General features: G+C 37.2%; 10 protein-coding genes across 14 annotated transcripts; 5 read left to right on the forward strand and 5 right to left on the reverse strand.

Moving 5' to 3' along the window:
- Positions 1–4,332: 4,332 nt before the first annotated feature.
- Positions 4,333–10,834, forward strand: LOC128018654 (homeobox protein aristaless-like 3). The gene is made up of 4 exons (XM_052604308.1): positions 4,333–4,696; positions 8,220–8,491; positions 9,237–9,362; positions 9,746–10,834. The coding sequence occupies exons 1-4, from the start codon at positions 4,369–4,371 to the stop codon at positions 10,106–10,108; spliced, it is 1,089 nt and encodes a 362-aa protein (XP_052460268.1). The 5' UTR covers positions 4,333–4,368; the 3' UTR covers positions 10,109–10,834.
- Positions 10,835–13,579: 2,745 nt separating this feature from the next.
- On the forward strand, positions 13,580–17,045 carry LOC128018655 (RNA-binding protein 15-like). Its single transcript, XM_052604310.1, has one exon. The coding sequence runs from the start codon at positions 13,749–13,751 to the stop codon at positions 16,299–16,301; it is 2,553 nt and encodes an 850-aa protein (XP_052460270.1). The 5' UTR covers positions 13,580–13,748; the 3' UTR covers positions 16,302–17,045.
- A 6,462-nt stretch (positions 17,046–23,507) lies between these two features.
- On the reverse strand, positions 23,508–37,677 carry LOC128018656 (monocarboxylate transporter 5-like). 2 transcript variants are annotated; one of them, XM_052604311.1, is made up of 10 exons: positions 37,340–37,677; positions 35,704–35,830; positions 31,767–31,896; positions 31,525–31,657; positions 31,307–31,450; positions 31,064–31,225; positions 29,820–30,395; positions 26,189–26,400; positions 25,116–25,209; positions 23,508–24,217 (listed from the first exon to the last, which is right to left on the reverse strand). In XM_052604311.1, the coding sequence occupies exons 2-10, from the start codon at positions 35,724–35,726 to the stop codon at positions 24,012–24,014; spliced, it is 1,680 nt and encodes a 559-aa protein (XP_052460271.1). In that variant the 5' UTR covers positions 35,727–35,830; positions 37,340–37,677; the 3' UTR covers positions 23,508–24,011. The 2 variants fall into 2 exon arrangements, with proteins under 2 accessions (XP_052460271.1, XP_052460272.1); XM_052604312.1 differs by lacking the exon at positions 35,704–35,830.
- Positions 37,678–38,384: 707 nt separating this feature from the next.
- LOC128018657 (ragulator complex protein LAMTOR5) lies at positions 38,385–40,584 on the reverse strand. The gene is made up of 4 exons (XM_052604313.1): positions 40,419–40,584; positions 40,274–40,335; positions 39,531–39,648; positions 38,385–39,203 (listed from the first exon to the last, which is right to left on the reverse strand). The coding sequence occupies exons 1-4, from the start codon at positions 40,451–40,453 to the stop codon at positions 39,143–39,145; spliced, it is 276 nt and encodes a 91-aa protein (XP_052460273.1). The 5' UTR covers positions 40,454–40,584; the 3' UTR covers positions 38,385–39,142.
- Positions 40,585–46,018: 5,434 nt separating this feature from the next.
- LOC128018658 (prokineticin-1-like) lies at positions 46,019–48,591 on the forward strand. The gene is made up of 3 exons (XM_052604314.1): positions 46,019–46,288; positions 47,111–47,236; positions 48,099–48,591. The coding sequence occupies exons 1-3, from the start codon at positions 46,217–46,219 to the stop codon at positions 48,216–48,218; spliced, it is 318 nt and encodes a 105-aa protein (XP_052460274.1). The 5' UTR covers positions 46,019–46,216; the 3' UTR covers positions 48,219–48,591.
- A 565-nt stretch (positions 48,592–49,156) lies between these two features.
- Positions 49,157–52,072, reverse strand: LOC128018659 (uncharacterized). 2 transcript variants are annotated; one of them, XM_052604316.1, is made up of 6 exons: positions 51,957–52,072; positions 51,325–51,633; positions 50,974–51,091; positions 50,776–50,894; positions 50,655–50,692; positions 49,157–50,284 (listed from the first exon to the last, which is right to left on the reverse strand). In XM_052604316.1, exons 1-6 carry the CDS (start codon positions 51,994–51,996, stop codon positions 50,111–50,113), a joined length of 798 nt encoding a protein of 265 aa, XP_052460276.1. In that variant the 5' UTR covers positions 51,997–52,072; the 3' UTR covers positions 49,157–50,110. The 2 variants fall into 2 exon arrangements, with proteins under 2 accessions (XP_052460276.1, XP_052460275.1); XM_052604315.1 differs by having other exon boundaries at positions 50,974–51,094.
- Positions 52,073–54,568: 2,496 nt separating this feature from the next.
- Positions 54,569–68,603, reverse strand: znf335 (zinc finger protein 335). Of its 3 annotated transcripts, none has more exons than XM_052604320.1 (28): positions 68,465–68,603; positions 65,457–65,655; positions 65,102–65,372; positions 64,877–64,954; positions 63,455–64,381; positions 62,594–62,737; positions 62,362–62,520; positions 61,966–62,224; positions 61,680–61,857; positions 61,374–61,486; positions 61,191–61,209; positions 60,918–61,034; positions 60,654–60,730; positions 60,400–60,560; positions 60,095–60,312; positions 59,879–59,978; positions 59,672–59,745; positions 58,703–58,986; positions 58,472–58,613; positions 58,174–58,380; positions 57,931–58,073; positions 57,637–57,776; positions 57,393–57,493; positions 57,164–57,250; positions 56,810–56,893; positions 56,651–56,716; positions 55,317–55,422; positions 54,569–55,215 (listed from the first exon to the last, which is right to left on the reverse strand). In XM_052604320.1, the coding sequence occupies exons 2-28, from the start codon at positions 65,646–65,648 to the stop codon at positions 55,094–55,096; spliced, it is 4,569 nt and encodes a 1,522-aa protein (XP_052460280.1). In that variant the 5' UTR covers positions 65,649–65,655; positions 68,465–68,603; the 3' UTR covers positions 54,569–55,093. The 3 variants fall into 3 exon arrangements, with proteins under 3 accessions (XP_052460280.1, XP_052460279.1, XP_052460278.1); XM_052604319.1 differs by having other exon boundaries at positions 58,472–58,610; positions 60,918–61,055; XM_052604318.1 differs by having other exon boundaries at positions 60,918–61,055.
- An 849-nt stretch (positions 68,604–69,452) lies between these two features.
- LOC128018661 (matrix metalloproteinase-9) lies at positions 69,453–73,867 on the reverse strand. The gene is made up of 13 exons (XM_052604321.1): positions 73,623–73,867; positions 73,252–73,490; positions 73,001–73,149; positions 72,788–72,916; positions 72,160–72,333; positions 71,875–72,048; positions 71,607–71,780; positions 71,372–71,527; positions 71,024–71,216; positions 70,800–70,933; positions 70,538–70,688; positions 70,324–70,427; positions 69,453–70,223 (listed from the first exon to the last, which is right to left on the reverse strand). Exons 1-13 carry the CDS (start codon positions 73,755–73,757, stop codon positions 70,117–70,119), a joined length of 2,019 nt encoding a protein of 672 aa, XP_052460281.1. The 5' UTR covers positions 73,758–73,867; the 3' UTR covers positions 69,453–70,116.
- A 15,526-nt stretch (positions 73,868–89,393) lies between these two features.
- On the forward strand, positions 89,394–93,697 carry zgc:110353 (uncharacterized protein LOC550482 homolog). The gene is made up of 7 exons (XM_052604328.1): positions 89,394–89,849; positions 90,782–91,040; positions 91,521–91,581; positions 91,827–91,974; positions 92,230–92,326; positions 92,456–92,712; positions 93,025–93,697. Exons 1-7 carry the CDS (start codon positions 89,838–89,840, stop codon positions 93,157–93,159), a joined length of 969 nt encoding a protein of 322 aa, XP_052460288.1. The 5' UTR covers positions 89,394–89,837; the 3' UTR covers positions 93,160–93,697.
- A 27,860-nt stretch (positions 93,698–121,557) lies between these two features.
- On the forward strand, positions 121,558–127,092 carry LOC128018664 (adenosine receptor A1). The gene is made up of 2 exons (XM_052604327.1): positions 121,558–121,898; positions 124,699–127,092. Exons 1-2 carry the CDS (start codon positions 121,558–121,560, stop codon positions 125,390–125,392), a joined length of 1,035 nt encoding a protein of 344 aa, XP_052460287.1. The 3' UTR covers positions 125,393–127,092.
- Positions 127,093–129,522: the final 2,430 nt, after the last annotated feature.

Genomic DNA, 129,522 nt, shown 5'->3' on the forward strand with positions numbered 1-129,522 from the left:
TCTATCGTGTGTTATGCCCCTGAGGTCGGCAGCTGTCAATCAAAGCTTCGGCTTCAGCTGGCCTTCAAACTGCTGGATAGAGGGAGAACAAGAGAGAGAAAGAGCCCTCAGAGGAAAATCCTTCCTCTTTATATGGAATCATCTCTCTGCATGCAGGGCACATAATTGAATTACTGGCCTTTCTGCTCCACATATTGCAATGCAAACCTGTAGGCTGGAATGATAAAGACCTCCACACATGATCAGAGTGTGTGAATCAGATTGTTAACAGCACAGTGGATTCCCTGTTTAAACACTAATGATGCATGCTCTTGATGAAATTACATCTTGATCCCTATATATAAACCTGCAAAAAGCACCAAATTTAAATCTCCATGTATGTTTGGATGTTGGTGAATTTAGAATTAAAAAATTCTCTTCATTTTTAATTAATCACTGTAGTGTGAAGCTCTAAAAGCTTCTAAAAGACTTGTGTTTAATTTTTTTTTTTGCTTTGGTAAGCTTTTGGTAAGCATAATATTACTGTCCAGTATTGTGAATTGAAGGTTTCAGAAAGGTCACATCCAACACTGCCCTTTTTGCTCTGAAGTGGATGAAAAAGAGAAAGGGGGAGAGAGAGAGACTGTGGGCCACAGACTGGACTGATTTCCTGCGTGGGGTCATGACAGGGACAGGTTCAGCAGCCCCAGGTTCAGGAAACAAGAGTGGCCACAAAGCCACAGCAAGCAGAGGAGCAAGGGTCAGCCGTTTGATGACTTACCAGAAATCCAAAGAGCCGCTGGAGATTTACGGCTATGCAGAAATCTGTGTTTCCTCCTAATCTATAAGCTGCAGAGTTTTGGTGACTAGGGGTTCAGGTTATCAGGGGCTTTTAATAAAGGACTGACTATGAACCTTACACTGAAATACATTTGTCATAGGTTTTACTCTGAAGCAATTTTCAATAAAAAATTTAATCGCAAAGGAGAGATAGAAATAGTATTTTCATGTATACTTTAATAATCTTACATAATAACTTACAGTTTCAAAAATATTTTTTACAATGTATTTTTCTGAAGGAAACCTTTAGAATGGAGATATATTGTACATATCTTTGGCTTTTGAAATTAACTCTTTTATTTCTTTTAGAACTCAGAAGTCAGTTCTCACTCAGTTCATACTCAGTTGTAGATTATAACTGAAATTCATAGGAGGAGAAGACCTGCTGCAATCACTCATGCAAGAACTACATGTTTTCTGAAATGCATTGTTTTCTAAATATATTTTTCTGTATTCCTTGCTCTAAATTGGACACAGATCCATTTTAAAATAAAAGGAGGGCATATTCCTTTTCTGCAATGCCAGTTGTCATATTGTATAGATAATACAGGCTATTAGGAAAGCATCAGCTCTTAGTCTGCATGCTTTTCTGCAGATCTAAATGATATGGCTTTGGTTGAGTGCACGCAAACTCTGTCAGCACCAAATCTCAGAGCCCCGGTTCCTGAGGCCATCCCGCCAACCTAGAGTTGATATTTTCTCTAAATGTGTCTTCTGGAGTACATTTTCTCAACTGTATTTTTTACTTCAAGAACAAACCATCACCTCAGGCTAGAGTGATGGGATTTCAGCTATTTAACCATGAGCCAGAATCACAAAACTTGGCTGAGGCTACTGGATCACACACAGGAAAAGTGTCCAGGGTGTACTCCATACTCAGTATTCACATTAACAAAGATATATTGAAGCACAGAGAGAAAGGGAGAGTGGGGATAGTTGTCACACTTTTAACTCCAGTGAGGTTTTCTCTTGCTAGGTTTATTTTTGAAAGTCAGTCAAATTCAGGTACAAACCTGTCTGGACTACAGAAAGCTTTTGATTAATTCCACCATTATCACAGGGAAAACACCTAGGCCTATAGTTAAACAGAAAAACGGACAGATTTCCATAATCATGGGGCATGCTGTCACACAAAATGGTGTGGGTGGGTGAACGCATTCTATCGCTAAATAAAACGAGCTGTATTGTTTTAAGAAAGCATTGTTTCTGCTGCTCTCTCGACTTTCTCCAGTCTGATCTCGCACATGTGTGTATATATCGGTGGCTGTAGGTTAGTTTCACAGACTGGTGGTCCTGTTCTACTCAGAGGGTCTCCAGTTTTGGCCCATGTTTCCAGATCTCCCACAACATCATAATCCAAGTCATGTTCTTTATTAACTGGGTTACAAACACGCCACTGCAACCACGAGTGGCAAGCCGGTCATGTCCTTTTGATTAACTCTCTCTTCTTCATCCTCATATCTTCTGTACACGGCTTTTTGTGGGCTATTTGCTCAAGGGTTTACGCGAAATTCTTTTTTTTTATTTATACATAATTTCTCTCTACCCATTACAAATAACGTTCCTTTTCATACCCAAACCTTAGTAACTGACTTTCAAAAGATATAATTTAAACATAATGAGATTAAGGCCTATGTTTAATTTTAAAGACGAATACGATGTCAGTGTCATATGCATATCAGTATTTCATTTTAGTTTTCAGAAGAGTAGCCTATGCAGTTTGCATTGCAAGAAAACAACTTGTCAGAGGAAGTGATATGATCTCTTCCGTATTCCCAAAGTCTGTTTGCTTGGTGAATTCATCACTGAATGAAACGGTTCTTATGTGGGCTGACCGAAGCAAATTGACTGGATGTTTACACACTTGTCCGTCAGGTTGGCTCCATGTGGCCTAAAAAACAGACATCCAAAAAACTGTTAGACATCTTGGAGAGCAGCGCGAGTCGTTTAAGTGCTCTCTGTTTAGAGATGTATTGCAGAGATTTGAGCTGCCATGTCAATATCAGCAGTTTTGAAATTCTTTGATCTCTGGATGTCCAAACTCAAGCAGTTCCACAAAGTTGTATGGAAGATGATTTTATTTTATTTTATTTTATTTTATTTTATTTTTTGCTAGGATCAATTCTGTGGACATTCCGCCATTTACAATATTTTCCCCTTAACTTTGAGTTACCAACAAAAAGCTAATATGGATAATTATGATAATCGCTTTAACTTTTCTTCTGGACTTTTAAGTGTATTTCAAAAAACCACATGGGTGAGTAGAAAAAGGTAATGGACACAAGACTTCTTAAAATTAAAAAAAAAAAAAAAAAAAAAAGATCTAAGTGATACAATCCTAATACTGTACACTGATAGCGGGTTGCTCTAAGTCTTTTTTTCTGTATCTACTATAGGCTTTTTGTGCTTTTGCTATAGAAGTGGAAAGAAGTAACGTGAGTTGATGATCATCACACTTTATTCTCAAAGATTGCACATTTTATGTAATGTTGTACAATAATGCAACTGGGTCGTTTTTATAATATCATAAACCCGCTGATTTTTATCTGGTAGTTTATAAATTTGTTTACGTTTTCTAAAACAAAATGAATGTGACGTTTGCTTTGAAATACCTTTAATTAGTTGTGACAAGTTTAGGGTTATTCGAAAACTTCATTTTGACGTAAAAAACATCCACAACTGTAATGTTGTAGCCTATAAAATTATGTTGGTTTGTATAGGCTACATCTTAATTTAAAACACTGAGTAGAAAATAGGAATAATCAAAATATCGATATAAAAAGTTTTTTCAATTCTTAAATCTCGGTCAGAAGCAGTTTACTATTTTTGCTGTTACTTTATGCCTTGGGATTGCTTCACAAGGTTGTCTCCATGTGTAAATCTAATTACAATCATAAATTTTTCCCTGCATTTTATTAAAATTGTGCTTATAGCCTACATCGCAATATATTTCGATAATAAAACAAAAACGCAGAGTAATATCTGAATTATATTTTGTCTATACCACAGGGTATGGCATTTAAGCTGTTGCATATATGATGTAAAGTCATAGGCTACTTAAATTCAAAATAACTTAATTTAGTCATCGATGGAGACGCTATATATCATAATCGGAATAAATCAGGGTTTACTGGGTTGATCCCTGATTTGATTGAGTTCTGACAGTTACCGACAGCTTCTCTCGTAAAATGTTCCTGGATCAAAATCCATCAAATCAGGATTCAGTACTACTTTGGTAATTTAAAGTTAAAAAGTGCTCAGCCAGTCACAATAACTCGACTAAACTAGCATAACAATGTTGTTTAATTCAGATAAAATGTTTTGGAGAAAAACGAGAGCTGCGCGTGATTGACATTTGAGCGTGAATCAGACCGCTGTGTCACTCTCTCCCTCTCAGTTCACGGCTCTTTGTTTCTGATTCTCTAAATCCCACCCACTTGAAATGAAGAGGTGGGGAATAATTGCCATCTCTGTCGCGTATACACTAACTTGTCCCCTGTTAATAGCATCCTAGTTCACTGTTTGCGCTCTTGTGCTCGGGACGAGGTGATGGAGACTGAAAGTTGTCTGTCTTTCTCCTCGCCTCCAAACAGGATCACGCCGGAGAATTCCCCGCGCTTGGAGCATAATTCCGGCGCTTTCTTTCAGTGTGACGACCTCCAAAAGTCTCCGCATCTTACTCTAGCTCATCGACATGAGTTTTTTGTGGGACGGTACACTGACGACGGCTCTGCGGACTTTACGCACGGCGTCAGCCCTACAACTCCTCGCGCCTCGCCTGGAAAACACACAAAGTATTTGGAGAATATGAACCAAGACCAGAAAACTCACAAGATCAACGAGAAGAACTTGTCATTTTATAAGACTAATTCGGATGGTAAGTGAAAACTAGTTCAGTAAGTTGAATGTCTAGCGAGGAAAACCTCAAAACGTCTATCCGTAAACGATATAGATTATAGGCTATATATAGTGATAACAACAAGGACATAATAAGAGGAACAGCCTAATAATAATAAATTTGAAACTGAATAATTTTGAACTGTTTAGACAACTTTTTAAATACTCCACTTGAGAAGCCCAAAACAACTAGAATGTGACTGAAAATCATTAATATTTTTTTATTTACGCATAATTACATTACATTTACACTTAAAATGATGTCACATCAAGCAAGGTGGTGATATTTGTGCTGACTGGAGATGGATTCAACCCAATAATTAATGTATCTATTAATTTGTATTTTCGATCAATCAGTCAGCATTAAGTTCAATATGGAATTCAACTTGTTAAACACTTTGGAAATGGCTTGTTAAGTGTGTCACTTATTAACTACTTAAATTCTAAATAAGCTATATAATAATCTCTTATATATATATATTTTACTTTAGGTTCAGCAATTATTAAGAATCATTTTGGTTCTTTGGGGAAATAAAAAAGTTAACGACGTCAAAGTCTTCAGATTTATTCGTTGCAACGTTCATGGTTTTCTAATAAATAAATAACCGCAAAATAAAAGGTTATTTGTACTTATTTTGTTTACACTAGCTTGCCTTCTTTAGTTCTGTTAGGTTTCAAAACTATTTTTCATTTTTTCCAACTTTAATGTTAAACTTTATTTATTTATTTATTTATTTATTTATTTATTTATTTATTTATTTATTTATTTATTTATTTATTTATTTATTTATTTATAATTATTTTTGGTATTATTGGTGTCCAAACAGCTAAAAGTTAAATATGTTTCTATTGTTTAGGTAATAAAACGATTCACTCTAAATAAGCTAGAATAATAAGTAATGAGTCATATAAATAAGTTATTATTTTTATTATTATTTTATAACTGCTGAATGATTCAGATCGTAAGAGCTACGCCTCTTAGCAGGCTAATTTAAGTTCAGGCCTGCGCTCACAATATCCATAGCGCATTTCGTCCTCGCACTTTTCCACATTATTAATTAAAAAAACATGTATAAAGTTCTAGCATAATAAACAATTATTTAAACAGGAGGTTAAATAACTTTTTAAACCGTTGTGATGTTACGTTTTCTCCTCATTATAGAGCTGGAATAATTGATTTCAACCGCATGTCTCAATTTATATAGCAGGCCTAATAATAAAATATTGCGACGTCAGAAACAATCTCCAGATAACATCATTCAAATCTATCGCCGTGGATTTGTGTGCGCGCTTTTGAGGCCTGGTCAATCTTGTTTGCGTTTAATAACCTTATTATTCTGTCACACATTCTAAACAATATTCCTTCAATATTCATCATTCCAACATAGGATTTGATTGTGAATTAGTTTCATTTATAGACGATTATGTCGATATTAAGCATATGTCTTAAGTAAACAAGCAAGTTTACATTTCTAAAATAATAGGCTATGCGCTGGGGTCAAAGCCTCAAACTTGTTTCTGATACATCATTACTCTTTCTTTATAATTTTAGAAGGACATTTTTGTCATGTTTTCAAACTTAATCTTGATTAATTTATCTATATTTTGTAGGCCGACAGAGACATTTTGGGAGATATTTAACTCAAATAAAATGGATAAGTGTTCTTTAGCTTAGTGTTCACTAAATCAATCACAGTACATAACTATCCCTTGTTGCTAAAACTAAGTTTAGCATTTTCTTTAGTTCTTGTGCTATTGGGAGAGATCAGATATAGGCCTTATAATTCCATCCCTCTAAAGTTATGTAGCTCTAGTAAATGGTTTCCTCTGTTTTGGTGAAACTTTAATTAGGAAGAACCATAATTAATTTCTACTACTTAACCACTAAACAAGGAGAGACATTGAAATTTAAAACAAACTGGATTTTTATGACCCAAGATCCGATGTTTTTAATATCTACAGAGCATCTAAATTATCATTTCACTCTAATTCAGATGGATTACAGAGGAGTTCTTCGGAGGAAAACTAAACAGCATATCATTGTTAAACAATACTATGAGCCAAATGCAGATGTGTCAATTAAAAATTCTTAATATAATTATTGTTTTTATTATGTCTCAAGAACAAGGCTTTTACTCTTGTATTTGAATTAATTAAAGCCATCATTTAGTCATTTTATTGACCTATGATCATGCACAGAATGAATCACTCTTTGTTCAATGAGCAACTTTTGAGAAATCCCAATAAGGTGTTTATAAAAAAGAGAATCCAACTACAAAACACCATGTTTAAGTTTCTTTTCCATGAAAATTAGGGATACAAATATTGCATTACAATTTTTCTCTTTTAGATAAAAAAAATAGTAACAAAGGAGTGGACACATAAAAAGTTTCTATTTTAGATAAAAGTAGTCATGAAAGAAAAAACACCCATTTTAGGGTAAAGGACTATGACGGGTTTATTCCTTTCAAAAGAGCTCTTCTCATCCTTCATATTCTCCTGAGAAAAGCAAACACGTCCTGTTTGAATGATGTTTATTATTATAGTGATTTGAACTTTTCTTTTTTTGTTGTTGTCAAAATTCTTTCACTTCTTAACATTTTAACTCGCCATATCATAGTAGCTGGATTTTGTAATGACATGTATTTTTATTGTACTATTCAATTAAGCGTTTGAGCTTACAAAAAATGATTTTAACTCAAGCCATTCAGTGAGCTCTGCTGACGGTTTGTTATCCTTTTAAAGTTTGTGGAATAGGCCTACTCAAAAATATACTGGATATTTGAAAGAAAAATTTAGAAATTTAGTGTAGAATGTTGGTTTAATGTTCAACTATTTATGAAAAGTAAAGATATTTTTTATTTTATTTGCCTATTGCACACAATTATTTCTCTATGAATTTACGCCCCCAAATACACATTCCTGCCCCACCCACTTAAAAAAAAAAAGTTATGACACTGATTTCAGGACAGCCAGGAAGTACATTACATAAACACTCTTGATGAACAAAATAGCTTACATGTTTACAGTAACATACTGTAGACGGATATGATATATATATATATATATATATCTGAATTTATCACAGATCAGCTATAGCGTTTTTTTTCTTTTTTTTTTTTTTTTTTTTTTTAGCAAAGTTACATTTCAGGAATTGTGCTACTTATAAAAAACTACTTATAAATTTCTTAATGTCATTTGTACTAATTAAATGTTTTAAATTATATAATTCTGTTTGCTGTGTAATTAAAACATATATTTGACGTGTTTTTGGTAAGCCTGAGATCATTTTGCCTTGCCAGGTATATCAGGTGAGGAAAAATATTCAGGCTATGCATAAATAAGTCATTAAGTTTAGATTAGAAGACAAGAAAAGCTTACACAGAAAATTACATTTAATCAGCCTGTGCACGGTATTTACATTTGTCACTGATCTGAATTCAGTGGAAAATACTAACTCTGTAACTCTGAAAGCAGCACTCATTCTGTCTTGGTGTCAGCAGGAGATAAGTCTGTACCCAAGGCCCTTGGATATCCTGCTCTAGACTCAGAGTGTTGTGGAAAACTGAAAGAGCCGTCCAGTGGGCTGACTGGAGACTCCATCACTGACTCCATCGACCTTTCAGGCAAGAACAAGAAGCGGCGAAACCGGACAACTTTCAGCACCTTTCAGCTGGAGGAGCTGGAGAAGGTCTTTCAAAAGACGCATTACCCAGATGTGTATGCACGGGAACAGCTGGCACTGAGGACGGAGCTGACGGAGGCAAGAGTGCAGGTGTGTTAGACTCCACCTCCTTGGACGGGTTATTAGTTATGCAAATATGAGTAATGTAAGATTATATAAACTGGTATAATTGAAATAATAGATATTATTTAAATATATTTAAATATATTTATTATTGTTATTCTCACAAAGGCACAATTTATTTGATGACAAATACAGTAAAAAACGTAATATTATGAAATATGATTACATTTTAAATAAATGTTTTCAATTTCAATATATTTTAAAATTTAATTTATTTTTATGATGCAAAGCGGAATTTTTAGCAGTCTAATAGTCTAAGTTCTAATAGTCTGTAATAATATTTGGTGCACATATTTCTTGTTATTATCAATGTTTACAATTTTTTTTTTTTTGGTGAAAATCACCATGAAAACAAAGTTCAAAGAACTTCATTTATTTGAAAGATACATTTTTTGTAACATTGTCAAAGTTCTGACGGTCAGTTTTGATCAAATTAATTCATCCTGGCTAAATGAAAATAATTAATTTCTTTAAAATAAACTTAGCATAATTACTAATATGGAAAAAATATCTGGTTAATATATACTAACCTTTTTTAAATGCGGCAGCATACACTATTTTTTTGCACAGATTTAAATGCTTTCAGTAATAGTAATGTTCCTCATTTATTTAATACATTGAATTCATTGAAAGGCGAAGTGTTCCATTATGACAGCGCCTATATTAAAATCAGTCCATAATTAAGTTTAATATATGGATATTCTTTCCCCAGGTGTGGTTCCAAAACAGACGGGCCAAATGGAGGAAAAGAGAGCGTTACGGGAAAATACAAGAAGTGCCAAACCACTTTGCTGCTACATACGATATCTCCCTTCTCCCTCGCTCCGACTCATACCAGGTACACACACAAATACTCAAACACAGAACACAAAGAGAGCATAAGACTAGTATTTTAACACACACACAGGTGAGTTGCTTTGGTTTGGCTGGAGAAATATTTATATTCATATTCTCATGCGTATTCTGATTTATATCTGTTGTCAGAAACACAGATAGAATTTCGTTAAAATTTTTCTGTTACTGTAATGCCATCAATCTTGCCATCTAGCACAGGCTAAATATTTAATTTGTATATGTGTTAAGTAAAAAAAATTTTTTAAATGCAACGTAACTTTTTTTTTTCAAATAACATGCAGATATTATCATACATTTTATATTAGAATAAGTCACTAATGTTTGTGTGTGTGTTGGGTGTGGGTGTTTCTTTTTCTGTCCACAAAGATGCAAAATAGCCTATGGCCAAGCAGTGCGGGGACGGGAGGTGCAGGCGGAGCAGCCAGTGGTTGTGTTTTGGGGGCGGAAACCATGACATCATCCTGTATGACCCCTTATTCCCATCCTCACGGGAACCTACCAGGGCTCATGGGTATGTCTGCATCTCCAGGCCATCATCATCATCATCATCATCATCACCCACCTCACCACCCTAGCATTAACAGTATATACTCACTCCATGGCTTCCCAGGAAGCCTGGGGGCCCATTCCTTTGAGCCCAGACAAGAGTCTGAATACAAGCCATCAGGCCTGGTGGCCCTGCGCATGAAAACCAAAGACCCGGGGAGCCTGTTATCCTGGCCCACATGACCATGCAGCTGCAACTGTGATTGTCTTTACATCACTGAGCCAACTAGCAGTTAGCATGCCTGCTAAAGTGGCATGTTAGTGTTACTCAGTAACACACAACTGAAATAACCTTTTTTATGCTCAATGTACATATCTCTCTCTTTTTTGCAGGCTTCCAGATGTTTTCACTGCAAAAAAAAATTTTTTTTGCCTGGTCTTTTTTTGTGATGATCTGTTTCCCTATGGAAGCATCTCATTTGTTTATGTGTTTGTTGAAATTCTATGAGCCATAATGGGCTTTGCACACAACTTGCCTTAATATTAAATTCTTCCAGGGATACTTAAATTTTAAAAAGGGGAAGGGCAAGGGGAGGTCATTGCCTAATGGTTAAAAAGTTTGACTCCTCGCCTAAGGTTGTGGGTTCGAATCTCAGGCTGGTAATACCACGACTGAGGTACCCTTGGGCAAGGCCCCCGGGAGCCCCAACTGCTCCCTGGGTGCTGCAGCATAAACGGCTGCTCACTGCTCTGGGTGTGTGTTCGGCGGCTGTGTGTGTGTGTGTGTGTGTGTGTGTGCGCTTTGGATGGGTTAAATGCTGAGCATGAATTCTGAGTATGGGTCACCAAACTTGGCTGTATGTAACGTCACTTTCAACATGTTTATTTAAGTATGTTAATGTTAATCTCATCGTGTCAGTGTATGCCCCTTATGTATATTTGTAGCCCCAGCCAATAAATGATTTTACATTTTCCGACTTTGTGCATTCAAATACATCACCACTAAAAACAGCAAATAAGTTTGTGCTTCTGGTGGCAGGAATTAAGCATTTCTGAATATAGATCACATTTTGTGTTGCTGATTGCTTATTTCAATTAGGAGTGCATGATAATTTGGTATCATATCAGTTATCATATTGACTGATATTAGCTTTTTAGTTTTTTGAGTGTATTAAATATCAACTTGTACATGCTTATTTCTCTCGCTTTTTTTTAGATTAACTTAGCCATTAACTAACACTCACTTAAATGTAATCTTTAAAAACACTAATAACTTAACACTGATAAATGAAATCTTTAGAATACCCATTTTTTCATCCTGAACATTAAGATGTTATTTTGCCAATATGTACTTTTTGCATTTAAAATGATTAATGTCTTTAATTGTTTTATTTATTTAGACAAAATTTTACAGAATTTTAATACCATCATCCGTGAAAATAATTATGGTATCGACAAATTTTTTTATATTCATGCATAATTCTAATCTTGAATAATATCCAGAATGTGTAGTATAACATATAATTGTACAGGCTCGGGCAACTTTTGGATCCATACAAATATCTCATAAATTTGAATACAAAAAATATTTAGTGTGCTGTGTACATGTAAGGTGAAACGTTTTGTATTTGAGAGTGCGTGGCCATTCAATATGTAATTTTAAATGTATGTTCTGCTGTAGGCTGGCTGTAAAGGCTGTCGTATGTCACCCGATACATCTGCAGCATGTGACAGCCCTACTTATACAAAACTCACTCTCTGACTGATGGTGGATTCCAAGGTTGTTCCATCAACCTTAGGTCTGGGGTCTGACAGCTGGAAAGAACCACAAAGCCTAATGAATTATGAATCAACTTATATGTTATGCTACTGTATAATTCAAGGGTCTTGGACAAAAATCAAATCATTACTTGAAAAGAAATGCAGAATCCCAAGTTTCTGAAGCTGGCCATGTGGTGGATGTATTGCATAATTTTTTTTGGAAGGTTTGAAATGCACCTGGTTCTAAATAACTACTCAAACTAGTCTAATTCAAACTGTGCCAGGTAAAAACTTTTTTGAACATTCAATTCCTGTGACATTGACTTTTAACAACAGCTATGACACTCATAGGAACAGACCTTCTGAAGAACAACAAGCGTGCTTAATTCTGTTTCTAAGACAACTCAATATCATTATACAGTAGATCATGTTTGATGTGTTTTTGGAATCCCAATCCTGTGGGAAATAGCTGAAGTTAAAGTGTTCTGTTGATACAAGTGCCAACCAGCCTTAAGGAGGGCATTTCTGTGCAGCCATGGGACCGGTGTGGCTTCATCTGGGTTTAATGACTGCATGCCAATCCTGCCAGCCACTCTTTCAGGGTGATTCACTTAATTTAGATGACACATGAGACAAAATTGTTCAAGTTGAAAAACATTGCTGCATTGACAGCTGCATAATGGAAACAGATCGACAGTTGCTTTGGGGCAAGCATTTCCCGCTGCTTCTTTCCTTTGTGTATCGAGGATGACAGAAACACTGGATCACATTAAATGCCAGTTTAGCGAAATGTGCTGTGTTTTGGAGAGTTGACATGTGGTTCCAATAGAGGATAGAAAGGGAGGCCGACAGAAAACTCTCTCCACACCCACAGCTTCCAGCAGGATCTTTCAAAAAAGTGGAGCCAGCTCCAGCTACACATGCAAACTGATTAAATCCCAGATTAAAGGATGTGATAAAGAAATACAGTTCAGGAATACAAGAGAAGCATTACTAAATAGATGTGAACTACAACGAAACTGGCGGGATGACAAATGTACAAAGAGAGTGTATAGTGTGCTAAATGTTGTAGGCTGTGAAAGGAGAGACACACAAGATAAGTACACAAAATTTGATAGATTTAAGTTGAATGTAAGCAATGAAATTCCAAAAAACTTTATTTTGAGATATGTGAAAAATATTGATCTGCTGCAGGCGTGCAGTAAGAAAATTAGGCAGCTTTAAGTGACATGTTGGCAGTAAATTAATGATACTTTAATAGATCAAAACAATATGTGTTAGCTTGTGCATTTCTCTGTCTCTTAGAATTATCTGTAAGCACTTATTTTCCTAAATTCCTAAACAGATAAATTGCTTGCTGTCTTTTGACCAAACAACCGAGGTGAAGCTCAAGCATTTTTTTGTAGGCTACTTCCGGATTATGTTGTCTTGAATGAAATATAGTGAAATATAATATATATATATATATATATAATACGGGTGAATCTCCCTGAAAATGTTAAATGTACAAAAGCTGTACTTTACTCCGCGTTTACGTGACCCTTCCCTTCACCTCAATGAACAGGCAAACATCACCATCTGTTGGACATAAAGTGAACTAGGAGATTTGTTTTCAGTTATGTTTATTTGAGCATTCACAATTTGTAAACGTTATAGGCCTACAATCGTAATTTAAACGAAGTGTAAACGGATTAATTAAATGAAACAAAATTCCCAGTTTTAGCATCAGCTAAAAGCATCAACACTGATTTAACTAAGATATTATATTTTCAGTGCACCCTCACAACTTCAGCAAAGATTTGTTAAATATCACCCCTCTTGTGGCAATGGTAAATATTTGGCGTTTGAAGCTTAAAATGGTTTACACCGAGTCTGGGCGCTGTACGGGAGCTCTTGATTGACAGACAAAACAGCCAATGGCGTTGACTTTTCTCAGAGATTCAAACCAATCTAAGTCGACGGGCGGGTCGTGCTTTAGTCTTGACAAGATGGCGTATGCTGTTGTTTTGCCGCAGGGACACTGAACAAATTAAACACTTGCTAGTGTAAATTCGTCGACATTAGGATAGCATAACTGTAAAAAAGTGTTTTGTTAGCCGCGCAAAGCCGGAGGAGATCAACGATGAAAGGGAAGGAGCGGTCGCCGGTGAAAAAGCGTTCAAGGGCCTTGGATGATATACGAGACAGGGGAGGAAGCCACCCGACCAGTAAGAAAATGGGGGTTATCTCGATTTCTGGTGGCGGAAACAACAACGGCAACAGTTCATCTAAAAGCGAAGGGGGTTCCGCACGACGGGCACTGATCGGAGATAAAAGAGATGGACGGGATTTTGACGGACATGTATCCAGTCGGACTGGAAATAACCACGGTTACACTAGCCCTGTTGCGAGCTCGAGCGGCAAGAATCACGCCTCGAGTCTGTCCTTGGAGGCGGCCGCGCGCACCAACTCGCGCGGAGAGCCGCGCGCCCCGCTTCCCCCAAACGAAAGTGAGTACAAAACTTTAAAAATCAGCGAGCTCGGCTCCCAGCTAAGCGACGAGGAAATCGAGGACGGCCTCTTTCACGAATTCAAAAAATTTGGCGACGTAAGTGTTAAAATCAGCAGAGTCAACGACGAGAGAATCGCATTTGTCAACTTTAGGAGACCGGATGATGCCCGAGCGGCAAAGCACGCTCGAGGGCGGCTGGTGCTCTACGACCGTCCTTTGAAAATTGAGGCAGTCTACTTGAACAGGAGGAGAAGTCGATCTCCGGTAGATAATTTCTCTGTAGCAGGACACAGACATTTGCACACACAGAGGCCGCTCTCTCCAACCGGTCTGGGGTACAGAGACTACCGTTTACAACAGTTAGCTCTGGGTCGGCTTCCTCCTCCCCCTCCCCCGCCTTTACCGAGAGAGCTTGAAAGAGAGAGAGAGTTCGCCTTTTATGAAGCCAGGGCGCGGCCCGCGTACACCGCGGAGCGAGCTGCTCCTTTCCGCGAGGAGGACTTTATCTCTCCAGAGGACGACCAGAGGGCCAACCGCACACTATTTCTGGGTAATTTGGATATTACTGTGACTGAAAATGATTTGAGGAGAGCTTTTGAACGATTTGGGACCATCACAGAGGTGGACATTAAAAGACCAAGTCGGGGCCAGAGCAGCACCTATGGCTTTCTCAAATTTGAAAACTTGGACATGGCCCATAGAGCAAAAATGAGCATGTCTGGGAAAGTTGTGGGTCGAAACCCCATTAAGATTGGCTATGGCAAAGCCACCCCCACCACACGCTTATGGGTAGGCGGTCTTGGACCTTGGGTGCCTCTGACTGCGTTAGCCAGGGAATTTGACCGCTTCGGCACTATCAGGACTATAGACTACAGAAAAGGGGACACCTGGGCTTATATTCAGTATGAAAGCCTGGATGCTGCTCAGGCGGCTTGCACACACATGCGTGGATTTCCCCTCGGCGGTCCCGACAGGAGGCTGAGGGTGGACTTTGCTGACACAGAGCACCGCTATCAGCAGCAGTTCTTGCAGCCCCTCCCTTTGCAACATTATGAAATCGTGGCTGAATCTTTTGTCCATCGCGCCACCCCCGAAGCCATCAGGGTCCGAGAACGAACTCCCCCACCGCTGCACTTCAGGGAACGAGAACTGTATGCTGGGGCTGAATGGCCTGCGCCTGCCATTCGTGAACGTGTACGGATGCCTGCGTTTGAGCCCCTCGAACACTTGGAGCGCGAGCGACGGCGAGAGGCGTGGTCACTGGAGCGGGAGCTGCCAGGCAGGGAAGCAGCACGCAAGCGACGGCTCATGGAGGATGGGAGACATCTGGAGTGTTCACCTGACAGCAGCAGCGAGTGGGCGGCCCGTCGTCGCAGACCGCCATCCCTTGAGGGCAGCCCAGAAGGGAGCAGTCGAGATGGACGATTCAGTGACTCTGAGCGGCCGGCGAGAGCCGACCGTGTGTCTCCAGCACGAGAGAGCCACAGCAGCCTGGACAGGGGCCCTAGTGAAAAGCGCATCAAAAGCAGCAGCACCCTCTTAGAGTCTAGTGTCGGCGTGAGTCCGGCAGAGAGAAAGCGCAAAGCGGGCGATTCAGCCAAAGGTCCCTCCAAGAGGGACCGATCTGAGACCAGCTCCAAAAGCCAGGCTTCAAAGCAGGATGCAGGGGGAAAGCTGAGCATGGCCTGGAATGGCATGCTGCTCCTGAAAAACAGTAACTTCCCAGCCAGCATGCACCTTCTGGAGGGGGACCTGAGCATCGCCAGCAGTCTCCTCATCGACGGCAGCACGGGCGGTAAAGTCACACAACTACGCATCACACAGCGCCTTCGCCTTGACCAGCCCAAGACCGACGAAGTGTCTCGGCGCATCAAAGTCGCAGGCCCAGGCGGGTATGCGGTTCTACTGGCGGTTCCAGGCAGCTCTGAGGAGACTTCATCTTCGGACCCAGCAGCATCGACGCAGAGGCCCCTGCGCAACTTGGTTTCATACCTGAAGCAAAAGCAGGCCGCCGGGGTCATCAGTTTACCCGTCGGGGGCAGTAGAGATAAGGACAACACTGGGGTCCTGCATGCATTTCCACCATGTGATTTCTCTCAGCAGTTCTTAGATTCTTCTGCGAAAGCTCTTGCCAAAACCGAAGAGGACTTCCTGGTCATGATCATTGTGCGAGGAGCATCTTAACAATCATAATGCACACAAAAGTGTTGTTAAATGCAAGCTTCTCTTAATGTCTCTTAATTGCATGCTCTCTAAAGCAGACGTGGTACTAGAGTAAAGAGCAAATGTTATGACCTGCTCTGCCAAACATGTACAAAAAAAAGAGAGAAAAAGGCCAATTCGTATAGCAAAGTTTAGCTCTATAGCAATATATTTGTTTTCATTTGCAATTTATTCAGATGTCTAGTTTGTGATAAGTTGTACCCTGCTTAAAAGAATGATATTAGGAATATTAGAATAGGAATTTCATTTGCTATTGGTCATTAAATGCTTTCTAGTTCCAACACTTCCTATCAACATGTATTTCAGTCAGATTCCAGACAGTCATCCCTGTACGAAATCTTTTTTTGGGAAGTGTTCATTTCCTTCATGTTCATGATTCTCAATTAATCTGATTTAATGGGAGCCTGGTTTATGTGTCTTGATGCTTTGAATAATCATTCAGTAATGGGGAGTGTAATATAGATATACAGTCCTGTAGGCCACTTAAACAGACAGAATATGTTGAAACTGCATGTTGATGCTAGTGTTGTACATTAAGCCGTTTCAGAGGTTTAATATATGTAGCCAAAAAAAATGTCATCAGTGTTATATCGATTGATACAGGCTGCATTTTAACACCCCTTTATCACATTCAAAAATAATTTGTGAACGTATTTTGATTTATAAACAGAGATTTTTCTAAGCCCTCCTTAGACCAAAGCATAACATCAAGCATTCAGTTTGTGTTTAAAGAAGAAAAAGTTGTTCTGATAATTGTTTTCATGTTTTTGGGTTACATTTGAAAGGTTTTGAATGAAGCATAATTCTGTTTTCAAATGGGATAGTGTGAAATGTCTGAGATTAAATTATGATGGGTCACAAATAATTGATTTGATTAATTAACACTGGTTTTAATTCATTGTTCCCCATAGGACTGTCATAATTTTCCAGGTAAACCTATTTACAGTGATATTGTTGATGATATTCTTATGGAGGTCTCTTTATAAAGATAGACAAAAAAGGTGCATTTGCTGTAAAAACAGACTTTTGAGATCATCAGTGTAAAGTGAAAGTGGCCTATAATGTGATATTGTCATAATCATCCATAATTTGCTAGATATGCCATGTGGATAGCACTAAGAAATTAATATGTATAACTCATTAAAAAAATTCAGGCCCACATACCTGTACAAAAAACTTGACTTGATACCCTAACAATTTAGTTCTTGTGCAGCTGTAAGACAGTCCTACGTTTTATTTCATTGACATATTATTTTAGTTGACAATATAGACCTATATTTAAGTATGTTTTTAGTTGAATAGCAATTTATGTTTGAAATATAACATGATGTTGTGGTTCTTATATGTCATTGTTTGAATGGTTTTAAAATGACAGTCCACAATTTTCTCTCAAATCCTGAAGAAGTAGAAATTTGTGTTCTTAGTCTGTTTAGCTTATTGCAGTGTACTGATCCGTTGCACCATTGCATCTTTTCATGTTTGACCCCCCCCCCCCCCCAACTAAATTGTGTTTTAAACGTTGATCAGTTGGTGGTTTAATAATATAACAGCTGTCTGTGTACATGAATAAATGGACATACTGTACGTTCAGTCTCGGCCAGACAGGACAGGAAATGGACCGTTCCACAAGTGGACTTCACATGGCTGGAAGCAGAAATGATTGTTTGAAATGATTCAGGAGCCCTTTGGATGCACAGGGGCAAGAGCTTTCCATTAAGTGTTAGTGTACTCTCACTGAGAGCATCTTCCTGCTTGTGTAATTGTTTTTTTTTTTTTTTTGTGCTTACAGTTCCCGTATTTAAACGGAAATAATGACACTCTTGATTTGTGCTGTATTTACCTAATTTCTTGATTGGGGGAGAAAGAGGAAGCGGTCACTCACTCCTTGCACAGCTCTTGATATGGCTGTTTGTACACACAAAAAGTGCACTGGCCCCTCATTTGATTATATCACGCTATCAATAAATTGTTTCCTTTGAGGGAGAAAATGTTTATTCGTTGGAAATCAATTGAAGAACGCCTGCCGCTGCTTTTTTCGTTTGTGTTTCGGGAGGAATTGTTGCTCGATTGCTTGTTTCTGCTCAGGAAAGAGAAATTCTCCTCCCTTGTGTTCGGCCCAGGATCAGTCGTGGCAGTGTGAGAGCTCTTTTGAGGCTCAAAGTTGTTGTTGATCTGTGTTTTCCACCCTTGTGTCCTGGAGTGGCCCTACATGCTAAGTAACCAGAGGGTCCTGCTGCCCCCAACCCTCAAACAGATCAGGGAGAAGGGGGCCGTTCTTCTGAGTGGAGAGACGATGTTTGCGCAGACCTTCACCTAAACTGAAGTCTCTGTTTCAGCACCTTCACGGCTGCTTCCTTTATGTGTCCGTCATCTGGAAGTATCCAGGCTTGCTGTAACCTGTCCGGCTGTACTGTGCATTGCCAGCACAACTGCCAACGCGATAGAGGCCCTGAATCAACCTCGAATCAGTGATCTCCAATTCAGAGGAGCAGGCGTTTGTTTATCCCATCCCTTTGATTTCATCTGATATGATTTTGTTTTGCTCCATTGAAAAGCAGTGAAGGAAGAGGATTTAGAAAAGCCAAAAGCGTTTTTAGCCTTCGAAATTGTGTCTGACTTGAATCGAGTTTTGATAGTTTTGTTTTCTTAAACGTTTATTTTCCCAAAGAGAAAAAGATTATCGCTACGTGGTAAATTGACCCTTCGTTGTGAAGAACCCCCTGAAAGAAAACATGCTGCCAGTGTGAACTCCAGCCAAAGTTAACATGGAGTTTGCTTGCGAGGAGCCTCATCAGGAGGAAGAAACTGAACTCCACCTCCTTCCCTTCCCTTAGTAAGATGTCCGATCAGCTGCATCACGTCACCAGCAGCTCATTCAGGCCTCTGATGTGAGGATCCAGACCAGTCCTCTGGTGTGGGTGGTGAGTAGGGAGTATTTAATCCATACCAGGTCTTTAGACTTCAGAAGTCTACCTGGTGCAGGTAAGTGTCACTGCAGCAAATAAATTAGAACACTGCCATTGGTTGTAACATCTTGGGCTGTAGTTTGAAAAACCTTATTTGTTTCTTCTGGGAAAAAGAAGAAAATGCAAAAATCCATGTTATATTTTAAGTAAGAGATTGTTGTTTTTGTGATTTTACATGTTAAACATGTCGAATGTTAAAGCACCAGTTCACCCAAAAATGAAAGTCATGTTCATAATCTTTTCACTCTGTTCTTCTTAACCTCTGACTTTCTAACAAGATATTTTGAAACATGATTGAAACAAGTTTTCTCTTCCATTATATAAATATATGGGCAAAAATCTATTTTAAATTGAGAAGATTACATTTGTTGTATTTTTAAAAGTACATTAACCATTAACCTGTTATTCACATATAAAAATGAATTGGTAGTATCCCTTAGATCATCAAAAGCGTTCAGCTGTCTGCTTCATTCAGATCATACAAACAGTTCTAATGACAGTAAACAAACAAAACACAAATTTAAAATAATAATTTAAGGTCTTCAAAATAAGGTCATAGGTGTTCTTTCATTTTAATTTTTGTTATAAAATACTGAAGTTAAAGCAACAAAATTTACAATTTACATAAAAAATTAAATGCAATCCCACCCTTCCTTTTAGCCTGTGTAATGTCATAGAGCTCTTCATTACAATTAAAGCCTCACTACATTTACTTTTAGTATTTTAGTCAGCCTTATAATCCTTACAGTTAATTCACTTTTAAGTTCTAATGTTAATTTGAATCATAACTTTATAAAAAGCCCAGTTGTGATGTTTTCTTAGAACATTGGGAACATAATTGACTATGACTGTCAATGTTAGCGTCCCCTCGGTTCCAACTGAATTGTCTTGGCATTTTGTCCTAATGACAGAAAGAAACCGAAAACAAAAAAATGATTAGATGACTGTAGAAAATCATTAGAACTGATCATTTAGCTTTACAGTAAACCTTGTTGATTATAGACAGGCTCACCCAGAGGCTTATTGTGGGAGGACGTGTTGAACTTCTTAGTTTAAATTATGATGGGTGTCCAAAAGTTATGATTGCATAAGGTTCTTTTACTTTTTTTTCTTTCCTCTTCATAGGACTGTTAGAATTTCCTCTTTACACTGATATTGTGTATCTTCTGAAGGCCGCATTTAACAGCCACGTACATCACTGAGGCTGCCTCGTTTCAGAAAAGTAACCATTGCATTCCAAATTAAAAGAGAAATTACAATAATTCATGCCTCACGGGGATGAACAGTTAATTTTAGAATTACTTTTCTGAACTGAGACATCCTTGATGACGTATGTGGCTGACAAATGCGACCTCATTAGAGCGCAGTCTTTAAAATGAGACTGCTTTGATTGTGAGTACAGATGTGACGCACATAGTTTGACCAAAATCTGTTCTCCGCAGAAAGGGTTGGGCACTGGCTAACATTAAAATCAATTTTCATTAACACATATAACGGAAACAATTGTGATAATTTATTTCTATAACATTTTACTACATTTTCAGTCACACGTTGTCAGAATAAGATGTCAGTGAGGGTAATAATAAGCAGCTGTCTCGGTCTCTAATGTTTCCTCCTGTATCTTTACCACAGTTCTGACTGACTTGCTTGTCTTCAGATGCTTTGGAATGGGCCTGGTAACTTGGTAACCGTAGATCTCCATGGTAATATTCAAGCCTGTCCTCTGGCCTCATTTACATCATTTCTTTGTGTAGTTCAGGCACTGTTCCAAGTAATGAAAAGAGCATATTAAGTCTGTCAGTCCAAAACATTAGCTCATTGTTCCTGGTTGCAGCTTAGTTCTCTGCACAAGCTACCACATGATGACTATAAGCTATTTTAGGCCTCACAATAGGCTTTCTGCCCTCTGATCTTACTAGGAATGAATGAATGCATGAATGTTGATTGGAAACTCAAGGTAAATGCACAAACTCATTTGCAGTCAAACTTTGCTCTGCAAAGAGTTAATTGTGAGCGTATACCTGTACTGCTATGTATGACAATCATTCTCAGTGGGCAACTGATGTTGAAAACACATCAAATTGACATCAAAATTGACAAAAATACAGGTTATATATGCAAATCAAACATCAAAACTTGACATGACATGGGTTTGAAATAAATTAAACATTAATTAGCCTACATGTAAATTAAACCAATTTCAGTGTGGGATTAATTTCCTATTTTCACCCAATTACCCCTGGAAGAAATATGCTGTCCAAACTCAATTTAAAATAATGTTACAGAATCTAAATCAAGTCTTAAGCATTGTTTGATGTCAAATTGATATTTTAACACTAACGGCCTCTATAGTGAGAATATAATATATGCTGACAATTTTTTTAACCAATGTTCTGTTTGGAATCTTATTTCAGGTGGACAGATCTGAATATCTGCTGAGTAATGAATGCACCGTCGTCTTCAGGTGAAACTAAGACGGTTTGTTATTGATGAAAAGCCTTTGTTACCTACAGCTGAACAAGCATATTTAATTATTGTTTATAATGCATGTGATTAATAAGATTTTCTATACATATTTGTATGTGCTGTTGTGTCCACAGAACATCAGTGTTGCACTGTGGACATCTATTCATCAGTAAATTAAACATGAAAATAGTGCAGTATCTCCTCTTGGCAAACATGTCTGTAAGTACCAGCTCATTTTCAAGCTAAGCAGTAATTTTGGTTGAAATATTTTAGAATTAAGCAGGGTTGTATTAATACTAATGGATGCTTATGATTTCTCGTAATACAAAGACTATTTTTGTATTTGAGGAATGTCTTGGAATGATGCATTAAGAATGTAAGTATAATGCTTACCATTGTTGTGTGCTATATGCAGTGTTCTTAATAAAGATATCTGTTACACCACTGTGCAATATTTTTATGACACATTTCAAATGACAACAACTATTTATAGGAAAATGCATATTTTTTTAATATGCCCTTAATAATAATAATGATCAGTCAATGGATTTCAGACAGTGCTGTTTCAAAGATTATATAAACTATTTGCAGATAAACTATTTTATTTTATATTTTCCTTATAATTTACATAAAATCTCCCAGTGATTAACAAATGTTATAAAGGAAACCCAGTGGATGTCAAAAGGTTTCTTTAATCCCAGTCTTGTAGATCTTGACAACTGTGAACAATATCAACAAAACAATTTAAAAAATAACCCTCATGCTAGCACCACACATTTACATTACAGTACAGTAAAGATGGTGAAGCCCGTCATTGACATTAATAGTGTTATTGTGTACCCATGACTGTCTTTAAGGCTAGATTTAGAGTTCAAAACTATTTATAGAAATTTTCCAAAAAACCAACACATTTCTCCAAAAAAAAAAAAAAAAACACAATAACAGCTTTCATTAAACAATTAAGTGATAAAAAAGCTTGCTGCCCAAAACAAAAACAAAAAAAGTGTAAATTGTCTTTACTTAATGAAAAGCAAATAATTGGACGTTCCAGAACACGAACTTCCTGTTAATTGAAACAGCATTCCAGTAGCAGTACACCGTTTTACCTCTAGAGGGCATCAGCTCACACACAACTACATTACTAGGGAAACTCCAACATTACATTGCTATCGACGCAAGACGTGTTCAAATGCATAGATTGATAAATTACATTTCCATTGTATCTTTGGCTTGCATCACGGTATAATTAATACAGTCATTGTGTACAAACAGAGGTGACAAACTGTGCACTGTAGTTTAACCACCAAAATCAAAACCTAAAAATAAAAAAAGTAAAAAGTAAAAAAGGACTTGCGCTTTAGAGAAACACTCCGTGTAAATGTTCAATGTCTGGGCCTCTTGAACAGTTACACATAAACCCACAAGCCAGCTGACCTAATTATTCTAAATCTTGGCATCAGAAGAATATTCACTTGTATTCACACAGTGGTTTGTTCCAAAAAAATATCTTGGTTGTTGTCAGTAGTAAGTGACAGTGTGACTGATTTAAAGAGAGAGAGAGAGAGAGAGAGAGAGAGAGACATCCAAAATGTCTTCCAAATGAGGCACCAATGACAAAATATGTTGATGACAGCCATTATGGCCTTCTGCAGTCCTTTACACAGTACTGAGCTTCATTGTGAAAACACATCTATAGACATGAACACACATTAAAGTATCAGAAAGGAGGCACACAGAGTCTTAATAGGTTTATTGCATAGACCCATCACCATCTGACAAAATACTCTTATTTCAGTACTAGTATATTTGCCTAAGTGAGTAAAATGTGTCCTGTGATACAAATTTACCATCATATCGGTGGAAGCATCTGAGTAACTTTCTAATGTAGGAAGATCACGATTCATCATGTGCCGTAACATAAAGGCTTATGTGGTGACAAAGACTCTTGTTCTTGTGCTGATCTGAATGCCATTAAATGTGGCGGGGAGAGAAGCTTACTATTTGTTTATATGAATTTATATAAAAACAATTCAACACAATCCATTCTAATGAACCCTCTAACAAAATAGTTTGCATTAAAGCATTAACTTCCTGTTCTCTGCATTCAAATGAACGTTCATTTGCTTGCCACGCTGAGGTCCCGACCAAATGTTCAGGTTAGGTCCTCTTCCGATCAGCCTTCAGAATGTGAACCACATGACATGGTGGAAAGTGAAATGGCTTTGAATTTATTCCTTTATTATACAACTCCATTCCTCTGAGGCGCCGGGCAGAAACAGCCGTTACTCCACATCATTTCTTCATTTAGCATCTCAAGCCGCTTCTTTCGGGCTTGCCAGCGCCTCGCCAGAGGCTCGAGGAAAAGAGAAACTGATGATAACAGATAACACACTCCTGCCAGGTAGAAGGAGCAGTCATAGGTCTGAGTGTAGTCGTACAGGAAGCCTTTGGGATGAAACGCAAGGTTACATGTAAATTAAACTTGACAGATGGAAAGTCTTCCTTAAATAATGAATGGAGGTCAATGAAGAAAACATGGAATAAGAGGCATTCTACATGTTGTCTTTCCTTCGCACAATATACTTGACAACAGTCAGTAAAAAACCTGACACTTAAGATGATGGACTGAAGTAGAAAACTTTATTCACTTTCCACCCCAGATTCTCCCCATACCTGTTTTCTGACTGGATATGCTTTTAAAACCATGGTTTGTTTTCACTATACAAGCAGCCTCGGGTCTTGGGTAGGATAGAAAAATCAGTTTTGCTTCCCTGGCTGCTCATTATTTTTGGGGGCGGGGGGCCGTGGAAGGGGGCCCTGACAAGATGGTTCATGTTAGCATGACTGTGTTACAGAGTTCAGGGCAAGGTCTATACTCGCCTTCCTGAAGAGGCCCCTCTACATGACTTGAATTTCCAAGAACTGTACTTCGCTGTAGTACAGTTCCACATAAGGAGATTCTGTATTTGTGTTGTTGACTGGATTTTGTTTATAAATTGCAGCACATAAATACATCTATTCTATAATCCTGAAAGTAGACAAATGGAATTTGTTTAGCAATACGTTATAATAAAAAGAAGCCATATATACTGTATATTAGGAGAACTAAATAAGCTAGATGAGTTAACATGTCTTCCATCTGTAACTCACATAAACAGAAATATGAAACTACTGTACAATCTCAGTGTCCCTTGAGCCACACACACAGAAGCAAGCTTTATCATGTTCAGCCAAGTCTTTCCAAAGCTGCTGATTATTTTTGTGAGACATCAATACCACATTTATCTTCTGATGTTTACTGATTCTATGATGTAGTCAAGGAGTTGATCCAAACTCCACATACCTGCCAGAGGAGGACCTGTGAGACAGCCAAGCCCCACAAAGAACATCGAAAACCCCATCGAGTTGTTCAGCTTTTCAGAACCCACCAAGTCCACCTGGAAAACACAAACAGTGAAATGAATTATATTTATGACAGGTGATATATATCAGATCATGGCTTCTCTTCCTAGACGAGAAGAAATAGAACTTTGGTTAGCAAACTTTGATATGGAGTATGGACGAGGCTTAATGATTAAAGAAAAAGTTTTTAAATGCCATATTCGTATATAATCTATTAATAAGCCATCATATATATATATATATATATATATATATATATATATATATATACATACAACCATTCGCTTTACTACAGTCTTTCTCTTGATCAAATTTACTCATATTTACTCATAATAGAACAGCTGATTTGCATATTACATTTGGACAAGCAATAACATTTCAGAGCAGTTTGGTAACCTACATTCTCCAATTTGGTTCCTTTTGTGTTCAGCATAAGAGAGACATTCATACAGGTTTGAAACGACTTGAGGGTGAGAACAATGGAATCTGCAGTATTTTTGGTTGAACTATCCGGTTTCCCCCAGGGGTTTTTTAGGTACTAAAATATTTGTAAGATAAAACAGTAGATTTCTTCCAGAAGAAGGTGTGTACTGTAGTGCTGCCTGTCAATCTAGCTCTCTCTCCTTACAATGCCCTTTGCAGTATTACAGCACAAACACTCACTGACTCAGAACTAGAAAGAATACCTTTCCATGAGCACATATAATATGAGTGAAGGAAACTGCATTAGGATGTCCCCACCCTGCCGGTCCACACACATCTTTTTAATGAACAGAACTGAGCTCATAACTACTCTAAGACATCTTTTCAAGCTTCTGGTAACATTGCCAACACTGAAAGTGCCAAAGAACTTAAACAAAGACAACTTGCATTTCAATTTTAAACTTAACTAAATTATAGTGTATTATCTATAGCTACACATTTATACTTAACCGTTGCAACACTGCTATGAAGAATGCATGAAAGAATGTGTTGCAATGACAATGGCACATGAACAGTCCTGCCTGTACTCACCAATACAGGAAGTAGAAGAGCCATGTACCCCCCACAGAAGATGGCAAAGAAGACAGCGTAGACCATGAGCAAGATGTATGAGGTGGCAAGAGGGGAGAGAAGATTGACCACACCACACAGGATCAGGTAGGCCTTATGGTAGTGATATTTGTGAAGCAGATTCCTGTCTGTCACCCAGCCAGATGCAAGTTGGGCCACCGTCTCTGTTATACCTGTGAGACAGAAAAACTGTGGAACTGATGGACTGAAAATGGGCCAATTAGTGTGCATTCTTCCAAAGTTTCATCCTTATACAATATTACAAACTCAATGTTGTTCCAAACATGTTTGACCTCTTTTGAACATGGAAATAAGAAGAAAAAAAATCACCACGACAGCCTTATTAATGTAATCTAAATGTCCAAATCTAAATTTTAGCTTTGTGTGAAAAACAGAATTTCCAGAATGTAAGTCACTATCATGCAAACACATACTACAACATCTCCTTACAATGCTTGCACACATTAAAAATGCTGCACCTCTGCTTCTCCCAAAATGGAGAATGGAGAGGTTTTATTCAGTAAAAAAAAAAAAAAATTATAATAATTAAATAAAAATAAACTACAACAACATACTTACTTTGAAAAGGTAAGTCACTACAGTTTAAAAGTTTGGGGTCGGTTTTTATTTGATTAAGATTTTATTTATTAATTTATTTATTTTAAGTAATGAATACTTCTATTTAGCAAGGACACATTACATTGCTCATTAGTGACAGTGACTTTTATAATGTTACACAAGATTTCAAATAAATGCTGTTCTATTTAACTTTCTATTCATCCTAAAAAAAATACAATAAAAATAAAAAAACAAAAAAATGTATCTTGACTTTCACAAAAATATTAAGCAGCAAAAACAAATAAGAAATGTTTATTTATCAGCAAATCAGCATATTAGAATGAATTCTGAAAGATCATGTGACACTGAAGGCTGGAGTAATGGCTGCTGAACATTTTACCTTTATCATCAGGAATAAATTTTTAATAAATTTGAAATCAAATAGAAAACAGTTGTTTTAAATTATAATATTATTTCACAGTATGAATGTTTTTCAGTATTTTTATTCAAATAAAGACTGACAATTTTATTCAACTAAATATACATGCAGCATACTTTCAGTTAACTGACTTTGCTTGAATCTCTGGCGCAATCTGTTTTCAGTTCAAAGAGTGACAGAAGAGGAACAGAAGTAATGATATCAGACAGTCATTTTGTGGTGTACTGTACAAAGCGTTCAGTACTGGTTTGTTTTTGCTGTTGTCTGTCCTGCAGTTGTGTGTCTTTGTGTGAGGAGCTTTATTGAACAGTCTAGGAAAAGACCTGACGCAATACTATTGCAAACTCATACATTCACAACAGATCCAAAGTGTGAGACTCTCTGCTGATATGCACGCTGTCACAGTTTACTGAATAGGCCTACATAAAATGCACATAAATACCCTATACATGAGTTCTTATTTAATCTGTAATTCATTCATAACCTGTCAAATCACATACTGAATGTTTACAGAAAAGCCAGAGGTGTTGCCATGATCTACCAAAGGGGCCAGCTCATATACTTTAGAACCAACGGCTTGAACTGATGAAGTTCCCGCACATGTGGAGTCATTTATTGCTTGCCAGACATAAAACAAAACAGCTGCTCAATGTTTGCCGGGCTCCGTGCACCACTAAAGGTGACGTCCTGGTGTGCCCCACTTGGACCCAAAGAAATTTTGAGCATTGTTTGTGTTTTTAAATCCCAGCAGGGCCACTGAGTTTCACAGCTGTTCCTGTCATGCTTTTTTCAATGAAACTTCAATATAGAATCTCAGTGACAAAAAGTAGCAAATGTCTTTAAACAGAGGTTTTTAGTCCACACTCTTTAGCATATAGAGGACTTTTACCAGGGTAATCAGGCATGTGAGGTGTTTGTGTCTTTCTATACTTCAGTCATTGGTCACAAAAGGACTGGACGAAAGCAATGTCCCCACTACATCAAAGATGGATAATAGGCCTTCACTGAGGTACAGGGCACCCAAATGCATGTCTGATTGCTACCGGCTCATTAAAACACAAAATGCATTTGGCTCGTCTCCTCACTCTCTTTTGTCCACATTGCTGCCTCTGTGGCTCGCCACACAATGTCAGCCACTGAACTGCCAAGCCTCACGGCAGCTACTTGGGTCCCTCAGCCTGCCGACAGTGAGTGACAAGCCACGAGGAGCCTAATCTTTAGTTCCCTCCTCATCCTGTCCGATGTGAAAGGACACCAGCAGGGTCGTCTCCGTTTGTGCACTCATGCACTATTTTAAGACATTTTGTAGTTACATATTGCAAGTATATTCACACTGGAAACTTGTGCACTTCAAATATCCGGATGATGCACTTAATTAACAAGAAAAAAAAAAAGTGTGGCATGTTGGACACTTCATTCACTCAACTATTGCAACTGTCTTTGCATACCGGAATGGGAGGGGCTATCAGACTCTGATACCAGATTACAAAACAATCTTATGAAGTTCATACACTAGACAGTAAAGTACATTTACTGTAAGACATCATTTGTTATTTTAAGTCAGTCCACCACTGAACTGGCTTGCTATTTCTATCTTTAAAATATTTATTATATAATTCAGAGACATGGATACTTTTTTAAGTGTGACTCCAAAAGATTACTTTGTTTTATTTTAAATTCATTTTGATAAAAGGGTTCATCATTTCATTAATGGTCATTTATCAGTAATCAGCCATAACAGAAAATAACCAACAGGTCATCACATCTGTCAGAATTTCAATAACAGTGCATTCTCAATCCTAATATAAAGCAAGAAATTGAGGGAAATTGCATGGGGTAGAATGATGGATAACACATTATCTCAGAATGTCGCGGCTGACCAATCAGAATCAAATATTCCACAGAACTATTTTAATATTATGCCTGAAATAAGTTTGAGTAAAAATATTCACACTCTCTTTCTTTCACTGTGGCGTTATTGAGAGGACACTAACAAGCCCTCTGGTTTTAGCCACTACTATGCCAAAGTTCATTTTTTATGTAAGAGTACTCGTTGCATAACACTGCAGAATTTAAACTTCTCACAAATAATTAATGTGAAGTTGGCTGCCTTTTTGCATCAACCCTTTAAAGCCCATAAAGGGTACAACTTGCTGCAAAGCACAATGTTTGTAGTGCATCTAGGAGGTAAAGATTTATGGCTTTCATGAAATACATCCCTGATGAAGCCAGAAAAAAAAAGCTTCACTAATGACATACTAGCTAGCAGCACTGTCATTATTTGGCCCTGGTCTCTCCATTTTCCACAGCATAGCTCAGCAGTGCTTATGTCCTATTGATTTCCTCTACGGTTACACATTATAAGTGAACATTTGAACTGTTGCAGCCTGAGAACAGCAATATCAAACATACTGACAAGAGGACTTTTTTGCAATAGGTAACTTTTTAATTTAAATCATCTTATAACCTTGTTATCTATAATATCCTTGCTAATTTAAGACAAATTCTGTAAAAGCACTGAATACTTAAAATAGATGACAATGGAAAAGCAAGACTCTAGGGTTACTTAGGCTGATTAAAGGTAATATGACTCACCAGCCACAGAGATGATGAAGGAAGCATCCATAGGGTCGATGCCCAGGTTCCGGGCCCTTGCAGACAAATGGAAGTAAGGTATAAAATATGCCAGCTGACTGAAGACCAGCGACCAGGTGTAGATGCAAAAGAAAGGGTTCTTCAACAGTGAGAAGTCCAGCACTTTTTGGGGGTTTTCAGGAAGTTTTTCTGTTCTGTTGTTCTCAAGAAATGATTCCACAGGAGAAACCCCATTCATCGTGGGGGAAGTTTTAATTTGGTTGCCGTCTGTACCGTTCATCCCATTCTGGATGGATTTTTTGAGTTCCTGATGTGGAAGAGTGTTCTGTTCATGAACAGGGTTCTCTATTATAAGTGTATCCCTGAAAATGGGAGGCGAGCTGTCCATTTTGGAAGTGCCATTGGACATAGATGTGTTGCCATTAATATGATTCTTAAGAGGTTCTTTCTCAGATCCAGCTTTATGAAGAGTGGAGTTTGACATGGGTGAAGTTGGAGGTGTAATGTTAATGGGCCGCAAAAGCATCCCAGAAGCCACCAGGTTCAGCATGAGACCTCCCAAAATCAACAGAGCTCCTAAAGACAGAACAGAAATCAGTCAGTGTCAATAATAATATTTTAACACAACTGCTTCACCGTTTTTTTATGTATTTTCAATAAAATGAAAAGTATAAATGAACATGAAAAAAAACATATATATGTACTTCCGTTTAAAAGTCTGGGGTCGGTAAAAAAAAAAAAAATAAAAAAAAAAAGGAATGGATACTTTTAAGGACACAGTTTCTCAAAATGACTTCTATTTCAGTGTTGTTCTTCAAAGTTTCTGTATCATCAGAAAATCACTTCCACACTTCATTAAGCAGAACAACCATGATCAACTAATAATAATAACAACAAGAAGAAATGTTTCTTTAGAATAAAACCTGATTATTTGTGACACTGGAGACTGGAGTGATGTCTGCTGAAAATTCAGCTTTGCCATCACGGAATAATCTTTTTATTTTAAATTGCAATGAAATTTCACAAGTGTTTGATCAAATAAATTAAGCCTTGGTAAGCAGAAAATACTTCTTTCAAAAACATTTGAAAAAATCTTACAGACACCAAACTTTTGAACAAAGGTATGCATATTTGTCAAGGGAAAAATTATATAAAAGAAGAAAAAATTTAAATAATATATCAGTTAAATATATATACTGATATGACTTACAGATTTGAAAAAAATGTAGCTGAAAGCCAATTACCCTGCCAAGCATAATGATCCAAAAGCAGCTGAGTGAAAGGAGCAAGGGCGAAGGTCAAACCCATGCCAGAGCGGCCAATAGAATATGCAGTTGCCAGCCTCTTTCGGAAATAAGTCACTGTTACAACAGATGTGGCCTGATAAAGAAGAGCAAACCCGAGACCTGGAAAAAACAAAGTTTTATGGATGAATTTTTTTACTCTTAATATCTATACTTTTATCTTCCAAATAAAATGAAACTCACCAACAACTATCCCCATGCTAATGTAAAGGTAAATCACATTGGTGGCAAATAAGCTGGAGATAAAGCCGGCACTGACGAGAAGCGCCCCCACTATGGAGGTAACCCTGTTCCCCAGCTTGGCACAGGCCACCGAGGCCAACGGACCTAATAGGTCACAAACAAAACTGGGTTTATGAACTACCATATTGGATTAAAGATGGTTGCTATGGTGACCATACCTCCAGAGAGCCTGAGGCTAGACATTATGGATCCAATCCAGCTGATGCTCTCTGACGAGCCTCCAAACTCATCCTGCAATGCCACAAAGAAGATCCCAAAGCTCTTCAATGTACCCATTACCAACACATTCACCTGAAAAAGACACCAGCAGATTCAACTGATTCAGCTCAATACAGATCACTTCAATTTTATCATAGCACAGAAGTTTAAAATTGCAGTATCTAACAGTATCATTACATACCAGGAAACAGTGCAGAACCACCATCCAACCCCAACCGCCATCTGGTGGATCCACATACACAACCTTCTTTTCCTTCTTCATGGCCTTAGTTTTTTTCTCAGAGCAGGAGATTATGGCAGCCTTACCATCACTGAAACATCACAAAATCCACTTAACATTAACCAGTGAGTGATAAAGTTTGATAAAATTATCATGAGAACATGAAGACAAATATTGTCCCTCTTCACCATCTGAAACATAGAACAAAGTACAGATGAAAAGGCTTCCATTATTATAACAAAGACAAATGCATGAAAAAACTGAATAAAAAAAAAATGGCAAATGTTATACAGTTAATTTTTATTCTGATCTTTTGTTACTCTTTTATCTCATTTGCCCTTTTTACATTTGGACCCAAATACAGTATCGCCAGCAAAACGTGGATGCAGAATGCAGTGGATAGTGACAACATCAGTACCATTGGTTATTCTGTTTAGAGTGGATCCAATTTGAGTATTACAGGATACTCAGTATGAGGTGAAGTGTTCTGGATCTGAGCCGGAAACCTCCTTATTTACAGCTGAATACAATGTGTGTATAGTACAGTGTTTAAAATGACACAAAAAGAACAGTCAAATGGGTTCGTTCAAACCAGTGAGCCCCTGTGCAGAAATGGTGGATCTTCTGCAATATTTCACAGATATAAACGCTTGCACAACTATAAATACTGAGCAATCATATTCAGCAGCTCAGGTGGTTCTAGCTGAAGCGAGAAAATGAAATTGGTTGATCTGAGAATGTATGTGTGTACATAACAACAGTACAGAAATATACACTTTTCTTTCTTAATAGTTCACTCAAAATATACCCACTCACAATTTACCTTCTTTTTTTTTTTTTTTTTTAAACCTGTATGATTTTCTTTCTTTTTTTGGATCACAAAAAAATTTGCATTTGGATGGTGGATGGGAAGCAATATCTAAAAAGTACCAAAAAAAAAAACATGCCTCTTGGATGCAGTCCATATAACTTTTGCACTATATTTAAAGTCTTTTGTAAACAATGGCTGTATGGGAAATAACCTAAACTTGAACACTTTATTCACTGAAGTCATGGCCAATTCATTTTCATTCTGCTAAAAACATCTTCTTTGTGTTCCATATGAGTTTTGAAGTAAATTACATTATGGGTTGCATTATCGTTTTATTTAAAGCCGTTGTGGGTCACACTTTAGTTTGGGGACCAGTTCTCACTGTTAATTAACTATTAACTATGAATTTTGTCTCCATAAACTCCTGATTTGCTTATTATTAATTATCTATACAATATGGTCATACAGAATAAGGCATTAATATGTTCTTTAAAAGTATTAATAAACAGACAATTTGCATGCTAATAAGTAACTTAATACTAGTGGTGGGCCGTTATCTGCATTAACGTTCTGCGTTAACGGGAGACTCTTATCGGGCGATACGTAGTAAAAGGGTAGTAAAAACCTTATTGTGGGCCAAAGTCATCAATAATTTTCAGCGATTTTTATCATATTTTACTGCTGTTTCTATACATGCAGTTTTTATGTTCCAGTAACCAGTGAAAGTGCAATTCTGACTTTCTGCTCATTCATTTAGATATGAGCCTGGTCTTGTTAGTCTGAAATAGCTGCCCGGAGGCGTTGTCAAGATGGCGGCCGAGTGGCACGACTTGCCTAAAAGGAGGGGTCAGCCTTAATAGATGCTCAGTTGACGGGCCACTGATGCGCATTGTTATGAAAGCTTATCTTTTTCACATGTTTTTAAGCCTTACCGCTTGTCGATTTAAACATTAAAGCATCCAAACACAAGACGCGGAAAAGCTTAACAGTGTAGCTGGTTACTCGTGCACTGTGTTCAGTGCACACGCAGAGATAGAGTCACATATCACGGACAGCGACACGGAACCGAGCTCTCTTCTGCGAAGTTCTCCTCGAAGTCCCTCCTGCACCTGAACGAACAAATACAAATCGCAGTTTGAACAAACAAAAAGATGTGAAAGAGCCCAATTCAGTACTCGCGGTGTTCTGGTGTTCAGGGCTCACGCAGAGAAAGGCGTCTCAAAACGCTTGAACACCGAATTTGCTTATTTTTTATCTTGTGCAGAGAAATACATACAAAATATGTCAAAATATCCACCTTGGAAATTATGCTCGAAAAAACTGTCAGTTATTTCTCAAGTGAGAGTAAACAGTTGAGGAAAAAAATGGGATGTGTATTATATTGGATGCGTTCATCATCTCTTAAAGTGACCGCGCCTAATTTAGCTACTGGCTGCTGTAATGTTAATCCAAGAAAATGAAAATGAAAATCACTCACTGCTCTTGACCGAATTACTTTGTAGTTTTAACAGTCAAACCAAAAATTATTCAGACACCAGATATAATTTTTATATATATAGCAAAACTGTAATCATGTGAGAAATGTTGAAGGTGTCTGAATAAATGTAGGTTTGATTGTATATTTCATTTTTACATTGAAGACTATCTAGTGCTATTTTACATTTAATTATTTGGTTTCTGTACCTTGACACATACAAACTTGAAAAAAAACTTAAACATTGTGTAAATAGCACAAATAAATAAAAAGAAACAAACATACAAATTAAACAATTTCAAACAGGGCCCACTGGTACAACCTTCACCGGGGCCCCGCTGACCACAGCTACGGCCCTGCTCACGCCTGTTTCACACATACTCCGTCTGCAGTGCGTATGCAGTCCGTGATGCAGCACGGACTCGATGTGCTTTCACACAGGACGCTTTTGCAGTTTGCTACTCGGTACATAAAACGATCGCTGCACTGCTGCCGACGCAAAGCTCCTGGAACGCAACTGGTATCCATTAACATGGGTGTGTAAAAAAATATGCAACGCATACGCACTGCAGACGGAGTATGTGTGAAACAGGCGTACGGTTGTTTGCACCTTGTGCAATGTGGAATTAGTTTACAGCTTTTTAAAGCACTTTGTGATGCGTTTTGAAAACAGGAGATGAGCACCTTTTCTAATGCACCACCTAGCTTGATAAAACCCTTCTCAAAGACTTACTGTTTGTCAATTTTATTTGGGTAGCATACATAGTCTGAATGCCTTCGGCAGAATTCGAATGAGCCATTTTAATCTAGATTAATCTAGATTAATTTCAAGATCACAGTGAGATTAATCTAGATTAAAAAAAAAAAAATTATCTATGCCCACCACTACTTAATACTGAGAATTGGTCCCTAAACTAAAGTGCTACCCGGTTATGTTTAGAACTTTTAAAAAAGAGAAACAGGAAATTCATAAACTCACTGATGAAAACACGACTGTCAGATAGAAAATATGTGGATTGTAAAGCTCTCGTACATAAAGCTCATGAGTTCATGTAGTTGGCTGCTCCTTCAAGAGAAAACAGACAAGTGGAGAGGCAAAGCATGCAAATACTGCTTAGAGGATTACAGAGCAATGAATTGGGCCAGTGTGCTGTAAGTGAAAACATTTTCTCCCATGTGCTTACCGAGGGCCACCCCAGAGTGTTTCTGTGCATGTATGTGCTTGCATGCATGCATGTACGGATGCCAGATCACATGTGTGAATGCTTCAGTTCAAGAGTAAGTGCAGGAAATTGCAATGAAAAGGACTACGGTCCATGTTGTTACCCTGATTTTTTTTTCACTCAAGCCTCTTTCAAATCCAGTGCTTTTGCATTTTTACTAATTGCCCTATATGCAGTGACAGAGTGAGCAATTTTTTGGGGTCACAACATCAGTGTTTACCCCCTCTGCTCTGGTATGCTGTAACATCATTATATTATTATGGTTACTTTTTGTTTTAAATGTTAGCATATGGGTGAAAAGTGCCGCCGATAAAAATAAAAAAAACTCTATCTTAGGCAGGAAAAAATAATCTTAGGCATTTAGAGTAAAATACTTTGAAAAAGACTCACCTGTGTTGCTCTTTTGGCAGCATAGTTGTGGCAGAGGAAACTTAATCAAATTTAAGGTGACCGCTTATTTCCTCTGTCTCATCTTCTGCACTGGAAACTCAACTTGCAGATCTTGTTTATGACAAACCTGTCACACAAATTGTTATAACTTATGACCTTTTAGACCTTCCCCACACAAGAATCTCTAATCATTGGGTGTACAAGGTTTGTACCTTTCAAATAATTCTCAGAGATTTCAGATCCACACAGGTAGGCCTATGCTAACAAAAAAACTGTTTAAAAAGTTTGAGGCAAAAGCAATACTTTGACAATTCACACCTGAAATCACTGCTGTTGTGAAGGCTTGTGACCGCCAGTCAGACATCTCAAACAATGAATGTAAAATTAACTACTTTGTGCATCTGTCAGCATACCCTCTTACCTTGTGTTGGGTTCATGAAGGGGGTTGGCCTTATTAATCAGTTATAGAACCTAAATTCTACTGAGAATTGCATTTAAATCTATAAATCTCATTTACTTATGAATCTGCAAATGCAGTATTGTTATTGTGACATTTGAGTCTGTGGAGGGAAATCTCCTGACCTCTACTTTGATTCACTGTAATGTTTTCTAAACACATTTTCAGAAGTACATTTCCACACTGCCTCCCAGTGTCCTCACATCAAACTTTTAGTCTGCAAAACATGCTCAACTTTTCACAATGTGAAACATAGGCTACTAGTTTAATAAAACAAATTAGTCATCGCCTAGGACTAACTAAGAGCATGTACTAATTTTGGGGAAAGTGTCCTCATGGAGGCTACTCTAGTATCCATCTTCTAGACTACATTACCATAAATAATAACCTTGTAACTCCTAAATTTTATATAAACAAAAGTTTGTAATACTTGCAGATGCACCCTTCAAAGATTCGCGCCGTTCAGGACATCCCACACAGACTACAATGTTACCTTTCCTCCCCATCCTCAACTCAACCATCCCTGTACGACAATTAGTCGTGCGGTTGTGTAGTTAAAACTCTATAAATGTAGGCTTAGCTCATAATCCTATACTATGACAAAAAGCAGTGGCGAAAATCACGAGGATGTTACCTCAAACGCCAGAGAGCCGACGCTGCAGAGCGCTCGTGTGTGGATCGCGCGAGCCCAGCGGCGTTCGTGTGAAAGCGCGCTACTGGAGTGCATTACTTTACACCCATCGATAACAGTCGACAGAAAAACCACCAGAAAAGTCACTTAAACCTCCGGCATCATATGATCAATGCTTTATCCGATAAAAGATATCGTGTTTTATTTTTGTATAAGTGAAATACATTCTTGAATAAATAGGCTATTACCAATAATAGGCCTAATAAAAAGTATATATATATATATATATATATATATATATATATATATATATATATATATATATATATATATATTTTTTTTTTTTTTTACTTGCGCGAACGTGTAACAGGGAATAAAAATCAGATCTGCAGTGTAAATGCAGTCTTAAACTTGGCCTTGAAAAACTTTTTGTTTTTGTATAATATAGACTGGTGAACATGAATGCAACCGAAAAATTAATTTGTTAAATGTTCAAGGAATATTTCATAAATGCAAACATATGGAAGGCGAGGAAAAGAAGGACTTACCATATTTCGTGTAACGATATTAGTCACTTTATACCAGGTTTCACTTGTTAAGACTTGATTTGGACAGACGCCTCCTCGTGCGCGTGACAGTTAGGCTGCAGGTAACATCTGTAGATTCCCCGGTGACAGCGACAGCTCCTCCAAAGGGCTTGTATGTCTTGTCAAAGTCATCCCTGACCATGGCTGGACTCCCTGTGGTTGATTTACCCTACTTTCCGAAAATTTGCCCCCAGTCTCTCGGGGGTCTCATTTGACCCATCGGACCGGCACAGATCGGATACAATGCGTGCCGGTTGTGCAGAGCCAAAGACGGCCCCTACTGCATTTAACGACCATGTGACCGGAACTCATAAGCTACAGTAAGTATTGAAGTGTAACTTTCAAAGGGGTTTATTCTGGACTGTGGCTATTTGAAAGAGGTCAAAGCACCACGCTGTAAAAGCTACGGGGGCAAATAATAAATGTTTAGATATTCTGATTCTTTATCTACCGTGTGTGTGTGTGTTTGAGGTTTTTAGAACAACACAGGTAAATAGACAGTAATGAATGACAGAATTTTCTAAAATATCTAGACTTTATGATGTTATCCAAGGTAAAAAGTTGCCTTGCAAGTGTTATGCAGTGTCCTTTTTCATTGCAGGTCTCATAGTGGTCTCAAACCTTCTGGAAACACACCTGCTGCATTCTGATATAACCATACAAATGCACTTAGGAAACATTTATCTGCCATTTAAAGCACACACGCATACAGACTATAGGTTGACCCACACTTGCATTATGATGATTATTTTGTGTTCTGTTCTCAGTGCTGTTTTGTGCTAGGAAAAAAAAAAATTATTACACATTCACAAGAGCATCTAAAAGATGAGTGACAAAGTGTACATTACATGTACAGTATGTCAAAAAAATAGAACAGAGACTACAATGCATGGTTTCTTCTCTCTAGAATTCATGGTGCTCACACTAACTTTGCCAAACTCTGTTCCTTATTATATATGTTAAGGCAAAAATGATGACTGTTACAATCAAGAGCTAAGCCAAGTGATTTCACTGTTAACTTTTATCAAGGAAAGAACGCTCCATGACAGGCCAGAGCGTTTACAAAATGCAAAGAAGTATTCTCAATATTTTCCATATGCATACAACAAATGTACAGTAAAAAGGATAGTATATTTCTGTTATTCGTAAAATAAAACGATAGTGATAGTTGCTAAATTTTTACATTATCTGTCTGACAAAATTGACTTTTATAATTGTTCATTACTAAGAAGTATGTTGAAAAAAAAAAACTCACCTGTCTCAAATTAAATAATTTCCAGTTGTTAATCATGCATATAAACTATAACTCAAAATGATCCATTAAACTATTCTCTGTGAGGTACTTAATGAATGTTAAATCATTATGGTTATCTTCAGTATTCTGCTTCATGCTAAATGTGATACAACTACTGCCCCCTTCTGAGCACATTATAGTACTTCAACTTAAACACCGCTTACAAAAGACTCAGAATTATTTCCCTTAAATAACACAGTTTATTAACTGGGAAAAAATTGTTCGAACAAACAAAAAAGCAGTAAACACATCTAAACTGTGGAGTATGGTTGAAAGAAGGTACAGATATTGGAAAAGAAATTATTGATTAACCATGTACACAAATATCTGATGGAAGACAAGATTTCATCCAATCATTAAACTTCTATGTTGCTGACAATAGACCACTGAAGTTTTTCAAGCTAGAAATAATAATGATGTTTAAAAACACTGCACGTATTCAATATCTGACCGTTAGAAACACACTGAATTTATGATGCCATCTTATGTACAGCCAGTGTAATTGTTCCATGTGTTCTCACCAAAATGTTCCTGCAATGACAGAATTATATTAAGAATCCCATTTAATACTTAAAAAGCGGCAAGAATATTTATTATAAGTCCCATAGTCACAGATAAAATTTTAAGAGCATGAGGGGGAGGGGCAGGTACTTAATGGGATGAAAGCAGCAAAGTTATGAGAATATGCCCTTAGTTCTAAAGAACTACACCCCTGAATTATACAATTTTATTCTTTTTAAATGAAAATACTAGGCATTTAAGATCTGGAGTTTGTTTTATTGTTCTTGGTTATCGCTCAAAATTAAGCTTAACCAAGTTCCCAGAAACTAGGCAGATGTTTGTCACTTAGCTTCTTACCCAGAGTCAGACTCCAGACAGACAGTAGGAGAGTCAGTGGGATCTTTGGTTAGAGAAGCGGCTTGCTTGGCCAGCACAGACACAACTCCTCCGTGTTCATCAGAAAGTGAGCCACGGCCTGAGATAAAAAATATTAAAGAAGTTGACACTTACAATACATGGATCATCCCCAAATTCTGGTGAGCTGTTAAAAAGATTTCAAACATTCAAGATAACCCATATGAGAGAAAATTCTGTAACATTACATTTTATTGAACAACATGTAGAAAAAACACGTAGAACGTGAAGGAAAAAAAGAAACAAACTGTAATAAATGTAGTGTTATTCTAGCATTAATCATATACACTGTTGTAGTTTTCATGAATATTTGTAAAATATATTTTCAAAATTTTTCATTCAGTTAAATTTTCTGTAATTTTAGGGTCTCAATATATCTAAACTTATTTTCTTTTATTATTTTTTTTTTTTTTTCACGTAACACATGATATATATACACACACAGTTTGGGTTTTAAAGTTCCCATTTTGAGTAATAAAAATCTCCCTAGTTTTATGAAAGTAATCTAAACTGAACCACATCAAAAACATTTGTGTTTATCTATATTTTTAGCTAAACCTTCCCTTGTACACCTACATAATTATTAACATTAAATTAATGTTGCAGAATAAAATGCACGGATGTAAACTACTCAAATAACACTATCATCATGACCTAGTGGATGAATGAAACAGAATTATACTTACATCCTAGATTATGGCCTTGAGCGTCTGTGCACAGAACCCCAACAATGGCAGGATTTTTCATTCTAGTGGAAGAAAACAGATTAGTAAAGAAACACACCTAAAACAACTATACATGTTTGGAAAAGAATGCTGTATTTTAACGTACGTGTCATCAAGATGTTGCTCCAGTGAACCCTCCATAAGAGAAGCCTAAATAATATTCTTAAACGAACAGAAAAATTATATATTGTCGAGAGAGTAGCAGCGATATTTGTTATTTCTATTACTTCCGGGATGTCAGCTGACGTTTTTACACACGACTCCAACACTACGGCGCCCTCTAAGGGAAAAATACTATAAGCGAATGTGATTTAGCGCCATCTCGCTCTAAGTCTATTCTTGTCGGTAAACAAGAAAATACTGTTAGCAGCTTTAACCCTCTACGTGTAGACAGAGATGGGCATAAATAGCCTACATGAAAATGTATTTAAAACAATAATACAAAATACTGTGTGGAAAATGTTTATTTAAATACGAATGCAGTATTTTGTATATTGAAAATATTCAAACTACATGTGAAACTGACCATTCAGTGCAGGTCTCCCCATAGGCTGAAACCTGTCTGGATTTATTCTGGAGAAAGAAAAACAAACAAACACAGATTTCAATGTGTACAATTGGGTAGAAACTTTTGTTTTCATTACCTCATCCCTTGCCCTGCCCTACAGGAAATACAAAACTACTTATTTCATGTTAAGTTTATTTTGTTGCATATAAAGTTTATTCAAATTAGAAAGTTTATCTAAAATGTAAAGTTTATTTTTTTAAACCATTAAGATAGGGTTTAACACAATTTACTCAAAAATGTTTTTTTTGAATGATAAAACCAAAAACACAAGATTATTATTATTATTATTTTTTTGTGATGAATCATTCATCAGTGTCATCACAAATTAAATAGTTGATGACAGACATTGGTTTACCTAATTATTTTGTCTTTACATAAACATACATTGGTGAACACAATTACCTGATTTTGTAAATCTGACTAATTTTTCATTAATCACAAAGTTTGCACTTTGCACATGCTTACATTTACAATATGAGCCTGCAGTATTAGAAATAATGATGAAATGGTTCATGTTAAATGCAAACATTAATTAAAAGAAAATGTTTAAAAGGTTCATATGATGCAATTTAATTTTTTTCTTTCTCTTTGGAGTGTAACAAGCTCTTGGTGCATAAAAAACATCTGTAAAGTTGCAAAGACTAAAGTCTCAAATCCAAAGAGGTATTATTTATAGAAGTTAAGAGTCAACAAAAACGCCCTCCAAAAACACCTCATTTAAACACCCCCCCACATGTCTATGTCACGATATGAGAAACAGGGCTATGGAGTGCTTCAGCCATGACGTCAAAACCCAGAGTAAAAAACTGACATCCAAGTATTATCAATTTATATTTACCACAGACCTTGTTTTACACATTACAGTGTTCCTGTAGCTCAACTGGTAGAGCACTGATAGCAAGCAAGCAAGCAAAGCACAAAGTTGGAGGTTTGATTCCCCGGGAACACATGATATTTGAAAATTGATAGCCTGAATGCACTGTAAGTTGCTTTGGATAAAAGCGTCTGTTAAATGCATACATGTAATTTAATTTAAATTTATAAATTGAAAAACCCCATAATAAAACCCCAGATGGAACCCATGGTGAATTAGACGTCACGGCTGGAGCAATGTATTGTTATTTAGTGGATGATCACATATAATTCAGTGGGTAGATACATTTTTATTTTTTTTCCTCTACTTTCTTTTTTATAAATAATACGTTCCTAAAGAATTCTTAAAAAAAAAAAATAATCCGGTTAACATTTATCTGTCGTTGTCAATGAGAACTCCCAGGGGAATGTTCACTGTTGATATCTCTCTAGATGACCCCATGCTCTGACCAAAAGAAGAATAAAAGACCAGTCCTGCTCCTCAGCATCAATTGTTTTTGAGCAGAAGTTCTTTATCAGACACTGATGCAGTCTTCTCCATTTTGAACTCAAGATAGCGAGGTACTCTCTTTCTGTGTTTTGTGAGCCTTTTTTAAGAATCAGTTCTCACAAAGACAATTGTTATGTCATATCTGTCATATGCTTATATAGCTGTAGTATCTATTTAGACTAGCCTATATACATTATACTGTGTACAGCCTACCACTATACAATTTGTACAACATGTAAGTATAAATCAGGTTATTGAACTCAATATATGCAAATAGAATGCAGAGCACCATCAGACATTTCTGTCTTTCTGGAGCTCATCCGAACAGGTTAATGTTTCCAGAGTGTGTGCATCCTTTTACTTCTGCTATTACCAAAGACAGACTTGTTAATGGCTATATATATATCTTTATTTTTTTATAATTTAGTACTTTAGTACTTTAATAATTTAACATTTTATTTAAGCAATTATTCTCTCTCCATTTTTAGCTCAGTTTTCAAACTACATTTGTTATTAAAGTTATGATTAACAGCTTTAAGGCACTTTAAGCTAACTTGGATTCTCCCCTGCCAGCAACCCTTGATGATTTCTGCTCTGCCCTGTACAGTTACAGGCAAGCTGGTCTGCTGACGGGACAAAAAGTTGCAATGTAATTACGTGGCCTGGGCGTCAGTGACATCCATCACTTTCAGTGCAGTCAAGTAATGCACTGCTGACTAACCGATGACATTTTCATGCTCTCGCTAAACATAAATCAAATCCTAACAGATAGGACTGACATTTTCCAGCCTGGTATCCTTCACACCAATTGCCTTCAACTTGGATATTTAATTTAGCTATAATTTTAAGAAAGCACATTGATTCTGTATAGCTGCATTTCATCACGTATCTCCATCCCAAGAGCTTTGATGATCAGCAGGTCATACAGGCTATATCCACATTTTCATTTGATTTTGACACTGATAAAAACATTGTGGTGGAATTTATAAGTTGCAAGGCAATGGATAATTATATTTATTTAAAATATAGTTAGCTGAAAGCACAATTAAAATACTTGCAAACAGTTTTCATGAATGGCAGGCGTTACAATTTTGCATAAATCTGCAGAGCTTTGTGTGAAGTTCTGTGGTCACTGATGCTGTGTAGGCTTTCTGATGACCTTACATTGACAAAGCAGAAGGATGAGACCAGATTGAAATTGACACAAGAAACTGAAGTTTTAAAGAACCGCTTCATGAGAAATGTACTGTTACTCTTGCTACTGCTGGGTCAAGGAAGTTTTCAGGCTTGAGAGGACATGATGTCGAATGCGTTTAACCGTCTGTGCCTGACTGGCACATTTAAAACCTGTAAATAGGAAATTGTCAGTGAATGACAATGCATGTCATGTCATGGAGTGACTGTAGGCTTAAATGTCTCAAATGAATTGACAAGTGCTTAATTTGTTGTGATTTACCTGCGAGCTGCATCATATTGTCAGGGAGCAAAAATAAACATTTCTCTCATCAACCCCATTTGCTGATGACTCACTTCCTATGACCCTGACTTGTATTGGTATTCTGAAACTTGGCTACAAGTCTGACATTACTTTGGCACTGTAAACAGTGATGAATCCTGTTCAGATGAGAAGGTGATTATGGCTCGTGGACTCCTGTAAAATGAACAAGTGCATAGTAGAGAAGTGAATGAGGAAACGGGAAAAAACTACAATATATACACACAAATATATACACATATACATATACATATATATATATATATATATATATATATATATATATATATATATATATATATATATATATATATATATATATATGTATATATATATATATATATATATATATGTATATATATATAGTGGGTACGGAAAGTATTCAGATCCCCTTAAATGTTCAACTCTTTGTTATATTGCAGCCATTTGCTAAAATCATTTAATGTAATTTTTTCCCCTCATTAATGCACACACAGCACCCCATATTGACATAAAAACACAGAATTGTTGACAATTTTGCACCCTTTTGATCCAATACAGCCATGAGTCTTTTTGGGAAAGATGCAACAAGTTTCGTCCTGTCCCTGCAGCTGAAAAACACCCCCACACATGATGCTGCCACCACCACGCTTCACTGTTTGGACTGTATTGGACAGGTGATGTGCCATGGCTGGTTTTCTCCACACATACCGCTTAGAATTAAGGCCAAAAAGTTCTATCTTGGTCTCATCAGACCAGAGAATCCTTCAGTTTTTTTTTTTTTTTTTTTTAGCAAACTACATGGGGGATTTCATGCGTCTTGCACTGAGGAGAGGCTTCTGTTGGGCCACTCTGCCATAAAGCCCCGACTGGTGGAGGGCTGCAGAGATGGTTGACTTTCTACAACTTTCTCCTACCTCCCGACTGCATCTCTGGAGATCAGCCACAGTGATCTTTGGGTTCTTCTTTACCTCTCTCACCAAGGCTCTTCGCCCCCGTTAGCTCAGTTTGGCCGGACGGCCAGCTCTAGGGAGGGTTCTATTCATCCCAAATGTCTTCCATTTAAGGATTATGGAGGCCATTGTGCTCTTAGGAGCCTTAAGTGCAGCAGACATTTTTTTTTTTGTAACCTTGGGCAGATCTGTGTCTTGCCACAATTCTGTCTCTGAGCTCCTCAGGCAGTTCCTTTGACCTCATGATTCTCATTCGCTCAGACATGCACTGTGAGCTGGAAGGTCTCATATAGACAGGTGTGTGGCTTTCCTAATCAAGTCCAATCAGTATAATCAAACACAGCTGGACTCAAATGAAGGTGTAGAACCATCTGAAGGATGATCAGAAGAAATGGACAGCACCTGAGTTTAATACATGAGTGTCACAGCAAAGGGTCTGAATACTTAGGACCATGTGATATTTCAGGTTTTCTTTTTTAGTAAATTTGCAAAAATGTCAACAATTCAGTGTTTTTCTGTCAATATGGGGTGCTGTGTGTACATTATAATGAGGGAAAAAAGTGAACTTAAATGGTTTTAGCAAATGGCTAAATGGAGTGAAAAAAGAGTGAAAAATTTAAGGGGGTCTGAATACTTTCCATACCCACTGTATGTATATATATATTACACATAAAAAAAAAATGGTAGCACTTTATTTTAGTCCTGTTCCTCATGTACATACTATGTACTTATTATAGTAATTACAATAACTATGTAATAACTAGTTACTAACCCTGACCCTACCCCTAAACCTAACCCTACCCCATGTAGTTACCTTGTATTACCAGAACTTTCTTAGATAAATACACTGTAAGTACACTATAAATACATGTTAGTACACGTACTGTAAAATAAAGTGCAACCAAAAAACAATACAAAAATTAAACCTAGTTCTTCCACTCATAGATCAACTGTGATCTTAATTCATTTGTAACTTTAGCTGTATTATTATTTTCAATGATATTCACTATAAGATGAGTCGACAATATGAACACATTTCAGGATTCAGTGAAGGAGTACTTGAGCCTTATTAATGGTGCTTTGGGGGCATGAAAGACAAAAAAAGGTTGGCAAATAATGTTTTTCTAAATTTAACTCATGATTAATAACCATAAAAATCAAGTGAAAAATGTGCTACTGTAGCTGATGTCATTAGGAAAGACTTTCTTGAAGTGAAACGTCTATCATCTGGTCTAGCGTCATACAGATAGAGATGAAGAAGTCCCTGCGGAGGTGTGGGAGGGGGTAAGAGAGAGGCGAGGGGAGATAAAGAGAAAGAGGGATGGAGAAAGTAAGAGAGAGACAGAGACAAACCTAAGATACCAAAGACTCCACACTCTGAGAAAGGACGACAAGAACAGCAGAGAAGTGAAATCATCTCAAGGCCATACAAAGTCCTCTGGGAGCTCCACAGGACCGAAACGAGATCAACGGGGAGAATTAGAAAGAGACCAATAAGACCGATCAAGCTCTGTTTAATTGTGTGTATTTGTGTCGTGTCGCTGGTATGAGCAGGGTTTTGATTCTGTCCGTGCTCCTGCTGTCCCTGAGCTGGTGCAGATGTGCCGTCATCACAGGGGTAAGTCTGACATCTTGCAGATGATTTTACTTTTTTTTTTTCTTCATTTAATTGTATTATTTAATTATGTTTCCATTTAACTGACCATTTGTTTATGTCATTATGGATAATAATCAATTGTATTTAGTTTGGTTTGATAGTAATTAACAGTGAAAAGGAGGTTTACTTATCTCCAAAATGATTCAGTTAATTTATGATTTGCCTTCATTTGGTTTATTCTGGCTAATTGTTTAAAAAACATGTTTGCTTATAAGTTATTATTATGTCAAAATAAATGCAACTTTACAAAAAAAAAAAAGTATAAATAATTAATTTTTTCCACATTTTCCTACATAAAGCCCAATCATTCTGCATTTCTACCACATATTTTTCCCTACTTTATCAGTTTTTCCCCAGTCTTTTTTGCTCCCACAGCCCCATCATTAACATCCACAATTAACATCCTCCATTTAACTCATGTTTAACTGGATATCATTTATCATTGTCATTTTATGTAGAATATTAAGTAGTACTATTGCTACCTGAGCTTGTTTGACTGTCACAGGTTTTAATGGTTCTGGGGAAAATTATATAAAAACACAGAGAGAGAGAGAGAGAGAGAGAGAGAGAGAGAGAGAGAGAGAGAGAGAGAGAAAGAGAAAACAGAGAAGCATAATTATAATCTACTTATAAATCAAATCCAGTACAAATGAACCTCTCTCTTTGTACAAATTAACTTATAAATTAACAAAGACTTTTAACAAAGCCAGAGCAAGATCTTTATGTACAGGGAATGAAAGGTATCCAGTATGCGACTGATGTTGTGTTGTGTTTGTGTATCAGGCATGTGACAGAGATGTGCAGTGTGGTGTGGGTCTGTGCTGTGCTGTGAGTCTATGGCTCAGAGGCCTGCGTATGTGCACACCACAGGGACTGGAAGGAGACGAATGTCACCCTTACAGCCACAAGGTATATACAAACACTCACACACAGCCATGAGAAACCCCTCTGGAATATGAAAACTACCCAGGCCTAACTGTTATAAGAACTGAAAGAAAAAAAAAGTTTTAATGATTTTAGAAGTAAATTTTCATTTTTGGGCAAACAATCACTTTAAGTAAAAACAAGAATGCAATCTCTTTTTAAACAGCTGATTGGATTGTGGAGTAACATTTTCTTCTTATTTTTTTTTTCTTCTTACAATTTTTAGTATATTTTATTATTTGTATTTATTGTATTAATAATTTTCTTTTTCTTTTTTTTGCATAGTCTAAAAAGAGTATGCCAGGCCTACATTTCACTGCTTGTTGCATGTCATTCAACTTGTACGTGACAAATCAAATCTTGAATCTAAACAGAGGTGATTGCCAGAGATGACTGAGAAAGGCTTTAAAAGAATCTGCTGATAAGTGTAACTGATATCGATCGAATGTGTCACAGATCAGGGCTGTTTATCTCTGTCAGACGGACTCAGGCTGATTCAGAGATACAGAAGCTTTGCCATTCAGCTCAGGTTACGAGGCGAAAAGAAACAGATTTGGAGTGTTTTTGTGACTCACTGATGACAAAATCTTGTCATCTAAACAGCAAAATTTAAGCAGAAACTGAAGCCATAGAGTTTTGTAATGAATCTTGATTAGCTAACCTTACGGCTGGAAAGATTTAATTAAAATGATATCATTACAGCAGTCAGACTTAAAATATTTACACAGAATGTTGTCTTTGAATGTAACAATTTGTGTTTTTTTATTATCAATGCAGTGCTGATAAAAAAAAGGTAATTATGAAATAATAATATTGTGAAGTTGTCTGTGTCTGGACTTCCTTTTAGGTTCCTTTCCCTGGCAAGAGACAACATCACACTTGCCCTTGTCTGCCTCATCTGGTGTGCACCAGGTACAGCGACAACAGATATCGCTGTACCAGCGACTTCAAAAACATAGACTTTTAACACTGGAAAGAGCAGGAGAAAAAGAAGAGTGACAGCACAACTAGATTAATAACAAGTGCCACAGCACCTTTCTGGTCATTTTCGTTTTCACTCTCATGCACTTTGCACTACAAAAATGCTGTTATCCAGTTTCCCCAGAAATGCCAACATACATTATCCACCGTGGCACAAGGTCTACCTCAGAATCACTGGTTTACCTTGGTATCCTTGATAGTAAAAACAAAATAAATTCATCACTTTTCTGTAAGTATACATGCAACAGATATTTTGTAAAGAATGTGCTTAGGAGGGAATCATATTTCTGGATAAATTCATCTTCAACATACTATGAATTTGTTGAAGGCTTGGTAATGGTAATTAAATTATTATCATTCTGACTGGTCTTTGTGCTTTTCTCACAGTGTGAATATGTGCTGTGTGTGTGTGTGTGTGTGAGCTGTGCCTTTTTAGCTCCATGCATTCACTTTTCACTGCCTTCCCCTTTAATGCTTCTGTAAAAGCAAGTATTATTTTTTGCAAAGACTACAAAAAGATTTAGATTTAAAACATATTTAAAACATGAACAGTTTTGAGCATAATGCCAAAGCTGACCCTGACTGTTTTTGAAATTCACATCTAATGTTGAAGGTAGACTGAGATCAAATGGGATCATATAATTTAAGATTATAAGCACTATAAGTGTTTCATTAGATGAAATATCTGATGCTTAATAATAAAAAAGGTATTTCTCTCAATACAACTTGTATTTTGGAAATACAAAATACAACAGTAAAATATTAAAATAAAACGCATGATCATTGTTTATGATGCATTAGGGTGTCAACACTAATGAAAACAAAATATTATGCATATAAAAAATATATGCCCCTAAAAATATAGCTAAACATATATTTGTCAAATTTTTACTGTCGAAATGGGAAATTATGTTCATTGGAATATACAGTATAAAACCTTTTCTTTTATGTAAAAATGTGAAATATTAGTGTAACAACAAGAACAGGAAGAATGGTGGTCAACATTCAATTAGCACACAATGTATGACAAAAAGATGACTATTTGTAGTTTCACTTCTGTTTAACAGTTTCTAACTGTTCTGTATTACCAGGTTAATCATTTCTCAATCTAGTTTCAGTTCAATTAAAAAAAATGACTTGAAAGTTCCTCTGAACTCTGTAGTAAATGCAGTGGATTATCTTCACTTCTGAGACCTGCTGGCAGATCAACATGAACAGGTCAATAAACTGCCTACCCAGGACCTGGATGAAGGCAAAGCAAGAGTGCCATAAAATGTCATTGCTGAATTTATTGGTATGGTTTATGTAAACTGGTAGTCTGGATTCAGTTGAGTGTCCTTGATTACTGCAGTATACTTTAAATCCTATTTGATACTATCATAATACACTACATAACATGTGTCACCATATCTGTTTATGTTGCCTCGCTCAAAGACTATTTCTAGATTGGCCTTCATTTTGCTGCCTATAAAGTACTGGATTGCAAAAACTCTTTTTAACCTATTTCAACATCTGAACAGAGATTTATGATAGAAATGTTCTCTGTTTATCCAAAACAAAAGTATTGCAATTATAATTATTGCATCACAAATTGCTGTCCTGTGTGTTTCTAAGTCAAACCCACACGAGTCAAAAACACAAATTGTTTAAGAGTAAAGAGAAACACATTTTTAAATAATACACATTTTACTATATAGAAAGTTTCTGGCATTAATCATCATAATGTCATTTTCAAGAATAAAATAATTACTATATATCAGTACAATGTTGCATTAAAAATATAGATTAAAAAATCTTGTAAGAAACAAATCCCTCAAAGAAAACAAAAGTAACAAAAATCATATCAATGAATACACTGAACACAAACACTGCAATTGTTTATGCTGATGTTCTCATAATAGTGGAATATTCTACGGTTTCCTTTACTGTGACCGTACAACTTGAAGAAGCATTGGCGTCTTTTGGGCTGTGTATCTGCAAATTGGCATAAAGTTCAGATGGATCCTGGTGGGGCTTAAACTCCACCATAGAATAGATAATGCCGTCCTGCTCCTGTGGGGAGATGTTGAACAGACAGGGTTAGATGTCATTTCAGAAACCATCCATCCATCCATCAAACTATATCAAGCTATGTTCGCTAATGTAGAATCAAATTTTCCCTTGTATGGATGATGAAGCTGATTACAGATCAGCATACTATGAACAAGCTGTAAATTCTAATAATTTACAACTAATAATTCACCAAATCTTGCCATCATTTACCCCAAAGTATTATTCATTAACAAAATGATTCATAAAGAGTCTCTACACTTAAATGTCATATCTTCTGGATGTTTAGCTGTTTTGTAATCTCTTTGCTAAGATACTGAACACATGTGGTTATGAGTCAATGGAGAAGATACAGTATGTACAAACTGCTTACCAGGGTGGCGTTAGCAGAACCACAGATTTCACTTTTATCTGAGGGCCAAAAAAAGAAAGAAAATGTATTCAGTTAAAAAAATCCTTAGGTGATTAAAAATAATCATTGTCCGTCCACCTACCTGTGGATTTTTTCCTCCTGGTCTTTAGAAAATACACGAGCAGTATCATTGAGATGACAGCAAACACCAGACCACTTAAAACAGCAGCTAGACTGTAGTATGTTCTCCAGCTGTCATTGCTTAATGTATAGAGTTACACAGATTAACAACTGTTAAAAGATGGAATTGTTAGGGCTTCAAATTTGCGACATGATTTACCCGAGGGTCTCTGCGTCACTCTCAGAAACAGTGGGTGCAGAGGGAGAAGAAGACGGCCAGACGGCTGGTTTAATGGCGGATTTTGGCAAGAGAGCAGCAGTGTTTACCCCACTCAGATCTACTTATGGAAAAAAAAATATTAACATTTTTTTTTTAGATTAATTTGATTATTATTATTGTTCTTATTCTTAATTGGATTACAAACTGTTACAAACTAATTACAGAAGTATAACCTCCAACTGGGTATGACCAACATATAGTTCATGAGAGACAAGATGAGAAAAATATTTCTTAAACCATAATGAATGAATGTTTCTATTAAACTGAACATCAAATGACAGTAAATCTTACCAGAAACGGTGACTTCCACAAACTCATATGTTTTAGGGAACCCACTGAAACCACATCCGTACGTGCCAGGATCCATTAGACTCAGATCTGTAATTATTACTTCAAATTCTCCAATATTATTTGTGATTAATATTCTTCCTTGATACATGGGCGTAAATTGTCCTTTATTATTCACAAAGAGGTAGCACATTGACCGATTTAGCTTACAGCAAAATCTTTCCTGACTTTGATGGGATGGGTTAAATAAATATTTTAAAATAATTTTCTCTGATGAAGAAAGCACGCTGAGTCCTTCTGTTGAATTCATTCCTGTAAAACAATTACTGAACATTAATGCTTTCTTAGTTTAGAGATGATTGAGATGATAGACAATCCCATTGTCCCCCGTTCAGTGCTGCTTAAAATATTGAGTTTAATTTGTAGTGTTGTTATGAAAATTATACAATTATATAATTATCAAAATCACACACATTTAAGTACCAATAAAAGAATTAAGGTTAACCCACAAACATTTTTTAATTCAGTTAAAATAGGTAAAATGTCTGCTATTAAATTTAAACAGAGAATTACATATAATCATGGATTCACTCAGATCCATAATCCTAACCACAGAAAAACAATAGTATTCTCACCGCTTTTCAAGAGGACAAAAAGAAAGAAAATCAGCTTCATTTCCCCTTTCTTGTTCAGATATTCTGGAGTGACTTTGGTTAACTTTATGATCTTATCCTGTCAAATTGAGGAAACACCTATCAAACGTAAGACCATGACGAACAACCCAGAGAAAAGGGAAGTGTGGCCTTTTGAAAAAAACATTCTGACTGCTCTCTCAGTAGTTTATGAATCATTGCAACACTTAAACATGATGTGTTATCTTGACCACCTTATATCCAATCATACTTCCTTAAATGCTACCTTAAATCGCCTGTTGGGCTTGAATAGTGGTTGAAGAGCTGTAAAAGATTTTTGTTCATCATAGTGAATCTCTAAATTCCAGTTCAAGCTCTCCATCGTACCTTCAGTCCAGTTACTCCACCAAACTATAAAGCGTAAGGCTTGTATTAAATGGAAGCAACAAAAAAAAAAAAATATGCAACAATTTATTGTCACAAAATTGTCACAAAATATTCCAAAATACATTTTCACAGCTGGAGGGTTTTAGTGTACTCAGCTACTCAGCTAAAGTAACAAACTTGTGGACTCTGTAAAAGTTAAAAGTGTTTAGATGTGTATTAGTAATCTGGCCCCTTGGTATAAAGAAGAAAAAGTGCCGGCCCTCGACACTATCAAAGTTGCCCATCCTTGATTTAATGTATAATGTCTCATTTATACAGTGGAAAATTCAAAACGGAGTACAAATACTTACTTTTTCCTACCTATTAATAAAAGTATTGTTAGATTTGTAATCCATAAAACACTGGCTGCCAACAGAATAAAAAAAAACAACAACAAAAAAATAAATAAATAACAAACTTATTTTTTTGTTTATTTACAATGTTTTTGATTTTCATCACATCTGTTCTCATCTTTCCTGTTTTTGAGAATGTTCTAGAATCAACCGTCATAATCATAAGCCATTTTTCCATCATTCATCCGAGAAGAGAATCACAGTGAGAATTTAGGCAACACTTTAATATGTAACACTAATAACTTTAACAGACATTATATAATGCTTAATGGAGCGTTATATAATATATATTCAAAAAGTTTGAATTGTGAGATCATGTGCTTGTTAATGTTTTCTTATAAATGTATTAAACATTACATAATGTTTAACAAATCAGTATTTCATATAAGTTAAAATGCTTAAATGCAACAGGTCAATATGTTTATTTTATATTGTTTTTATGAATAAACAAGTATTTTCTCTTATTTTCCCCTCTTTATTTATGATTCAAGGAATATCTGGTTTAATGATGTACTGTAGAGTAGTATACTAATGTGAGTGATTATGAATTATAACACTCAATAAATAAATAAAAAAAGATAAATTGCACCAACATGACAATCTATAGTCTTTAGCAAGCATTTAGCTAAACTTAACCAGCCACTCTTTACACAAACCTTGTTACATTAGCTAAAAGTCCAATGCCCATAAAGATACTAAATGATTAGTAATAGTTTCTAAACATTTACAAATTAGAATAGTTCCAGCTTTAGATTGGCGTCTGCAAAAACAAGCACAAATGATTAATAAATGATTAGTAAAATAAATTCAGGTCCATCGGGACACTTTTTTGCCATCGAGATGACTTCTCATAAAGTTACTAATGATTACTAAACATTGACAAACATTTGCAAATGATGAATAATGTCCACTTCAGACTGGGTACTGCACAAACATGAACAAGTAATTAATAGATTATTTGTTAAGATGTGTAAATAGAGGTCTACACAACAAACAACATTAGCTGACATTTGTAAGCATTTCAATTTACATTAAATAATCATATGTTATGTTAATCATTAGGTAACGTTTAGTAAGGTCATTAGTAAACATTAACAAGAACATTATCTCTATGTGAATATATATTAATAAATTATTTTATTATAGATTAGAATTTATTTTGTTTTATTGATGAATCTGTAATGTACTACACACGAAGAATGAGCCAGTAGATGTTTTTCAAGCTGCTGTCACAGAACTTTTGAATCTGCTACAACCTTTCAAAGGACATGCTAGTCTAAAAAATTTTACAGTTAGAGAACATGACTTTCAGAAAATGTCAGAATTGTGGGGTGAAATGTCTCTTTAAGAGTTAGAATTTTAAGGCTTCATATCAGCTATGTGACAAAATTCACCTGAATTTCTCTGCATTGGCTGTGGAGGGAGAAAAAGAGGGCCAGAGTGCTGGTTTGATGGAGGATATCTGTAGTAGGAGAGATGTGTTTATGCCACACTGAGATTCTTTAAGTCTTACAGTCAATAATATAATCATTATTTCACAATTTATTATTTAATAATTATAAGAATATCATCTCCAAATAAGCATGACAAACATATAGCATATAATACATTGAAAGTAACAATATTCATACTTCTGATACATCAGAAATATTTCTTTTAACCTCACACAGCTATGCATTCATTTCTAAGATGTTGAAAAAGACAGCAAGACCTCTTCTTAATGTCTAAAATTGTGCGTGTATATATGTATGTTGTATTATTTTCAGCTCCCCTGTGTCATGTGCAACAGCTTTGTAAAATCAGTAGCGAGATGAATTTAAGAAAACCAACGCTTAGTTCAGATAAAGAGGTTTATTTGATTGATTTGATATACATTTTAGGTTCCTTTCTGTAGCCATCTGAAAGAAAAAGCAAACCTCTAAAACTTAAAAAGCTAATGATGAAACGTCACATTTTATGTAAAATGAATATAAATAATCAACCCTCCCTTATATAAGCACTTTAGCTATGGCTAGGACCTCAATCCTCCAGTCTACGGTTTACACACTGTCACTGAAGTAGCATCCATTGTAGTACATCACAGCAACATATAGAATTAAATACATGGATTCTCTATACAGGCTGCTCTTGGCTTTCGTGTTTCTTTTTCATTACAAGGCAAAACACTGTAGGCACAAAAAGATAAACTGCTTTAAATATTTACAAAGGCAAGAGTCGTCTCCTTTTCAGAGAGGATCTAACTGTACATTCACCCGCTTACTGAACAATTTAAGTCTGTGAAACAATTTTGTTACTTAGTATCCACTGCAGTCATCTGAAGCGGAGACGGGCTTCAGATGAATCTCTGTTTGTGTCTTGTTTCTACTGCTCAGTAAAAGTGATGACGTCATACTGGATGCCCTGCTGCTGCAGCTGCTCCAGTTGTTCAGGTGTGGCCTCGGTGTAAACCGTCTGAGTCTGAGCCATGGCTGCGTCTGCAACAGCTGCACACACAAACCAGACAAATCACCAACAAATCACCAGAAGGTGTTTGTTATTGGCGCTGTGAGTGAATAAACCTAAGTGTGAAGGTGTAAGGGCATACCAGTGACAGCGGAATGGGCGGCTGCCTCCAGGTCCTCAGGGTCGACAATCTGCTGCTCGGCAGTGATGGGGACGTACTGGATCTGTCCATCCTGAGACAGGGCAATCTGACACACGACACAGAACAGATTTACACTTGAACCAGCTTGAGATAATGATCATGCAGCTCATTCTTATTCACTGTTAAATTACTAAAAAAGTGACAGTTCAGACTATTACACTGTTAAACCAAGATTACCACTTCAATATATTACGTTCTTTTCAGCTTTCTATTTATCAAACAATACTGGAAAAAATTTGCATGTTTTCAACAAAAATATTAAGCACTCAATACTAATAATAATCTGAATATTAGAATGATTTCTGAAAGACCATGTGCAACTGAAGACTAGAGCAATTACTGCTAAAATTCAGCTTTACCATTACAGGAATAAATTACATTTAAAAAGATATTAAAATAGAACAGAATAGAACAGTTATTTTAAATTTTAATAATATTTCATAGAGCGCCCTCTGGTGGTAATGTTTTCTCTTGGTTCATTTGTCTTGGCTCTTTTCTCTTCGCCAAGTCGCCAAGTCCTGATTTTGCCGAGTTAGATGTGTGAATGATATTATGTTTCTCATTCATGTCATTTCATTAAAATAGCATTTAGATTCTAAATGCTATTTTAATGAAATGACATGAATGTTTTAGAACAACATTTTACTCGAAAAATATATTCTTGACCATTTCCCTACACCTAAACCTAACCCTAACCATGAGTAATCCCTAAAATCAGAGGAAATGATAGATGAATGACACTGATGTACAAGCAACAAACAGTGATTTTAAGCGTAAACTTCACAAAATCTATAAACTGGTTCTTCAAATCTGATTGGTTAAAAACAATGTTGTTCCAGGGACACCAAAGATGTTGTCCCAGGAACATGTCTCACTTGGTAAAATCAGGTTCTGCATAAGTCGCACCTGACTATAAATCGTAGGACCAGCCAAACTATGAAAAAAAAGTAGGGGTGCTCTGATCACGATCGGCCGATCGTTAATGCGCATCTCGTCAGTAAAGCCGGTTTTCTAATCAGCGGTTAATTCCATCAGGTGCGTGATTTCACATAGAGCAGCTGTTACTACACAGAGCCATTGTTAACTGAGAAGATGCGCCAATAAACGCTGAAAATTAACGTGATTTGCGCATCTTCTCTATTAACAACGGCTCTGTGTAGTATCGGCCGATCGTGATCGGAGCACCCCTATAAAAAAGTGTGACTTATAGTCTGGAAAATACGGTGTATATATATAAAACATAAAACATGTTTGTATTCTGCTCTGGCTTCAACCTGTTGCTCCTGCAGAAACGTTCCATCATGCTCGTACTGAATGTGAGCAATCCGCCCATCCTCCATCTGCAATTCACAATCAGATTTTTTTTTTTGTCAGAATTATACTATAACTATAACATCCTACATACCAGAAAAACAGAAAGAGCTTATACTAACCTGAATGTGGTTTCCTTCAGATACCACCACATACTCCCGTGGGAGCAGGTGCTGAACTCCATCCTGAGAGATGATATACTGGACCTGAGAAAGTACAGGACAGAAGAGGGCATTCAACAGGAGTACAAATTAAGGTCTTGAATTTGTTTGCTGATTATACACACACACACACACACACTCACTCACACTCACACAAACACTCACACACACACTACAGCTCAAAAGTTTTTTTAAGGATTTTTTTATAAATATATGAAAGTGTAAAAAAAAAAAACTCCAAAAGTTTAACTGTAGTGCATATATAATTTTTTGCTGGTTTTCTGAATAAAGCCTCAGTTGTAAAATGAGTCGTACCTCAGTGACCTGATTGTCTCCAGTCATTAAGTGTTGTACCGTCTGTCCATCTACTGTTGTGATCTGTTGAATATATGTTGCTTCCTCCTGAGAAATATAGAATTTTGTCAAAAACAAGATACCAAACCCTCTACATTACACATACATTCAAATTTAATAAGCTGCTCTATAATTGGCCAAAAAGAGTCGATCACATTGAGGATGCGAATGAGAAGCAAATGTGCAATACCTGGTCAGAAAGAGTCTGATCCTGAGCCACAATGATGTGTTCCTGACCCAAAGCCTGCTGCAGTCTCTCCGGACTGATGACTGCCTGACCGGCCTGCAGATCTGAACAACACAGGAAAAAGAAATATTATAAAAGCTTAAGTAAAAATAACAAATGACAATGTCAAACAATCCGAACAGTACTGTGTGAATCTATTATGTCTAAATAAACAAAATAGAGTCTAACTATCAGAGACAGTACTTACTCTGCAGTGTGGCTAAAGCTTCTTCATCACTATTGACGATGATGGTCTGCTGAGAGGGGACCGAGCGGGTTTTCCGGGGCGAGGGTTCCTGAGTGTGAAGCCTCTCCATGTGGAACTTCAGATGGCCGTTCCGGTTAAACCTTAAAGAGAAACTCAGAGCACTGAGAGGTTGCGGAGGTCTGCGTGCATGCGCCTTGCTTACATCAAGTAGTGGAAGTGTTGTTTAGCCAGTAATGTAAACACCACAATTCTCTAATTTTCTTTGTAATGATAATTTCACAATTGCTTCCTTACCTTTGGCCACAGACTTGACAGGCGTAAGGCTTTTCGTTGGTGTGTGTCATCATGTGGCGTCTCAGGTCTTTCTTGTTTTTAGAGGCAAAACTGCAGCTGTTGCATTTATGAGGCCTCAAATATGCGTGCATGGCCATGTGAGACTAGAATGATAAAAATAGACATACTGTGAAAAGTACTTAACACAAGTAGAAAAAGTTCAGAAAAACTCATAGGCACTGATTTAAAACATGACCAACACACCTTGACTTCTGGCCAAGAAGGTGCTGTGAAGTCACAGTCGGGGCATTTGAATGTTTTGGGGTCTATGTGCGCCCTCTTGTGGTTCTCCATGTCTGAGCGGCCGTGGAAAGCCTCCATGCAGATGCGGCAGGAGAAGCGTTTGGTGTTGAGCTGTTGAGAAGTGGGTGATGGACACAGGGAAGGGGAACCTGGAGCTTCACTGCTCAGCTGCAGGAGGAGAATGTTGTCAGTGAATCTATCCACTGAGAGGGAGCACAATTAGTTATTCCACCTGTGAAGTAACAAAACCGAGTCTCACCTCTACCTGCTGCAGGACTCCATCTGTCAAGCTTGAGCTCAAATAAAACTTCTCTTTATTCTCTTTGAGAGGTGTAGAGATGGACAAGGGCTCGGTGCTCACTTCCATGATCTGAGGCTCTTCTGAGGGCTCCTCTAAACTGCTGCCAAACGCACATCTTTTAGGATCATCTTAAAGGATTTATATCATGTTAAAGGCTTTACAGTGGGTGTTTTTGACATTCGGTAGTACCTGTGTGTCGTTTCTTCAGAAGCTTGCTCCACCACACTGAAATCTGCTCCCTCATATGTACCGATGCCAATCTGTGTCACCTCCTGCGACACACCTGTTGTCTCCTCTTGCTCCATGGTCCCTGTAGCGGTCTCAAACGCCTCCTGCACCAGAGTGTCCCCGTTCTCTGACACATGGAATGTGACGATCTTTTGAGGCTGCAAGGACGAGCTCTCACTCCCAGAGCCAGCTCCGGTCCATGAACCCGTCTCCAGGGTCTTACCATCTGGTTTCAACACTGCCACCTGAGAAGAGTGATCAGTTTATCACAGAAAATAAAAAATCTGGGTGATAGATAAATATAGAATATATTTATATAGTCACATCATTTCAGTTCAACATAGTGAGGAGTTTAAGAGATATAGATGAAGAAATATAATCATCTATAATAATAAAGAGGCTGATATTATGGATAACTAATAATTACTAAATATTTATTGCATTGTACATGATCTACAATTTGCCGGCTTTTGGCAAAAATAATCTTGTAATTCAACCAGCTAAGTATTGTGTGTAAAGCATCTCTGATGAATCTGTTTTTAAATAATTTATACTTTGTAATACTCCATCGCAAAACATTTTTTATTGTTTTCTATAATACGTTTTATTGCTTATTGTTATAGTAAAAATATAACAACCTTATATAAGAATATTTACCTATATTTATTTATTTTTTTACTTTGCTTTTCTTATAACGTAGGCCCGTTATACATTCAACTAACAGAACCAATCCAGATATGTTTAATGGAAAGTACTTAATATATATTTTTGTTATTTTACTATAAATGTAACCCTAAAATAGCTTTTTTGGCGTTTTGTAGAGTTGCATCTGAAATCTGTACACTTAAATAGAAAGTATGTCATACACATTATGTATTTATAATATTATTTTATATTCGAGGAGATGATGCGAGTGTTTCAGTACAGTACCTGCAGTTCTCTGGCGTTCCTCATGTTTAGCAGCAGATCGAGAGCATTCTGGGCTGAGAGGTCTGTAGTCTGGGCTGTGAGAGAGGGTAAAGATTCAATGTAACACTGTAAGCTTAATATTAATAAGGTGAATGATATTCATAACCACACCAACCAAATATTTTAAGTTGGTCCAATCACTGACCCACTGATCACTTTTCTACTGACCTTCCTCATAAATGATGGTAGTGTTTCCCAGTTCATCTTGAGATACAGATGTGTTCTCTAAGGTCTCCATGGTTTGGAAAGTAATGGGGTCCACTGTTACCTTTAGTTGTAAAAACGAATATTATATATATATACGTAATATATACGTATATGGAGATGTTGGGATTTTCTTCAGTTCAGATACAAGGGCTTTAAAAGGCATATCCATGTACTTACAATGGTCTCTTGAAATCCATTGGTTTCGTTCTGTAATCTCAGCTCCTCAATCTGCTGCATACTGAAAGCAGGCGTCTGGCGCCGGCGAATTGGCTCTTCTGGGTGGGATTGGCTCCACTCATCGAAGGCCTCGGGATGGCGACACTGCACATGCAGCCGCAGATTCTTCCTGTGTCTGGTCGTGAAGTGGCACATGTCGCATGAGAAGGGCTTTTCACCTGATCAGATGGTGAAGACGGACAGGTATCTTCAGAACACCTTCCTTCTGCCAAACAATTTAACGTTCTAATGATTACACAACTCACCAGTGTGTTTAATGGCAATGTGGGACACCAGGAAATCCTCTTTACTCGTGGAGTACTTGCACTCTTCGCATTTGAACGGTTTGTCGCTGGTGTGGGACAGCTGGTGATTAAGCAGGTGCTTTTTGTCATTGCAGGTGTACTCACAGAACTCACACTTAAACCTGATGCAGGAGAAATGAAAAATAGCAAGCTTTACTTTACTTTATGTTTCACAGTGGAGTTCAGTTTTTAAGAGGAACAGACATCTCACTTACATGCTGTTGCCACAATTCTGTATGTGTGTGAGAAGATGCATTTTAAAAGTGTAGCGCTTCTTGAAGGATTTCCCACACTGCAAAGCAAACACATTTATACTAGTGTGAACATGGCAGATATACAGGGCTACATTTCACAAAAACATTGTAAGCCAATATAGATCACAGTGACTTTTTTTATCTGTGTTAGCGACAATGTGCTAAGGCTTATTTACCGATTCATCAAAACTAGTTTAATTAACAAAATTTAAAGAAGAACTTTACCTTGTCACACATGTGAGGTTTCTCTGTGCTGTGTGTCTTCATGTGCTGCGTCAGGCGTTTCTGCATGGGGTACACTCGACAGCAGATGGGGCATGGAAATTCGGACACTTTAGGAACCTGTGAAGGTTTGACACAAGACTGCTGTTGCATAAAAAGCTATCCCTATCAAACAACTCTAAGCTAACTTTATCTGATACATCATGTCAATAAAGACAATTTCCTTTAAACATGAATGATTGTTTGTTCACATATGGTTCACATCTTTGACCTCACCATGTCTGTCTTCCGACTCCTAAAGGAGAGGAAAAAAGACCATTAATTAACACTTTAGACATGTTATGTCGTGTGTAAATGTGAAATTAATAAAAAAAAATTTATATAGATGACCTCAAGGGGTTTGACAAAATAAAATTCACAACAATCGATTCATGAAAAGGAAGCGTGCTGAATTCTTACTTGCTTTTGTTGTGGACAGCTGAGTGCCGGATCACGTCTTTCTTATAAACACTGGAGTAATCACACACCTCACATTTGTATGGTTTCGTACCTTCATGATTGAACATGTGCTCCTAAAGGACAAATACATCAATTTTATAGTTATATACATTAGACATTAGCACATATTACACAAACATTTCAAATTTAATATAAAAAACAAACAAACTAAAACTTTACAAATACCTAATAATTTAACTAATAAAAGTGAATAAAATACATTTTTATGGATTTATAGATTGTCAGATGAAGGAATCTAGTTCTTACCTTCAGTGAGGACCACCGTTTGCAGCGGTAGCTGCACTGCAGGCACTTAAAGCATTCAGGATCATTTCCCTCATGAGAATCTACATGGAATCTGAGATCCTCTTGCGACAGAAAGCGAGAACCACAGATCCAGCAGTTATGAGGCCTTAGCAGAGGCTTGAGGGATCTGTAGTACTTGCTAAAAAGTTAAATGAGTGTTTAAAAATGGATAAGGATTTCTAAGATAAGATTTTGTGTCCAACAGACAAGACATGGATGATCAAAGAATAGCATGGGTATTACTTACTTGCGATTCATGAACTTTTTGTACTTCTTTTGAAGGAATCTCTTAGAAGGCCGGCCTCGTTTTTTGGGCAAAAACTCCAGATCATCAGGGCCTGTGTTTGACGAGGGATCTTTGTTTTCTGAATCTGACTGGCTGACGACTGGTTCCACTGCTGACCCATTGGATAGAGAGGAAGATCCATTCTCCAGTCCAGAGGAACTTGCTTCTTCAGGAGCTTGAGGGTCCTCTGCATTGTTTGTTTGAGAAGCCGCTACTGACTCTTGTTTCATGCAAAGGTGAAAATAAGAGTTATCTCAGATCTATGAGATAAGTTGTGAAGTAGATTTATGACTTGAATGTTAGTGTGTTTTAAATGTAATATTTTATTCAACTTCTTAGACCTGAAAAGCTTAAGACCTGAGTCAGGAAGGAATTTGCGGGGTGGCCCCACTATCCTGCGGGGCCGTTTCCGTGAGGATGAGGAAGAGGATGAAGAGCAGGAAGGAGGAGGAGTGCAGTGACTGGAAGCCAATCTGGACCTGGCCTCTTCATCAGCTGGCTTATAATCACTGTCACCTGAATGCAGATAATAAAAAATAATTAAAAAAAGGAAATGAAATATAGAGTATGCAAACTGCTCTCCACTGACCTTGATCATCAAGAGCGCCTGCATCAATGATGTCATCTTCTTCCTCTTCTGGAGGCTCCTCCTTCTTGACCTCAGGGACCGCTCGCGCCCTACTCTCGGATTTTCGAGGACGCCCCCGCCCACGTTTCTTTTGGCCCGGAACACCTACATGAGATAACAAATTCTGAACAAGAGCATCTTAACAGAACTGCATACATAAGCAAGACGTCCCTATTTTTTGTTTTAAGTTATTGTACTTTTGTTTGTTAAGTGAGGCCAGAGAAGAACTGGCCCTACAAGTGAGTCTCGTTTCTCCCAAAGTTTTTTTCTCCATTTCTGTCACTTGATAGGTTTTGGGGTCCTTTCCACCCTTGCCTCTGGTTTGCTTAGTTAGGGTTTAACAGACTCTTAATATTCAGTTATAATATCAGTTTGACTGCACTGACATTAACGTATGAGAACAGAAGATGAACTGAACTTGAGCTGGATGATGTTTTCTGTAGAGCTAATTGTACCTGAATCAAACTTAAAACTGATTAACTTTACACAATTATTGAACTGAACTGAACCAACACTGAACTGACATGATCTCAATTATGACACTATTGTATTTTTAGAGATGGTTTACATGAGATGTTGATGAAGCTTGCATTATTTGCTGCTCAATTTCCAATTTCCAGTTCTGCTGCTTTTAAATGTGCTAAATAAATATATTTTGACACGATTTGACTAAAAAGCCTTTGTGGCCATCATGTGCCCTTAAAGTTTCAAATACATTTTCTTAAGCATAAAGTATTACTCCATTTTGCACAGGGGCAGATATTAAAAACTAAGATTTGAATTTACATTTGAAAAAGACAAAATTAACACCTCGTACTTTACCTGGTGGTTTAAAGTGTTTGTCTCTCATGTGGTTGATGAGCGTATCCTTGGAGACACTTTTATACGGGCACATCTTACACTTAAACTGCTGTACGATCACCACCTCCATCATTTCCTCTAGCTCAGCCATGTTTGGGGTTCTGTGCCCAGACTCAACCACCACCCCAGACTCCACCACTTCAGGCTCTGGATGGGTGGAATATGTCCCACTGCTACTTATGTATGGGCAGGGCAAGTTATCATTGCAGTCCATTTGATCAGTGAGCTGGGATCCCACTGTGTCAGCCAGTGAGTGCCGAACTGCACCCTCGTCGGCATATAGTGAGCCCTGGGGCAGATAGGAGTGCTGGGGCTCGTCTACCGCGCTTCCTTCCTGCTCTGATGCTGAGACATGCTCCCTATCATCCATGCTGCTGTCGATATACCGTGAATGCTGCGGCCGCTCCACACCCTCGGCACTGTACTCCACGTAGTCATCACTGCACTCCACGACGTACCGGGAGGAGCAAAACGAACGCCTCTGAGGGCTACTGTTCGTACCACTGCACTCTGCTGCGTAACGCCCAAGAGGTTCTTCCGAGTCGGCCATATTGTAGTTGGTGACCCCTGAATGACGTGGGGTCTGGTCTGGTTCAGCTCCTGAGCACTCGATGTAGCGGGCCTCTCTGGTCTGGTCTGGGTCTTCTTCTCCACTCCACTCTGTGTACTGGGAATGCTGCGGCTGGTCTGGGCGACTGCAGCTGCTGCTGCCATCGTCGTGCTCACGGTATCCGGAGTGTCCAGGCTGGTCGGGTTCCACACTGCCCTGCGGGTTATCTGACAGGTCTGCCTGGTCCAAGCACGTTGAGGTGGGTCCATCAGCAAGTGCTTCAACGGCAATGCGGCTTGACAGTGCAGAGGAAGACATCTGAGCCACCATAGGAGCTCCTATACACAGTGAACAAAGGGAACGGATATTTGAACATCCAAGAACTACCCCTCTTTCAGCATTATTTACTCATGTTGTTCTAAATCTGTATGCATTTTCTTCTATGCAACACAAAAGAGGATATTTTGAAGAACGTTGGTAACTAAACAGTTTTGGTTCCCACTGATTCCATTCTATTTTTGTCCCTTCAGTGGAAGTCAATGGGACCTGAAACTATTCAGGTCCCAGCATTCCTCAAAATATGGTTTTTTACATACAGGTTTGAAATGGAAAGAGGGTGAGTAATTTCATTTTTACACAGACTATCCCTTTAAGTCAATTTGAAATGTTGAAAAGGATTTGGTCATTCAGCATAGTTAATCTTAACCTTTCTGTCTCCAAGGCCCATTTGGAACACACTGTTTTTAAACACTTATTTCAAAAGAAGCACCTACTCATGGAGTATGCAATTTTACATACAGCCCTTAATCTCAAACTCTAGGGATCTTTCGTACCGTCATCAGGACCTTGGAGTATCAGATACTGTGTGGTCTCTGCACTACCATCCTCTGCACTTGTAACTGCAATACATCCTGCAAAATAGGTATAGAAACACAGTATTTATATTGAATACTACATAAACATAAAGATGACAATGTTTACCATATTAAACTGGTAGACATTGTCCTTTTATCATACTTTGGGTGTGATATAAAAGGAGAGGCAAGAGGTTTCTGTACCATTCATGATGTCGGGTCCAATGGTGGATTCAATGATCTTGTCAATAGCTGAACCGAGATCAGAGGATGTGGAAGCGGTGGAATCAGAAACCATCATTCCTCCTTCAGAGACAGCACTGGAGTGGACCAGGACCTGGACAGACTCTGACACCAGGACCGACTGTGTCACTGTGGAGACGCTTGACACACTGGTTGACTGGGCCACAGAAGAGGAGTCTGGGAGATTAACTCTTCGCACATCTGTACTGGAGCTTGTCTCCGGGATAAAAACCTAAAGTGCATCACAAAAAATTAACCTTGATGTGAATTACACACTTACACGCGGAGATATAAATGTGTGGGTTGACTGTCTTACCACAATTCCCTCAGAGCTCTGTCCTACGTGACAGTCTGATTCTGGGGCCGTGGCAGGAGGAGCCGCCGCATCGCTGCTATCAGCAGACATGGCTTCTGAAGACTCCATGCCCATCCCGCTCTCCGACGGCTCCTCCATCCCAGAATGCCCCACATCGCTGCTGCTCTCCACCTCCATCTCCTCAGAGTCCATCTCTGCTCTGTGGGAAAGTGTCTGACTCTCAGTAATACAGCACTAAATTGGACATTGTCTCCTACATGAAACATTCAAGGGCATGGCCGATGAGTGGACAAGCGTGAAAAGTGTAATGAAGTTTAATCATTTTATTGAAAAATTTTAAAAAATATATATGTGAATTTTGATTTATTAACGTGATTTTGTGGAAGGTCAATATTTGAATATTTATATTAAGTATATTTTAAAGTTTAAAGCTTATACTGTTTTATTTTTAACTTTGGACTCAAGTAAAAAGAAACAGGTAACACTTTAGAATATTGGTCTATTAGTTAATGTTAGTTCATTTATTAATGAACATGAACAGAACAATACACTTGTATTTATTTAATTTACCTATTTATTTATATATTGATTTTTACATTTACTTATTCCTACATTTTGTTATTTTCAAATGTATTTTCTTTGTCTGTAGGGTAATGAGGAGGGTGAGTTTTACGGCAGGAAAATCAATCGAGGCGAGGAGTAAGATCTGAGGCCACAGTGGTTCCTTGATATTGATATTAAATGTCTTCACTGGTGATATGAGATTTTAGCCGCACTGGACATTTAGATCAACAAGCAAGTCATGTACAATTATTGTATTTCATTTGGGCACCACAAGGTGTCCATGCGGCCTCAAAGCTTACAATTTGCCTACTCTGACTCATTGCTATTTATTAAAATAATAATAATAATAATAATAAATCACTAAATTTAGAAATAAATAAAGGGAAAAAATAACTACATGTGGAAAAAATATATACATAAATAGGGAAATAAAAGTATAGTTTGCATATTTTTTTTTTTTTAGTATTCCATTACTTTCATTTGTTTGTATATATATATATATATATATATATATATATATATATATATATATATATATATATATATATATATATATATATATATATATACACACACACACACACATTTTTCCTTTTTTTTTTTTTTTTTTTTACATTTCTTTGTATATTTATGTATTTATTTATTTCTATTTTGTTTTCAGATTTGGCATTCCATAAATCAGAATATGAACTCTAAAATGCACATCAGTTTTTCTCCCCCATAGAAAACCATTATGAAGAAAAGGTTTAATGTGGCTTAATGGAAGAAGATAGCAGTATGAAAAGGTCTTCATTAACCCACATTTTTCTTTATAATGGCATTTAAGAGCTTTCTGCTTTTTTTCTCGGCTTAGCTGCATTCCTGTATGTAGAATATTTTATTAATAAGCTGTATATTGAATTTGGCCTTTTTATATATATATTTTTTTCAAATCATTATAAGCATTTTTTCTATGGATTTTTTCTATTCTGGGCTTGTCTGTAAACAGTATGCTTTATTAATTATGCAGTACTGAATTTGTCCCTCCAGTGTCAGTGTTTTAGTACATTGACCCACATTAAGCATTTCAGAATGTCCCATGCATTTTATATTTTGTGTTGCATTGCTTTATTGTTATTTCATACCCTGCAGTAGTGTCAAATTCTCCCAGGGTAGGGATGGGCAATACCCACTGATCCATATATATAACTGTATTATAGATCAGTGGCAATATCACTTATTTTGTTTTCGATACGATACCGATATTTTTCAAGTAAATATCATCAATAATGATACTTCAGAACTTAACTTTTAAATTATGAAATTTACAAAATTATTAAATTACTAGGAAAATGGATAATGATTACCACCTAACTTTGTTTAAAATACATTTTAACATTCAATGCACCTTAATTGTAACTTATTAGGTTATATTTTTGTTTACATGTGGTTCAAATGTTTTTTTGTTTACACATGATTCAAATCTACAAATACTACAGTTATGATCTATGGTCACTCAATTTAGTAAAACCATTATTAATTTTCATAAGGGACTGCCAGTGACAGGCTGTTGCATGCATAAAAACCTTTTTATTCTGACAGTGTATGATTTCCATTAACATTACAGAAGTTTTTTTGTCGTTGTTTCTGTACGCTGACATCGGTTATTCATCCAATGCAATGTTGTACGCATTATTAAAATAATTTTGATAAATAACAATAATAAAAAAACTTGTAAATAAAACACAAAAATAATATTGATATTTTTCAATACTCTTGTCAGTATCGATACATCGATAATTCGGATCGATACACCCATCCCTACCCCGGGGATGAATAGTTATCGTCTTGGTCTTGTGATGGCACCTTTCTAGGTCACTCAAGCACATTATAAGCTTACCAGCAAAACCACAAGTGTGGTCCAGGTATAAAATGCACTCGAGTTACAGAAAACATCATCTAAAACGTTTGATTTCTCACATGTGCTCAACCGATATCAGTCCCTCCCCACCAGAACACCCGTCCAGTTGTGCTTGGGACATTAAGTCTTTCTCTTTACTGAAACTTATCAATGACAAAGGGGTTCTGGTTTTTGCTCAACATTACACGTTCTGATGTTGTGCACACCAACAATGTAATGAAGAACATGTCACTATATCAGATGCTAATATAACACCCGAGTCGTCTCACGGACTGCCACTGCTCTTTGATAGTTTCAATTTCTAAACACTAGCGCGTGTGTGTGCTGCCCTTCGTTCTGCCTGCTCGCGCAGCGCCATTTTCCCTCCCGCCGCTCCGAGTTATTTTTTCCGCTCAGGCGATATGAAGAACCGCTCGGGGACCTCGAGGGCCTGCACGAGCAGGGAGAGCCAGTTCGCCCGAATGTTTTTCTCTTGCCCATCATGGAAGAAACTGTATTTGTTCACAATTTTACACCATCATTTTGAGCTAGGAATTTTTCTTACCTTGAATGGACGATCGGGTTGCTCTTCGGGCACGCGAATGAGGCGAAATAAAATAGATCTTTGAAAGCGAATTGTTGGTCTGGTTTCTAGTCGGGCGCCATCAGCGTCTCCTCGCTTCCTGTCCTCAAAGCTGGCCGGAACTCATTTATCCGCCAGGGGGACAGACGAGAGGGAGAAACCCTTAATCTGTTTTATAATGTATCTCGATTTATTTTATAAGTGATGTCATATTTACAGAACATGAATATTGACAATCTAGATTAATCTTTTTAGTGTTTTGTCAAATAATGGTGAGAACTGGAGGACTATTGCTCGCAGAGGATGAAACCACCGAGTGTCTCGCGGATTAATATGAAGCCAGTTGTTTATCCTAACATTCTCATTTATAATTATTTGATAGGGCTAAAATATTATTTTTATTTCACAGATTAAATATGAGAGGGGTCATTTATTATAAAGGAGTCAATTTACATTCTTTTAAATCTGTGCCGCGGATATAAATGAGATGTGCTGTCATTCTTCGAAAACTACAACTAACATATTTTGACGTTAAAAAAGGAGTAACATTAATGAAAATCGGGAAAACCGAGTTTTGGTAAATTATTTAGCAGCATTAAAATGACACCGAGACTGCTCTTTTTGTCAGTATTTTTTATGTCATTTATGTATCAAATATTATATGAAAAGTAATTTTTCTATTTATTTTATCAGTAATTTTATTTCAGTTTCAACTGTGTGTGTGTGTGTGTACATTAATGGCTACTGCACAAATATGACACTTGAAATCTTTTAATATTAACTAGCTGCTAAATGTCAAATATTAGTGGGGCAACAGTTTTAAATAGTCTGCAGTTATTCGATTTCGAATATTAAATAGCATTTCAAACCGATTTGTATTTTTGTGAAAACTTGTTATATAGAACAAATTCAGCATTTTGCAGTATTTTCAGATTCTTAAAGTTATAATGATGATCAGTTGCACAAGGAATGAATGGTCTTGTTTACACATTTATTGAGTAATCATACACAATGCAACAAACAAATACAAATATAAATAAGTGGAATGTGGAACATTAAATTAATAGTATTGTATCACTTACACCAGGCAAATGATTTCACAATACACCAAAATCTGGACTTAATAACAACTCAATATTAGCTCTAAGGCTAAAAATAAACCTTTGCTTTAAAAACCATATGAGTGGGGTCAACACTGAGAAATGATGCTTTGCTAACAAATGCATTTATGCTACAATTTTCCCTGAGGTGATGCCACTCATACATTTACAAAAACAAACTTAATTCCTAGAATTAGACTGGCAGTGCCTCATTACAGTTTTATAGAACAAGATTAGTTTCTCTCATTGTGCTGTTAAGAAACTCATCATGAACAAAGCAGTTATAGAGTAAGCGGAAAATAAATTATAAGACCACGTTAAAGCTGACAGACAAATATGCTTAACATCCTGTTTCATGTACCTATGATCCTTTCAGTGCTAAATCAGTTCTTTCCCTATAACAGTTAAAGACCAAATCTCCATAACAGACTTTAAATTTAATACATTCTGTCTTCCTCACTTCATTTTACACGGAAGAGAAATGGTTTCCCTGTTAAAAAGGCCTCTGTCATCAGGTTAGGATGTTGGATGCTTTCACTGTGCACATTTAAGGAGGTCGTACCTCACATAACCAACTCGGTCAACCTGCCTTTTGGCATTCATTCTCCAGTAGAAATTCTCTCGGCAGAAGTAAAAGGATCCTGGAAAATAAAATAAAAAAATAGCAGAAACAAATGTCATTTGCTTGATCAGATAAATCAGAGTAGTTAATCTGTCTCATTTTAATATAATCTCACTTACCCTTGTAGAGGAACACATCATGTGAATCAGGGGGAACTCCACCAAAAACTGCATCAGTGAATTGAGGGTATCCTTTGTCTATGGTCTGAGCCTTTAAATCGAGTCTGTGACAATAAATAAGAGGTAAGAATACTGTGGGAAAACTACAGTTACAGAGCTTTACACTTTCTAATTACCTCTTGCACATTATAGTCCTACAGCAAGGTTCACTTACCTCCAGAAGTTCTCTCCATTAAACAGCAGCACCTTGCCTTTTCCTCTCTGTGTGGCTCCCTCCACTTTGTCCAAGCTGCTTGGCAGGCCGAGCTTCTCGATTTTACGTGGTCCAAGAACCTCAGTTCCAGTATAAACCCAGAACTGTTTTCCTGTGTGCATGAGATACAGTTGAAAAAAAAAAATATATATACATACCTCTAATATATCTTAATTGGAACATGTTTGGCAATAATATCAAAATATCGCAACCTGGTAAGTACCTGCAAAAAAGTAGATCTTCTGTGTTTGCTGGTCCTCAAAGGCAGTGTTGATGACCTTTGGCAGGGCAGGCCACTTCTTAGATGTCAAGAAAGGACCTTCGCGTTCTCCTTTTTTTGAGTTCTTCCAGTAGTGCCTTTAAGAGAGAATTGAGCATAATAAAGTTTGTTTTCTGAGTTACATTTGTTAGTACATGTTTCTAATTATACAGAATTATAGCGCATACCCATCCTTGAAGAAATGAAGCTCTTTCTGTATTTCAGTGATGGTATCAAATTCATTGATTTGGCAGACATCCTGTGAAGGGTCTACATGAACAGTGGTTGTTTTCTCACTAGGGGTGGGTTTAGTTGGCAGAATCGAAGAGGAAGTGGTGAACTGTGGCTCCGGAGGAGTGGGATTAGGGCCAGTATTAGATCCTGAAAAACAACAACAATTAAATAATACAGCTATAAGACCAGAACTGTACAAGACTCTTGGGGTTTCAACATCAAAAATCTTGAATTTTGAATAAGAAAATACATAGTAAACCCTAACAATCAGTAAGTGATGGACGGTTTAATTGGATAAATACCATAAAGATACTGAATGCCATCAATATCATCACGATTCAGAGAGAAATCCTTTATGTATTTGTACATGGGATACATCAGAGCGTCTTTGATGTTGGAGTGGTCCAAGCCAAGCGCATGTCCAAACTCATGAGCAGCCACCAGAAACAGACTATATCCTGTGAGAGAAAAGACCTGTTAGCCAATGTCTCACTTTTCATATTTTTATAGTGCCTGAAGGAGATGATTATCACTTACCCTTATCAGGGCAAAATCCCCATTTTTTATCTGTGTCATAATTGCTGGTAGTTGCACACCAGAGTCTTCCATCATCACGCCCTTCACTGGTGCAAGCAGAGTATTGGTTTCCAAGGAAGGTGAACGGAAACTGGCATGGGTCACCTGCTGAATTACCACCAATCACGGCTGTATCTGTAAGGGGAGGTATCATAGCATTTTAATATGTGTATATATTTGACTTGATTAAAGTTTCAGGGTTCAGACTTAAGGTATGAGAGCTGCTTACCTCTGTTAGGGCAGAATCCATACTTCTTATCAGTGTCAAAGTTGCCTGTAGTGGCACACCAGCGATACCCATCATTTCGTCCTTCTGTAGTGCATTTGTCATATTTCACCCCCAGAAACACGAAGGGGAAAGAACATGGTGCTCCATCGCTGTTCCCGCCAAATGTGAAGAGAACTGGAAGAAAACAGAGACAGAATGTTAGCCGTGCTCATAATAATAAATGATTTATAAATAAATCCACATCTAAAGGTCAAAGGAATTAAAGCCCATTACTGGAACACTTACGCTCACTGGGGCAGAAGCCAAATATCTTGTCCTTGTCATAGTCTTTGGTGGTTGCGCACCAGGGGAGATCATCTGTGCGCCCCTCTGTGGTGCAGCTGGAGTAAGATTTTCCCTCAAACAGGAAGGGGAAGTGACACAGTGCACCCTCTGCGTTACCATAGTAGGTTTTAATCGCTGAAAGAGACACATCAATGTCATTGTCTTCTCCACAAATTTTAAGACAGGGTATACAGGGGTAAACATGTTGACCTGACGTGAGCTATACATTTTTTTTATATATATATAAGAGCTCATTGCATTATTTCTGAAAACAATTAAGTGTGATATTATAAAGACAGTATCTTTATTCAGTTTCCAAATTGAATTAAGTGGCTTTTTTATTGTCATCGGTTGGAACACAAAGCAAATAATAAGAGCTATACATGTATTATCTAAGGACTAATGTATACCACATATGAATTAATAATACTATATACTCAAAACTGTAGAGGGAGCTAATGTTACACTATGGATCCCATGCATCTGTTAGAGAATATGATGGTGCATGGTGTTTAAACTACTTACTGTATATTCAATACATACAGTGAAAATGGGGTGTACTGAAATATGATTGAAGAATCATTCTCACCTGGTCCAGTGCCGAGGGTCCAGTATTCATCATCATCAAAATGAGCATCCCCCTGTATTCCCTTTCCTGGAGGATAGGCGTGAGCCAGCAGCCCATCTTTCCCATCAAAAGGGTAGGGATCGCCGTGATCTGAAACATAACAACAGCTCAGTCAAACTCATTCAAACAGTGGTCAATCTGAAAAACGTTAAAGTATTACAAAAACCAACTCACCTCCAACCCCAAAGGAGATCATGATGTCAGCAGTGCCGTCAAAGAGGCGCGTGAACTTCAGAGGGGTAACATCACTCCAGACTTTGAAAGCTCTGGCAAAGGCGTCATCGATCACAGAGGCGTCCATGTCGGGTGAGTAGTTCACAACCCTGCATATCAAAACAACACAATGGCATATAGCGTGTTCATTACAAACCTATGAGATGTGTCGATTAATAGTTAAGGTGTCAATGGTGTAGATAATATCCCACCTGTATGAAACATCCTTGCTATCCCACTTCAGGTCTCCTGTGAAAGTTTGATAGTTGCGGATGTCTGGGACCCCACAGCGAGGCTGCTTCATGGCATCAACCGTGGCCTTGTCAAGCGAGCCGGTCTCATCCAGCCCGAGCTGCCTCTGGAGCTTCCTCAGTGCTTTAGAATTGGACATGTCTTCCGGCAGTCCACTCTTCTGGAGAACATCTGTGTAGCCATAACGCTTCAGGTATTCCTGGAGTCAAATATTTAAATAGGATATTTATACAGAATGATAAAATCAACTGCAATATACGATTTCAAAAATAGATGGCTGAAAGGAAATATAAAGAAAAATAAAAATTGAACTAAAACTTGATATACTCACAGCTGCCAGCTGTACGTCTGTCATGTTCTTGATTACATCATGAGGGAACGCCACATACACAGATTTGAGCGGCACACACCAGGCTGTTAAAGAACAGGTTCCAAGAACCAGAAACGCCAGGACTCCAGATCTCATGATTAGTGCTTCAAGTCACTGATCAAGGTCAAATTTGATAAGAAAAAACTTGAAAAAGAGGGAGAACAAGAAATGTTGTTTCTTCTTCTCCTGATCTTCCCGTCTTCTCTGGTGCCCTGAAGGCAGTATTTATATGGTCCCCTGGCCTTAGTCACTGAGCACCCACCCACCGTCATTTTAACACTCCCACTTACTAGTGCATGCCCACTGAAAAGGAGTGATTTATTTCATCCATTCAAAAAGAAGGGGCTTTCCAAAAGCCTCACATGAAGCTTGAAGACACTAACGATAACAAAGACTTTAGTTTCTTAAAAAAAAAAAAATATGAACATAAGTATTAAAGCATATTTGAATATAAATATAATACATTTAATAAACATAAATATGTAATATATATACAATTTAAAAACAACTGTCCATATGAATATGACTGCATTTGTGTAAAAAAAGGTAAATAAATAAATAAATAGTACACATTTTTATCAACTGGATTTCTATAGCAATTGGTTGTACTGTATAAAAGTACTTAAGAACAAGAATTATAAATAAATGAATAAATAAATAGTATTTAAATTTTTTCAATTTGCTTTATCAGTATTAACGTATTTATGGAAAACAAACGGGAAAAAACAACAACTGTTGGCTATATGAGTGTACATGTACAAAAATATAAATTTTGTGTAATTTCTTTTCACAGTTGAGGAAGGTAATGCAGGTAATGAGCACCAGAGAAAGTTGTTTTTGGATTGTTTCCTGTCAAGAACAATGAATGGGCATAAACTCATTCTGTATTAGCAAACTTTGGGCAACCCATGAACTGAAAAGGTGCCAGGTAAGCAGCCTTGTCTCCTTATTTTTCACCAGCATTGATTAAGCTGAGTGAGGAAAACATACAAAGTGTCTTGCCAACCTTAACTTAAAACATTGTGCAAGAGTATTCATCTGTGTTGACATACTGTACAGGTTCTGAGCAGTTTTGTGCCCAGAGGCAAAGGAAATCCTAATCCATAAATGGCCATAAATTACCCTAGTTTCTGCAAATAATGCAGAAGCCATCAGCTGTTTAGGTCAGAATAAGTTGGCTAATCATGCTTTGCAAATGAGGATCTAAGAGTGTTGTTAAATGATGCAAAAAAAAAAAAAAATCATTAGCTAATTTCCTTATTTTGGTTTGTGCGCGTTTTTGGGAAATTCAGTTACACACACCTCACGTAATGTTAAACACTGACGATAGATTTGATATCACTACCTTTTCTAGGTATAGACATCATCAAATCCATCAGTACATTAATAAACTGTGACACAAACTAAAACAGGAAAGACTTCACGCCTGGCATATTGCTAAAAGTATCTCTTATTTCTCTATTTTGGACATTAAAATTCATTTCCTCTCTCAATGTACGCTTGATAATGAATCAGCAGCTATGAGGGCGGTCACTGCCTGTACGTTTGCTCTTTTAAGGACACAAATTAAATTAGTAGTTTGTTTTTTATTAACTTATATCATGTTAATCTAAGAATAGAATACAGAATAAGGTAGGGAAAAGTGTATTATAGTTTTTAAACCAAACAAACTCATTTTATAGGTACTCTAAGGGTGTAAAGAACCATAGTGGGACAAATCTGAACATTTAGCAATTGCTTCTGACACAACAGTAAAACCAGATTGTATTAAGACATTCTTTGTGATCGAAACACTTCTGACACAAATGCAATATCCTTTTTATTATTTCATCAGGAGTGTTGATCAAAAACAGCCATTAAAACACTTTCAACATCATAATAACACAGATGCTTGATTGCACATAATTAGACAACATGAGAAACCAGGAAAGAGCAGCATTTCGAAATTCCAATGTAAAACTGTTTTACAGCTGCCTTACGTTCACACACAAGTGTCAGTGTTTTCACATGCATAAATGAGCCCCAGTCTGCTTCTGAAGATTCATATGTTGTTTACTGAAATTGGTCAAATCGTTGGTCATTTTCAGTTTTAGTGGACACCAAGGGTAAGGGGACTTGAGCATTTTGTGCCATGACAAAAAAAAACATTTCAGGACAAGTGGATTCAAGTTGAGGTTTAGTTTTGTCACTTGCATGTTTGACCCGCAGATTTTTTGAAAGTGGTTTGGAAATATAATCTGTTTCTATATGTAGGCCCACTATGTTTCTGTTTTACCTGAATTTAGAGTGAACTGATATAGAAAACATGACTTATATCAAACAGATTGAGAGCATTTGATCAGAAATAGTTTTACATACTTTTATGGTCCGCTGTAATGTCTGTATCCTGTGGGTGATTGTTGTATTGGAAAATGATTTTGACAATTTAAAAGGATAATAAAAAATGCAATATAATGAGGTCAGTTTTTACCCAGTGTGTTTGTATGTCTTGAGTTTTAAATTTGGGGTGTGTCACTAACATAATGGTGAGTGAGTAAGTAATTATTAGGAGATGTATTCAAAATGTGCAATTCCTGAGACAATTTTTTAAGTTCTTCTCAAATATCTATCTAATCATAGTACTGTATGAGAGATTCATTAGATCATTAAAATTCAAAAATAAGTTTAGTCCCGTATATTTGTATAACACTAGCTATATATCTATACATAATCCAAATATAAATAAAACAACAATACGTCCTAAAACATTTTTAATCATGTTGAGGTATAGTAAGTCCAAAAGAAGACTAGTTTAAAGCATCAATTATGCACAATATTCTCATTAGACAGTAAGGGAGTGACTCTTTAAATTTAAAGACAAAACAAGGGAAATATATTGGTGTTTATGTTTTTGAGACATATGGCTGGGATTTGATGTGAGGAGCTCTGTTGTTCATTTGAAATCCGGTCATGAAAACCCTTTAGAGGACGAAATTTCCTACGATGAGGAGAAATGTCAAACGTAGAACAACACAAGAAATTAATTTCAAAAAGATTTAGCATAACAACAATAACATACTTAAATGCATGCAAGCAACATTTAGAAAAGCAACCAAAATCCACAAAACATAGCAAAATTTGCTGATGTGGTCCCATTTGGTCATATGGTATTTTCATATTCTGACTTGCTGACATTCATGGTAATCCTGATCCTGATAACTATTAATAAACTTGGTTAATTTACTGGACATGTTTTTACAGTCATTTATGCACAATCTTACAGGCGCTACTATTTCCATCGGTCACATTTCCAGATTTCACAAAACCTATCCAGACTGCTTACGTGGAAACATCTGTATCTGTTTAAGTACGGCATCAAGTGAGTAATGAAAGATGGCTCCAGGGCACAGAATGCCACAGTGTTTTTACTATTTTACACCCAAAAAAGTCCAAACACACCCCCAGCATGTTTTGCTGGGAACAAAATATATCAACCTGCCTTATTTGGCAACAATAAATTTACCCAATATAAAAAAAAAAAAAAAAACATTTCTCACACAATATATGTTTCAAGAGGAAACCGCAGTACACAGGTTATTGCATTAAGAGATGAGGATGAGGTGTGTCGTCAATGTGAATGTGACTCTGCAAAAACACTGAAAAGATCCTGTGTGAAAACAGGTGTGAGCTCCTCTACGCTATTGTTGTTCACTCGTTGAGTAGATGTAAGGAACGTCAGCGACAAGTCTGCCTCTTCTCAAACTCTCAGGGTGAAGCATGAAAATAATTATGTTTTAAATGTCACAGGCAGAGATTGCTAGCAATAAAACAACCACAGCTACATAGTCTGCCCTGCCCTGGTCTTCCAGCCAAAGCCTACACAGACTCTGAACCCTCACACTTGGCTCTGTCCTGCTCCAGCAGGCTGCTTTTTAGGAAAACAATGCTCTAATAATATTTTATGATATGTTTGGCCCATGGTATTTGTGTTTTCGAAATGGCTGAACAACCTAATAAACTGTTCATAAATCATTGAGAGTAATTTTGTATTGTTTTTATCACCAGTGACCACTAGTAAAATGGAGGGCTGCACCCCAGCCATGTATTCTATAAAAAGATGCTTGTATAATTCAGCTAATTGAATGGGAATACATCATCCAGCAGAACTTATATCATATTGTTATATATGATACAGGAGTTCTATTACTTAATTATTGAGAAATGGTTTAAAATGTCGTAGGATTGTACTCCCACACGAGTAAATTGGAACACCAGAAAATTATAGTCCACCTAAACCATGTTTAAAGCAAGATCACATTTACAGGTGCATCTAAATAAATTAGAACGTTGTGGAAAAGTTCATTTATTTCAGTAATTCAACTCATATTCAGATTCTCGATGGGATTCAGGTCTGGTGAGTTTGTTGGCCAGTCAAGCACACCAACACCAAGGACATTTAGCCAACTTTTGGTGCTTTTGGCAGTGTGGGCAGGTGCCAAATCCTGCTGAAAAATGAAATCAACATCTTCAAAAAGGTGCTCAGCAGAAGGAAGCATGAAGTGCTCCAAAATTTCTTGGTAAATGGGTGCAGTGACTTTAGTTTTCAAAAAACACAATAGACCAAAACCAGCAGATGACATTGAACCCCAAATCATCACAGACTGCGGAAACTTAACACTGGACTTCAAGCAACTTGAGCTTTGAGCTTCTCCACCCTTCCTCCAGACTCTAGGACCTTGGTTTACAGATGAAATACAAAACTTGCTCTCATCTGAGAAGAGGACTTTGGACCGCTGGGCAACAGTCCAGTTCTTCTTCTCCTTAGCCCAGGTAAGACGCCTCTGATGTTGTCTGTGGTGCAGGAGTGGCTTAAGGAATACGACAACTGTAGCCAAATTCATTGACACGTCCAAATGCCTTGACCCCAGCCTCAGTCCATTACAAAGTTCACTCAAATTCTTGAATCGATTTTGCTTGACAATCCTCATAAGGCTTGCGGTTCTCTCGGTTGGTTGTGCACCTTTTTCTTCCACACTTTTTCCTTCTACTCAACTTTCTGTTAACATGCTTGGAGCAAGTTAACAGCACTCTGAACAGCCAGCTTCTTTGGCAATAAATGTTTGTGGCTTACCCTCCTTGTGAAAGGTGTCAATGATTGTCTTCTGGACAGCTGTCAGATCAGCCTGTCAGTCTTCCCCATGATTGTGTAGCTTGGTGAACCATACTGAGAGACCATTTTGAAGTCACAGGAAACTTTTGATGGTGTTTTTTAAGTTGATTAGCCGATTGGCATGTCACCATATTCTATTTTGTTGGGTTTTTGTTAAATCTGAGCCAAAATCATGACAATTAAAATAACCAAAGACTTAAACTACTTCAGTCTGTGTGCATAGAATTTATTTAATACACAGGTTTCACCATTTTAGTTGAATTACTGAAATAAATGAACTTTTCCACAACATTCTCATTTATTGAGATTCGCCTGTATCTGCCTCCATTTTTAAGAGCAATACCCACAATTCAAAATCCAATCAACAGCCCATGCATAGAACCTAATTTTTTAAATAATTAATTATACTCAAATGTACATCATAATATGGAAGAAAAGAACACATAACTTTATTCAGCAATACCATATTGACAACTGTACTGTGTTGCTGTGTGAACAAAGCCTATGTGAATCAAGTGAATCATTTTAGACACACCATCTGCTGCAGTGTTGACATACTTTTCCAGTTGCAGGGAAAAAAAGAAGTGTTAGACCAAGTTACTCTGCTGGTAATAATAAGCAAAAAGTAGCTTGGTTTCTGCTTTGCTACTAGCGTGACAGGTGTTTGCATAAGAGGTTGAATCATTTCCTGTGGCTATTACAGTATGTGATGACATTATAGGAGGTAAGTGGGGATTTTTTTTTTGGTCCAAAACAGAGGGGGTATGATATGAGCCAATAATAGAAGTTTATGTCAACAATTACCATGGCTCAATATGGAACACCATGATTCCTAAAATCTACTCCCTCAGTATGATCATGATGTATGCCGAGTCTAGATTTCTCAACTCAACTCTTAGGAAACTGTAACAGTCACCATCCGTCACCATCAAGTTCTTTGCAGTTTCAGAATGTGATGGATTGACACTGACTCTCACCTGTCAATCCTTCCTTTGAGAGAGCCATCATCCTGATAAATCAGCCTACTTTTACTTCCACCCCTACATTCAATGGATATACCCTGCAGCAGGTCCTTTGGCAAGTAATATGTAATATTGTGCTGCTTCCACGCATTCTTGTCAGCACAGATCTCCAATCAAAAATATTTGTACATAACAATAATTGATAATAATTGGGCTCCAAATCAGCATATTAGGATGGTTCCTTAATAATCATCATGTGACATGGGCAATGTGGCAGTTGAAAATTCAGCTTTGCCATTATATGTATAAATTACATTTTAAAATATATCAAATAATAAAATAAAACTGTTACTTTTTTATCAAATAAATGTAGCCATGGGTGATCTTTAAGATTCTTAAATATTCTAAATTTGCTGCTACACAAGTACACACACACATATATATATATATATATACATAAATGCTTAAATCAGTCTAAACTGTTTGGCTGGTTTAAGCTGGAAGTAGCTGGTTTTAGCTGGTCTCAGAGCCCGACCAACAAAAGAAGTGGCCAAATCCTCTCTAAAACCAACCTGCTGACCAGATTTGAACAGGCTGGGTGTCCAGCTATGACCAGCCAACTGGCTTAGGCAGGTGTCACGGGTTTTACGCTGCCTGAAGGAATACGGAGTCGAGGATAAACGGAATAAGGCTTTTAATATATCCAACACAGGGGATATCCAACATGGAGCACAGAGGTAGACACACGTAAGTAGCAAGTAGACCCGACAAAACAGAACTGAAAGGACAAGGCTTAAGTACAAAGGATAATGGGGAAACACAGGTGGATGGAATAACTAAATTAACAGGGACATGGAACACATGAGGAATAGAATAGACACACCTGGGAACTAATCAAACTAAACACGGAAGACAGAAACTGGGTCACTGGGGCAAAAACACTAAATGAGTCCAGGTGTGTGACAGTACTCCCCCCTCCCGGTAGGTGCGTCCTCGCACCGTAGAAACAACCGAGGGAGGCGTGGGTGGGAACTAGGGAGGAGGTTCCGGTGGAGGACGGACTCCCAGGAGGGGGCCAGCAGACAGGGACCACGGAGGAAGGAGCCAGGGAGGAGACGACGGAGGGAGGAGCCAGGGAGGAGACAGGAGCAGGAGGAGCCAGATGGTCCACCAGAGACCAGCCAGGACGGAGATCCAAGGTGGGGTCGACGGCGGGAGGAGCCATGGTGAAGGAGGGGTCGACGACACCAGGGGGCCGACAGGCGGAGACTGCACCGGTGGGTGAGGAGCCCAAGATGGAGCAGCACAGCCGCAGAGCCAGGGGGACGTCGAGGTTCCGGAGGGCCTAGGTGGAGCAGAAGGCTCAGGCGACCAAGGCGGAGGCGGGGTCCTGGCAGACCGCTGTGGAGCCGGAGCGACCGAGGATGGAGGTGGAACCGGAGGGAAGGAGGAGCCTGACAGAGCCGGAGGGATGGAAAGACGAGGTGGAACCGGAGGAGTGGAGTCCCGAGGCGGCGGATGGTCGACGACTGACCAAGGTGGAGCCGGAGGGACAAGGGAGCCCGGTGGAGCAGGTGGGATGACAGGCCAGGGTGGAGACGAGGGAGCTAAGAGCCAAGGCGGAGCCGCTGGGTCGAAGGACCGAGGAGGAGTCCAGGGCTCGGAGGCTGGAGGCGGAGACAGGGCCTTAACACGCCAAGGCGGAGCTGGAGACTGGCAGTCCAGCGGCGAACCACGGGGCGCGGACTGAGGGTGAGCTGCAGGACTGACTGGCACCAGCAGGGATGACGAGGAACTGGCTGGTCTAGGAGGAGGAGAGAGGAGAAGGATGGGAGGAAGGACAGGAGGATCAGGACTGGGCGGAACCAGCGAAAGTGGAGCAGAGGGACCAGCAGGTCCTGGAGGAGGTGGGAGAGGGAGGCCGGGAGGGAACACAGGAGATACAGAAGATTCAGGGCTGGGCGGAACCAGCGGAGACACAGAAGATTCAGGGCTGGACGGAACCAGCGGAGAGACAGAAGATTCAGGGCTGGACGGAACCAGCGGAGAGACAGAAGACTCAGGACTGGGCGGAACCAGCGGAAATGGAGCAGAGGAAATGACTGGAGGAGGTAGGAGTGGGAGACTGAGAGGGTATACAGGGGAGTCAGGGCTGGACGGAACCAGCGGAGAAACAGGAATATTAGGGATTACCTCCATAGACCAGTCCATCAGATCCAGAACTTGCTCCATATAACTTTCAGAGACTGCATACAGCTCACCCTCAGTCGCAGGAGTGTGGGCAGGGCTTTCCTCCACGCCCTCGATCTCCACGAGGACTCCCACGATGCACGGTGTTGCCGGCTCACACACCTGGTCAGTCGCGCTCTCGAGATCCTGTTCCCTGTCAGTGGATGGCTCGGGCTCTGCGGCTGCGGTGGGCTCTGGCTCCGTGCGGCGTGATGGTGGCTGGCTGGTCTCTGGGTCGGGAGTGGGACTGGCGAGATCCACTATCGGGCAGACGGTGAAAGGTGAGCCATTTCTCGCCAGAGTCCACTCCACGAATGAGGCGAAATCCTCCCGAGGACCATCTTCGGACGACAACGCTCTGCATTTGGAGTTCAGGCTGGTGTTGTAGAAGGTGCAGAGCGCGTCGTCCGGGTAGCTGGTGGCATTAGCTAATAGAAGAAACTGTCTGGTATGGTCCTCGAGAGAACGTCCTTCCTGCTTCAGCAGGAGGATGAGGAATTCGGGACGATAGAGGGGATCCATAGAAACTAAGAAAAGAAAAGACAGCAAAACGGAGGGAAAGACACGCAGTTTTAAACTTTCTTTTTTGGGTCGGGTCTTCTGTCACGGGTTTTACGCTGCCTGAAGGAATACGGAGTCGAGGATAAAACGGAATAAGGCTTTTAATATTTCCAACACAGGGGATATCCAACATGGAGCACAGAGGTAGACACACGTAAGTAGCAAGTAGACCCGACAAAACAGAACTGAAAGGACAAGGCTTAAGTACAAAGGATAATGGGGAAACACAGGTGGATGGAATAACTAAATTAACAGGGACATGGAACACATGAGGAATAGAATAGACACACCTGGGAACTAATCAAACTAAACACGGAAGACAGAAACTGGGTCACTGGGGCAAAAACACTAAATGAGTCCAGGTGTGTGACAGCAGGTTTTAGCTCTTTTATTTATTCATTTATTTTTTTCACCAGAAATAATGCATTCAGATCAGTATCTAAGAGGGGTGTGATAGTACACAGAAGTCACCTTTCAGTATCTACTGAGTTTTTGGGGACACAGTTTGATATGAGTTCAGTAGAACAGGGATTGTATTTTTTTTTTATTTAATTTGAACAGTAGTAATACATATATGTAGCATGAGCAGCTGTTTTTTTATTATTATTATTTGTATTAGCAAAAACAGAATGGTCTGACTTTAGTTAGAACAACAAACTATGACAATGATAATCTCAAGTACTGATTATGACAGAATTTATTTGTCATCTGACTGCATGAACCGAAACATGAGAGTTCAGGCCCAATCTAAACCAATAAAATATGCACTAACCAAACAAATAATACAGTTCAACTGAAGAAGGTCAAAACTAAATATAGTCACTGCACAAAAAGCTTACAATCAAATGTAAAGAATTATTATTTAGAGCCTAAGGTGTCATGTCAAACTAGGATGAAAAGAAAAAAAAAACATTAAGAAAATTAGGTCTGTGTTCCGAAGGATCGGTGAGTCAAAGGGCTGGTGTTGATAAATCCAAGATGACTCTTCTGTCTGGCTGGAGAGAACTTCTGCAAATCTTTTCATAGATCAGGACTCGCTGCAATGATTCATTTAAAGCCCTGAGAAATTAGGTGTTCACTTCTCAGACTGATATTGTTTTCTGAATTTATTTTGTGCAAAAGAGATACGTTTTCATTATATCAGTCTAAACAGCATAATAAAAACAATAATAAAAACAAACTAGTGTCTGAAATTTTTAAAACAGTAACATCATTAGATACAAGAACAGTAATATTATTGAGGCCAAAGTTTACAAGAACACGTGTGAAGGTAAAATAAGGTGGTGTGCAAAAAAACAAAAGATGTTTTTTTGTTTTTTTTTGCTTAGCATGAACCAATAAACTTTGTAAACTTTACACAATATCGAGAATTGACTGTCAACCCACAGCAGCCACAAGCTGAATTTAGCAAGACCTGTAGCAATCGGTGGGTTTATATCTTCATTTCCAGTAAAACCACACTCATAGAAAGAGGGAGAGAACTAACTGCAGTGTATATTTCTGACTTCAGAAAATCAGTTTAAAGGGCATTTAGGTCACATTCAAGTGAGAATGTAAGAAACATGAAAAACAAAGTGTGATGGGTACTAAATGTTTCCAATGGTAGTCAGTGTTGAGCGAGAGAAGTGTGGTTTGAGCGGAAATGGTTTTTCAAGTTGGCAAAGGAAAGCAGCAGTAAAGCTGTTGATCTCTCACTGCTGCAGTGAGAGGGATGCACCATAAAGCTTGATTAACCCACATATAATTAGAGGTTATTTAACATGTTGGGATACACAGGACTACGCCTTTATAACAGTTTAAATGGGTTTATTTTTTTTCCCCTCTGTGAGCAATGTCTGAGATGCATAAAATTCAGAGATGTCTTCTGGGAGAGAATATCAAGTATTTATATCTTTTAACCATTGATTTTGTGAGGTTTCAGAAAACAAAACACCCACAACATTCATAATCTTTTTGACCTGTTTAGTATCAACATAATCCCCCCAGTGTCCACCACAACCACCAAGTTTCAACTTTATGTTTAAAACAACAGTTCCTCTCAAGGCAGCAGGTTGGGGAATTCTCGGCTTGAGTCATGAGCAGCTGCTAGCACAGCCAAACACATACAGGTCCTGACATGGTGAAGTCAGGTGAATTTTTGCACGTGTTTGTGTGAGGCTGAATGAGTGGTTACTCAAAGGTGAGCATTTATTTGGACTGGTAATATGTAACTCTGTGTGTAAAAATATGTGGCTGTGCACCAACAAAAAAAGACATATGTGTGCTGACACAACACAAACACACTAAAATGTTGCAGGAAAAAAGCAGGAAGAGGTTATGAAGAAGAAATAAGGACTTAAAATAATATAGGTACAGTTATAAGCCAACACAGGTTGATGTCAAGTCAAGTCACTTTTATTTATATAACGCTTTTCACAATATAGATTTTAACAAAGCAACTGAACAGTATTAAATAGGAAAATAGTGTGTGAATAATCAAAAAAGGCAGTTCATCATTGAATTCAATGATGTCATCATCCAGCTCAGTTCAGTTTAAATAGTATCTATGCAATCAAGTCAACAAAATCGCTGGAGATTAAATGTCCCCAACTAAGCAAGCCAGAGGTGAAAGTGGCAAGGAACCAAAACTCCATTTGTGACAGAATTGAGAAAAAACCTTGGGAGAAACCAGGCTCGGTCGGGGGCCAGTTCTCCTCTGGCCAGATGAACCAGCATTTCAATTCCAGGCTTTAGCAAAGTCAGATTGTGCAGAAGAATCATCTGTTTCCTGTGGTCTTGTCCTGATGGCCGTCTAAGAGACAAGGTCTTAATGTGGATCTGTCTCTGGGGCTCATAGTTGTCCTGGTCTCCACAGACATTCAGGGCTGTAGAGATCCTCAAGTGCTGATCCACCATCCGGTTTGGATATGTACTGGATCCAGGTGACTACAGTGACCCTCTGATTTGGATACAGACTGGATCTGGTGGCTACGGTGACCTCGGAATAAGACAGAAACAGACTAATGTTTGCGTAGTTTTCCGGTTATTACATGCAGAGTTTTTAGGTCCAATAATTAATACCTCTGTTTTTTCAGAATTTATCAGTAAGAAATTACTCCTCATCCAGGTTTTTATATTGACTATGCATTCCATTAATTTGTCAAATTGGTGTGTTTCTCCGGGACTCAAAGAAATATAGAGCTGAGTATCATCAGCATAACAGTGAAAGCTAACACTGTGCTTCCTGATGATATCTCCCAGGGGTAACATGTAAAGTGTGAAAAGTAACGGCCCTAGTACTGAGCCTTGAGGTACGCCATACTGCACTTGTGATCGAATATGATACATCGTCATTCAGTGCAATGAATTGATGGAGGTTAGATAAGTATGATTTGAACCATGCTAATGCACTTCCATTAATGACAGCAAAGTTTTCTAGTCTATTCAAGAGAATGTTGTGGTGAATTTTGAACACAGCACTAAGATCAAATAGCAGCAACAGAGAGATACAACCACCATCAGATGATAAGAGGAGGTCATTTGTAACTCTAAGGAGAGCAGCCTCAGTACTATGATACGGTCTAAATCCTGATACCATTTTTCTCTAAGAATGAATATAATTGTGAGGAGACTACCTTATACTTGACAGAAGATGAAGATTTGAGAACAGTCAGTGAGTAACTAGTTCTTTGGGGTCTAGTTGTGTTTTTCTTTTTGATGAGAGGCTTAATAACAGCCATTTTGAAAGTTTTGGGGACATGTCCTAATGACAATGACGAATTAATAATAGTCAGAAGAGGATCTATGACTTCTGGAAGACCCTGTTTTAGGAGCTTAGATGGAATAGGGTCTAACATACATGTTATTGGTTTAGATGGAACTGTTATTTTTAACAGTTATTTTAGTTAACTGTTTTTTTTCTATACTTTATAGCTTTTCCATTTACAAAGATAATTGCATTGTGCATTTCAAATTTCAAACTGAGAGATTCATATAAAATGAACGATCATATAAACATATTTTTAAATAAATTAATAATTGTATAATTACAATAACTTATCAAAATAATCATTTGTATTATTTTTTAAATAATGATAACTATTAATTTTAGAGTAATGTAAGGATGTTGTTAGAGTATGTTTTATTGTTTTTAGCATTTGACAGCTGTCGAGTGTTGAGAGACAGCAGGATAACAGTCATAACAATCAATGTAAATTCCTGGTTTTCCTAATGCAACACATTATAATAAATCTCCCACATTCTGAAAGGGACATATGCAGGAGTCTCCAAATCTTTTCCTGTAAGTGATAATCAAAAAAATTGTCATTTTCAGGCTCTAAAACATTCTGATCAAATCTGTTTCAACATAAAACGTTGAAAACAGATAAAAAAGATTGTGGCACATTTTGGGTTAAAAATAATGAAGCATTCAGATATAATTGAGGTCATGTTGAAGTTTATGTCAAAGTACTCCAGAAGTTATTCAGACAAATTAAATTTGAGCACTAAAACAGGCTGTTTACACCTCTGGTGTGTCAGGATGCAAAGGTGGTTACCCGAAACTAAATCACACTGTCTAAAATCTGTTTACATTAATTGGCCTATTAAATGTTTTATTTATTTACTTATTTAATGCATGAATACACCTGTAGAGGGCACTGTGTATCTCTAAATAACTTTGAGAACAAATCATTAATACGCAAAGAGCTGCATATGAAGCCAAGAATATTGCCATTTATTGTAACAATTTCATTTTAAACAATCAAAAATTTAGCAGAAAGCAGATTTATACAGTCTATCAAGTACCAACTTTTTAATCTGACAGTCTCTGCCATCAGTTCCAGAAATACAAAAAAAGGGGAGGGGGTGGGGGGTTTGAAATCACTCACATCTAACACAACTGACATGATAGAGACACACAGTCAGTCAGAATGGTTTTGAAATGCATAACACATGAATCTTCTAAATACTCCAGTATAGGTTTGTGTATGCATGTGTGTTTTTGTATACTTGAGCATGATATTTTGAGGATGCCAACGGATGCTGAGGTGCTGGAAATACCAGGAAAAGTGCTTCATTAAACCAACAGCTGCAACCTCACTGCCCTCTATGTGTGCTAAACTGAGAGGAGAAACTGTACTAGACGTGTGTTTATTTAGTGCTTATCATCCATTTGTGTCAAATGAAAGCAGATTATGAAGATTGCCTTTAAGTAAGATGGTTAAGGGAAGTATGCTAGATTGTTTTTTCAAACTTTAATGTGTGTGCCAGCATTTGCGTCATAAATTTAATAACAAAATTAATTTAATGTACTCCTTTTATACCTCACAGCATTTTATAGATTGGCTTCTTTGCTGGTCTCTCTGCTCCACTGTTTCCTTCTGTTCAGGCCTTTTAAGCCTGATGTATGCTCCATTAATATTGCACTGTACTATTGATCTGCTCTGTTGACCACCTGAACCTGGCCCATAACATCTCTGTATTTTCATAATTTTGCATGGTGCTTGTTTGACAATCTTAGATTCAGAAGTCAGATGTTATCTTACACAAATAATAATAATAATAAATGTTTTCATGTTTCATCAATGGATGTTATGTTGGTAAATATGGTATTAACACTTCAATATATTAACTACAAATTCTTAGTTGGATATTCTGAAATCCTGGAGGATTTCTCTTTCTGATGCTTTAAATGCAGCCAAAAGTTCCTTTCAGGAACATTTAGTTTTCAACATCATTGAATTGGCTGTTATGTAGTGATGTTTATTCAAGCTTAAGCCTGAATAAATTATTGGAGCTTCGACTAGAAACACCTTTACCTCATTCATGCCTGCTGACCCAACTTAATTAGATAAGAGTGGGGGGGGGGGGGGGGTATTCTTTGCCGGCACTCATGTGTGTCAGTGCTGTTTCTCTTATGCACTACTGGAGGCCATTTCAGATTAGACTGCAGTCCTTAATTAGAAAAAACACAGGGAAGATAGTCTGAAAACATTCTGTCTGTTCTGGTGATGAGAACAGTAAGCACTGCATCATTCACGGATGCATGGGTATAGAAAGACTAAAAGAAATGTTATAGGTTATACAGTGCTAAAATAACTGTATTATATTAAAGCAATTTAAAAAATCCTGTCTAGCTATGTTGACATTATGACAATTCATGAATTCTCTCTCATTAACTCATTACAATGTCTAGAGGCTATTTAACATCCAATCTTTTTTCTTAAAACCTTACATATTTTGACAAGTCATCCTGCTTCAGTGATTCAAAATAAATATAATAACAAATAAATATGAAAAACATTTATTAGTCGTGACTAATGGCCCTGCCCTTGAAAACCAATGACAATATCTGCTTAGAATCATGTTACAAAGGTAAGTGTGTGTGTTTGGCTATTTTCAAAAAAAATCTATAGACTCAAATATCACCCTTCTTTGCATATAGCTTCAGAGGTATAACACTGATATTATCGGTGTGGAACATAAGACGACTTCCTTTCCATACATTACACTGATGTCATGGACCTTCTCACTGATTCCCACACATTTGTAAGGTTAATCAACTATTAAACACATTATGAAAGCAATCGACCTTGCTGACTTTTCATGTACCGTATATAAGTATGTAAGAAGGAGGTATTGGAAATGTGCAAAAATAAATAAAATAAATCTTAAATTTTTTTGTTGATGTCTAAAAACAAACTACTTAAGGGGATAGTTCACCCAAAAGGGAAAATTATGTCATTAATAACTCACCCTCATGTCGTTCCAAACCCGTTAGACCTCTGTTCATCTTCAGAACCCAGTTTAAGATATTTTAGATTTAGTCCAAGAGCTCTCAGTCCCTGTCACGCTGTCAGTCTCTGTTTTCCTGGGTGTCCACTAGTGAGCTCACTTCTCCTTAGGCACTTCACCATAGGCACTATAATTCCTCTAGTCTGGTCCTGTCTTCACAGTAATTGCACTCCAATTAATCGCACAGGTGCAGGCAATCTATTGTCATTAGTCCCCTTATAAATACCTGTCTTTCCCTGTTGTTTGTATGGAGTCCTTACCCTTCGTGTACCTATGTTCTTGTCTCCCGAGACTTACCCTAACCTTCTCGTCCGCCGAGTTCCCGTTCCGTTTTTATCCGGTTCCCTCTTTTGTTTTGTTTGTCACTTTGGACTGTTTATGTTGGATTAACCTTTTGTCAAATTAATGTACCTGCTATTGGATCTCTCCCTCTCCTCGTGTTTTCCTGGTGCACGATCATCACAGTCCCTCCATTGAAGCTGTGTGCACCGTATACAGTCCATGTCCAGAAAGGTAAGAAAAACCTCATCAAAGTAGTCCATGTGACATCAGAGGGTCAGTTAGAATTTGTTGAAGCATCAAAAATAAATTTTGGTCCAAAAATAGCAAAAACTACGACTTTATTCAGCATTGTCTTCTCTTCCGGGTCTGTTTAGCGCGTTCACTGCAGTGTAGTGATATCCGCAGCAGGATTTACTGACCAAGAACAGCTTTTAACTCACTTTAACTTATTCTACTTATTAAGTCCTTTCATTATTAACCGTTTCATTGTCATCATATATGTATTATGTAATTGCAAAAAGTAGAAAATTAGTCACACCAAAAACGGTCTGCCACTTGATAGATTTCATCCCACATATTTCCATTCAACACTTCAACAGCATTCACCCACTGTCATCTTAACAATACCTAATCGCTAAAATTCATAGACATTTGTTAACACAGAGTATGTTCGACTAAATATGGGCAATTATATGACACAATAGACCGTGATTGTGCTTAAAATTATCTTCAACCACAAAATGCACATCCATGATGAACTACAGTGATAAAAGCTTAGGTTTGGAGAGCAGGGGCACAGAGAGCAAAGAGATCTTTGTGTTTTCTGAACCATGTTCACAGCTCTTCATGATTCCGGTCTCTCAAGGATGCTGTTTATGCTGCCATGCTCTAAAAACAGATTTTCCCAATAGACCGTTTGGTCTCTGCCACCATAGAAATACATCCAGCACTGTGGTTCACTTTCAGTTTACATGTTAGACCTGTTGACAAGAGGCGTGTCTTTTCAAGGAGAAACCTGTTGAGCCAGTCTTGTGAGCTCTCTGTCAGAGAGATGCGGACAGGTGAATTTTTAAAAGATAGATATAGAAAACAGTAGGGATATTTGCATCGTACAAGTACACTTTCATCAGCAATACAAATTAAGACTTAACCTGCTCTCCTAGGAAATGACAATCCGGAACTTTACCATTGAGTACGATGCCTTAAATGATCGCAACACCTTCAGCAATGGGGATATATTGGCGGGCAGAGTTATCATGGAGGTGTCAAAGGAAACCAAAATCCAAGCTTTGACTGTCAAGGTGAAAGGCAAGGCTGATGTGTCATGGACTGAGTCACATGGGGAACAAAGTGTGACATACTGGGATAAAGAAAAGTATTTCTCACAAACTCAATCTGTTTTACCGGAGGATAGCAGAAATGGTAATATGTTGGTAATTGTATTGTTAAAAACATTCATCTGTTCAAAACAAACTTTACATTTAATTTCATGTAGTGTATTAAAAAGACAATATAAAGCTATAAATGGGGAAAAATATAAAATACTGAACAACATTATGATTATGTAATGTGGTATGTAATTCTGTGTATGTTATTTGTAGGTGAACTGTTTTGGATCAGTAAGATTTTATGTTTATTGTTTCAAAATAGTACTTTGATTCAGTAAAGGGCACATTAAATCGATCAAATGTGAGCGTAAAGACACTTATAATATTACAAAATATTTCAAACATATTCATATTTCATTTAAATGCTGTTCTTTTAAACTTTCTATATCAAATAATTCTGAAAAAAATGTATCGTTTCCACAAAAAAAAAATATATATATATATATTAAGCAGCTATTTTCACTATTATCAACTACTTTCAGCATTGATTGTCTGTATTATTATTTTTTGCTAGGCTGTGTTACTCTTGTGGCTGGCAGACATGTCTTCCCTTTTGCTTTTCAGCTTCCTTACCAGTAAGTCATCACCTGACCTGCAGGCATTCAGTCTGGCTTTTAGATGTGACTTATAGATGGACAGTATATAATTATTGATTCCTGAGAGAAAATCAATCTTTGAAACAGTCTGTTACTTTTTGAAATGTAGTCAATATTTCAATGTGCTATATCCTGTATGTTAAAATATTGATCTATCATATTATGCAAGTTTTTCTCTCTGAAGACTGTTAGCCTTTCACACAATCTCCCTCTCTCTTCCTCAGGGGCACACCTTCATCTTTTAAAGGTGCTCATGGTAAAATCCATTACCGACTTTTGGCCAATTTGAGCAGGTCTATGCGTGCAGCGAGCAAAGCGGAAGCAAAGTTCACCTTCGTAGCCAGAGCTGATTATGATCAGTCAACACTGATGGTACGATCACAATCATTAGCAGCTAGAACAGAGAAAATATTTAAAGCCTCTATTTCATGAAACACAATACAGACCTATGTGGCCCGGTTATAATAATTTAACTCAGTGATGACAATTTTAACGGTAAAAGGGCCTAAAGACTACATTGCCCTGTTGTCAAAACACAGAAAAAAGTTACTTTGTAAAGTTGAGATTAACATAAACAGATGTAACTTTATGAAAGTTAAGTATCACTAAAACATTCATCCTCTGCAGGCACCTCAACATGGCAGTAAAGACAAAAATGTCATATTTTTTGCCTCTGGAAATATTTCGATGAATATTTTCTTGCCAAAGACAGGCTATCAGCAAGGTACCCAAACAAAATAGCCAACATTTTAGTAAACTAATGGATATATCAATTTAATATAGCATCATATAACATAGAAAACCGCTTTGATTCATTTGACAAGCTGTAATACAATGTTTTTATATCAAACAGGTGAAAGACTAGTCGTCAATGGTGAGATAGTAAACAGCTCCACTCGAAAAATTGTGCCAAAGTACATTATCTACCAGAAGCAAAGCTTCTTTGCAGGAGGCAATAGAGCTGTTCACACCACACAGATACTGAAGGAGAAGGGAGAGCCTTTAATGTCCTCCACCAGAGAGAATCTGTCGAAAGTATTAGCCCTTCCCACAGAGATCAGCACCACCATTCAGAACTGCCGAATCCTCAAAGTAGAGTATAGACTGAAGGTAGGTACCCGAAAACAAGATAAGCCTCCAACAGGTTTCCAGTCTAGTTTGATTTCTTTTCAGCAGCAAAAATGGTTTGGTGCACTTTGCATTTAGGAATGTTGCCTTTTTTATAATCCGTTTTTTGTGTTTTCATGAAACAAAGGAATGGGAATAAAAGGCAATGTCACTCAAGCTAGTGTTTGAATACATGTTACTTTAAATAAGAAACGTTCATGAATAAATTATGCTTTTTTTTTTCTCACTGTTCAATTTCTGCACAAGTTGCTGTCTTGAAATCATCTACAGTATAGTTTGTTCTTTCTGTTGCAGGTTATTTTGGATGTATCATTCACTAAAAACCCTGTGATTAAACTCCCGTTGATTGTACTGCCTCTAAATGGCGGGACCTCATCCAAATCGCTGGAGGCAGGACTGCAACAAGATCTGGCCAAAATGAATATCTGAAATTAATACAAGCAATGAGCACTAGTTTTGTTTACACTTTTTTTTTTTTTTTTTTTACTTATTGTATCGGATACAATAATCAATTGTTTATTATCAAAAATATGAAAACATGAATAAAATAAGTAAAAATGCTATATACTGTACAAACACATACACACACACACACAAACAAACATATATATATATAGAGAGAGAGAGAGAGTCATCGTTTACTCACCCCTATGTTGTTCCACACCTGTATGACTCTTTCTTTTTTGCGAAAAACAAAACAAAAACTTTTTTTTAAATAAAAGAACCATTTATTTAGTGGACTACACTGTACCTTAAAAATACTGAGATTTGTAGGTTTTTTTTTAAATAATTGTATTTAACATAAAATAATTTCTCTTAAAACTCTCCTGACTTTAATAAACACTCCTGTATTCATTCATAATACATAAAATGCATGTATACTATTTGCACAAATATGCCAAAAAAGTTGTACTGACCATACAAAAAGTGCACAATAATGCAAAAATAAATAAATAAATAAAACATAAATGCACGTATCCCTGAGACTGTAATGGTCTCTAATGTTGGCTGTATTCTCCTTGTAACCTCATTTGTTATTAGATCAGCTCAGTTAATTCAACTAAAGGGGAGAGCATGTCATATTCCTTTTACAAAGCGAGCATGTGAAGAGATATGGAACATCAGAATGGCATTTACCCTGACAACTAAGCCCCCTCGCTGACATAAATACAGAGGAAGTCTCTGCCTGTCAACCTGGAGGCCACTGAGCTCCGATGGATATCTTTTACACAGCAACCTTTCTGCACCAGTATCCCGCTGCTCTTTGCTGTGTGCACTAACTCACTGCTTCTCAATTCAGTGTTCAACAGACACTTTAGTGTAGTATGAAGGATGTGGAATCAATAATACAGCTAATCTGTGACCTCTGATCCCCCAGCAAAAGATGAAATACAGAATATGTCTGAGCTTTGTAAATTAAGGACACTGAATTTATCTGTTCCATCGGAAGAACCCTTTAATATATTTGAGCAAAGTGTATAAAAAAACACTATTCTTTAGAAATAATAAAACAAATTACATATTTGTGGAGAAAAATCTTTAATCACGGTTTACAAGACCAACGTTTAAATATCCATTTCATTTGGTTTCTACAAGCATTATTACTGTGAAAGATCAGCAGTCATGTTTCGATGACAGTGATTGGATGGGTTTTAGTGTTTCTCCTCCCCCTGCTGGACAACAAACGCCGTTACTTCTCACTTATTTGACTTGACAGTTTAATAGTATCTGTTCTCTGGTGCTCGCCATGTAATTTTAGTAATTCACTTATTGAGTAGAAATCTTTAACTGCTGCGTGTGTAGGCTTGTATCGTCAGTAAATAATGTCACAACATTAGACAAAGCTCACGGGAGGCTGAACATGGACATTTTATTGAAAACCATTGCTTCAATCTGATTACAGGAGACGCGAGGTCGTTTTCTTTTCTTTGAGAACATACTCAAATAGGTTAACTGGGGCAGCATAACTGAATCATTGCATTTGTTCAGCTAAAGCAGATGACCTTTAATTAATCTTTAACATTAAGGCAATACTGCATGGTGACATTTACTGTGTAATCTCCTGTTTGAGCCTTCTCAAATTTGTTGAATGGCTAATCCTAAATTGCAGTTTCCTAGGGAATACCTTTTTGTTATTGACCAAATTAACGGACACACTGCTAACTAAATAACAACAGATCAGCTGGAATATCACACAGTTGAGTGTAAATTGAGGTACCATATGAACGTTTCTCTGAAAACAGCATGGTGATTCCATATAGTTGGCCTACAGCATGTTGCTTATTTTAATGTCAAAGGGACATGGGCTGTTTCTCAGATCTAAGAAGGCAAAGAAAGGACTCATGAGGATGCATAAATGTTTATGAGCTGTCACGTATTTGTGAGCTTGGAGCAGAAATCGATCAAGTTAGAACTAGAGAACTGTAAAGCTTCCAGGCCTCCTTACATCGTCACTCTGTGATGCCAAGCTGGGATTTTGGTTCAATGGTTTAAATCTCTCAAGTCTACAATGGATGCATCCTTCAATATCAAGAACACATCCGGGTACTTTTATAAATCCTCCGTACTTGCATTCTTCAGTATTAGAATTAAACTCTGGCAGTTAATGATGATGAGAACACAAGGACACATAAGAACACATTTTGAGAAATGGCCATATGTTATTATTCGGGCCAGTGCTGTACTGAAACATACTGTGGTTGGTTGCTTTAAATGCCTGTCAGATGGTCACATCCTGCCTAAGTGAGTGGCTCTTACAATAAGTTGCAGTGTGGACCAGATTTATGCAATTCAGTCTAAGGACTGGCTATGCGAGATTAGTATAATAACAAAGAGAATTGTGACATCTTGGCACTAGATGTGAAGGCTATCAGTTTGCTATACAGGATGGATGAATTGTAAACCACATGCCACAGCTTCTCCAGGCCTGATTCTATTATGAGATTCAGATTAGGCATTTTCTTTACGGATCACAAACTGGAGGAAGAGAAAGAGAGAGGTCTGTCGGTGTGACTGAGCTAGAGCGGTCAGAGCACCTCATTAGGTCCAGCATTTAACCTGTGTTTGAGCAAATCTGTGAGCAGACAGCTGCTACTAATGAGAAGAAGTAATGAGCAGCTGATTTAAAGTCAGTGAACAGACACGGGCCGAAGGGAACTGGTATAGATTCAGACACTCAATCGACTGTAGACTATTTGTCCTAAAATATATGCCATTAAATTAATATGGGTTTACGACAACAATTATTATGACTTACTATTGTATAATAATAGTATCCAAGCTATGGTCTTTGGTATTCAGATAATATATATTTTCAATAATCTAATCTAATCTGATATGATATAGATATGAAATGATGTGATATGATAATCAATAAATATATATTTTTGTACATTTATTTAAAGAGTGGAAAATAAATTAGCTAAAAAATACTTATTAAAAAAAATATGCGTTGCAGTGGAAGTTGTTGTACATAAAAAAAGAGAAATAAAGGAAGGCTTGCGTTTTCTCTAATTGTGTGATGAGCAGGGAATTGTATGATGAACTTCAGATAAGGCAATCAATTACACTCATTTAAATGTGAGATTTGTACAAGCTGCTCTTGACATAGGTGAATGAGAAAAGCAGATCTGAATCAGTGAGAAGAAAATCTAAACTATGGATGGATGGCAGGGTCAATTGGGAAAACAGCACAGCAGTTGAACACCTCATTTTTCTTCCAAATTAAAAAGGAGATTTGATAACAAACAGTAACCACTAGAGATGCTAGACAGTATCTATTTATTTCTCATAAATATTGCAGGCCCGTTTCACTTCAGCTATAGTTAACAGCATGTGGAAGTTCGGTGTCACACATATGACATGCTGGGAATAAAATTTTCCCTACAGGAAGGACGCTTCAGTATTTGCTTTGCTACAGGGATTATGAATGCTGTTTTAGCTTTACATTCAAATATGGGTGCTTTGCATTTTAAGGGTTTTACACATTCTGTAACACGGTTCGGTCATTTAGATGTATGGAATGACTGCATGCTCTCATAAGCAGAAGAATTCTGCTTATATAGTTATTCAGGAAGTCAGGCATGAACAGCTGTTTGTCTGGTTGGAGGGGGAAAGGAATTTGAAGAAAAAAGTGAGAAAGTGAGGACCATCTGTTGGCTTTTTTTGCAGACAGAATACATTTTCAGCTGTTCCCGATAAATGACTTCAATTTGTTGTGTTCAATGATGCAAATCACAAGTCCTTGAGTATTTGTAGGATTTTTAAATAAGTTGCACTGTTTGCTAACTAAAAATGTTCTTGCACTCAATCATGATAAACTAAATCTGAAATGGAACAAAATCAGAATATGCATGTAAGGGTCAGAGCAGAAAGGTTTTTATGAAATGGAGAAAAAAATTCTGCAAGCATTAGACGTAATAATGTGTGAAGATGATTTTTTGTTTAGTTTTATCCTTTTCTCTCTAATTAGCTAGAGCTAGACAGTTTGGGGTTGAAGTTGAGTGGAAGCCATGCATGCTGTATCCCTGAACAATGAAATAAAGATACATTTGTGCTGTGCTCAGAATTCTGCATCTGCACATTTGTAATACTTAAGAGATTTTGCTGCTGATATATGAATGCTTCTTACCTGAGCATGTGGCAGAATCTGTCTAGTGATATCAAGATCAATGGACCATTATGTTATTATTTTGTTAGTTAATAATAACATATATATATATAAACCTTTCTATGTTTGCCTTTGGGGCCTAAAATTGGGACAGATATTCCCACATGGCACTGGGCAAGCTTATGCAGGTCATATGGCTGGTATTCTCTTGCTCTTTGCTGTGGGGATTGTTCCAGCTTCAGGCAGCCTGGACTCAGCTTTCTGAGGAAAATCCTTGAGAAATATTTGATGTGTGAGTAATGCTGATGGCAGGTTTACAGGCTGAGCTGTGCCCAATTCTTTCACATTCTGTTCCAGTATTTTCTCAGTTGATTTCTGCTGTTTGGAATGTTTTGCAGTGGTCCACATAAGTGCGGTTGTCACATTATGAGAGGAAACTGCATATTATATTATATTAGCAAATATTTAGCATATTTTCAGCAATGCTGCTTTTGCCGTCTCTCTTTTGTTCATTCCGTGAACTGGTGAAAGAGGTTGAATTAAAATTACAGTTAAGAGAATATGACACATCCCACACAGAAAAAAGAGTGCAGATAACTATTTTGGTAACCACCCTCATACGGACTAGGTGTGATATATGTTTTGAACTGCATGGGTCAACCAACAGCATGCCCACCTACACCCATATTAAAACAATGCTGTTTGGTTCCCCTGACCAATTTAGTCATCATTTACTTGTTCCAAACTTGGGTTTTTTCTGTTGGACATAAAATAATATATTCTGAAGAGCAAACAGCTGATGGTCCCCATTGTTCCACTAATATGAAAGTCAATGGGGACATTCAACTGTTCCCCAACTCTTCAAAATATCTTTAGTGATCAGAAGAATAAATGATGACCCTTTTTTATACTTGGGTAAACTAAAACTAAAAGCTCCCTTTAATTTCTACATTTTCAATCCTCTTTCAAACCAATGCAAAGCATGCTGGGAACTGGAAATCCCCTGCCCAGATTCAGCAGTGCAACACAAATTACTAATGGATTAAGTAAAATTCCGTTTCAAATTGAATGTAATCAAAATAAATTCTCACAAACTGTTGAATAGCCGTATTAGGGCAGTCCATCTGCAGAGAAAGAAGAACTGATGTAAAGGTCTGTTTTGAAAAAGACCTTGGTTACATACAGACAGAAATATAGAACAATGTGGAATCAGCATTTTAGGTTTTATTCAGGTTACTAAGGCAACGGTTCTCCCAGGTGAAAAAAAGAACTAAATGTACTAAAGTTGAGGGGAACTCCAGTAAGACAGATCACCAGAGGATTATATCAGGCTACTAATGGATTCAGTGAACCCATGGGTCCTCAGGCTTGTGCTGTATCTCATAAGGTACCTCTTCTTTGATACAAGCCTGCAGATCAGTGTGATCTCACTTAATGTGATTATTCAGCAGCATGCTAACTTTTGTCTCCATTACCAGACAGCTGGAGCACGAACACCCAAGAGCTGTGACAAACAGCACAATCCTTAGGACTGAAAACATAGTAAGAACAGGATTGTTCTCCTTTTTTAAAGGGCAGTCCTGGCTCACTTGATGCCCTACTGTTCATGAAATAACACAACACCCGACAAAGCACGAAAAACGCACTATAAAGGATAAGATGGGGCACCTTAAGATCACAGAGCATTTACTTCTATATTGCATATGTAAAATTGATCATTATTTTTGTGTTCCACTGGAAAAACCAATTCTAACAATACATGGTTGATAGATTTCAGTTAAAAGCAAACAACTTGTGGAAAGTGTCACTCCAATGTAGACATGCATCTATCGATGTAATAATAAATGCTGCTCTTTTAAACTTTCCATTCATAAAAGAATCCTGAAAAAATGAATTATGCAAAACCGTTTTCGGTTATCATTTGTTTATAATGGTAGTGCACTCAAATACTTTTTAATAGTTGCATTTAAAATAATGTTTCTGTTTCTCAATCTGACTCCTGGGGCCCTCAAGCATTTCGCATTTCAAACTTCCCTCCTCTCACCTCATCCGCTCATCTGTAGAGAGCACCATGACCTTAATTGTGCTTGGAAGATTACTGAGACACCAAAAACAACAACAACAACAACAAAAAGTAAGAATGAGAAGCACATTATCACACAGCTCAGATCAGCCTGCTCTCTGAAAACATACACCTACTGCAAATATATATATGATCCTGTACCTCAAATGGAAAAAACGTGGCACTAGCAACAACAAGGTCATGAATTTGACTACCACGAAATGCACATACTGATTACAATTATAGCTTGAGTGCACCATAAATAAACTGCCATGTGCAATGAATCCTGTTTACTCTCTGGCTCTCCACAAATTCTAATTGGCAATATTCCTGCAATTAATTGCATTTCTCAATAGCAAAGACTAATTGAAAACAACCTAGATGTGAGATTGGATATGCTTTCGTCAAGTCTCATACGTCATCTGATGACTCTTGCTGACACTGGATAAGCATAATTTATTAATATTTAGAATTTTCCCAAACCTTTTCATCTTCAGCGTCATCTCACCCAGTGAAAAATAGCTTTCAGGTCACACCATAATACTCTTTGTTCTGGTGTTGTGTCTTGTGTGAGTTATAAATAACTTCATTTCCTCCAGAGGGGGCTGAGGCTAGAAAAAGCTCTCCCACCTCTTCCTCAAAGTGTGAAAGCTACAGTACACCATATATTTCACTGGAAGGGGTAAAGGGACAACCCAGCCACCTCATTCAAAATGAATCACCTTTGCCCTGAATACTGAACATTGAACATTTACTAGCTAGCTAAAACATACCTACAGTAAAATTAAACATCCTTAAACACTATTGTGAAAATGTGTCTTGTTGGTGCAGGCAGGCTTCATTGGAGATCATTTATTCTGTTTTAGCAGGTCAGGTGTAAACCCAGTAGAGGTGCTAGACTAATTTGTGCTTCAGAGTGAGTGCCCCTCCAGCCTAAAATAGAGGATGACAGTTAATTATAAAAACAAATCTCACACTATTCTGATGAAACTAACTGTGCATAGATTTTTTTTCTCGCACTGTTTTTATAGAGTGCAGTGTGCTGCTGTCTCCACCCATAGGCAGACTAGGCTGCATTCTCATTACCGTTTTATGAGGCCCAGGGCACAATAAGTCTGCAGAGCTAGTGTACGAACTGAGCTGCTATCCGAAGATCTTCACTTCACACAGTCTCTCATGCAATAAAAGTACCATAAAAATGACAGTGCGAAAAAGAAAATACAAAGCAAAAGGTATCTTGAGCCAGTATTCAATGATGTTGTGCAGGTCCTGCTTCACCACCGTATGAGCCAGATTCAGCTGATTACTTGAAAAGCTACTCAGATAATTTATTTAGGAAATAAAATACAGGTAAACTTTTGGATTTATACAATTCTGCTGGACTGTGTTGTACTAATGATGCAGTCAGAAACCACTGGGTGGATATTTGCTGCTTAGCATGACTCCATTAGCCCCTGGTGATATAGGCTGTAACTACATCTAAGAAAGCAATTTAATAAAGCAATTTAATGTTTTTGCCAAAGCCGTAGGTTGGCGTGATTTCAAATGAATAAATTATAGTTAATTCATCAATTTATTTAGCCTTAAATGTCTTGTAAATGTTTCTGTGCCAAGATTATAAATGTTGTTGTGGTTGATCTTGGAGTTGGTCGGTTCGTTTCATGGCATAGAAATCTTAAGCAAGAATTTGATGACATGTCAGTGGAGAGAAATTGGAAAACTGTCTTGCAAGTCACCCATGCTGCTAAAAAACGGGACGATCCCTGTAAATTGTGCTCTACTCAAGGAGCAGGAAACCTTGATTTGCTCATTGTTGCGTGTAACCAGATAAAAATATCAGAAAAAACCTGCACATTACAAAAATATCTTCTGCTTTTAATATTAATATACATACATAATGTATATTTGCTGGTGTTGAAAATAAATGTAATTTTAATATTTTATCCACTAAGGAGTCATGCAGTAGGAATGCTGCCATGGAAAATAATAGGAATGCTGATGTGTTTATTTGTCCATGTTTTACAGCATGCCTTGTCAGATACATTTATCAGTAAAAAAAAAAAAAAAGAGTCTGTTCTGAAAATACCTACTATTTACCTTGTGGAATTGCATGGAACTGAACAAAAAGAAACATTTTAAAAAATTAATCTGCCAACTGCCAATTAAATTAAAACTCAATTTTCTGTAAAGAGCCATCACAATTTTCATTCTGCCACAGTGAGGCAGCCAGAGAGTCAGATTGCAGTTTGACTGGCCTATTGCTGCAGAAAGATGCGTTAACACGACTGAAAAAATGCACAGCAAAGCCTGGGAACAGAGATGAACACCTGTCTTATCACACCCATTGAGTGATAAAAACATCACACAACTGTGAGTTCTCGAAAGTTAGTACCTAACAAACACTGGCTAGGAACCCATGACATCACCAGGGGTTATCACTGAGGAATGCACTCTCTCTCACTCTTTCTTTCTTTCTGTGGCTTTCTCATATCAAATTAGACCTGAGGCAGAAGTGCTGAGTTGTTGCTGACTGAAAGTATGAACAAATGGTGTGGAACATGTTTTTGTTTGGTTATTGCTATGTACTTGCGGCCTCTAGACAGAACCATTATCATTATCAAATCACAAATCAGCTGGAGCCATTGAGCCTGTTACATTAAAGAAAAACACCAGAAGGACTGCTTTGACCCTTGTGCTTGCAGATATGTTAAAAACAAACACAGATTTATTTATTTTTTTAGACAGGTGTAGAGGGGGTCACCGTCAGCAAAACAACACAGCATTAACTCAGCGTGTTGGAAGAAATGCGATGTAAATATGGAATCAAGGTCACATATTACTGAAGCGAAACTGCGAGCATCTCTCAACACATTAAAAACTGTTACAGCTAGGATCCAGACTGACCTGAAGCCCTGCTGTGTTAGTGGCATCATGGCAATGGCTTTTTTCTTTCTCTTCACTGTTCTGCAAACCCTCCTACTGAAAAGAGCAGCACTGCCTGATTTCAACCATCTTTTCAGAGAGGAAAAAAAAAACATGCTGGCTGACAAACTTCACCAGATTTTATATGCGAAGTCAGATTTGCATGACCATGAATCAAAGAAATGAATATACATGACATACAATAAGTTATGCATAACCAAAACGATGTAAGCATATATAACATCTCATTTTTGCAATTCTCTATTTAATAATTTAACTGCAGTTGGCATGAAATAATTTTTTGTAGTGATTTGATTTGTACATCAGAGTCCTCAGACATCTCCATGAAGTTAAAATGTTAAAATACTCATGTAAAATATGTCTGTCATCTGCGACAATTTTCTTAGCCTGTCTTAAAACAGATACCTCATACATCTCCTGGACAGGTCGTTTCTTTTCCCAACCTACAATTTTGAGAGCAGTATAGACAAGTCAAGCAAGTTTCGATTTTGATTGGACAGTCAAGTTTCCATACCATGTAGTAATACCATATCTTATCAAACTCTCAAAAACAGATGGATAGAACAGAAATAAAATCTTCTGATTTACCCAAAATATTTTTAACCTTCGCAAAAAAATATTACCTCTGTTGCAATTTGTTGACTATGCTTGTTTACCAGCTAGACAATTACCTAGCCATCTAAGACTGTGGTTAAAGTAGTTGCAAATGCTATGGATAATTAAGCATGTGCAAATAAAAAAAGTACATTTAGACAGGCAGGAAAGGAGTTTTCAACATTGGTAATAATAAGAAATTAGAAAAATCTGATTTCTGAAAGATCACGTGTGACTGAAGACTTCAGAAAATTCAGCTTTGCCATTACAAGATCCAGACTGACTAGCTGTGTTAGTGGTATCATGGCAATGGAGCTGTCAATTGTGCAGTGGCACTGCTTTATTCAAATCCTTTGTTTAATTTAAATTCCACTTGACTGAGGGGGGCACATGCTTCAATTTGAATGGGCTTGATGCTTCTTGTCCCTTCATTAGATTCCTTGAACAAAACGGAAGATAATGTGTCTGCACGCTAGTTATTGACTGCACTGTCGAGAGATGCAATCTGATATTGAATTTGTACTGAATCACTGTGAATTATTGACTGCTTTATTTTTAGGTAGCGGCGCATTTATAATTAATCAAATAATGACTGCCCATGTTTGACGCACTGGGCTGTGATGCAATTTCAGGAGGTTTGATTTCAGAGGCACTGAACTTGAATGAATGAGAGAGAAAGGGGCATTGTCGCTGCTGGATTAGTAGTCTTGTACAAGAAGAGGGTGTCCGGCGCTCAGAAGAGGAAAACACTTCACATATGGATGAACAACTGTGTCAAATGCAGGTTTCAACAGACCCTCAAACACACTCACACAGACGATGCACAAATGTCATGTACTAAATGCAGGAGGACAGTCCCAGAGAGGGCTACATTTTGCAACACCCTGCTTAGCCAGGCAGACTGAAATGCCCCTCAAAGAGCAAGTCAGTCAATCTTGATGTTGATAGATGGCAGACTAGAATAGAAGCATCTCAGTCTCTCAGGCCTGTCTGTCTGACAAGTCTGCTGATTGCAAACCTTATAGTTTCATGCTAGACCTTCACTGATGTCTGATGAATATTGCACTTAATCTATATAAATCACTAGTTCCAATCAAATTGGCTTGTCTATGCAATTTCAAATCTTTAAAAGATATTTACCGTTTGTTTGAGGGACCTAGTATCATGTGAGCAAAATTTCTGAAAACAGAGCTGTACATTTTTCTTATATAGATATTTTCTTGTATAGTTTTCTAAGTTACTTTATGGCTGTGTAATAATACATTATTCTTTTTTCTTTTTTTTAAGTCTGTAGACATTTTATGATTTTTTTCAACCACATTTTTCGGCATAATCTGTAATGTAACTACTTTTTCCATGCTAACTTCTTACTGTGATATAAACTGGCTTCAAACGCAGAAAAATGCTGCCTCCACAGGCAGCATATGGCCGTAAAAAGGCAACAAGGCATGTCCGAAACCAATTACTGTCACATCCTGTCTACTGAGATACCTTCATCTGATCGATTTTTGATGGCAGTACAGATGTACCCTTCGCTGCCTATGATATCCCACTATCCTGCATTCTTATTCTTTGAAAGTTGAGCTAAAAAAGTTTTCTGTTTGTTGGTGGTAGTTCAATAAATATTTGCTTAGTTACCAAAGCTATCTCTAATTTGTTTTAGATCATTATACAACTATTATGCTGCCTCAGATGTCTATCTGAACTAAGTTTCACAAGGTACCTTTGTGCGCAAATGCTGTCTGCAAAGTCTAAATACATACAGTAAATCTAAATGGTATGTCAAAACAAACTAATATTAGTTGCTTTGCAAGTTAGTCAGTCAGTCTCTTCCTGTCTAAGTGTCTGGTTCTTAGCCAGAATACAAATCAGGCTTTGCTGTCAAATTTATGGTCCCACAATATGACAAATTCAAAGGCAAATGCCTGGAGTCAGGTGGTTGAAGTAGCAGCAGATGAGTTTTCATGGGGCGTTTAAATGCTGCTGTGGTTCCAATTACTGGAGGTCAAGAGCGTGAGCATGACCTGATTGACCACTTCATTAAGTGCTCTTCCCTGCTTAAAACATCCCCAGGCCTCTAAAACCAACTAGCCCACAGCAGGTTAAAGGCTGTAATGTAAAAGATGTAATGCCACATCAGAACCGCTCAGAAATGCTCTGTTTTCTCCTGCACTGTTCTGGGACATGCACAGATGGCTGTTAAATTTTTAACACGATAGAAAAGCTTCAGACCTGTATCTTATATAATCTCAGCCGCTCACTTCTTTCTGCATGTTTATGAGGAATACATTCAAGGTTGGACTGTTCTTGGGTGTAAACAATACATCCTGAAACCATGAAACATCTGTTCATATTCATTATAACAAATACCTAGTCTGTGTGTTGTGTGTGTGCTGTAAATAATTGCACACGATCAAGAAGACATGAATATGACACAATATAATAAATAATACATTAACCTTTGCCTCCCTTAAATATTTGCAGAATTGTCACCGTACTAAAAACAATAGATCAATATTAAATTCAGCACAGTGATTCCATCATCTGAAAGAGTATCCTCCCACGCTTTCATTCTTTCTTGCACTGATTGTCCATTTACTCCTATCCTCCAATCAAGAGGCTCCTCTGTCTGCTGTCTAACCCCTAATTGGACCCAGATGGGAATTAGGGTGGACACAACCGAATACAAACAGGAAACAAGCTTTCTAGTCAAAAAACAAGTTCATCCAATCTGCTCTGATTAAATATTCACACACTGAATTGACTAGAATTGTTGGCTTACAACTGCAAAATCTTTGCTGTTCATTTCAGCAAGATCTCTGGTTAACCAAACACTTCAATATCTGCAGTTCAGTCTGACTCACATCAGCCTGACACCCACAACCTTTCGTGCATTCCATGCCTCAGATTCATGGAGATAAGCTTTTGCCATTGTTGGTCCTGCAAATATATCAGCATCACAGATTGTTGTTCCTCGTCTCAAGACCAGACCGCAGTCTCAGGCCGAAACCTGAATACTGATTTATAATTTTCAGATAACTATGAGCCCGGAAAGGTCAGTGGGTGTGGTAACAGAATTCCAGAGTTCCAGTTGCTGTTTGAGCAAATAGTTTAAACAGAAGGAGAATCTATTTACATTTGGCCAAACTGAGACTAAGGAAATAACACTTCTTACATTAATCTTATTAACAATAACTTTTAAATAAATAAAACATGCATCTTATTAATACGTTCATAATTTATGTGTACTGTAAAAGACTCATTGTACACCTTGACGGCAATGTAATGAAAGGTTCTTATGATATACTTGGTATTCATGAATGCAAGTGTGCAGTTCTCAGCCCTTGCTTTGCAGTATTGCACAACCCTAAATCAGTCATTGCCCCCAAAGGATTAAATGAAGACCTTGACCTTGGTGTTTACATTCCTACTGCTACCTTCCTTTCCAATTCATCCCCTGGGCAAGACGCTTTAGCATTGTATAATGCATAAATGTCTATTTTACGCATGTGCCAGTCAAAATGTTTGCTCAGGGAAGAGCTTCCCGACTGTGTGCAATACTTTACAAATTTTGAAACCCACTGTTCCTAAACCCTGGGTTTCCTGAAGCTGCCATTTTGAAGTACTGGATCGCTCTTCTATGTCTTTGCTGACATGTAATCGGACACACTGGCAGGAAGTAGCCCTGCAGTGTTGTCCTGTCAAAGTAGTGTGTGAGCTACACCATCAAGTTCTTGACATTCAGTGCTTTGGGTCCATCTTGGATTCCAATAACGCTTCAAAGCCTTTAACAGCTTCCTTTCTATTTGTAGTAACAGGGCATAGATTTGTATTAATTATCCATAGTTATAATATACAGTGGCCCAGTTGATTAATTCATTGGCAGACTTGTGATTTTTTTTCTTTAAATGTATTTGCATTTAGATTACATTTATGCATTTAGCAGGTGGTTTCCTTTAAAAGTGACTTAACAGTGAGGAACATCACAAGCAATTATCATAACAATATTTGTAGCACACAATGCCAAGTAAGAGCAGAAGTGAGTGAAATAAAGAAAAGCAGAGATAGAGAGAGAGATTTTTCAACCACTCTTATTTAGGTCCACATGGAATTAGTACAGTGCTGACTGTGAGGGGAACGTCTGAGGAGCTATACACAATGGACTTAATCTTCAAAGGCAATGCTGTTTACACTCATACAAAGGTAGATGTAATTTATACAGAGTGTAAACAGTGGTAGATATGCCTTGTGCCTAATATAAATAGCAACAATTATCATATTGGTTACACAAAGTGTGGTGGGTGGGTGCAGTTACTGGAAATAGCCTCTGACTCTCAGAGTTGCACTCGGAGTAAAATAAACTGATTCATTTAAAATGTAGAATGAGTTCAGTGCAGCTGAAACATTTTCAAATAATTCACTAACATTTCATTGGCAAATGCACAAAGTTTTCCTCATGAATCATGAAGGCACAAATTCCATACAGGCTTATTCAGATGAGTGCATGAATGAAAAATGCATGAATTAAATTTGATGGAAGTTTAAAGGTGTTGTAAGCAATTCCTCTGAATTCTTCCAGAAGTTGTGTGATTGGCCTAAAAGAGTAGGCTGATCAGCTGATAGTGTATACAGAACTGAGTGTTACAGAGACAACTGCAATTTCTCAGGACATCCATTTCAGTGATATCTGTTATGTTGAATTTACAGGGCATTTATCTAGGCAGAATACTGAGGAGAAAAAAAATCAGATGCTTCACTTGCTGCAGGATTAGAGTAAGGTTATGCAACCTCTGTGGGCCATCTGGGTGAGTCTAAATCAGGCAAAAATACATCAGACAACGATTGTTGTGAACATCTAAAAATACTCCACAAGTCTCAAAAGGAAGATAATTTTTTTTTTTTTTTTGTTGTTGTTGAGACGTTATTTGCCAATATGACACTACAGTAATTTTCTTGAAAAAAAAGTTTTCTAAATTATCCTCTTAAGACCAGCGAACAAGGTTTTAGGAAAAAGTAATTTTTTCTGTTTCTTTACATTGTTTGTATAATAAAAATACATATATATTTCATTCATAAGTTATGCTACGTCCTCAGTATAGATAGCCATAACCAGGTTTTCTCATTATATACAATGTATCTATAAACTAAATCTAATATGCATATTTATGTGTTTTTATCCATATAGAAATGCACTATTAGATGAGTTGAAAATATATAAAGTACAAATTCATAAAATATTATGAAATATTAATGGAAATTAAAGTGAGAAGGCAAATGGAGTGAGAGGTATAAAGAGAATAAAGAAAGCATACATCTAAATGAGCCTTTAAGTGTTTGAGCTGATTGAGGTAGAAATATGTGTTAATTTCCCCTGCTGCGTCCACATATTCCAGATAAATCTATTCCAAATGAGAGCACACTGTGAAATTATCTGTTTCTGCACTATACCTGAACTACCAGCTGTGCTTTCCGATAATAGAGGATTATACTCACTCCCACAATGCAACTCTAGATAAGCCCCAGAAGCCACTGTACTTGAGTGAGTGAGACTAAATTAAGGAGAAAACTATCAATAGATCTGAGGAGGAAGCAAACAAGTCAAGTAACCTTATGACCTTGTTTAATCCCTGTTGCTTTGGCTCACAAAGGTTGCATTTATTCAGTCATACATGCTGTAAAACAATAATATTGTGAATCATTATTACAATTTAAATCAACTCTTTTCTACTTGAATAAACTTTAAAATGTAATTAATTTCTGTGATGGAGTTTTCAGCAGCCTTAGTCTACTCTTCATTGTTACATGATCCTTCAGAAATCATTTTAATATGGTGACTTACTGTCCAAGTAATGAATTATTTATGTTTAAAACTGTTGTGCTGCTTAATATATTTGTGGAAATTGAAATACATTTTTTCCAGGATTTTTATATGAATAGAACATTTTTTGTATAATTCTAAAACTATTTACTGTCACTTTTGATCTATTCAGTGTGTCCTTGGTGAATAAATAATATTTTATTAAAAAAATAGATTAATCAATTAATTTAATTAAATAATTTTTTTTTTATAAATCTTACTGACCCATAACCTTTCGATGGTGGTGTGTGCATAATATCTCTCAGCTTTTTCCAGTTGAACACCACAGTGTAAAATCTTCATAAACTTGCCTGTAAGCCTGTTCCTTAATTGAAAAATATAACTTAAACTTTACAATATGTTGAATCATATGCTCTTTACCCACATGTTCCACTAAAACAAATCAAATCAAATATTTTTGATCCTTATTTTTTTACTGCAATGTTTGTTTGATTGTTTGACTATTTTGACACGCTTTGAGCATGTGAAAGGCGCATTATAAATAAAATGTATTATTATTATTATAAATCCACAAAAATTCAATAAGAGGGGATTAGCAATTAAAGTAATGTTTGAGCTGGCACTGCGGCTCCCTGCAAGTTTACACACACAGAGCCCTTTAAAGAACAGCACTCAATATCTTGTAAAGTACAAGATGAAAAGAGTTTTACAGCCTGATGCTGTAAGAGAACACTTTGTTCAACAACAACAAAAATTACTTTCTAAAATTACTTTCAAGAATAGTCACTTAGAGAACCGAGAAACCATTAAGATAATAAGAAGAACATATAATGTAACAAATAAGAATTTATGTTCCCCAATTATGTTGAATTTAGTACCCAGAGAAAAACGCAAGAGACAGCAAATAATGGATATTATTTACATTTGCAAAATTAATTGAACCCACACTTAACACATTAGGTATTAACTATTTAAACAACCTTTATGCAGACAGATTTCATGTATAAAAAGTGTTTGCTTGCCTGCCATTGTGCGTGGCTCTTGCGTCACACCCAGCAGATGTCCTTTTCTTTCCAAACAATGGGTGAGTGGTACACACCAATATTTTTTTTCTTCATAAAAGCCTGTATTGCGTAAGATGTGCAGCTCCTTGCAGAAATAAGATTCATTATGGTCAGATAATCTTACCATGCAGATTAAGAGCTGCTAACTTGGAATCAAAGAAAAATTAATTGGTATTAAAGGATAAAAAACATCAGCCCTGCATTAAGCCACAATTTTTATACCTGACTTTGATGTCTTCTCACTGACAAAAACAAGAAAAATGCTTCAAATCAATGCTTCCCAGTATCTATTCACATGCATCTTATAAATGAAGGCTACTACTTATCCCATCACACATAAATATGGCCTTCAACACACAAAGGAGAGAGACTGGCAATGTAAGATCATTCATGGCATAAAGAGATACGACACTCTAAAAGTATAAAGAAAAATCAGGCTATTTGGACGCCTGAGGGATAGAAACACACAAAGATTCTTGTAGCCACTCACACTGACCTCCACTCATGTAGAATTTAGGCACGTCTAGGTTATTTAATGAGCTGGAATTCATACTAGTCTTTATTCTGACAAAAAGACTCCAAGAACAAATGGCATGTGAAATGAAGTATCATAGACAGGACAATGGTGGGATTGACATGCCAACCTCAGCCCAGAGATGCACGGTCCTGTTCCAAACTGACTCAACAGACTTCTGACAACAGCTAAGGAGGATCTATTTGTCTTCTGGTTCATAAAATGAGTTTGGTGCAACCAAGCCATAAAAACAACTCTGTTGAAGAGATGGCATAATATTGCGAACAGAGATTGTCTATTTGTGAAATAAGCAGCAGAATTGTGCCTAAATCTGGCTGTTTCCCCAGATTCTGTTTACACATCAAAGACACTTTAACAGCCCTGTGCCTATAACACTTTCTTATGAAACAACCACTTAGATGTCAGTACAAAAGGTACAAACAAAATGACAAAAATATAACAGTGATTGTTGAATCTCAAACTATTTTTAGTGAAAAATGTGCATTAAACATACATACAACAATAAGAAAGCTAAAGCAAAGAAGCTACCCCAAATGACTTACAACTTCTGGAGTGATTCTGAAGTGTGCATATGACGGACACTTTACTATCCCATGAGAAGATTTGTAAACTGAAGTGAAGTGATGAAACTGACAACATGGTTTGCAATTTCAGACGCAGTCAGATACTGATTGTATCAGTGTTTGGAAAGAATCACTTGACTGAATGACTCACTCATGAAGATCATCACTTTCACCATTCCTGAATGAATCAGTGCTATCGAACAAAAGGTCAATAGCTTGTCGCACCTACTGGCATAATGACATATCCTTCACAAAGAGTTTGAAAAATTACTGATCTAAACAGACTGACATTGTTTGAGTATTGATCAATGTTGTGAACCTGAAATGTGTTTTCGCCCTTGATGCTTTCTTTAGAAAAAAAGGGAAAAAAACGATGTTAAAACAATGGCATGTCTTTTCACTATTGGACAGCTCTGTGGTATGGAAACAGAATCCGGGAAGGCTCAATAAAATTGACTGCTATTCTTGGTCTGTGACACACATTTCCTCTCTCTCTCTCTCACACACACACACACAGAGAGAGAGAGAGATAGTTCAGTGATTGCAGATCTTGTAACTCTGTCTATGTCAGCAACGTTCTATGTTGGTTTAGTATATTCTTTCCCTGCCTGCTCCAGTGAGCCACGGATCTCTCTAATTTTCTCTTCGGTTGTGTAATACACAAACTCATTTAGAAAACAAGCATTCACGTGTTAATTATTAAGGATGTTACTGTAACTCCAAGACGATCAGCTCAAATGAACTCTTCTATTTAAAGAGGCATTTGTAACTTCAGTTGACCGTAATAGTACAAAATCAGACACATTTGAACAATATAGCAACACTCAGATTTGTTTCTCTGCTGACTATGCCAAAATGTCTAGAAACACAAAGCTTATTCTTCAGGACTAAAGAAATAAGAAATAAAACTTCTAGTGTGCATTATTATGAGTGTAGTCCTTGTAGGATCTTGTATGCAACCTATGGTTCACAGTGGTTTTGAAATTCACATTTGATATATGATTATGTGCTCTAATAACATAGGAAGCTCACAAAGTAATGTCAACCAACTGACCTGTTTTACTTCTAAATCTAAACATGCTATATTCAAACATTTCTGTGAATTAACCTTTCATGTCAGCTTTCAATTTGACGTCATGACTGGGAATCTACATTGAGGCTGGAAGAGGGTGGTATTGTCCTTTCACAGATTAGGTTCAGCAGAGAACAGCAGGACTGACACGTAAATGACACAGATCATCACTTGTAATATGTTTCATCTTGGGCTGAGCTCCAATTTATTCCCCTCTGGTGGAGAAGAGCAATTTATGGGAATCATGGGGTCAGTCGAGTACAAGCTTGCTGCAGTTGCCACGGAAACAACCATGTACACTTAGGCTTGGTGTATGACATGTATCCTTCATGCATTTCCATTACAGTTAACCTGTTCAGGGGTCAAACCCTCCATGCAGTGTGGTTTGGTATATAGACTGCATTCAGATTCCTGTGTCGCTATAGACAATTGATGAGGTGATGAGATCTTAGAATCCCACATTTCGCACAAAAACATTCCTAGACTCCTGCCAGTGCATTTGTCCTCTAGGATATCTACAGCTTGGATTCTTATCACTTTGACTAATTCAGGCCATTATGAAGATGTTTGTGCAGAAAAAGGGAATTTCGCTAGATATAAGGACCTCAGAGCTTATTTAAATCCTATAACTCAACATACTCTGAAATTGTATTTCCCTAGCCATGGAGAAGCCGCTGCATATATTTTAGCTCAATTCAACCACAGCCACAAGAAGAAACTGTGGAAAACACATTTTTATCCATGCCTCCGACTCTTCAAAAGCCCAATCTATCCTCTGAGTGCCGCTCATCCCTTCTGATCTCTCAGATCTATTTCACAAACTGCCATTTCCAGCAGAGGTTAAAGGGGAAGAGAGGTGTAAACATCTTTAATTTACAATAAACAGTGCAACATCATGTCCCCATGTTCCTGAAGGTGTTAAAACACATTGATGTGCATTCACACAAAAAACACACACCCAAATCAATAGTTTGATGTAAAAGGGTGGTTAAGGTCATTCAGAACTCTGCTCAGATGCAATATATTATCACCTTTTACATTGGTAATATTCAGATGCAAGTTATTAATTAGACTCTTAAATGAAGTAAGTGAAAGTGTATACATGAAAAGCCTGAAGTGGTAATATACTGAGAGCTCTGCTTTGCTTAGTGGCTTTCAGCAAATGTAAAGCTAAAAGGAGTGAGAGGCACATAGAAAATTTAATTTATTTTTGCTAAAATGACACAAGCTTTAATTAAATCTGGAAACAGCTCCACATTGACATATACATTTCTGAAAATTGAGTTTCATGCACTGTTTAGTGCACTATTTCTCCTCTTCCAAGGCCATTTTTACATATGTTGTTTTGCTATAATCTCAGCTTTTGTGAGGATCAGATGGTTTATTTAAGCTGTTATAGTACACCTTATGCATCAGGGAATTACAGCTTCAGCAGTGTATAGCAGTGGGGGATGTATGTTGTCACTCTCATTACCTGCAAAGACTGATAATTCACCAGATGGTGGATACATTTCCTCTTTCATTCTTTCTTATCTTCTCTTTTCAACACTAGGGCCATCTGATCACATTAATAATACATTTTTGTCCAAATAGCAGAAACCGGCAATCATTATTTACCAGAAAAACTTTCCTAGCTCATCCAAAACCCTCGCTTTGCTCATCTCACTTAGAGCACAATGTAATTCCCTGCGCCATCCTCTGCAAAATACATCTGACCTATTTTTTCTAATGCATGTAAAAAGCAGAGAGAAAGATTCCTATACAAGAAGCATTAAACATTTTCAATCATTTTTATGGAGCTAGAAAAATGACAGAAAAAAATTAATACATACTACTTTATTGTTTCATATTTTGTACATTTTTATTTTAAATGTTAAATATCACATTTAAGTCCAAAAAAATAAAAATTTTACTAACCAAAAAAAAAAATTTCAGCTCTATAATTTTGCATAAACTTGTGGAGTTCATGCAGGTCACGTACTGATATCATTAAAGCAAAAGCAGAACAAACCCAATTCAGAGAAATTATAGAATTAATGTACATTTCTGAATAACTACTCTCAATGAAACCTTTTTTGTGTTCATAATCTAATTTGCTGATAGAAATTTGAATAACATATTGCAAAATAGAAGCATCTTCACTAGTGATCTGTTTGTACCCCACTATTAAAAACATTTTTTGAATCTTGTGTGTGTGTGTGTGTGTGTTTTTTTATATCATATTTTTTTGTTCTCAATAACAATCCTCCTCAGAATGCCATATGATTAAAATGGAACAGGAAATCCAATAAATATCTTTCCCGACATCTGTCTCTGCTTCTGGGACACCTTGTAGCCCTTTAACCTTTCATTTTTATCCTCTTCGGTCTTCTCCTCATCCTTGTTTTTAAATTAGCTTCCTACTTCTCTATTACTCTAACTCCATAATCTCTTTATCTTCCAGAGACTTTCTGTTTAATAATACCCTCCTCCCTGCTGTATATCCTGAAGATGGTCTGCAAGGTCCACTTCTCTCACAGAAGTGCTATAATACTCATCTGCTTCTATGGAAAGACACGACTCCACTTGAAGGCAGGAACCGAGGCAGAAATGCCCTGTTCTGCACCTGGCATTGTTCATTATTTCATCATATTTTTCTTCTGTAGTTTCTTAAGCAGCCATGAGACTTAGAAGAGATTTGTTAGGTTGCTCCCATTTTGTTACATCTACATCAGTTTTTTTTTTTTTTTTGCTTATGAAATGAACGGGATGACAGCTAGAGGTCGGCCTTCACAGGCTATAATGACTGATGAATCTCTTTGCAGAGTGCAACACGATGCCTCTCATGACTCTGAACAAACACAAAATGCTGATTATCATATATATATAGCAAGCAAATGCTGAAACTAATGGGGATGCTAACTAATATCTTTTGCCAGTTATCACAGACCTCCTTGGGTAAAAGTGAATCATGCCAAGTGAAATCTGGGTAATGAGAAAAAAAACATGTGCCAGGTATTGTTTTCGACCTTTTCCTGATGAAAGAGAACAGTTTAATGTGTTCATATGGCCTTATACAAATAAGTGTATGATTGCATGTAAATAAATTTTTTCTCAAACATAAATTTGCTATATCTGGTCCGCAGCAGCATTTAAATACAATATTTGATTTTCATGAATAGACTGAGTGGGTGAGTGTCTTGTGTAAGCATGTTACTAAGAGACAAAGAAAAAAAGAAGAACAAGAACAAGAAGAAAGCAGCATTGTACACAAGGCAACATTAAAGGAGCAGACCTTAAGGCAATAATATTGCTTGGTGAATGGTACATGATAACAAAGCTCAGCATGCTGCTCACTCTCTTTCCCCGTCTCTTTTTCCTGCTGGGAAAACACAGCCCACTCATAGACCCCCAACCACGAATTATATGAATCTTAGAGATGAAGTGGAGTAATAGCATCGAAAAAAAAAATGTCATCTGGCTTCCTGTAATGGACAGAATGAAGTGGAAAATTGGCCATTTAGAACAAAGCCCTTTTCGACTGGGGTGAGAAAATGAAATCAGATTCAAATACACAAAATGAATAAAACATGATAAATAACAACAACAACAACAGAAATCTCCCTTTGAATGTGGAGTTTACGCAGGCAAGATGTGCTTTGCATCTAGTGTGATAAGGTAGAAAATAAGCAACCTCACAGTTTTAAAATAGAACTAAAAAAGACTCGACTTGTCCGAAAGAAAAAAAACATATGAGGGAGTCTAACAATTCACTTAAGAAAATATTCTTTACAAAAACACTTGCGAGCGTTTCTTTCCCCCACTATTTTAGCTTAATAAGCATTTAGCTTTTTCTTTGTTTTTAACTAGTGGTCTTGCTGAGGAACCATCTGCTGATATTTCTATCTTTAAAAATCTAAGAGTGTGATGACAAGCTGCTCTCGCTCTATGTAGAGAAGAACCTGGCAGTTCCTCTATTCAGGCCAATGGAGACGAGAGTTGGCAGCTCTTCAAGAAGTCACGCTCTTCACAGAGGCTTTGCTTTCAAAGCGGAAAAACGAAATGAGTAATTAAACAATCATTTATAGTCATTGCCATATGTCACATCATTATACTGATTCTTAATATCAGTCACTATGGGAAAAAAAACCCATCTAGGAGTATTGCCAATGGTAGTTACAGTTTATAGGCAAGTTTTCAAATGCGTAATATAATCAAGTTAAACTGAATCTAAAACCACACATAAAGGAATGCTGTTTTTGAGGCAGAATATGAGAGACATCGTGACACAAGTATTGGCACCCAAGGTAAGACAAACAACATGATTAAGAGTTTGATATTGGTTTTATACAAGTTCACTAAACCAGAAATTAAACTCAGTTGAGTGAATGACTCAATGACTCCTGAATGAATCAGTGTTTTTTAACAAATCGGTTAAGTGAATGAATCAACTCATTCATAAAGACATGTCACACACCTACTGGCCTAACAATGTACCTAAATGCCTGTTAACACCAAGAACATTTACCTTAACGAAAAATAATGCATACCTCTAGTGAGAAATGTCATGTGTAGTCTTTAAGTTGCTACACTATATATGCTATCTGATAAAATTGTCAGGGCAGCGCTGACAACACCTTTTTGTGCAAACTGTGTGACTGTTGTTACAGTTATCTAAGTGATATGGAACTGTAATGCGGTCAAGAGAGTTGCCTGGATATAGGTTCGCCATGCGTTGCCCTGAAAATAATTGCAGACCTCAGAACCTTCATCAGCCAATCAGATTCAAGCATTCAACGGCCCCATGGTATAACCAAAGACTGTAGAATACCCAAGACATGTCACTCGTATAGTTTTGAATGGGGAAAAATGCAACACTCAATATGGCTGCTCAATCGCAGGAAGCCCCGCCTTCTGAATGAAAGAGCCAATCAAAAATCTGTAAAACGTCAGCGCGACACTGCAGCTGCCGTTAGAAGTCCCAGTTGCTATAGAAACATTCAGCTTTCTGAGAAATGCTCTTAGGACTGTGTATGTGCACTGGCTTATCTAGCCTGAAAAATAAGCTTTTTATAGTGCTATTTGAGCAAAAATAACAATATTTATGGCACAGCTGTCTTCCAATTTCTTCTGTGATTTCAAACATGAAATTTTATCCGAAACTTAGTGAACAGTTTTGGAGAATTTTATGTTTCCACATTCATAGAGACAGGAGCTGCACTTGGATGCCCGAATGGCATTTCAAAGTAGGCAGACGAGTGACATGACTTTGGTATAACTCAAGATAACATTCTGGTTTTTTTTAGCATGCGCTGCTGTTATATTCTCTCCCACTTAAAAACTTGAGCTTTTTAAAGTCCAATGCATTCTGATAGGCTGTAAATGTTTTTATTGTTCTTTTAAAAATATTGCTCTGCGATTACAACGATCTTGTTATAGTTGTGTGGACTCTGTTTTCTTAAAGTTAGAATGATTGACACAAAAAAGTCACATTGGCATTCTCTATATTGGCACTCTTGGAACACCACATAGAATATCAGATTCGAGGACTGGAATTATATATATATAGATAAATCTGTCTAAAAATGGGTCTAAATTTGGTATCATGCTGACCAATAATAGTTGACCAATAATAACTAATGACCAATAGTTGCTTTTAAAGACAGACATTCTAGGGAATGGTGGGTGTGAATAGGTCTTAAAAGGTGTCTTGACTAAGAAAACTGAAATAGAACCAGCTGGCATGAGTATAATAAAGTCAACTGCAGCTGTGCAAAGCCCAGATGTTTGCTTAAGACAACCCAGCAGTGCGGACACTCTGAGTGGGTCATTAAGGTGAATAAGCAAATACTGCTGTAAGTAAAGTGCTGCTATCAAACTGTGGACACAGCAAATGTTCCTTGGGGAGGATTGCAAGTGAGAGTAACATACAAAGAGCTGCACATCTCTTTGTCTGCTTAATTACTACAGCGCACCCTCAAAGCATTTTGATCAGGAACCTCAAAGATTTTAGGCATGTACATGGATGATAAGGAGCTGGACACAAAATGGTTCAGCTATTAAAAACTTACACAAATGAATCTTAAAGGGATGTCCTTGCAGTTTGAAAAATGCTTACCACATCACATTTCTTTTCAGGAACCACACTCAGTCCATTCTTTCATAGGGTGCAAAACTGCTTCAGGGTGGAAAAAAAGATGCTTGCAATGCTTTGGATATTCAAGGTGAATCAGGGTCATATTCATGCCAAGACTGTGGTCAGGTTGAGTAAAAACCTAGATTTATGCTTCATTTGGCATATTAAAACAGGCTGTTTTTTTTCCTGAGAAACCGAGTGATTGCTGTCTAGTTAGTATTCTTTTGGATTGTGTATCTTACCATCAGTCTGGGAGGTGTTTACTGATTCCTGAAAGAAGCTGGTCACTCGTAAGGTAAATGTTTAGACAATGTGTTCAGTATTGACAAGGACTACAATTGTTTGGGTGTTATTAGTTTAAGCAAATTGTGTTTGTCCTTTCTTGTCATTTAGCAGACCACAAATAATGCAAAGGTTTTAGCTACTAACAAAGGTTCACTAACTTTTTCTTGCAGCATAATTGTGTGACCTATTTTTTTTTTTTTTTTTTGCCAAAGTATATGCAACTTAACTGTCCAAAAAGAAAAGGAAAAAGATAAACATACAGTAAATAAAATGAAAGATTAAAAAAAATAATTTCTATTTTTATAAAAATAATATTACTGTATATACTGTACGCTGAAAAATAAATAGTTGTAGAAAATATTTTTACCTAAAATTGCTAGTGAATTTCACTATTAATTATACCTTTTTTTTTTCTTTTTTTACATTTGATAGCAAATATTATCAGGTCCATCACCATATATAACATTACAATTTAGGCTTTCTGTTTCATTCTGTGACCTCCCACCCTCATGTATGACCTTTTGACCTGAAATCTATAACAATAAACAGTGGAACAGCTTTGATAATAGCCATTCCAACAGATTTTCTAGTAATCAGACATGTAAGACAAAACAATCACCATTATCATCTCGAGAATCCTAAGTCTGTTTGTTCAATTGTTTGTTGATGGCTAATTTCTTTTGTCCTCCGTTGAGTGAGATCCATCGATGTGGTTCTGCTCCAATTGGGATTTTGGTACAGTAGTAGTGCCAGAACTATGTAAAAAAAAAAAAAAGATGTTAACCAGCTGGATTTTGGACTCTGAGGGACACCTGCTCCTACATAAAAAGGGCCACAGAACATATTCAGTAATGTTATTAGTTTTATTGCAGGTATGGTTTGATAATTAGTTGCTGCACAGCTGTGTATTGATCTGACTATTGATATAATGCTCTAGAGCACATTGGAGAACTGAGAAACCCACATAGACGCAAGTCCATGTCATGAAGCACTAGCATATAAAAAAATAAATCACTTTTTGTGTGCTTTTTCTTCTTTAGTTGAGCTACATGGTTTTTAAAATAAATAAAGAATTTGTTCCATCTTCTTAATTTATGTTTTGCATTGTTTCATCAGTTTGCAGATCAGCTGCAAATACTGTTTCAGTATGAATAAACAAATAATTTGCATGCAAAAAAGCACCTTAAAACTGTAGGCTGCTATATAAAAGCCATTCCTGTGTATTCCTAGAATATTAATATAGGAATGTGGCGTCTCTTTGCTCAGAATCTGAAGGATAAATCTCATGTCGTAATTCTGTGTGAAGTGTGTGAATGAATTCACCGCCCTTGATGGATCGTGCAGAAATGTATTTTATGGAAATGAGGCAGGCACTGCGATGCAGCCCAGCTTTTTCATGGCATGAATTTCCCTATACTTGCTAAATCACCTGGATCTAGCATGGAGGAGTCTGTGCTTTGTCTCTGAGCTCACACTTAAATGCTGTAGAGACCATGACTGAAAGTACTGAGCGGGCTTTGACCTGGACATGTCAAAAGAAGGAAGATTTCATTATGATTCACCTCAAAAATACAGGATTTCTGTCAGCCAGCCAAAGGCTCAGTCACTGATCCACAATACAAGTAACGTGATTTCTAGAACTTGTCATTTTATATACAAAAAAATATATGAACAAATACTGTATTTTTAAATGTAAATATAATTTATGAATATAAATTTTATAATTCACACTGTGCTTGTCAAACAAATAAACACTATTTTTTTATTTGATTTTTTTTGCATGTTCACATTTTGCTAAAATCTATTTAATAGTTGCAGTTTCTACTATGACAATTTATACAAACAATTACTTTTTTAAAAATGAACCTAAACTGAAAAAATATTCAGTGGAGTAAAAACCGGGACAATATGGTCTTCTCCATTTAAAATCTAAACATCAAAAGGGCCTCGCAAAGTGTCCCATATATGCCTACATCATTTTGTTTTGCTACATTAGACTGGCTTCATTTGTGGAGATAACAGGAGCATACTTTGATTTTTTTCTTCTTTTTTTTTTATAATGTGCTCTCAGCTGGCACATTATGCTTATTGTAGATTATGAGACCTATCAGTTACGTTGAAATGCTGCAAATATATTTCTCATTAGGCCTACATTTGATATCTTTCATGGGGCGTCGTTTGAGAATTTAAATTAGTCACTGCTCATCAGCCACTGTCACCTCCTACTCCCCTCCACTCTCACGGGTGCAATGTTGTCTCATATCTATTAGAGCAGACTAATGTTACACTAAACACAGGGGCACGGTCAGCCTCTCGCTTTATCTCGAGCGACAAAGTTAAACTCTCACTTAAGACAAATAAAATGATGAGAAAAAGAGTTCGGGCTATCTACAAAAGAAAGTATCGAACGCAGGATGTCCCTTAGCCATTCTCAAGGAGGGAACCAAAATAGACGGCACGGTGTTTGGGATGGTCTTTTTTCTCATGTCAAAGGAAAACGGAACGACCTTCTGGTTTGACATTTTACCACGCGCGCACACACACCCGCACACATCTACACGGGTTAGTTGGACTTATTTAGCTACCCAAATTGTTTTAAATTGGTAACAGGGCAAGTATGGGTGAGACAAAGGGCTCTACCCATCAACGGCTATTCCGGAGCACCGCATAGCCCACGAAGAGTGTTGAGAACGACCCGCGCTCTGGACAAGATTTTGTTTCACATAACCAGGGAACAAATATGGTGCGTATTTAATTTATTTTCCGACTCTTTGGACATACAGAGAACTGCGTGACAGTTGCAGGTGACACGGATACATGTATTTAGATTTTGGGATGAATAAGTGGCGCGCGCATCTCTCGCACGAGCGCAGGTGGACCAAATGAAGAAGCGCTGTGGTAAACGAAAAGAGAACGCGCAAAACCCAGCGATATTTTCAGCAGGATTTATGTAAGCCACTTCTGTTGCTTTGTGGGGTTTCTTCTTCTCGCGTTTGTCCATTTCCAACTATAAATAGGCATGCCTGGAATACAGCTTCTGTTTTGAGGGTCAGTGCATTAATGGGAGGATTTTTCTCTGGACCACTACAGTTTACACATCACTTTCACTTGAAAAAGCATTGTCGCGTGGATATTCATCGTATTATCGATTCCCGTCGAGTGGAAGAATGCCCGAGGATTTCTTTGCTGCCAAAGCCCTTTACATGGGCATGGAGGTGGTGATAGCCGTGTCATCCGTGATAGGAAACGTGATGGTGGTTTGGGCGGTAAAAATTAATAGATCTCTGAGAGATACTACGTTTTGCTTCATTGTTTCTCTGGCGCTCGCGGACATTGCTGTAGGAGCGCTGGTCATACCACTGGCGATAACTATAAGTATCGGACTCCAGACTCACTTCTACAGCTGTCTGCTGGTGGCGTGCACGGTGCTGGTTCTGACCCAAAGTTCTATCCTCGCCTTGCTCGCTATAGCCATCGACCGATACCTGAGGGTCAAGATCCCAACCAGGTAAACATGTCATTAATTCCCTCTGGTGTTCCTGTGCTGTAAGAACAAGTAAATACACCTTTAGTTATATTGTATTGTGAATTATGATGTAATACAGTCTATGCTATTTATGTCACACACACACACACACACAAAAGGGTTTTCTATCATTTGAGGACGTTACATCTACTTTATATATTGTTTTTTATACTGAGCCTATGGTATTTTCTTTCCTCTAATCCAGAGGTGTCAAAATCAATTTCTGGTAATACTGTGCTCAGATTTTTGCATTTAATATTGTGATTTTGCTGGCATGATTAATTATCGGCCCCTTTCAACAATTTTTTAAGAGACTTGTGGGCGGACATATAGCTGCACAGGGAAGTGTCCACCTGATTTTGCCACATAGAAGTAAGCTATTTTCTTTGAATGTGCAAGACTTCTGAATTATTAGCCAATATAGGTAAATAATTAGAAGAATCAAAAAGTGTAGTAAACTGTAAAATTATCTGCAGTTCAAACTAGTATGTTCATAATTATGATAACAAATCTAAATAATATGGGAACAAATATTTTGCAATATGAAGCAGTAAACTGACAGTTTTTATAACTGGAGGTGACTGACACAGAAAGCCTTGCATATTTAAGCTACAAATGGCCGTAGTCACACTTATGTAAAAAATTGGGTGGATAGCACAATGTGCTGCAAGGAAAAAGTTCCACAATACCAACACATGTAACATGATTTCTAGAATTTTTGATTTTATATAATTTTTTTAATATAAAATAAATACTCTATTTTTAAATAAATGTAAATTTAATTTATAAATATACATTTTATTATTCAGTTTTTAAACAGGTAAAATAATTGGATGCGACTGACACAGAAAGCCTTGCAAATTTAAGCTACAAATGGCCGTAGTCACATTTATGTAAAAAATTAGGTGGATAGCACAAGGTGCTGCAAGAAAAAAGTTACCTCCTACAAAACCATTTATTTTGGAGAGCGAAAAAAATCCCATGAAACTGTCGTGAATGAGCTATAGAGAAGTGAAGGGTGTCTGAGAAGTGTATGGTTGCTGGCCTGAGTCACTGCCTGGCGGCTCTGCCAGGATCAACCACTGTGTGCACAATGAATAAAGATGCAAGAAACTGAACTGAAGGCTCATACAGTGGAGTCCAGAAGTCTGAGACCACTGCAGTTAGCAAAATATATAATCAGCATTATAATTTGAGTGAAAACTTGAATACAGTATTTCATCTTCTGAATAAATCATCTATCATCTATATCCTGAGTATTCATGACAGCAGTGCTGTATCTGTGTGATTTCCATCCATGTTATCCCAGCATGATCCCAGAATAATGCAAGCCTTAGCTAAGGTAAAACAGACTAAAGATCTGCGGTCTACTGCTTTTACTGATATAGAAAGTAACATTGCATAACATACTGGCAGAAGACAGGGACAAATGATTCAATTTGAACTCCATTATTATCTTATTTGTTCCACTCTTCAATAATGCATATTGATGTGTTGTAAAGCTTCACAGCTTTCCAAATACAACCATCTATTTTTGTACAATCTGAAAACTGTTAATTTAATCACAGGGTCATTCCGTGTCAACTTAACCTGATGTGCCGTCTCAAATTTTGCCTATATTTATTCTGAAGTAGGATAGTGATTAAAGCCAATATTAAATGTCATGGAAGTATATTTACTGAGTAATCCACTATTTTGTAGAGGGAGGTCAAGATGGAAATATTCACCTGAGATTAAGAGCCAATTACAGAGTGTTAAAAATGGCAGTATCATAATGTTACTTTTACACAGAGATCAATATGGGGAAAGGGCACTTTTCAAGTTTTTTTCTCCAAAGTTGACATGTTTCTTAAGAGGTATTAAAGATATCTTAATTCACTTTTACATATTGGGTCTTAACAAACTTTCCTTTTGGCATCTCCAAATCTCAGGTTGCCATTTTGACCCCGCCCCCCTACAAAATATTCATCCATGACATTTAATATTTTAGCTTTCATCGCTATGTTTATGTTTATCTTTCTTAAGAAAAAAAATATTTGCAAAAAAAGAGTGTATGCACGAGTGAAAGCAGAGTAATAGGCTGTGGTTCTGGGCTACACACAAATCATGCAAAAGAATATGAATATTGAGATCAAACTATTTATTATTTATTTAAGATATCAATTTTTACTTATTGTGGTTAATAAAAGCACATTCAGCAATGATTCTAGCAAAACACGTCCATTGTTTTTTTTTTTTAAAAATGGGGTCTATTGACCCAGAGTACCTTTATGTGGAGTCAAAAGAGCAGTCAGACAGCTCCAGAGACTTGAAAGTCTGCCATTAAATCACAGGTGCCTTTGTTCTGAAATCATTCACACAAAAGACAAAGAGTTTGGAGAATGACCTAGAACTCCAGATGAAAGAGAGCATCTCGAAGAAAAATGCATTTCTATTGAAGGATGAGACTGAATGTGACTGAAACAAGCTTTCTGGTGGTTGTACCTTTACCACAATTTAGCTCTTTATTTCAGTTAGACCACAGGTGAAAGCAGCTGGCCTTGGTCATCCAAAGACACCAAGAAGTGCTTTGCAAAGCACCCTTGATTATCTACTGGTAGCAATTATACAGAATTTAGCATTTTATTTGCTTGTAAAATGGATATTGTAAGAGATACGTGTTTTTTTTTTTTTATTATTTTTTAGTTATAATATTGCTGAAATTGCAGTAATAATAATGTTTATCACAAGAGACTGATACAATGAAAACTTGTTTCACTCTCGTTGTATTTTTGTGTTGCAGTTATAAGCGAGTGGTCACTCCCAAACGAGCTGGAGTTGCAGTATTCGTCTGTTGGACAGTGGCCTTCATAGTCGGCCTCACTCCCATGCTGGGCTGGAACAATTTACAAAACCTACAACGCAATAACAGCTCAATCGGCCCGGACCTCATCGTCACCTGCCAGTTTGAGAACGTCATCAGCATGGAGTACATGGTCTACTTCAACTTCTTTGGCTGGGTGCTTCCCCCTCTGCTTTTCATGCTCATCATCTACTCTGAAATCTTCTACATGATCCACAAGCAGCTGAATAAGAAGGTGTCCAGCCATTCTGAACCAAACAAGTATTACGACAAAGAGCTGAAGCTGGCGAAGTCTCTGGCGCTTGTCCTTTTCTTGTTCGCTGTTAGCTGGCTTCCTCTCCACATTATGAATTGCATCACACTCTTCTGTCCAAGGTATGAGAAGCCCATGTTCCTCATTTATATTGCCATCCTGCTCACGCATGGCAATTCTGCCGTCAACCCAATCGTTTATGCTTTCCGAATCAAGAAATTTCGTACTACATTCCAAAGGATCTGGAAGCAGTACTTCTGCTGCAAGGAGGCTCCTCCCCCTGAGAACCAGATGAGCGAGAGACTGGATAACAACCACTACATCGCTGCCGCAGCTGCAGTCGTAACCCCTCCTGAACCTGTTTTGGAACAAAACATCTGACTGACATCCTAGGATTCTCTAAGGAGGTCGAATGACTTCTGCTGGCTGGACATCTAAAGCTGTCATGTCTTGGTTTGTCTCTTTTGAATGTAAATCAGAGCTCACCACAGACTCTTCTGGCTGAATTATCCCTTTATTGGAATAATGAGACAGCATCGCTTTAAAAAGCACCAAGTGAATCAAATCATTTGGAAGAGGAAGGGGAACCACAGAAAATGTTGCTTTATGAAGCAGCATTGAATGATGATTTTAAAACAAACTAGTTTTGACAATGCATATAAATTATAGAAACATGAGTATTTGCTCAAATAATGAATCAAAAGAATTGCACACCATTTTCTTTTGCGCAGTTATATTATATATATTATTACTCGTTCGGTATGAATGTATGCAGAACAGATACCAGAGCACTGTACATGCTCAGCTTGTTGGATATTCTGCTTGTGTTCTGAACCTTTGTGCACAATGGCAGAAAGAGGATGTCAGAAACAGTGACAAGGAGGTGGACACAGGTTTTTCTTGCCCTATTGTGGAGTGTGTTCAGTGCAGGTCTTTTATTGTGAAGGACAAAAACATCTACTGCAGGCAGCTGACATTGGATTTTACTCACAGATGCAGTGAGGTTATCTTGCCTTTTAACAAAATTGTGTGTCTATGTATGTGTATGATTGAATGCATGTCATAACAAACATGGGATTGTTTGTGGATAAGAAGATACACTGAAGTCCTATTTGTCCACTGTTTGAACGTATTCAGGGTTAATGAATTATCAAAACCAATAGTGTATTACCTTTCAGTATTATAGCAGAATTTAGCTACACTTTTTCCAGAATCATAATTATCAGTTTTAAAAGAAATGTACGCTACACTACTGGGAAAACATACTAAACTAGCTTTTGACTTGTCTTAAAGGGATAGATCACCCAAAAACAAAAACTGTCATTATTTATGCACCCTCCTGTTGTTCCAAATCCATTTGCCCTTTTTTTTGGGGGGGGGGGTGAACTATCCCTTCAGAAGTGGAGTGTGTAATTTTTGGGATGATAAAATGCTTTCTCCAGTCCCAACTATAAGAAAAGCTTAACAGGCGCTATCAAAACATTGCTCTGTTTGTTTGAGCATCCTGACCAGCTTGACACCGACATCCTGACCGTGAGTTTGAGGGGGGGCAATTGCACCAGTGGCACATGAGGTTTGGGAATTATTTCTGTAATTCTGTTTGGTCACTCTAGAGGTGCACGGATTACACACTTCACTTGTCACACTAATGTGGGGGTTTTGATCTCACATGCAGATGAAATACCAGGTCTATACTGACATCAAAGTTGAACACGTCTCTAATCTGTACATTGTTATTCACTATGTCCAAGTCCATTATGTTCATAATTGTTAAAAAAGACGGTTGTGGAATTACAATCATTTGAACATTAAATATTTGAATAAATGGGAAAAATGAGCTTATTCATTTTGCCATCTAGTTTTTATTTCACTGTACCCTGTGACACTTATTTTAAATGAGTGGGGGCTTCCTGTCCCTGAACACCACACACTTCCACCACACCACACACTTCTCAGTGTGATCAAAAACAGGAAACATCACTTTACTATCAATAGAAATAATTCATCATCATTCATCTTTATTCATCATCTTTACTGTCAGCATATTTGCCTTTCTCTATCTGTTGGTATCAGCTTTTGTTTGACTCATAATAATGAAAGACAATAAAAAAAAAAAATCTAAATAAATTATTCTCTATTGTGTAAATATCTTAGTAGCCATTTATCTCCAAATAAGCCTCTATTTTGCCATTGTTCCTCTCGTGCATGAGTAGAAAGCAGCCAAGAAAGCAGTGAAGATTCTTGGTAGAAATAACACAGGTCCCAGGGGTCCACATGAGTGGGTAGTGGGTTGGTTGGCACAGTTTTTATTTTTTTATTAAATATCTCAAGTGGAAAAAACATTAACCCAATTATGTGCAAACAAAAGTTCTTAGGAAAAGACATATGCATTAAATGTCAAATAATATATTATAAATCTTGTTTATTCATGATGGAAATGGTTGGCACAGTGTTAAACAGCTATAGCTTTGAGATGGTAGCAACAACAATTTAAAAAAAACTAAAATATAAAACATGATTTATAGCATTAATTTACAGTATGAGTTTTTTTTTTTTTTTTTGCTTTCCTGATTGCATATTAAATTCTGTTCTATTATTAAATGTGTGTAGGTGTCTCTAAGTATGTAGAGGTAAATGATTATCCTGCTACGAATGATTCATTAAAAGGAAATAATTACACATGATAAATTATTTTAGCTATGCATTATGCAACATAAATAAATCATATCTCTATTAAATAACATTAATACTTTAAGATCCACCTTTAATTGCTGATTAATATATTTTGATATATTTTATCTGTAATGAATGAGAGAGTAACAAGAGGTCACATTTCAGATGCTAAATTAATGTGAGTGTTCAGTATTGATCCAGAAGTTAACTCTGTGCCAACTTATAGTTTTCCCAATTCTATAGTATCCTATAGCTTTATTGTGGGTCTCTGTTCCCAATATGCTAGTCACTGTATGCTGCTGAGATTCCCTGTTAAATTTCTATTTTAAGAATTCATCAAGCTTTAAAGTAATGTGCTAAAAAGGAATCGTTTGGCAGTGCGTCGTATCAGTGTTATATCGACCTCTAGTGGAGGTAATGGGTGCCGAATAAAACAAAGCATGCAGGAAATCAGGGATAAAGGGAAACTGGCGTTCCGCTGGATCATATTATACTCGGATTATAATTAAATAATAATAATTAAAAAAAAAATGGAAAGACCAGGAGAGTTCGCACGTTTCCAGCAGCTCCCCTTATTAATTGCAACGTAGTAGGATGCAATAGGATGCAAGGATGCACTTTTTTTTAAACCATGTTCAAGGGGATACCCATATATTTTACATAACTTGTAATTATATAGTTTAATATGAATCACCATTACACCACTGCTCACACAGACGCTAGAGATGCACTTGCCTCAAATTTGCCTCAAAAAGCCATTGAAAGTGAAAAAGTGAATGTTACGTGGCCAAGGATGCTGACCTGTCCCATACTCTGAATTAGTGCTCTGCACTTATCCCATCCAAAGTGCACACAAACACACTGTGAACACGCACCTGAAGCAGTGAAACCACTATTTTTGACGTTCCGAAAGCACTGGCAGTGATGCATTTGCATTTTCAGTAAGCCCGTCTGTTGTTTTTTATTCAGACCAGCAAGTTATTTAATTAATATAATTGATTGATAATAATATGAATTAATAAAATAATTAATATTTTTCACTTTCACTTTTTCTGTCCTCTTGTGTGGAGAATTTTATACAGGCCACTAATCAAAAATAGTACTTCTATACAAGTGTTTTTGTTGTAAATTTACAGACAACGCAATTTAGGTGTTTACATAATGCTTGTCGACTGATAACAAAGTTTCCCAATTAAATTGGCATAACTATACACATTTATATTTAATAAACTCTTTAAAAACAAATGTATAATTGTAAAATTATAATTAATTATAAAAAATAAATAAAAGGTGAGTGGATGTGTTAGTAATCTGGCCTCTTGGTATAAAGAAGAAAATGTGCTGGCCCTCGACACTATCAAAGTTGCCCATCCCTGCTGTAAATAAAAGATACATTTTGCCAGGCTAAAAAAAAACAAGCCTAAAATAAAACACTTGTTTTTGAGTGAAGGTAATGGCCAAAATCAAAATATGCAACAAAATCTCATATATATAGCTCAAATATAATTCATTAATTTGACTAAATGTAAAGCGAAAATAGTTAAGCTAACAGCACCCCCCAGTGGTCAGCTACAGAACTCAATTTCAAGAATTCATGCGTGTACTGTGTATTCTTGAAAATGAGATGAGGGACAAATCATGTCCTAAACCCTAAAGTGCTATTTAAGTAAAAAAAATTAAGGAATTCATAAAAATAAAATAAATATAAGTAGTCTCCTCACTTTGCTTAATACTTTTTCAGGATTGTTTTAGAATTCTGAATAAATCAGGCAATGTCAGCGGCAACTTTAACTCTGAGGAACCCTTTCCTTCCTACTCATTGTGAGAAAGAGCACCAT

This window comes from Carassius gibelio, chromosome A8, assembly GCF_023724105.1.
Source record: "Carassius gibelio isolate Cgi1373 ecotype wild population from Czech Republic chromosome A8, carGib1.2-hapl.c, whole genome shotgun sequence".
NCBI lineage: Eukaryota > Metazoa > Chordata > Actinopteri > Cypriniformes > Cyprinidae > Carassius > Carassius gibelio.

What these genes read in the sequence shown, in the direction of transcription:
- LOC128018661 (XM_052604321.1), bottom strand. Translation starts at nt 73,757, where the DNA reads ATGAGATCTGGAGTCCTGGCGTTTCTGGTTCTTGGAACCTGTTCTTTA. An exon ending in TGGATTCTGCCCTAACAGAG is followed by an intron (nt 71,781 to 71,874) that starts GTAAGCAGCTCT and finishes CTCCCCTTACAG; the next exon opens with ATACAGCCGTGATTGGTGGT. An exon ending in TGATGTGTTCCTCTACAAGG is followed by an intron (nt 70,224 to 70,323) that starts GTAAGTGAGATT and finishes TTTATTTTCCAG; the next exon opens with GATCCTTTTACTTCTGCCGA.
- zgc:110353 (XM_052604328.1), top strand. An exon ending in GCTTTTCAGCTTCCTTACCA is followed by an intron (nt 91,582 to 91,826) that starts GTAAGTCATCAC and finishes TCTCTTCCTCAG; the next exon opens with GGGCACACCTTCATCTTTTA. An exon ending in ATGATCAGTCAACACTGATG is followed by an intron (nt 91,975 to 92,229) that starts GTACGATCACAA and finishes CATCCTCTGCAG; the next exon opens with GCACCTCAACATGGCAGTAA.
- LOC128018657 (XM_052604313.1), bottom strand. Translation starts at nt 40,453, where the DNA reads ATGGAGGGTTCACTGGAGCAACATCTTGATGACAC. An exon ending in GAGCAACATCTTGATGACAC is followed by an intron (nt 40,336 to 40,418) that starts GTACGTTAAAAT and finishes TTCTTCCACTAG; the next exon opens with AATGAAAAATCCTGCCATTG. An exon ending in TGTCTGGAGTCTGACTCTGG is followed by an intron (nt 39,204 to 39,530) that starts GTAAGAAGCTAA and finishes CTGTCATTGCAG; the next exon opens with GAACATTTTGGTGAGAACAC.
- znf335 (XM_052604318.1), bottom strand. Translation starts at nt 65,648, where the DNA reads ATGGACTCTGAGGAGATGGAGGTGGAGAGCAGCAGCGATGTGGGGCAT. An exon ending in TACCATCATTTATGAGGAAG is followed by an intron (nt 59,746 to 59,878) that starts GTCAGTAGAAAA and finishes CCTCTCTCACAG; the next exon opens with CCCAGACTACAGACCTCTCA. An exon ending in GAGTCCTGCAGCAGGTAGAG is followed by an intron (nt 58,381 to 58,471) that starts GTGAGACTCGGT and finishes CTCCTCCTGCAG; the next exon opens with CTGAGCAGTGAAGCTCCAGG.
- LOC128018656 (XM_052604311.1), bottom strand. Translation starts at nt 35,726, where the DNA reads ATGCTGCCAAAAGAGCAACACAG. An exon ending in TGGTTCTGCACTGTTTCCTG is followed by an intron (nt 31,658 to 31,766) that starts GTATGTAATGAT and finishes TGTCTTTTTCAG; the next exon opens with GTGAATGTGTTGGTAATGGG. An exon ending in CACAGGTCCTCCTCTGGCAG is followed by an intron (nt 24,218 to 25,115) that starts GTATGTGGAGTT and finishes TTCATCCCAAAG; the next exon opens with GCTTCCTGTACGACTACACT.
- LOC128018655 (XM_052604310.1), top strand. Translation starts at nt 13,749, where the DNA reads ATGAAAGGGAAGGAGCGGTCGCCGGTGAAAAAGCGTTCAAGGGCCTTG.
- LOC128018658 (XM_052604314.1), top strand. Translation starts at nt 46,217, where the DNA reads ATGAGCAGGGTTTTGATTCTGTCCGTGCTCCTGCTGTCCCTGAGCTGG. An exon ending in GATGTGCCGTCATCACAGGG is followed by an intron (nt 46,289 to 47,110) that starts GTAAGTCTGACA and finishes TTTGTGTATCAG; the next exon opens with GCATGTGACAGAGATGTGCA. An exon ending in GTCACCCTTACAGCCACAAG is followed by an intron (nt 47,237 to 48,098) that starts GTATATACAAAC and finishes ACTTCCTTTTAG; the next exon opens with GTTCCTTTCCCTGGCAAGAG.
- LOC128018664 (XM_052604327.1), top strand. Translation starts at nt 121,558, where the DNA reads ATGCCCGAGGATTTCTTTGCTGCCAAAGCCCTTTACATGGGCATGGAG. An exon ending in AGGGTCAAGATCCCAACCAG is followed by an intron (nt 121,899 to 124,698) that starts GTAAACATGTCA and finishes TTTGTGTTGCAG; the next exon opens with TTATAAGCGAGTGGTCACTC.
- LOC128018659 (XM_052604315.1), bottom strand. Translation starts at nt 51,996, where the DNA reads ATGAAGCTGATTTTCTTTCTTTTTGTCCTCTTGAAAAGCG. An exon ending in CAGGAGGAAAAAATCCACAG is followed by an intron (nt 50,693 to 50,775) that starts GTAGGTGGACGG and finishes TTTGGCCCTCAG; the next exon opens with ATAAAAGTGAAATCTGTGGT. An exon ending in GTTCTGCTAACGCCACCCTG is followed by an intron (nt 50,285 to 50,654) that starts GTAAGCAGTTTG and finishes ATCTCCCCACAG; the next exon opens with GAGCAGGACGGCATTATCTA.
- LOC128018654 (XM_052604308.1), top strand. Translation starts at nt 4,369, where the DNA reads ATGGAGACTGAAAGTTGTCTGTCTTTCTCCTCGCCTCCAAACAGGATC. An exon ending in TGACGGAGGCAAGAGTGCAG is followed by an intron (nt 8,492 to 9,236) that starts GTGTGTTAGACT and finishes TTCTTTCCCCAG; the next exon opens with GTGTGGTTCCAAAACAGACG. An exon ending in CTCGCTCCGACTCATACCAG is followed by an intron (nt 9,363 to 9,745) that starts GTACACACACAA and finishes CTGTCCACAAAG; the next exon opens with ATGCAAAATAGCCTATGGCC.